Here is a 101372-nt window from a genome sequence, read left to right as displayed (position 1 = left end):
TGGTCCACACAATAGTACATTCACATAACGTACACGCACAAAAGGTAGTACCTGAGTACGTGACATAGTGGATGTACTTGTGTGAACGTGGCATAATGGATGTATTTTTGTGTGTATATGGCATGGTAGATAGGTTTGTGTGTGTACGTGGTATGGTGCGTGTGTATGTACGTGGCATGGTGGATGTGCTTGTGTGTACGTAGCATGGTGAATGTGCTTGTGTATGTACGTAGCATGGTGAATGTGCTTGTGTATGTACGTAGCATGGTGAATGTGCTTGTGTATGTACGTAGCATGGTGGATGAAGTATGAGTGTACGTGTGTATTTGTTGTTAAATCATCATGAAGACCTTAGAGAATTACGTAAGGTGTTATACGCATGTATGTTTGTGTGTGATGATTGTGTACATGACGCTTTTATTCGTGTGGATAAACGTGTGATTTGTACGGACAGTGTGGAGATGCAGAAATGTGTGAGTGTGTGTGTAGGTATACACAAGTGTGCACTTGTGTACCTATGCGTCCCTTGCACTCATATAAACACAAAATGTTAATAAATACACAAATAACCCGCACATATTTAAAACCAGCTAAGATTATATATATGTCGTGCCGAACAGGTAAAACTTGCGATTTTGGCTTAAATAACAATGCTGTTCTTACCGAATTAGACAAGCGAAAATCTGTGTATGCAATATTCTCGTAAAAAACATTCTGAGCCTAACAAAAAAAAAAAATATTTCATTGTGTTTATATTAAACTACTGTAAACTTATCTAAAATATATTTAGTTGGATTAGGCTTAATTAAACTAGGCATGTTATAACAAGGAGACTCAGGAAAAGAGTTGCTTCTACATTCTAAGTGAATACAGTTATTATTTACCAAGCTTCGTGAATTTAGATCTGTGCTAGAGTTGTAGCAACTTTGTCTATGATTGTATCTGTACATTATATTGTGAGTAAACCAGACACTTGTGCAACATTTGGGAAGGTTTATTGTGGAAACGTGTCCTAAACGCTGAACAAGTGTTTTAATTATCAACTTGTCAGTTTTTTAAACCATATATTATATATATATATATATATATATATATATATATATATATATATATATATATATATATAATATATGGCACATGTGCGAGTCTTGAGTACTTTATGTGATGTAACTTTCATGTGATTAATCTGGCGTCGGAATTAGACAAGCTGATTAACTTAAGGTATTGGCAGGTATTACGTCAGTTATGTTCTAAGTCATGATTATTTTTCGTCCAGACTGTAAATATACTTGTGAAAAATGTCTGTATTGTAGTCAATATTGCACTTCATGTTTTGCCAAACTTCTAAACTAGTGAATAGAAGTAAGACTTTTGGGTGTTAACCCTCCGGTGTGTCTACAACAGCACCTGTTGTCAAAGCAGCACCTGCTGTCAGAGCAGTACCTATTGTCAGAACACCTGCTTCGGTGACAGGTGCTGCTCTGATAGATACTCTCAGTATATTCACATAGCATAGCATAATAAACATAATATACTGAATGAAAATACATTCACTTATTATTATACTTGATATTTTCATTAATTTTACTTAATACATATTTTTAATAATATTTTTAAGTTTTGTTATTTATTATATGATGAATAGGGTAAACTTAATTTCCTTCAAATATTTAATTAGCATTTCATAATTATCTATATTCTGTTAACGATATTTTCCTACAGTTAGATTCCATAAGTTTATAAGTGTTGGTAAATTTTAGTGGAGCAAGATACCTGCTTGAGGGAGATATAAACGCCAGTGTGAGAGAGAGTGTTGTCGAAGGTGCAGTGGGAAAACTGAAGTTCTTGTAGTAAACAACGGTGTGGAATCTTGAGCTGACGTCAGCAATACAACAAGCACGTCAACAACAATACAACAAGCACGTCAACAATACAACAAGCACGTCAACAATACAACAAGCAAGTCAATAATACAACAAGCACATCAACTAGAGGAACGGAAATGTATTACGCAAAAACGAAACAGCAGCACACAAGAATACAATAAGTACAATATCATTAAAGGTACAGAAACATGCAAGAACAGGGTAGTAATAGAAAAGAATAGTACATTAACGCACAAAAAAATCACTCTCAGTAGCATAGTAGTAACACTCAAGAGTACAACAATATAGTAACACACAGGAAAAGTGCAGTTACACATAAAAACAGTACAGTAACACACAAGAAATTTAAGAAACGTACAATAACGAGCAACAGAGCAGTTTACCAATATACAAGTACCGCACAAGAACATACAAGAATAATACAGTAATATACGGTTACAGTGGAGCAACATTATAATACATAATAAGAGAATCAGAAACAATAACAGAGAGTTCTAGCAGCCAGGTTGTGGCATCAACACTTGAAATTATTTTTGTCAAGACGTCGAGTCTTCAAAACTGTCCTTAATTTCTTCCGAGAATTTTTTATTTTTTTTTTGTCTTCGTGACTGCGAATATTTTTTCGAGAATAGTAAAGAAAGACGAAGGTAACAGACGTGAAGATAACAGACGAAGATAACAGACGTGAAGATAACAGACGTGAAGATAACAGACGAAGATAAGAGACGTGAAGATAACAGACGTGAAGATAACAGACGGAGATAACAGACGTGAAGATAACAGACGTGAAGATAACAAACGTGAGGATAACAAACGTGAAGATAAGAGACGTGAAGATAACAAACGTGAAGATAACAAACGTGAAGATAAACGAAGATAAGAGACGTGAAGATAACAGACGTGAAGATAACAGACGGAGATAACAGACGTGAAGATAACAGACGTGAAGATAACAAACGTGAGGATAACAAACGTGAAGATAACAGACGTGAAGATAACAAACGTGAAGATAACAAACGTGAAGATAACAAACGTGAAGATAACAGACGAAGATAACAAACGTGAAGATAACAGACGTGAAGATAACAAACGTGAAGATAACAAACGTGAAGCTAACAAACGTGAAGCTAACAAACGTGAAGATAACAGACGAAGATAACAAACGTGAAGATAACAGACGTGAAGATAACAGACGTGAAGACATGAAAACTAATAAAGTTGGTAGAATTACCGACAATATGTAAAGTAAAAGGACACAAGTGCAACTAATGTGACATTTTATTGTGGCAACGTTTCGCTCTCCAGGAGCTTTGTCAAGGTAACGGCTTGACAAAGCTCCTGGAGAGCGAAACGTTGCCACAATAAAATGTCACATTAGTTGCACTTGTGTCATTTTGCTTTACGATAAATTATGCAATATCATAGTCACTAGCGAAATGGTTATCAAACAGATAGACAGACTGAATCAAAATAAATCCCCGGGCTCTGATGAACTTTTTTCTAGGGTTCTTAATGAGTGTAAAATGGAACTTTGTGAACCATTGACTAATATTTTTAATATTTCTCTTGAAACAGGTGAAGTGTCTGATATGTGGAAGATGGCTATGTAATTCCTATCTTTAAAGCAGGGGACAAGTCGTTACAGTCAAATTACCGCCCAATAAGCCTAACCTCATTTGTGAGCAAGTTGCTAGAGTCAATTATAGCTGATAATATAAGATGCCATCTGGATAAGCATAGCCTGATTAATGATACTCAGCATGGATTCACTAGAGGCCGTTCCTGCCTAACTAATTTGTTGACGTTCTTCAGTAAAGCTTTTGAGGCCGTTGATCATGACAAAGATGTCGATATTGTTTACTTGGATTTTAGTAAGGCTTTTGATAGAGTACCGCACCAGAGACTGTTAAAAAAAAGTGGCACCTCATGGCATTGGGGGAAAATGCTGTCATGGATCGAGTCATGGCTCACTAACAGGAAGCAGAGAGTATGCTTAAATGGGGTTATATCCGAGTGGGGATCTGCAACAAGTGGCGTTCCACAGGGATCAGTTTTAGGCCCGTTGTTGTTTATAATATATATCAATGACCTTGATGAGGGTATTACTAGTGATATGAGCAAATTCGCCGATGACTCAAAAATAGGTAGGATAATTGATTCAAACGTAGATGTTAGGGAACTTCAGAAGGATTTAGACAAACTCTATTCTTGGTCAGAAAATTGGCAGATGCAGTTCATTGTAGATAAATGCAAGGTTCTGTAGCTCGGGAGTGTCCATAACCCTAACACTTATAAGTTAAATGATGTAGAACTTAGCCATACAGATTGTGAGAAGGACTTTGTGGTTATGGTGAGCAGCAACCTTAAGCCAAGACAGCAATGCCTAACCGTACGTAATAAGGCAAATAGATTATTGGGATTTATATCAAGAAGTGTTAGCAACAGAAGTCCAGAGGTTATACTGCAGCTTTATACATCATTAGTAAGGCCACACCTAGTAGAATGACTAAATTAATAAATATCATTAGAAATCTTCGGAAGGTAAGACGCATACGCAGCAGTTAGGCAGCTTTATTCCGAAACGTTTCGCCTAAACAGTAGGCTTCTTCAGTCGAATAGAGAAAGTAGGCAGGAACAGTAGAGATGTGAATACGATGTAATCAGTTCATCACCCTTAAAGTCGTAGATTTGAGGTTGTCAGTCCCTCAGCCTTGAGAAGTTCAGTTCCATGGTCAGGAACTATCTTAAGATCAAGCATGTATGTATAAGAACATAAGAACATAAGAACGAAGGAACACTGCAGCAGGCCTACTGGCCCATGCGAGGCAGGTCCAAGTCTTCTACCGGCTTAAGCCAATGCACCCAACCTAGTCAGGACAGGTCACATTGACTTAAGGGGGAGGAACACGGCAACCGACCTGGTAGCACAAGCTATCAGGTCCAACTCACACCCACCCACATCCACTCATGTATTTATCCAACCTATTTTTAAAGCTAAACAAATTTCTGGCCTCTATAACTGTACTTGGGAGTTTGTTCCACTCATCCACAACTCTATTACCAAACCAGTACTTTCCTATATCCTTCCTGAATCTGAATTTTTCCAACTTAAAACCATTGCTGCGAGTCCTGTCTAGGCTAGATATTTTCAGCACACTATTTACATCCCTTTATTTATTCCTGTCTTCAATTTATACACCTCAATCATATCCCCCCTAATTCTACGTCTTTCTAGAGAGTGCAGATTCAGATCCCTTAGTCTATCCTCATAGGGAAGGTTTCTGATACATGGGATCAACTTTGTCATCCTCCTTTGTACATTTTCCAGAGCATTTGTATCCATTCTGTAATACGGTGACCAAAACTGTGCAGCGTAATCTAAATGAGGCCTAACCAAGGATGTATAGAGTTGAAGAACAACCTGAGGATTCCTATTATTTATGCTTTTTGATATGAAGCCAAGGATTCTATTAGATTTATTGCGAACACTTATGCACTGTTGTCTTGGTTTCAGATTACTGCTAACCAGAACTCCTAAATCTTTTTCGCAATCCGTAATATTAAGATCTACATTATTTAGTTTATATGTGGCATGGTTATTGTCCTGTCCAACATTTAGAACTTTGCATTTGTCTATATTAAACTGCATCTGCCACTTCTCCGACCACTGCATCAGTCTATTCAAATCTTCCTGGAGTGCTCGAATGTCCTCGTCAGAATGAATGCGACGGCCTATTTTGGTGTCATCGGCAAACTTGCCGATGTCGTTCTTTATGCCCTCATCTATGTCGTTTATGTAGATTGTGAACAGCAGGGGGCCCAACACTGACCCCTGAGGAACACCGCTCGTGACGCTTCTCCACTCTGATTTCTCCCCATTTATGCAAACTCTCTGCTGCCTATTTGTCAATCATGCCTCTATCCAGGAAAAAATTTCTCCTCCTATTCCATGTGCCTTAATTTTCCTCAATAGTCTCTGATGTGGGACACTGTTAAAAGCCTTACTGAAGTCCATATACACAATATCATATTCATTGTTTTTTGAAGCAGTTTGTGACAGAACCTACAAGGGGAAATAACTTGTTTGACTTAGTTATGGCAAACAATGAATCCCTTGTTAATAATTTAGAAATTTCAGAGGAACTGGGTGCTAGCGACCACAAATCAATTACATTTAGCATTGAATAGAAGTACGATAGTAGCGATAACTCAGTAACAGTCCCAGATTTTCGCTTAGCAGATTACGATGGGCTTAGAGAACACTTATCATCTGTTGACTGGGGTAACGAAGAGAGCTATCAATATGACAGTTTTCTGAACACTATGCATGCTGCTCAAAGAACGTTTATCCCGTACAAAGAAATTAAGAACATAAGAACATAAGAAAGGAGGATCACTGCAGCAGGTCTGTTGGCCCATACTAGGCAGGTCCTTTACAATCCATCCAACTACCAAAACATTTGCCCAAATATCTACTAGGGTATAAGAAAGGAATTTATAGGCGTATCAAAAGAGGTGAGGGTCACCTTATGAATCAGTATATTGACATTAAGAGGGACATTAAAAAGGGGATAAGAAAAGCTAAAAGGGACTATGAAATTAAAGTTTCTAGGGATTCTAAAACTAACCCAAAAAGTTTTTTCCAGGTCCATAGAACAAAAGTCATTGATAAGATAGGTCCCCTTAAAAATAACTATGGGCATCTTACTGACAAAGAGAATGAAATGTGTTCGATTTTAAATAACTATTTTCTCTCGGTTTTTACACAGGAAGACACTAACAATATTCAAGTAATTAATTTTTATAGTGGGCTAGAAGAAGATAAATTATGTAACATCACAGTCACTAGTGAAATGGTTGTGAAGCAGATAGACAGACTGAAGCAAAATAAGTCGCCGGGTCCAGATGAGCGTTTTTCAAGGGTTCTTAAGAAATGCAAAATGGAACTCTGTGAACCATTAACTAATATTTTTAATTTATCTCTTCAAACAGGTGTAGTGTCTCATATGTGGAAGATGGCATATGTAATTCCTATTTTTAAAACAGGGGACAAGTCGTTACCGTCAAATTACCGCCCAATAAGCCTGACCTCAATTGTAGGCAAATTACTAGAGTCAATTATAGCTGAGATTATAAGAAGCCATCTCGATAAGCATAGCTTGATTAATGATATTCAGCATGGATTGACAAGAGGCCGGTCTTGTCTAACTAATTTATTAACTTTCTTCAGTAAAGCTTTTGAGGCTGTTGACCACGATAAAGAATTTGATATTATTTACTTAGATTTTAGTAAGGCTTTTGATAGAGTTCCGCACCAAAGACTGTTAAAGGAAGTGGCAGCTCATGGCATAGGGGGAAAAGTGCTCTCGTGGATAGAGTCATGGCTCACAGACAGGAAGCAGAGAGTGTCCATAAATGGGGTTAAATCCGAGTGGGTATCTGTAACAAGTGGCGTTCCACAGGGATCAGTCTTGGGCCCGTTGTTGATTATAATATATATCAATGATTGTTAGGTAAGACACATATGCAACAGTTAGGTATCTCTATTTCGAAACGTTTCGCCTACACAGTAGGCTTCTTCAGTCGAGTACAGAAAAGTTGATAGAAGCAGAAGAGACTTGATGAGGATGTTACTAGTGATATGAGCAAATTCGCCGATGACACAAAGATAGGTAGGATAATTGATTCAAACGTTGATGTTAGGGAACTTCAGGAGGATTTAAACAAACTCTATTCTTGGTCAGAAAAGTGGCAGATGCAGTTCATTGTAGATAAATGCAAGGTTCTGAAGCTCGGGAGTGTCAATAACACTAGCACTTATAGGTTAAATGATGTAGAACTTAGCCATACAGATTGCGAAAAGGACTTGGGGGTTATGGTGAGCAGCAACCTTAAACCAAGACAGCAATGCCTGGAAATATAAACACATATGCAGTATAATGTGATCCTTTATTGACAACGTTTCACCCACACAGTGGGCTTTTTCAAGTCACACACAGATCTGTGTGTGACTTGAAAAAGCCCACTGTGTGGGTGAAACGTTGTCAATAAAGGATCACATTATACTTCATATGTGTTTATATTTCCATTGTGTCGGTATTTCATACCATTTATTTCCACAGCAATGCCTAAGCGTATGTAATAAGGCAAATAGATTACTGGGAATTATATCAAGAAGTGTAAGCAACAGAAGTCCAGAGGTAATACTGCAGCTTTATACATCATTAGTAAGGCCTCACCTGGATTATGCAGCTCAGTTCTGGTCTCCATATTACAGAATGGACATAGATTCGTTAGAAAACATTCAGCGTAGGATGACTAAATTAATACATAACATTAGAAATCTTCCTTATGAAGAAAGATTGAAGACTCTTAAATTGCATTCACTTGTTAGACGAAGAAAGAGTGGTGACGCGTACTTCAGTGGTGACGCGCACTTAGCTTTGTGAAGACCTGTTTGTGTGCGCTCTGTGAATCTGAACCAGGATGCCCTCTCTTGAGCAACTTTACCAGCTTCTGAGAGAAGAGCTCAGAGTTGCTAAGCTGGAGATACGGCGATTAACGGAGGAGAACAAGAGGATTCGTAGTAATCTTCTTGTTGTGAGTCCCCAGGTTAAGAGGGGAGCTTGGTCAGTGGCCAGGCAACATGGAACCAAGCTGAGGATCAAGAAAACGGTTGGAGAGGCAGAAACAACGAGAAACCAGAAGACTACCGTGGAAACTTCCAACCCATTTTCCGTGCTACCTGACGAATGTGAGTGTTCTACTGGGAATGCCACAGCGAGCACCAAGGAAGCACTGGCAGACGTGAGTGAGACATCCCTAGAATACCCAACGAAGACCATCGAGAACGTCTTGAAGAATTCCACAAGTGGTGTAATGCTACCTGACGAATGTGAGTCGACTACTGGGAGCATCACGAAGGACGACGCCAAGGAAGGTAAAAACATTGTTGTTGTTGGGGATAGCCAGATTAGGTACATGGATAGGGCATTCTGCTTGAAGGATAGGAGTAGGAGGCAGAGAGTGTGTTTTCCTGGGGCTGGGATGAAGGATATTGTCAGCTGTCTGGATGACATCATGAGAGGTAATAGTAGCAATCCTATTATCTGTCTCAGTGCTGGAGGCAACGATGTTGGCAGACGAAGGAGTGAGGACCTGATTAGCAGGTATAGGTCAGCAACAGAGATAATTAGGAGGAAGGGTGGGAAACCTGTCATATGAGGCATTTTGCCTCATATGACAGAGCAATTGGTGTCAGTTGCTGGCTGGACAAATACTGTAAAGAAAATGCGGTAACATTCACTGACAACTGGGACCTCTTCTACGGCAGAAATGACATGCATTCCAGTTAGTGGTATGGGTTTTGACGGGAAAACTGTGAAGTCGCAGGGTAGTAACATGAGTTCTAGGAGAACTAGTAATAGGCAAAATGAGGTGGATATTCGAAAACCAGTGGCACTAATTGACAAGGACAGTAATAGGTTTAGTGGAATAACAGAAAGGAGCAGGAAAAGTAAAGAGAGAGGAGGGTCTTTAATTATTTATTACACAAATAGTCGCAGTGCTAGGAATAAGATGGACGAGTTGAGATTAGTTGCTAGTGCAGGTAACATTGATGTATTTGCCATTACTGAGACGTGGTTTAATACATAAATTCGGGACATGCCTGCAGAATGTCATATTCAGGGTTTAAAATTGTTCCAAGTAGATAGAAGTGTCGGGAAGGGGGGTGGGGTGGCATTGTATGTCCGAGATCGCTTGAACTGTTGCATAAAAACGGGTATTAAGTCTGAAGTAACACATACAGAGTCTGTTTGGAAAGAATTTTCAGAGGGGCATGAAAAATTAATTTTAGGCGTGATATACCGTCCCCCAAATTTAGATAGGGACCAAGGGAGACTACTATGGGAGGAAATTGTTAGGGCCACAAGGCACGATAATGTAGTAATTCTAGCAGACTTTAACTTTAGTCATATTGATTGGATTTTCTTGACTGGGAATTTAGAATCATACGACTTCTTAGAAGTAGTTCAGGATTGTTTTCTGAAGCAGTTTGTGACAGAACCTACAAGGGGTAATAACATGCTTGACTTAGTTCTGGCAAACAATGAATCCCTTGTTAATAATTTAGAAGTTTCAGAGGAACTGGGTGCTAGCGACCACAAATCAATTACATTTAGCATTGAATGGAAGTATGATAGTAGGGATAACTCAGTAACAGTCCCATATTTTCGCTTAGCAGATTACGATGGGCTTAGAGAACACTTATCATCTGTTGGCTGGGGTAACGAAGAGAGCCATCAATGTGACAGTTTTCTGAGCACTGTACATGCTGCTCAAAGAACGTTTATCCCTTATAAAGAAATTAGATCAAATAGAAATGACACAAAATGGATGAATAATAGGCTAAAATATCTACTAGGGCATAAGAAAGGAATTTACAGGCGTATCAAAAGAGGTGAGGATCATCTTATGAATCAGTATATCGACATTAAGAGGGACATTACAGTGGTGACCTGTACTTAACTCAGTGGTGACCTGTACTTAACTCAGTGGTGACCTGTACTTAACTCAGTGGTGACCTGTACTTAACTCAGTGGTGACCTGTACTTAACTCAGTGGTGACCTGTACTTAACTCAGTGGTGACCTGTACTTAACTCAGTGGTGACCTGTACTTAACTCAGTGGTGACCTGTACTTAACTCTGTGAAGAAGTGACTTGTGTGCTCCCGTGGACTGAACCAAGATGTCCTACATCGAGCAACTTTACCAGCAACTTAAGGAAGAATTGAGGGTAGCGAAGATGGAGATACGGCGATTGACCGAGGAAAACAAGAGGATTCGTAGTAGTCCCCCTGTTTCGAGTCCTCAGTTCAAGAAGGGATCGTGGTCAGTGGCTGGACAGCAGGGGACGACGAAGTTGACGATGAAGAAGACAAACGGAAAGCCAGAAACGATGAAGAAGAAAGAGACTGCTGTGGAAACTCCTGTGGAAGCCTCCAACGCATTTTCGGTGCTACCCGACGAATGTGAGTCGACTACTGGGATTGTCACGACGAACGACAACAAGGAAGGTAAGAATATTGTTGTTGTTGGGGAAAGCCAGGTTAGATACATGGATTGGGCATTCTGCTTGAAGGACAGGAGTAGGAGACAGAGGGTATGCTTTCCTGGGGCTGGGATGGAGGACATTGTTAGCAGGCTTGACAACATCATGAACGGTAATGGGATCAGTCCTATTATTTGCCTCAGTGCTGGAGGCAATGATGTAGGCAAGCGTAGAAGTGAGGATTTAGTTAGAAATTTCAGGACAGCTATAGACATAATTAGGAAGAAGGGGGGGCGCCCTGTTATATGTGGCATTTTGCCAAGAAGAGGTGTTGGTAATGAATGGTTGTCCAGAGCAATTTTTATTAATTGTTGGCTGGATAAACACTGTATGGATAATGCAGTACCATTCATTGACAACTGGGACAACTTCTATGGCCGAAATGACATGTATGCCAGGGATGGGGTTCACTTATCCAGGGCAGGTGTGGGTTTTCTTGCTAACTCAGTAGAGGGGGTTGTTAGGACTTTAAACTAGGATTAGTTAGAGGTATGGGTTTAGAAATGATAAATAATCAGTATGGATATATTGACTTATGCTCTGATATTAAGAATCTTAATAGTAACTGTCATAGAGTAACTCTGGGTAATGATAATTTCAGAAATTGTGTAAAAACAAAGATGAATAGGAAAAATGTGCAGAAGAAAAAACATATGATGGTATTTTATGCTAACAGTCGAAGTGCAAGAAAGAAAATTAATGAACTACGTTTAGTAGCATGTGCTGGGAACTTTGATATCATTGCATTAACTGAAACGTGGTATGATTTAAAGAGTCGGGATATGACTGCTGAGTGTAATATTCAGGGATTTAAGTTGTTCAATGTGGATAGATGTAATGGGAAGAAGGGAGGAGTTGCATTGTATGTTCGAGAAAATATTAATTGTTGCATAAAAACAGGTATAAAAATAGATGGAGCAGTAACAGAATCTGTTTGGGTAGAGTTCGTGGAGGGTGAAGAAAAACTAATTCTAGGTGTAATATACCGACCTCCAGGCTTGGATCACGATAGAGGAAGACTTCTTTGGGACGATATTGTTAGGGCTTCTGGACACAGTAACATAGTCATAGTAGGGGACTTTAACTTTAGTCAAATTGACTGGAATTCTTTGACAGGTAATCTAGAGTCCAGTGACTTTATGGAAACAGTTAAAGACTGTTTTCTGAAACAGAGCATAACTGAGCCTACAAGGGGTAATAATTTGCTAGACCTAGTCTTGTCAAATAAGGAAACACTCGTGAATAATCTGGAGATCACTGAAGAGCTTGGCGCAAGTGATCACAAAACCATCACTTTTAGCATTAATTGGGAATGCAAGAATAATGATAATACAGTAAAAATCCCTGATTTTCGTTCTGCCGATTATAATGGACTTAGGGAACATCTGTCTAATCTTGATTGGGATTATCTAGCTAATGATTTTATTGACGATAATCATACTTATGAATATGAAGGGATCTGCTTTTATGATTGTTTTCTTAATAATGTACACAGTGCCCAGAGTATATACATTCCCCAGAGAGAAATTAGGTCTAATAATAACGATCCCAAATGGGTTAACAGGATGCTAAAGCATCTATTAGGGGAGAAAAGGGGAATTTATAGGCGCATCAGAAGAGGAGAGGTTAACCTTACTGACCAATATGTTCAGCTTAAAAGAGAAGTAAAAACGGCGATTAGAAAGGCTAAACGTGACTATGAAATTAGAGTTGCTAATGAATCAAAGACTAATCCAAAGGGGTTCTTTCAAGTGTATAGGACGAAGGTGAAGGAAAAAGTAGGACCTCTGAAAACTGGGAATGGACAGCTGACGGATAATGAACTGGAAATGTGCTCCTTATTTAATGACTATTTTTTGTCAGTTTTTACACAGGAAGATGTAAATGAGATTCCATTAATTAACAATTATTTAGTTACTGATGAATTTAAGCTAACTAATATTACTGTCACGAAGGACATGGTTATCTTTAACTCACCCATCTCACTCTGAAATTCGGTAACATTCACTTGCTTTAAATTACCATTAGTAATCCAGTGAGTTTAAAATCTTGAATAATTGCTGTAATTCACTTGATCTTAGGTTGCTTGATTCCTTATATATATATATATATATATATATATATATATATATATATATATATATATATATATATATATATATATATATATATATATATATATATATACAATACTTGAAGCTAGTGCTTAATAGCAGTGAAAAATCTATTAAACTCTTCACTGTTAATATCCTTCCTCAGTCTACTACTGAAGATATGTTCAAGGAAGATCCTGTCAATATTGAGAGTAAATTTATTGGTGGCTGTCCATATAACAATATTTACGAATGTTGCCTCATCTGCAGTCAAGACTGATTTAAGTTTCTGGGAAATGCATAGTAGGTAACTTATATAGATTAGATATAATACTAGGCCATGAACGCCACCCCGTGAGGCCCGTGTTGATGGTCAGTGTTGATAAGGAAGCGTCATCCCACAGTCACACGCTGCCTGCTGGCTGTAAGGTAGGAATTAATGAACTTAAGAGTGTGCTCTTGACTCCATAATGTTTTGGTTTTGTAGCGCTCTATTGTAGTCTACAGTGCACGACAATATGGCTTACAGTGCACGATATAGTTGGCTACAGTGCAGGATATTGTTGGTCTTCAATACGATATTGTGGTCTACAGTGCACGACAGTGTGGTTTACAGTGTCGAAAGTTTTTCTTACATTATTAAAGAACACAATGGATATTCGTTATTTTCCAGAGCTAAATAATCGAAGTGTAGCATCTTCAGGATGGTATCTTTAAATAATACTTTGTCCTGACTATAAGAGAAAATGGGAATGTTTAAATGATAATTTTTTAGTTTATAAGTTATGATTTAATGTTTGACTATGTTGGGTTGTAGAGTGCTGGAGACAACAACAATTGTAAAAGGGGTACTTAGGCTTGTAGCTGAAAATTGTGTTAAAATGTATTCGCCGTGTTGACTTCTGGTGAAAGATGAATTAATGTTCTTCACTGAGAACTCGTCAATTTTAGGATTAACTTGGTCAAGGTCAAAATAACATTAGTTCGTAACATTAGTTCCTATCATTAGTTCCTAACATTAGTTCCTAGCCTCCTCACGCTATGACATGCTGTCGATATACACAATACCTTATCCTGCTTGTAAAGAATTACTCAGGTTACGCTTTATTTACACGAAGAAAAATTATCTCTTACACATGGTTGTAAGGCTGCCATCCCCACGAGCCCCTTTGGGGCGGGGCAGATGGCAGACCAGAGGCCTAGCTTCTCCCTACGAGCCCCGTGAGGGCGGGGACTGTGGCTAGGCCTGGGGACGCTTGGTCCCAAAGATGAGGGTACCTGTACCTCCTCCCATGGGAGACTTAGGTCTCGAGATACTGCCCAGATAGGGAGCCAAGGTCGGGTCACCACTACTTGGAAAAGACCCGGGCCGGGAGAAAACCGGCGAATAAGAAAAAAAAATTAACTAGCTTTCTATCTAATTGTTTAGCAGTTTAACACCACAGGCTCAATTAAATTTGGTTATGAGTTTAACATTACACTCTGAACTGCCCACTGTTGTGGCCAGTTCAAAGCGGCATGATTTACATGGAGGCTGGAAGCAACGAGGTGGTGTGATAGTGACCATATGGGTGGCAGTGTTGGTGGCCTAGTGTGGGTGATGGTGGAGTGTGGATGATAGGTGACTGAGCAGCAAGTGTGGGCAGTAATTAGGCTGGCTGGTGTCTACATGACAAGGAGTGTAGTGTCTTAATATGTGTGCGCCGTGAAAACATGGGGAAGGTGTGGGCGTGGGGCTCTGAAGGCTAGAAGCTTTGGTGGAATGATGAACAAAAGCATGAGTGAAGTGTGGGGGCTGTGTGGGCTTGATGCTGTAGTGTAGTGGTGTGGGTGAAACGTGTGCTTGTGTGGGTGGTGACTGGATGAGGGGTGACTCGGTGGGCAATTATGCAGCTGGTGGTAATGAGCGTGGCAGGTAACTTAAGTGATTAGATATGTGGAGGGCATGTTAGAGTGAAAGATCAGGTAAGGTGTGCGGGTGAGGTCATGTGGCCGTGAGGAAATGGTGGTGGTGAGGAAGTGGTGGTTTTGGGGAATGGTGGTTTTGGGGAATGGTGGTTGTGAGGGAATGGTGGTTGTGAGGGAATGGTCATTGTGAGGGAATGGTGGTTGTGAGGGAATGGTGGTTGTGGTGGGGAATGGTGGTTGTGAATGAATGGTGATTGTGGGGGAATGGTATAGGTGTGAGCGTGTGTCCATGGGAAAAATTGTATGGGTGGATTGTGTGGAGGTAGGTTATTGGTTGGGATGATGTCGGTGAACGCACGTGCCTGTGGGGGAGTTGTGTGGGAAGAGGTTGTTGGTTGGGATGGTGAGGGTGAAGGCACGTGGCTGTGGGGAAGTTGTGTGGGTGGAGGTTGTTGGTTTGGATGGTGAGGGTGAAGGCACGTGGCTGTGGGGAAGTTGTGTGGGTGGTGGCTGCTGCTTGGGATGGTGTGTGTGTGAAGGTGAGTGGCCATGCGGAAATTATCTGTGTGGGAGGTATGGGTGGGAGAAGCAGGAATGAGTTAGAGGAATGGTATGGGAGAAGGCATGTGGCTTTAGAGATTTAAAGGGCAGGTGGTATGGGCAGGGGTTGTTGTTGGGTGTTCAGCAAGGGTATATTCATGGAGGGGGGAATGAATAGTTGGTGTGGGCAGAGGTGTGTGGCTGAGGTGGCACTGCATGTGTATCAGTCATGTACGAACTGTCTCAAGCACTATTGTCCCTCGGGTTTCCCTTGTCTGCTACAACCTCCTCCAACCATCACCCACCGTCATCACCACCATCCACCAGATGAAAATTACACTAGTAGAAGATTCGTTTGGTGTCTGTGAAGGGTTGACTCAAAATATGAATATTGATTTTGATATGTTAGAAGCAAAACTCAATCTGCTATCAAATCTTCTGAAGAACATTAATTCAGATTATGAAAATTATGCAAGTGACTTCTTTGGGTGCATTTAGTGCTCAGCAAGAAAAGTGGAGTTCAAACAACTTCATCAAATGAAATTTCCCAGACAAATAGTCAAGAGGGAAGCAAGTACACATTACATGTGTTTTGTGATCTGTCAACCAGAGGTTAGGGCACTGTACCTTACAAGAGTAATTCTGAAGGATGTACTATAATTACTTCGTAGGCCAGGGTAGCACCCTTGAAGGTCAGAACAGTACCACAATTGGAACTGACAGCACTCTGTGTTGGTACATAATTAGCTGTCAATTTTAACAAAGTGCTTGATCATCTCACTATTGAAAAAACCGTGATATGGAGTGATAATGAATCTGTTCTCCAGTGGTTATGAAATAAGAGTAAATTAGTCTATGTACAGAACCGAGTAACAGAAATAAGAGAGCTGCACAGAGATTATTTTTTTCTCCACGTCTCTACTCAAGAGAACCAACCTGATATGTTGTCATGTGGAGGGAAACAGGAAGGGTAGAGCGGGGAAGCTAAACTACAAGAGAGGGGACTACACAGGCTTCAGGAACTTCCTGCACGAGGTTCAGTATAACAGAGAACGGGCAGGGAAATCAATTAATAAAATGATGCAGTGTGTGACAACAATATGCAAGACAGCAGAGGAGAAGTTTGTACTCAAGGGCAACAGAAATAATGAAAAGGGTAGAACGAGCCTTTGGTTCACCCAGAGGTGTAGAGAGGACAAAACTAAATGGACTAGAGAATGGAAGAAGTGTAGGAGGCAAAGGACTCGGGAGAATAAGGAGAGAAGTCGATGAGCTACAAGCGAATATGCACAGGTAAGGAGGGAGGCTTAGTGTCAATACAAAAATGACATAGCAGCGAAAACCAAGTCTGAATCAAAGCTGTTGTACAGTCACATCAGAAGGAAAACAACAAAGACCAGGTAATCAGGCTGAGGAAAGAAGGTGGCGAGATCACAAGAAATGACTGAGAAGTATATGAGGAGCTCAAAATGAGGTTTAGAGAAGTATTGTCAGTTGAGACAGAGAGGGTCCTGAAACACGGAGGGGTCGGGTACACCACCAAGTGTTAGACACAGTACATGCAACCGAGGAAGAGGTGAAAAGGCTGGATAATATATCTCCGTGGGTCCTGAGAGAGGGAGCAGAGGCACTCTGTGTACTACTAACAACAATCTTCAACACATCTATCAAAACAGGGCAGCTCCCTGAGGTATGGAAGACAGTAAATGAAGTCCCAAATTTTAAAAAACAAGTCAGACACGCAGCACTGAACTACAGACCAGTATTATTGACTTACATAGTATGCAAAGCCATAGAGAAGATTATCAGGAGAAGAGTGGTGGAGCACCTAGAAAGGAATGAGCTGATCAGTGACAACAAGCATGGATGGAAGGATGGGAAATGTAGACAGCCTGTACTGTCCGCACAGACAGCCTATGCTGTCTGCCAGCTTAGTTCATATTTTGTGGCACTCAGGTGCTGCCCTCTAGGCCAGCCCAAAGTCAGTGGGACGCTGGTCACACGCACACGCACTCACACAGCGGCCTAGAAGCAAGACAGAAGTCCTTACTAGCTCTCTCCCTCATGGGATGGCCCTTTCCGGCCATGGACACAACACACAAGCCTGTGTACCCACCACAACTTTGCAATTAAAGTAAGAAGCCTCCGAAGACGTTTATCATTGAACCCCATTCTGCAAGAGCCACCAAATAATCTCTGTGGAAATTTATTTGGTCCTAAAAGTTCCACAGGGCAGATACAGTGTACAAAGATCCCAACATGGCCGTGTATGGAACGGGTGGATAAGGTGGCCCTTAAACCCACCCAAAACACACACACACCCAGGTTCGAGAAGGTGGTTGGAAGGTACTTCTTAATTGATAGATTTACCCTTCAGGGAAGAAGTAGGTAGTTTATACTGTTAGTACACTAACATTAGGATTATTGAGGCAACTGTATATAATAATAATGTACACTAGGTAAACACTAGGTAGTAAATAGGCTGATTATATAGGCAAACACTAGGTTATGTTAGCCAGGGAGAACTGGGAGCCCAAGTTTGCATGCTGTGGCACGGGGTTTTGAGATTGCGGTGCTTTCTTCTAAGACTAGACACCATCGGAGCAGCAAGTGCCGCGATCAGCAGGTGGTGCCCCAACGTGTTTTCACATACTAGACCTGGGGAAATCTGGTGGAGGCACCTTGACATACTGTAGATGACCTCCTCTGTCAGGCCCATACAGTATCTGGGGAAAATTGTGGGTGAGTTGAGCTGTGGGCCTTTGTGCAGCCGGCAGTTCATGACCAGAACGTACCGGCGTCTCTTGTCAGCCTAGAAGCTAGTGTCACTCTGCATAGTAGTCTAGGGGGTTCACACCCCCTTGGAAACAGGAATTTCTGAGGTGCAGGCAGGTCACTAATATCGACTGAATATTGCAGGAATTAAGGCTACCGGTTGCATGTGGTTCTGAGGGGAAGTCCAGAGGGGCTAAAGCTTAGGGAGGTTGAGAACAGTGACATATTCTCCAACACCAAGTAAATTAGTCCTTCATACGTGCATGCAGGCGAGATTTCTTGCAACATCAGTCATTTATGAAAATCTGTCCTGTAAGCCACTTGTGAGGCTGAGGTACTGACCTCAGAGCTCAGTGTCAACAAAGCTTGCCAGGGTAGACAACTCACATGGAGGCAGTCCAGACAAATTTTCACAATCTCATTATAAATGGTGGGAAGCGGTGGTCGCAGCAGTTGTGTTTGCCAGGAGAGAGGAAGAAAGAGGGATGAAGTCATCTTCACTTCATCACCCCATGCAAGAAATATGTCTCTCATTGAGTTATCCTGATGTCATGTGTGCACGTTTCAGCATCCAGACACAGGTACAAGCAGGATCTAGCCAAAATTTACCGAATTTCTTCGAGAATTGTAAGTGACCCCACGCCACAGCGTCCCATGCTGTTTCTCAAGTCATGTGTTCAGCGTCACTTGTATTTTCTGCTGTTGTGTTTCAGCTCAGCACAGCTATTTCAGCAAGGTGAGTTTTGTGGTGATTTCTGCGTCCAGTGTGAGTTTCTCCATGTGTTTGTGGGGAGAAGAGGAGGAAGTGGCAGTTCCTTGCCTCACCCACGCTCGCCCTGCTGTACACTCACACCTCGCCTGCCTACCACCACTATGTGCATCACTCCCTCTGCTGTGTTTTCTGCTGTTTTCCGTGTGAATTCATTACCAGAGCTGTGTATCCAAGTGCCCGAGGCCACTCAAAGTCACGTGGATCAGCAAGCCATGTGGATCAGCATGCCACGTAGATCACGACACAACATTGGATCACAATGCCACGTGGGGTGTGGACGAAGCCACATGGATCTACAAGCCACGTCATTCACCGATGCTGCTGCCCGACTTCATGACATCACGATGTCTACCTGACATCACCTCAAGATGTCTGCTGACGTCACAATGCTGCCGATGTCACTGCACGACGTCATGCCTGACATCACATGATGTCACAGCGAGTGTTTCAGTAATTATGTCAGTATTGTCGAGAAGATTGAAAGAATATGTCGTGCGTTAATTAATTCCTCTCAATCAGTGTTCTCACATGTTATTGTATGGCTTAGTGTCAATTTTGTGCACAGAAAAGCATCATTTGCTAGTTTAAGCCATGTTGTTCAGCATGTACCATGGGTGTGTGTAAAGTTTTCCATATGTCCAGTGTGGTTTGCAGCCAGACCTCTGTGTACCACTTTGTTAGTGTCACCTAGTGTGACCAGTACGTTTGACAGCTGATATTAGTCAGCCTGAGCGTATGAGCCCCTTTATACAGAAAGCTCTTGTGCTCGTCGCTCATAGATGGTCTGAAGAATCGCACCTGCTACGATTCCCATCGAGATTTGTTTCACTTCACCTCAAGACCTTTAGAGTGCAGTTATATGTAGAGAAACAACTCTGGGGACGCTTAGACTAACTTTTGCTATAACTCCAACTGCCGAGAGAATGACACTCGTCAAGCCGCAGTTAGCCCTGTCAGCAGGCGCTGTGTCAGCCTCGTGTCACAAGCTTCAGTGAGCAGCCTGCACAAAGAAGATGTCACTTTGACTGCTAGCTCGCTCACTGCAGTCTGGTGTATGATGTTACGACTCCCAGATGTTTCGCCCAGTCGTCTCTGCTAAGACTCACTCCACGACTTACTCTACGCTCGCCAGCAGTGACAGCCCAGCGACAGTACCAGTCGAGAAGTGTCCTCCTGAGTCACTTGCCAGAAGTCCTGCCCAGTTGCCGAGTTTTGACGACGCCTCACTCGAGGGCAACAGCATGTCGTGCCCCAGGTTTAGTGAAACCTGCAGTGACTCCTACGATGTCTCCTTCACCGTTCTAGAGGATACCGTACCCCATTACATCACAGCTCAGCCGCGATGTCTTCTGTGTTGCAGTATCCGTCCAGACGCAGGAAGGCATGCAGTGATGCCCTTCAACGCTCACTGCCTATTACCACGATGTTTAGCACACCCCACATGATTTTTCTTCCCTCCCTGTAGGAAGTTTTTCTCCATGTCCATATGTATATACATGTTTTTTATTTTGTGTTCTGTGCCCTGTTCCTACGAGAGAGAGACCAAGTTTTTTTTTACCACCAGTATTGTCCGAGGTAGGTGGCCGAGCATATGTAGACAGCCTGTACTGTCTGCACAGACAGCCTATGCTGTCTGCCAGCTTAGTTCATATTTTGTGGCACTCAGGTGCTGCCCTCTAGGCCAGCCCAAAGTCAGTGGGACGCTGGTCCCACACACACGCACTCACACAGCGGCCTAGAAGCAAGACAGAAGTCCTTACTTGCTCTCTCCCTCGTGGGATGGCCTTTCCCGGCCATGGACACAACACACAAGCCTGTATACCCATCACGACTTTGCAATTAAAGTAAGAAGCCCCCGAAGACGTTTATCATTGAACCCCACTCCGCTTTCAGCTTACCACATAATTCTGTTTCACAGAAATCCTGTGTCACAAAGCTACTGGAGTTCTATGACAAGGTGACAGTAGTAAGACAAAAGAGAGAGGGGGTAGGTAGACTGCATTTTCATTGACTGTAAGAAGGCTTTCGATACATTTCCACAAAAGAGATTAGTGCAAAAGCTGGAAGACCAGGCAAGTATAACAGGGATTTCACTGCAATGCATCAGAGAATACATGACAGGAAGGCAGCAGCTAGTCATGGTACATGACGAGGTGTCGGAGTGGGTGCCTGTGACGAGCGGGGTTCCACAGAGGTCAGCCCTAGGACTGGTGCTATTTCTGGTATATGTGAATGACATGACGGAAGGAACGGACTCAGAAGCCTCTCTGTTTGCAGACGATGTCAAGTTAATAATTAGAATTCAATCGGAGAAGGACCAGGCAAAACTACAAAAGGATCTGGACAGGCTACAGGTCTGGTCCAGCAAATGGCTCCTGGAGTTCGACCCCGCCAAGTGCAAAATCATGAAGGTCGGGAAGGGTAGGGAAGACCGCAGACAGAATACAGTCAATGGGGCAAAGACTACAACCTTCTCTCAACGAAAAGGATCATGGGGTAAGTATAACACCGACCACATCTCCTGAGGCGCACATCAACCAAATAACTGCTGCGACATGCGAGCGATTAGCTAACCTAAGAATAACATTCTGAAGTCTTAGTAAAGACTCTGTATACCGTGTGCATCAGGCTCATATTGTAGTATGCAGCACTAGTTTGGAACCCACACCTGGCCAAGCACCTCAAGAAATTAGACAAGGTTCAAAGGTTTGCAACGAGACTAGTCCCGGAGTTAAGGAGCTTGTCCTACGAGGAGAGGTTAAGGGAAATCGACCTGACGACACTGGAGGACAAGGGAGGACATGGTAACAGCATGTAAAATACTGAGAGGAATCGACAAGGTGGACAGGGACAGGGTTTTTGTAGGTGGAACATAGAAACAAGTGGTCACAATTGGGAGTTAAAGGCTCAGATGAGTCACAGGGATGTTAGGACGTATTTCTTCAGTCAGAGTTGTCAGGAAATGGAATAGTCTGGAAATGGAGATGGTGGAGGCAGGATCCATACATAGCACTAGAAAGGAAACAGAATGCAGATGTAGTATACACACATTTTGCGAAAGTCTTTGAGAAGTGCAACCATGGTGTAATAGCACACAAAATGCGTGCTAAAGGGATAACTGGCAAAGTAGGCAGATGGATCTTTAACTTTCTAACCAATCGCACACAGAGAGTAGTGGTAAACAGAGTTAAATCAGATGCTGCCATAGCGAAGAGCTCTGTCCCACAAGGCACAGTACTCGCACCTATCCTGTTCCTTATTCTCATATCAGACATAGACAGGGATGTAAACCATAGCACTGTATAATCCTTTGCTAACGATACTAGGATCTGCATGAGACTGTCATCCCTTGAGGACACGGCAAACCTCCAAGAAGACATAAACCAAGTTTTCCAATGGGCAACAGAGAACAACATGATGTTCAATGAAGACAAATTCCAACTATTCCATTATGGAAAACTGGAGGGAATAATAACTAGGACTGAGTATACTACAGACTCTAATCACACAATAGAGCGGAAAAGAAATGTGAAGGACCTGGGTATGATAATGTCCGAAAACCTCACATCTGCGAGGAAACTGATAGGATGGATAATGAGAACATTCGAGACAAGAGATGCTATGCCAATGATGATCCTTTTTAAATCACTTATTCTCTCTAGGCTGGAATACTGCTGTACATTAACATCCTCATTCAAGGCAGGTGAAATTGCCGAACTAGAGAATGTAGAGAGAACCTTTGCTGCACTTATAAGTTCCATCAAACGCCTTAACTACTGGAAACGCCTGGAAGCACTTGACTTGTACTCACTGGAGCGCAGGCGAGAGAGATATATCATAATTTACACATGGAAGATTCTGGAGGGACTGCTCCCTAATATGCACACAGCAATCACTCCATACGAAAGCGAAAGACTTGGCAAGCGATGCAACATACCCCCAGTGAAAAGTAGGGGTGTCACTGGTACACTAAGACAATGCAGTAAGTGTCCTGGGCCCAAGACTGCTCAGCAGCCTCCCACCAGCAATAAAGGGCATTACCGTTAGACCTCTGGTTGTCTTCAAGAAGGAGCTGGACAGATACCTAAAGACAGTGACGGATCAGTCGGGCTGTGGTTCGTACGTTGGATTGCGTGCGGCCAGCAGTAACAGCCTCGTTGATCAGGCCCAGATCCACCTGGAGGCCTGATCGTGGACCGGGCCGCGGGGGCGTTGATCCCCGGAATTCCCTCCAGGTAGATTCCAGGAGGTATGATAAAGCTCACAGAAGAGGGAGATAGTGACCTAGTAGCGACCAGTGAAGTGACGGGGCCAGGAGCTATGACTCGCCCTCTTCAACCACAAATAGGTGAGTTAGGCGAGTCCAGAGGCCGGGATTACCATCCTGGAAATTGGTAGAAGGCTCACTGCTTAAATGGGCAGGTGGGTAGTTCACAATTTCAAGAAAAAAAATGTTCAGAAAGTAACTTAACATGCATATACTACTGGAAGATGCATAAAATATTCAGTAACCATTAGTTAGGGCCTTTTACTATTTAAATCAGACTTTCTTTATACTTTCAAACACCACCAGTAATGTGCTGAAATTCTGACTTTTTCTTAAAATCAGGACTCACATCGATCGAGTAAAATTTTGTCTAGACTTTTGACTTCTTTTTTTTTTTACAACATTTAAGGCCTATTTTCTTGGGTTTGTAGATAAAATATCGTAAATTAAGCATGAAAGAAGTGAATGATACTTGAGAATCATTCACCTCTCACATCTTTAATTTACAAAGGAATCGTATAATAATGTTGGAAGAGTTATTGTCAATATATGTTAAAAACACATACAAATTATATATTTTATTGTGACAACGTTATACTCTCCAGGAGAACATAATGATGTCACAATAAAATATAACGAGAGCTGGTTATAAAATATAACGAGAGCTGGTTCATCCTCACCTCTCTCTCTCTGGTTGTGTCCCTAACATGTTAATGCATGAGGTTTTACAGTACCATATCCATCATCTTGGTTCTCCTTGTTTCGGGACTCCCATAACAAAACATTGGTACAGTGGATATATATAGGTAACAATGTGAGATGAACAACATTTGTACAAAATGCCTTGAATCATCCTTAATCATCATTTCAAACACTATTAAACAGAATAAAGGCAGCGTCGGCATCCTTGAATGTGGCCGGACAGATGACCTATGGACATTTGGCTGGCAGACATTTGACCAAAGGACAATTGGCCGAACGGACATTTCACCGAACGTACAATAGACAAAAAGGATAATCAACAGATCGGACATTTGGTGGAATGAACATATAACATTATCAATTTTGTTTGTTAGGTTATGATAGGTTATGTTAATTTCTTCGGACAGATGTCCGCTCAGTCAAATATTTATTCAGTATAATGTCCTTTGGTGAAATGTCGACTGACAAAGTGTCCAGAAACTTCTCTCAAATATTAGCGAGAGTTACTACTACTACTACTACTACTGCTACTACTTGTACAGTAGACTACTACTACTACTACTACTACTACTACTACTACTACTACTGCTACTACTTGTACAGTAGAATACTACTACTACTACTGCTACTACTACTACTACTACTACTACTGCTACTGACAAAGTGTCCAGAAACTTCTCTCAGACATTAGCGAGAGTTACTACTACTACTACTACTGCTACTATTTGTACCACTACTTAGACTACTACTACTACTACTTGTACTACTACTTAGACTACTACTACTATTTGTACTACTACTTAGACTACTACTACTACTTGTACTACTACTTAGACTACTACTACTACTTGTACTACTACTTAGACTACTGATACTTTTGCTACTACTTAGGCTGCTACTACTTTTACTACTACTACTACTACTACTACTACTACTGACAAAGTGTCCAGAAACTTCTCTCAAATATTAGCGAGAGTTACTACTACTACTACTACTACTGCTACTACTACTACTACTACTACTACTACTACTACTACTACTACTGCTACTACTACTACTACTACTACTACTACTACTACTACTGCTACTACTACTACTACTACTACTACTACTACTACTACTGCTACTACTACTACTACTACTACTTGTACTACTACTACTTGTATTAATACTTAGACTACTGCTACTTTTACTACTGCTACTTTTACTATTACTTATACAACTACTACTTAGATTACCACTACTTTTACTATTACTTAGATTACTACTACTACTACTTGTACTATTACTTCCACTACTACTACTGCTTGCACTACTACTACTACTACTATCCCTACTTCTACCACTGCTACTACTACTACTACTACTACTACTGCTACTTCTGCTACGGCTAACACTACTACCACTACTGTTACTTCTATTACTATTCTATTGTTACTACTACTGCTTCTACTGCTGCTGCTACTACTGTTACTACTACTACTTCTGCTACTGCTACTACCTCTGCTACTACTATTATTACTACTACTACTTCTACTACTACTACTACTACTGCTTCTACTCTTTTTACTGCTGCTGGTACTACTGCTACTACTACTACAACAACTACTAATAATAATACAACTACTGCTACTACTACTGCTGCTGCTACTACTACTGCTATTACTACTACTACTACTGCTACTACTACTACTACTACTGTTGCTACTACTGCTACTACTACTGTTACTACTGCTGCTACTACTTCTATTACTACTATTACTACTACTGCTACTACTACTGTTTCTACTACTGCTACTATTACTGCTACTACTACTGCTACTACTGCTGCTACTACCACTATTACTACTATTACTACTATTGCTACTACTACTACTTCTGTTAATATTGCTACTTCTACTGATATGTCACTTTCCAGTCCTGATTTATCATTTCGGCATTAGTGACTTATTATTATGGTCGATGGGAAGGTCAGCAGAGGCCAATATGGACCTAGAAATAGCTTCTTGGAGGGTAAACTACTATGGGAAGCCGGCTTAAAACATTCATTTTTGGGTCTATTTCAAGCCTATTTCAATAATTATATAATCAATTAGACCAAAATCTAGTCTGTTTCACAACTGAGGTTCGAGTGCTCTAAACTGATCGTAAGAAACTACTGTTTTAATACTAAACTTTCACTCATAAATTACATCTGCTTGCTGACAGAACTAATAAATCGATCTTAAATAACAGACGCTGCTAACGGGAAGCTAGAATCTTGGCTTTTGTGCCCTTCTGCTTAAAGGAAAGTGAATCTTAAGACGCTCAGTATAAGGCAGGAAAACTCTTGGTCAACAGTGATAAGAGAGGAGCATCCCACAATTTCCTTGAGGCAACGTTTCGCTCTACTGAGCTTTATCAAGTTGTTACAAAACACTGGGATACAGAGGATACATATAAGTAACAAGATGTGAAGATACACAAGCACTACAGTAGCTTAACTAGCCCATATTTAAACAGTAGTTGTAGTTGTAGCAATACTAGAAGTACTAGTAGTAGTATTAGTAGAAGTAGCAGTAATATCAGTAATACTAAAGGTAACAGTAGTCGTAGTAGTAGTAGAATTAGAAGTGAAGCGAGAGAGAGAGAGAGCGAGAGAGAGAGAGCAGGGGAAATGTTAAATATTAAATAATGTCATTATTCATTACTTTTTCTGTTGTGTTAGATACTGGTTATCAAAAGCACTTGTCGATAATGTGAGTGTGTCTGCGTACTTATGTATTTGTGATTAAAGGGGTCAAATCATAGCTTCTGGCTCCGTCTATTCGCTGGTAGCTACTAGGTACACTCCATGCTTCTGGAGCTTTATCATACCTCTTCTTAAAGGTATGCATTGATCCTGCCTCCACTACATCACTCTCCTGACTGTTGCACTTCCTGACTACTCTATGGCTAACGAAATAATTCTTAACATCCCTGTGACTCACCTGAATTTTTAACATCCAGCTGTGACCCTTTGTTGCTGTGTCCAGTCTCTGAAACATTCTGTCACTATCCACCTTGTCAGTTCTCGGTATTTTATGTCATTATCATGGCCACCCATATCTCTCCTGTCCACCAGTATTGTTGAGTTCTCTTACCTTCTCCTCGTAGAACATACCTCTCGGCTCTAGACTGGTCTTGTTGCAAACCTTTGCACTTTTTCTAACTTCTTGACGTGTTTGAATAGGTGTGAGTTCCTTACTTGTGCTACATACTCCAACATAGGACTGTTTACACGGTGTACAGTGTCATGAATGACTCCTTACTCAACTATCAAAACTCTATTCTCAGGTTTGCCAGGTGTCCATTTGCTGCAGCAGATATTTGGTTAATGTGCGCCTCAGGAGATGTGCTAAGTATGATGTTCACCCCAAGATCCTTTCTTTGATCGAGTTTTTCATCCTTTGACCTCTTAGACTGTACTCCATCTGCGGTCTTCTTTGCTCTTCCCCAAGCTTTATAACTTTGTACTTGCTGGGGTTAAGCTCCAAAAGCCATTTGCCAGACCAGGCTTACTGCCTGTCTAGATCCCCTTGTAGGCTTGCCTGATCCTCATCCGTTTGCATTCTCTTCATTAGTTTCACATCGCCTGTTAACAGGAACACCTCTGAATCTATCCCTTTCGTTATGTTATTCACATATACAGGAAACAGAACCGGATCTAAGACTGACCCTTGTGGAAGCCCACTTGACCCACTGTAACACCTCTTCTCGCACCAACACTCGTTGTTTTCTTCCTGTCAGTTATTCGCTGATCCGCTGCAGTACTTTCCCTCCTGTTCCTGCCTGCTCTTCTAGCTTTTCAACCACTCTCTTGTGTAATACTGTGTTGATCACCTTCTTACAATTTGAAAAGATGCAGTCTACCCATCCCTCTCTCTCTTATCTTATACCTGTTACCTTGTCATAGAATTCCAATATGTTTCTGATGCAGGATTTCCTTTCCCTAAAGCCGTGCTGGTTGTCATTGATCTTCCACCAGTTTTCTGATAATCTTCTCAATAACCTCACATACTATACTTGTCAGTGACACTGGTCTGAAATTTAGCGTTGTCTATCTCTTTTCTTAAAAATCGGGATTACATTTGCTGTCTTCCACGTATCAGGCAGTGGCCTTCTTTTGGTCGATTTGTGGAAGGAAAGATATTATCTGGGCCCACCGCCTTCGAGGTATCTAGTTTCCCAGCAGTCTTTTTTTTTTCAAATTCTCCACGGTTGTGTGCAGTGTGTCCAGCACTTGCTGCTGCACCCTACCACCTCGGTTTGCTAGAAGCCTCTGTCTCCACCGTGAATACTTCCCTGAGCTCCTCGCATGCTTTCTTGACTGTTGTTTTCCTCCTCGTGTGGCTGTATAATAACTTTGGGTCAGATTTGCCTTTGGATGCTATGCCATTCTCGTATTGATGCTGGGCTTCTCTCCTTATCTGTGTATATTAATTTCTTGCTCTTTGGCTCAACTTGCTGTTTTCTTGGGTCCTTTGCCCTTCATATCTTTTTCTATATTCTAGCTTACTTGGCTTTGGCCTCTCCACACCTCTGGGTATACTCTGGTCTTCTATTTTTTTCTGTTTTGCCTGCACTTTTTGGTTACGTGTTCCTTATTTCATTTAGTCTCTTACTCTATAGCTCACCTACCCACTTCGTCTCATGTAGGAATTGCCTCATACCTCTGTAGTCCCCTTTTTGGAAGTTTGGCATCTCCCATTGTTAGCTCTATGTATTTGAAGCTGACGAACACATGATCACTGGTGCTTAAAGGCTGTTCATGTGTGATATCCCCTATGTCTGAACTGTACAAGGTTAATACGAGGTCCAGCCTCTCTGGTTCATCATCTCTCTCTCTCTCTCTCTCTCTCTCTCTCTCTCTCTCTCTCTCTCTCTCTCTCTCTCTCTCTCTCTCTCTCTCTCTGATTGTGTCCCTAACATATTGTAATAGGAAGTTTTCCAGTACTCCCTCCAACATTTTTGCTCTCCACGTTTTTGGCTCCCTTATGGTTGAAATCCCTCGTGATGAGTTCCTTTGCCCTGCTCCTGTGGGGAATTCTGGCAAATTCAGCTAAAGACACCACCATTACTCTTGCTCTCATTGTATTCTTGTCTTGATCTCTTGCTGTTCGGTGACTGGTTGCACATCACTGCTATCTTCACTTTTTGGACCCCCAGTTTGAAGTGTTCCTACAGTGTAGTTATCTGTTGCTCCTCTGATTAGTCCTAACATCTCAGGATCTGACATCCAGATGGGAAGATCACATCTGTTATCTTTCCCATGACTTTTGTCTCTGTGAGGGCTATGATGTCCGGAAATGCATCAAGTGATTCTTTCATGCCACTCCTCACTCTTATTTGTAATTTTATCTGCATTTCTAAAGCTGTATTGTGGGGGAAATGGGTTGGTGCAGCCTGTGGGTGTGGTAGACAGGTCTGGATATTATTGTAGGCTGTTGTTGTGGTATTAGTGCCGGGGGGTGGAGACTGTGGGTGTGGATTGTGGCTTGGTTCTGGCTATTGTCTTTAGTTGGTGTGGATTGGTAGAGGATGAGGGGGATGCTGTGGCTGGTTGTGTTTGCTGTTCTCCCCGGGGCTGCGCTCCTGTCTGTTGATACCTGCATTGTCCCTCCTTTCTTCCTCTGGTGCCTTCTTACTCTTTCTCTCAGTTGTTCCCTTTCTTTTAATCTTTTCATGTTTTGTCACTGTCAAGGTAAACTTGCTGGTATTCTGGGGAAGCCTTTTAACAGTGGTTTCCACTGAATGCCAATTTGATCGGTTGGTTCTTTTCCCTCAGGTACCACCCAAGTCTAAATTTTTTTTCAGTTCAGTCATGTTACCACAATGATGCTTCCCATGTCTTCTTTCGCCATAGGTCCTTCCCTCTGCTGCTTGGAGCCCAACGCAGTGGAGGGAGCTGTTAGGTCTTTAAACTAGGAATAGTTAGTGGTATGGGTTTTGGCGGGAAAACTGTGAAGTCTCAGGGTAGTAATATGAGTACTAGGAGAATTAGTAATAGGCAAAATGAGGTGGATATCGGAAAGCCAGTGGCACTAATTGACAAGGACAGTAATAGGTTTAGTGGAATAACAGAAAGGAGCAGGAATGATAAAGAGAAAGGAGGGTCCTTAAGTATATATTACAGAAATAGTCGCAGTGCTAGGAATAAGATGGACGAGTTGAGACTAGTTGCTAGTGCAGGTAACATAGATGTATTTGCCATTACTGAGACGTGGTTTAATTCAAAAAGTCGGGACATGCCTGCAGAATGTCACATTCAGGGTTTCAAATTGTTCCAAGTAGATAGAAGTATCGGGAAGGGGGGTGGGGTGGCATTGTATGTCCGAGATCGCTTGAACTGTTGCATTAAAACGGGTATTAAGTCTGAAGTAACACATACAGAGTCTGTTTGGATAGAATTTTCAGAGGGGCATGAAAAATTAACTTTAGGTGTGATATACCGTCCCCCAAATTTAGATAGGGACCAGGGAAGACTACTATGGGAGGAAATTGTTAGGGCCACAAGGCACGATAATGTAGTAATTCTAGGAGACTTTAACTTTAGTCATATTGATTGGAATTTCTTGACTGGGAATTTAGAATCATACGACTTCTTAGAAGTAGTTCAGGATTGTTTTTTGAAGCAGTTTGTGACAGAACCTACAAGGGGTAATAACCTGCTTGACTTAGTTCTGGCAAACAATGAATCCCTTGTTAATAATTTAGAAGTTTCAGAGGAACTGGGTGCTAGCGACCACAAATCAATTACATTTAGAATTGAATGGAAGTATGATAGTAGGGATAACTCAGTAACAGTCCCAGACTTTCGCTTAGCAGATTACGATGGGCTTAGAGAACACTTATCATCTGTTGACTGGGGTAACGAAGAGAGCTATCAATATGACAGTTTTCTGAACACAATACATGCTGCTCAAAGAACGTTTATCCCTTATAAGGAAATTAGATCAAATAGAAATGACCCAAAATGGATGAATAATATGCTGGAATATCTACTAGGGCATAAGAAAGGAATTTATAGGCGTATCAAAAGAGGCGAGGGTCATCTTATGAATCAGTATATTGACATTAAGAGGGACATTAAAAAGGGGATAAGAAAAGCTAAAAGGGACTATGAAATTAAAGTTGCTAGGGATTCTAAAACTAACCCAAAAAGTTATTTCCAGGTCTATAGAACAAAAGTCAGAGATAAGATAGGTCCCCTTAAAAATAACTATGGGCATCTTACTGACAAAGAGAATGAAATGTGCTCGATTTTAAATAATTATTTTCTCTCGGTTTTTACACAGGAAGACACTAATAATATTCCGGTAATTAATTTTTATAGTGGGCCAGAAGAAGATAAATTATGTAACATCCCAGTCACTAGTGAAATGGTTGTGAAGCAGATAGACCGACTGAAGCAAAGTAAGTCACCGGGTCCTGATGAGGTTTTTTCAAGGGTTCTAAAGGAATGCAAAATGGAAGTCTGTGAACCATTAACTAATATTTTTAATTTATCTCTTCAAACAGGTGTAGTGTCTGATATGTGGAAGATGGCTAATGTAATTCCTATTTTTAAAACAGGGGACAAGTCGTTACCGTCAAATTACCGCCCAATAAGCCTGACCTCAATTGTAGGCAAATTACTAGAGTCAATTATAGCTGAGATTATAAGAAGCCATCTCGATAAGCATAGCTTGATTAATGATACTCAGCATGGATTCACAAGAGGCCGGTCTTGTCTAACTAATTTATTAACTTTCTTCAGTAAAGCTTTTGAGGCTGTTGACCACGATAAAGAATTTGATATTATTTACTTAGATTTTAGTAAGGCATTTGATAGACTTCCGCACCAAAGACTGTTGAAGAAAGTAGCAGCTCATGGCATTGGGGGAAGGGTGCTCTCGTGGATCGAATCATGGCTCACAGACAGGAAGCAGAGAGTGTCCATAAATGGGGTTAAATCCGAGTGGGGATCAGTAACAAGTGGCGTTCCACAGGGATCAGTCTTGGGCCCGTTGTTGTTTATAATATATATCAATGATCTTGATGAAGGAATTACTAGTGATATGAGCAAATTCGCCGATGACACGAAGATAGGTAGGATAATTGATTCAAACGTAGATGTTAGGGAACTTCAGGAGGATTTAGACAAACTCTACTCTTGGTCAGAAAAGTGGCAGATGCAGTTCAATGTAGATAAATGCAAGGTTCTGAAGCTCGGGAGTGTCCATAACCCTAGCACTTATAAGTTAAATAATATAGAACTTAGCCATACAGATTGCGAAAAGGACTTGGGGGTTATGGTAAGCAGCAACCTTAAACCAAGACAGCAATGCCTAAGCGTACGTAATAAGGCAAATAGATTACTGGGATTTATATCAAGAAGTGTAAGCAACAGAAGTCCAGAGGTCATACTGCAGCTTTATACATCATTAGTAAGGCCTCACCTAGATTATGCAGCTCAATTCTGGTCTCCATATTACAGAATGGACATAAATTCGTTAGAAAACATTCAGCGTAGGATGACTAAATTAATACATAGCATTAGAAATCTTCCTTATGAAGAAAGATTGAAGACTCTTAAGTTACATTCACTTGTTAGACGAAGAATGAGGGGAGACCTGATCGAAGTGTATAAGTGGAAGATAGGTATTAATAAAGGGGATATTAATAAGGTCTTGAGGATGTCTCTCCAAGAGAGAACCCGCAGTAATGGATTTAAATTAGATAAGTTTAGATTTAGAAAGGACATAGGAAAGTATTGGTTTGGAAATAGGGTAGTTGGTGAGTGGAACAGTCTACCTAGTTGGGTTATTGAGGCTGGGACTTTGGGTAGTTTCAAATTTAGGTTGGATAAGTACATGAGTGGGAGGGGTTGGATTTGAGAGGGACTTGCACATCGGAGCTTGTTTCTTGGGTGGCATTGAAAATTGGGTTGATCAAATGTTTGTTAGTGGGATGAATTGTAAAGGACCTGCCTAGTATGGGCCAACAGGCCTCCTGCAGTGTTCCTCCTTTCTTATGTTCTTATGTTATCTCTCCCATTTTGTTTCCCTCCTTATCTCTGGATCTGATTTAGGTATCTCCTTCATTGTTTCCCTTATCTCCCAGACGTTCTGATGGCCTGATATTGTTTCCTCTAGGAACTTCTTTTCTCTTTTCCATCCTTTAATCCCCTCACTGTCTGCTGTTGATGCTGCACCCAGCTCCTTCAATCTATAAGTCCTCACCTCGATATTTGGCTCCAGCATTTCCAGTTCCTCCTCCAGGCTCTGCATCCTTACCTCAGCATCAAGAGCTCATAACTCCCATTTCTTGATCTATACCTGGAGTTTACATGGAAAGGGTTTCGAAGGTCAACGCCTGTGTGACCCTGTTTGTGACCAGGTCTCATGGTAGATCAGGGCCAGATCAACCAGGCTGTTACTGTTGGCCGCATGCAAATCCGACGTATGAACCACAGCTCAGCTGGTCAGCTACTGACTTTAGGTGCCTGTCCAGTGCCTTCTTGAAGAGAGCCAGAGGTTTATTGGCAATCCCTCTTACGTATGCTGGGAGGCAGTTGAACAATCTTGGGCCCATGACACCTATTATGTTGTCTCTTATCGTGCTAGTGACGCCACTGCTTTTCATTCGGGGGATGTTGCATCGTCTGCCGAGTTTTGTGCTTTCATAGGGAGTGATTTTCAGGTGCAAATTTGGTACTAATCCATCGATGATTTTTCAAGTGTATATGATCATGTATCTCTCCTGCCTGCAGTCTAGGGAGTACAGGTTGAAGAACTTCAAGTGTTCCCAGTAATGAGGTGTTTTATCACACTTATGAATGCTGTGAAGGTTCTCTGTACATATTCTAGGTTAGCAATTTCACCTGCCTTGAGAAGTGCTATTATTGTCCAGCAGTATTCCAGCCTAGATAGAAAAAGCGACCTGAAGTGTCTTCATGGGTTTGGCATCCCTAGTTTTGAAGATTCTCATTATCCATCCCTTCTTTTTTCTAGCAATGAGATTGATACAATGTTGTGGTCTTTGAAGGTGAGATCCTCTGACATTTTCACTCCCAGGTCTTTTACATTAGTTTCTCGCTCAATTGTGAGGTTGGAATTTGTTTTATACTCATATACAGTTTTAATTTCTTCACATTTTCCATATTGGAGCAATTGAAATTTCTAATCATTGAACTTCATATTGTTTTCTGCGGCCCTATAAGGAGCCAGTGGATCAGTTTCGTTCCCCTCCTTTATTTCTTGCCCGATTTCTTTTACTTTCGGTGCACGTTTAGAAGTGCATACATAAATGAATATGACAAAGTTTCAATATGATTGGCATTATTAAAGATTTGGTTGATGTCAACCTGGAGTAATACAGTGTCATCAGTGGATGAGGATGAGGAACAGGATGGGAGCGAGTACTGTGCCTTGTGGAACAGAGCTTTTCACAGTAGCCTCCTCAGATTTTACTCTGCTAACTACTATTCTTTGAGTTCTATTTGTTAGGAAATTATAGGTCCATCTACCAATTTTTCCTGTTATTCACTTATCATGCATTATTTGAGTTATTACACCATGGTCACACTTGTCAAAAGCTTTTGCAAAACCGGTGTATACTAAATCTGCGTTTTGTTTGTCTTCTAAAACATGTAGGACCTTGTCTTAGTGGTCCAGTAGTTGGGACAGACATGAGTGACCTGCTCTAAATGCATGTTGCCCTGGGTTGTGTAACTGATGGGTATCTAGATGAGTGGCGATCTTGCTTCTTATGACCCTTTCAAAGATGTTTATGATATGGGATGTTAATGCTATCGGTCTGTAGTTCTTTGCTATTGCTTTATTGCCCCGTTTGTGGAGTGGGGCTATGTCTGTTGTTCTAAGCAGGTGTGGTATGAACCCTATGTCCATGCTCACTCTCCATAGTATGTTAAAAGCACATGATAGGGGTTTCTTGCAGTTCTTGATGAACATGGAGTTCCACCAGTCTGGGCCTGGGGCAGAGTGCATGGGCATATCATTTATCGCCTTTTCGAAGTCATTTGGCATCAGAATAATATCAGAAAGCTTTTAGTGTACCAAATTCTGTGTCTCACTAATAAAAAGTTCATTTAGGTCTTCGACTCTCAGTCTGGTTAGCGGCTCACTAAAAACCGAATCATACTGGGACTTGAGTAGCTCACTAATTTCCTCCACGTCATCTGTGTAAGAGCCATCTCCTCTAAGCAGGGGTCTGATACATGATGTTGTTCTCAACTTTGCTTTGGCATAAGAATATAAATATTTTGGGTTTCTTTCAGCTTCATTTGTGGCTTTTAATTCTTCCCGCGTTTCTTGATTCGTGTAAGATTCCTTTAGCCTAAGTTGGATGTTTACTATTTCTCTGACCAGTGCCTCCCTTCGTTTTACAGATATATTGGCCTCTTTTAGCCGTTCTGTTATTCTTTGCCCTCGTCTGTATAAGGAGCACCTTAAAGGAATATGCCATGAGCATACCTCGAGTGCCACAGTTATTTTTTTTCTAGACATAGGTGTGGATCCATGTTACTTATCTTCCCAGTTCATATCATTTAGGACCTGGTTGACTTGATCCCACCTTATGTTTTGTTATTGAAGTTGAATTTGGTGAAGACACTCTCGTGTCTGATCGCATTTTGTTGGTCTGGGGCATGCGCATACATGTCTGAACCTCTATTGTGTTGTGATCTAAGTATATTGTTTTGATATGGTAATATTTCGTATCAGATCATTACTGTTAGTGAAGATGAGGTCCAATGCATTTTCCAGTCTTGAGTGAAAGTTATCACCTGAGCTGCCTCCAGGGGTTATCTCTGCTACAGCATTATTTGCTGCATTCCTCCATTTTAGGTGCCTTAAGTTGAAATTCTCCAAGAACAAGATGTTTGGGACAGGTGTTAGATTTTCCAGACAGTGGCCTATTTTCAAAATCTGTTCCTAGAATTGTTGAGAAGGTGCATCCGGAGGCTTGTGTACAACCACAATGACCATATGAACATAAACATAAGAAATGAGGAACACTGCAGAAGGCCTGTTGGCCCATACTAGGCAGGTCCTTTACAATCCATCCCACTAATAAAACATTTGCCCAACCCAATTTTCAATGCTACCAAAGAAATAAGCTCTGATAACTCTATCCACTCATTTGCAAGTCCCACTCAAATCCAACCCCTCTTACTCATGTGTTTATCCAACCTAAATTTGAAACTACCCAAAGTCCTAGCCTCAATAACCCAACTAGGTAGACTGTTCCACTCATCAATTACCTTATTTCCAAACCAATACTTTCCTATGTCCTTTCTAAATTTAAACTTGTCTATTTTAAATCCATTACTGCGGGTTCTCTCTTGGAGAGACATCCTCAAGACCTTATTAATGCCCCCTTTATTAATACCCATCTTCAACTTATACACTTCGATCATGTCTCCCATCATTCTTCGTCTAACAAGAGAATGTAATTTAAGAGTCTTCAATCTTTCTTCATAAGGAAGATTTCTAATGCTATGTATTAATTTAGTCATTCCACGCTGAATGTTTTCTAACGAATTTATAACCATTCTGTAATATGGAGACCAGAACTGAGCTGCATAATCTAGGTGAGGCCTTACTAATGATGTATAAAGCTGCAGTATGACCTCTGAACTTCTGTTGCTTACACTTCTTGATATAAATCCCAATAATCTGTTTGCCTTGTGACGTACACTTAGGCATTGCTGTCTTGGTTTAAGGTTGCTGCTCACCATAATCCCCAAGTCCTTTTCGCAATCTGTTTGGCTAAGTTCTACATTATTTAACTTATAAGTGCTAGGGTTATGGACACTCACGAGCTTCAGAACCTTGCATTTATCTACATTGAACTGCATCTGCCACTTTTCTGACCAAGAATAGAGTTTGTCTAAATCCTCCTGAAGTTCCCTAACATCTACGTTTGAATCAATTATCCTACCTATCTTTGTGTCATCGGCGAATTTGCTCATATCACTAGTAATACCCTCATCAAGGTCATTGATAAATATTATAAACAACAACGGGCCTAAGACTGATCCCTGTGGTACGGCACTTGTTACAGATCCCAACTCGGATTGAACCCCATTTAAGCATGCTCTCTGCTTCATGTCTGTGAGCCATGACTCGATCCATGACAGCACTTTTCCCCCTATGCCATGAGCTGCCACTTTTTTGAGGTTAGGCTTATTGGGCTGTAATTTCACGGTAACGACTTGTCCCCTGCTTTAAAAATAGGAATTACTTTAGCCATCTTCCACATATCAGACACTACACCTGTTTGAAGAGAAATGTTAAAAATATTAGCCAATGGCTCACAAAGTTCCATTTTACTCTCTTTACGAACCCTTGAAAAAAGTTCATCAGGGCCCGGGGATTTATTTTGCTTTAATCGGTCTATTTGTTTGATAACCAATTCGGTAGTGACTGTGATATTGCATAATTTATCATCATCAGGCCCACTATAAAAATTAATTACTGGGATATTGTTAGTGTCTTCCTGAGTGAAAACAGAGAGAAAATAATTATTAAGAATAGAGCACATTTCATTCTCCTTGTCAGTGAGATGCCCAGAGTTATTTTTAAGGGGACCTATCTTATCTCTAACTTTTGTTCTGTAAAGTAAAAGGACACAAGTGCAACTAATGTGACATTTATTGTGGCAACGTTTCGCTCTCCAGGAGCTTTATCAAGCCATTACAAACAATACATGGACACAGAGGGTATATAAAGGCTCAGAGTGAGGTGAATACTAGTGAGGTACCATTTCGATGTTCACTAGTGGTAGTAGTAGTAGTAGTGGTAGTGACAAAAGTAATACAATATGGTAGAGCAATTAATTCGTACATGAGTAAAAGGATATAAAAGCTATTACTTGGGTAACATAAAAATAGGTTGGACAAATATAAACTGGAATGAGGCAGCTTGTTTCAGTGTTCACTCTCTGTGCTTTGTGTAGTATAACAGGAGAGACTATGTGATGGCAGGGTTTATTGTTTTCAGGAGGATTCTTGCTAAGACTTCGGAGATGGTGAAGCTGCCGTTGTTTTGTTTAATTGTATTTGAAACAGCGATCAGTGCTGATTCAAGGCACTTGCGTGTGCGGAAATTAGTTTCTTTTATCACTAATTGGGCGTCTCTGAATTTCATAAGATGATTGGTGGAATTTCGGTGTTGTACACAGAAATTCCACCAATCATCTTATGAAATTAAGAGACGCCCAATTAGTGATAAAAGAAACTAATTTCCGCACACGCAAGTGCCTTGAATCAGCACTGATCGCTGTTTCGAATACAATTAAACAAAACAACGGCAGCTTCACCATCTCCGAAGTCTTAGCAAGAATCCTCCTGAAAACAGTAAACCCTGCCATCACATAGTCTCTCCTGTTATACTACACAAAGCACAGAGAGTGAACACTGAAACAAGCTGCCTCATTCCAGTTTATATTTGTCCAACCTATTTTTATGTTACCCAAGTAATAGCTTTTATATCCTTTTACTCATGTACGAATTAATTGCTCTACCATATTGTATTACTTTTGTCACTACCACTACTACTACTACTACTACTACTACTACTACTACCACTAGTGAACATCGAAATGGTACCTCACTAGTATTCACCTCACTCTGAGCCTTTATATACCCTCTGTGTCCATGTATTGTTTGTAATGGCTTGATAAAGCTCCTGGAGAGCGAAACGTTGCCACAATAAATGTCACATTAGTTATGGTGATACCGCAAGATGTGGAAAAAGACACTTGTACAGTTTTTATTAAAGGAAACGTTTCGCCACGAGTGGCTTCTTCAGTCCTAATACAGAGAAAACTAAGAAAACACACATATATATAGTGGTGGGAGTCAGGTGAGGTGAAGCGTGGGTAGAGGTGGTAATAGTAGTAGTAGTAGTAATGGAACTAAGGAGGTGAGGTTAGAGAGGGACCTGCTGGCATCAAGTAACACCAGTTCCCAGGATGGGTAATATCCTCTTGCTTAGTAATTTTGAAATATTGTAACTACCGGATTTTTGCTTTATAGTGTTACTGACAGAAATTAGTGCAGCTTCAATGCATTTTCTCCGTCTTAAGTCGTCTTCTTTAATAACTAGTTTAGCTTCATTGAATTTCATGAGGTGTCCAACATCGTCTCTATGTTGAACACATGCGTTTTTGCGGTCATCATTTCTGCAAGCATTTTTGTGTTCTGCTATTCTAATGTCCAGAGTTCTGGCTGTTTCCCCTACATATACTTTGTCACACCCCCCACATGGTATAGTGTAGATTCCTGCACTTGTGCCAGAATCATGCTTGGGTTTTTGTATCAGGTTCCTAATAGTAGTTGAAGAGCTGGTAGATATTTTAGCCAGTTTTCTGTCAAACATTTTTGAAACATTAGTGGCAACGTTGCTGACCGGTAAAACGATGTAACTTGGAGGCTTTTCTTCAATTTGATAGCGCCCTCACAGTCTAGCAGGAGTTTTGGCGAAATATTTGTCAAAGCTCCTGGGTACAATCAGTCAGGCTCATCTAAAGCATTCGGGTGACCTCCTTAACCGTTTCAGGGATCTCGACATGAGTGATAAGAAGCTTGCAAGTTTTGACGTGACTGCCTTATTCACCAATGTCCCAGTTGATCAAGCCATTGATCTTCTTCGCAGGGTGATTAAAGATGATACAGAGTTACCTGTACCCCGCCAAGATTTTGTGAGCCTTGTCGAACTTTGTGTTCGTTATAACTGTTTTAGGTTCGAGGACAAGAAGTACAAACAACTCTTCGGACTAGCCATGGGATCCCCCCTTAGTGCAGTTCTTGCCAATTTATATATGGAGGACCTAGAATCAAGAAGGATCCTCAATAACATCCCTCGTTCAGTTACTTGGATGCGGTACGTAGATGATATTTTGGTCATTGTACCCAAAAATCTTGACGTACAGGGCATCCTCAACACCATCAACAATCTGGAACCTACTATTAAATTTACTCTAGAGGAGGAGAAGGACAACCAGTTACCTTTTCTCGACGTTCTCTTACGCACAGGGGAAAGCAAACTTTCTTTTAAAGTCTACCGGAAGCCTACCTACAAGAATGATCTTCTACATTTCTTCTCTCACCATGACACAAGAACTAAAAGAGGGGTAGTTATTGGCTTCTTTCTGAGAGCCTACAGAATTTCCAGTCCGCAGTTCCTCGAAGAAGAATGTACATACATCACCAACTCTTTTAGTTCACTACATTTTCCCCTACACTTCATACGTGACTGCAGGAAACGTGCAACACGTATCCTCAGCAAGACCAACACCTATCAAATTGAAGAAAAGCCTCCAAGTTACATCGTTTTACCGGTCAGCAACGTTGCCACTAATGTTTCAAAAATGTTTGACAGAAAACTGGCTAAAATATCTACCAGCTCTTCAACTACTATTAGGAACCTGATACAAAAACCCAAGCATGATTCTGGCACAAGTGCAGGAATCTACACTATACCATGTGGGGGGTGTGACAAAGTATATGTAGGGGAAACAGCCAGAACTCTGGACATTAGAATAGCAGAACACAAAAATGCTTGCAGAAATGATGACCGCAAAAACGCATGTGTTCAACATAGAGACGATGTTGGACACCTCATGAAATTCAATGAAGCTAAACTAGTTATTAAAGAAGACGACTTAAGACGGAGAAAATGCATTGAAGCTGCACTAATTTCTGTCAGTAACACTATAAAGCAAAAATCCGGTAGTTACAATATTTCAAAATTACTAAGCAAGAGGATATTACCCATCCTGGGAACTGGTGTTACTTGATGCCAGCAGGTCCCTCTCTAACCTCACCTCCTTAGTTCCATTACTACTACTACTACTATTACCACCTCTACCCACGCTTCACCTCACCTGACTCCCACCACTATATATATGTGTGTTTTCTTAGTTTTCTCTGTATTAGGACTGAAGAAGCCACTCGTGGCGAAACGTTTCCTTTAATAAATGTCCTGAACTGTACATAAGTGTCTTTTTCCACAAATGTCACATTAGTTGCACTTGTGTCCTTTTACTTTACATATTGTCGGTAATTCTACCAACTTTATTACAACTTTTGTTCTATAAACCTGGAAAAAACTTTTTGGGTTAGTTTTCGAATCCCTAGTTTGCCAAAACCAAGTCAAGAAGGTTATTTCTCCTTGTAGGCTGTATCTCAAACTGCTTCAAAAAACAATCCTGAACTACTTCTAAGAAGTTGTTTGATTCTAAATTTCCAGTCAAGAAATTCCAATCAGTATGACTAAAGTTAAAGCCTCCTAGAATTACTACATTATCGTGCCTTATGGCCTTAACAATTTCCTCCCATAGTAGTCTCCCTTGGTCCCTATCTAGGATTGGGGGACGGTATATCACACCTAAAATAATTTTTTCGTGTCCCTCTGAAAATTCTATCCACACAGACTCTGTATGTGTTACTTCAGACTTAACACCCATTTTTATAAGAACATAAGAACATAAGAAAGGAGGAACACTGCAGCAGGTCTGTTGGCCCATACTAGGCAGGTCCTTTACAATTCATCCCACTAACAAACATTTGACCAACCCAATTTTCAATGCTACCCAAGAAATAAGCTCTGATGTGCAAGTCCCACTCAAATCCAACCCCTCCCACTCATGTACTTATCCAACCTAAATTTGAAACTACCCAAAGTCCTAGCCTCAATAACCCAACTAGGTAGACTGTTCCACTCATCAACTACCCTATTTCCAAACCAATACTTTCCTATGTCCTTTCTAAATCTAAACTTATCTAATTTAAATCCATTACTGCGGGTTCTCTCTTGGAGAGATATCCTCAAGACCTTGTTAATATCTCCTTTATTAATACCTATCTTCCACTTATACACTTCGATCAGGTCTCCCCTCATTCTTCGTCTAACAAGTGAATGTAACTTAAGAGTCTTCAATCTTTCTTCATAAGGAAGATTTCTAATGCTATGTATTAATTTAGTCATCCTACGCTGAATGTTTTCTAACGAATTTATGTCCATTCTGTAATATGGAGACCAGAATTGAGCTGCATAATCTAGGTGAGGCCTTACTAATGATGTATAAAGCTGCAGTATGACCTCTGGACTTCTGTTGCTTACACTTCTTGATATAAATCCCAGTAATCTATTTGCCTTATTACGTACGCTTAGGCATTGCTGTCTTGGTTTAAGGTTGCTGCTTACCATAACCCCCAAGTCCTTTTTGCAATCTGTATGGCTAAGTTCTACATTATTTAACTTATAAGTGCTAGGGTTATGGACACTTCCGAGCTTCAGAACCTTGCATTTATCTACATTGAACTGCATCTGCCACTTTTCTGACCAAGAGTAGAGTTTGTCTAAATCCTCCTGAAGTTCCCTAACATCTACGTTTGAATCAATTATCCTACCTATCTTCGTGTCATCGGCGAATTTGCTCATATCACTAGTAATTCCTTCATCAAGATCATTGATATATATTATAAACAACAACGGGCCCAAGACTGATCCCTGTGGAACGCCACTTGTTACTGATCCCCACTCGGATTTAACCCCATTTATGGACACTCTCTGCTTCCTGTCTGTGAGCCATGATTCGATCCACGAGAGCACTCTTCCCCCAATGCCATGAGCTGCTACTTTCTTCAACAGTCTTTGGTGCGGAACTCTATCAAATGCCTTACTAAAATCTAAGTAAATAATATCAAATTCTTTATCGTGGTCAACAGCCTCAAAAGCTTTACTGAAAAAAGTTAATAAATTAGTTAGACAAGACCGGCCTCTTGTGAATCCATGCTGAGTATCATTAATCAAGCTATGCTTATCGAGATGGCTTCTTATAATTTGAGCTATAATTGACTCTAGTAATTTGCCTACAATTGAGGTCAGGCTTATTGGGCGGTAATTTGACGGTAACGACTTGTCCCCTGTTTTAAAAATAGGAATTACATTAGCCATCTTCCACATATCAGACACTACACCTGTTTGAAGAGATAAATTAAAAATATTAGTTAATGGTTCACAGACTTCCATTTTGCATTCCTTTAGAACCCTTGAAAAAACCTCATCAGGACCCGGTGACTTATTTTGCTTCAGTCGGTCTATCTGCTTCACAACCATTTCACTAGTGACTATGATGTTACATAATTTATCTTCTTCTGGCCCACTATAAAAATTAATTACCGGAACACTACTAGTGTCTTCCTGTGTAAAAACCGAGAGAAAATAATTATTTAAAATCGAGCACATTTCATTCTCTTTGTCAGTAAGATGCCCATAGTTATTTTTAAGGGGACCTATCTTATCTCTGACTTTTGTTCTATATACCTGGAAAAAACTTTTTGGGTTAGTTTTAGAATCCCTAGCAACTTTAATTTCATAGTCCCTTTTAGCTTTTCTTATCCCCTTTTTAATGTCCCTCTTAGTGTCAATATACTGATTCATAAGATGACCCTCGCCTCTTTTGATACGCCTATAAATTCCTTTCTTATGCCCTAGTAGATATTTCAGCCTATTATTCATCCATTTTGGGTCATTTCTATTTGATCTAATTTCTTTATAAGGGATAAATGTTCTTTGAGCAGCATGTATTGTGTTCAGAAAACTGTCATATTGATTGCTCTATTCGTTACCCCAGTCAACAGATGATAAGTGTTCTCTAAGCCCATCGTAATCTGCTAAGCGAAAATCTGGGACTGTTACTGAGTTATCCCTACTATCATACTTCCATTCAATTCTAAATGTAATTGATTTGTGGTCGCTAGCACCCAGTTCTTCTGAAACTTCTAAATTATTAACAAAGGATTCATTGTTTGCCAGAACTAAGTCAAGCAGGTTATTACCCCTTGTAGGTTCTGTCACAAACTGCTTCAGAAAACAATCCTGAACTACTTCTAAGAAGTCGTATGATTCTAAATTCCCAGTCAAGAAATTCCAATCAATATGACTAAAGTTAAAGTCTCCTAGAATTACTACATTATCGTGCCTTGTGGCCCTAACAATTTCCTCCCATAGTAGTCTTCCCTGGTCCCTATCTAAATTTGGGGGACGGTATATCACACCTAAAGTTAATTTTTCATGCCCCTCTGAAAATTCTATCCAAACAGACTCTGTATGTGTTACTTCAGACTTAATACCAGTTTTAATACAACAGTTCAAGCGATCTCGGACATACAATGCCACCCCACCCCCCTTCCCGATACTTCTATCTACTTGGAACAATTTGAAACCCTGAATGTGACATTCTGCAGGCATGTCCCGACTTTTTGAATTAAACCACGTCTCAGTAATGGCAAATACATCTATGTTACCTGCACTAGCAACTAGTCTCAACTCGTCCATCTTATTCCTAGCACTGCGACTATTTGTGTAATATATACTTAAGGACCCTCCTTTCTCTTTATCATTCCTGCTCCTTTCTGTTATTCCACTAAACCTATTACTGTCCTTGTCAATTAGTGCCACTGGCCTTCCGATATCCACCTCATTTTGCCTATTACTAGTTCTCCTAGTACTCATATTACTACCCTGAGACTTCACAGTTTTCCTGCAGAAACCCATACCACTAACTATTCCTAGTTTAAAGACCTAACAGCTCCCTCCACTGCGTTGGCCAGTGCTCCCACCCCACACCTAGACAAGTGAACCCCATCCCTGGCATACATGTCATTTCTGCCATAGAAGAGGTCCCAGTTGTCAATGAATGTTACCGCATTTTCCTTACAGTATTTGTCCAGCCAGCAATTGACACCAATTGCTCTGGACAACCATTCATTTCCAACTCCTCTCCTTGGCAAAATGCCACATATGACAGGTTTCCCACCCTTCTTCCTAATTATCTCTATTGCTGACCTATACCTGCTAATCAGGTCCTCACTCCTACGTCTGCCAACATCGTTGCCTCCAGCACTGAGACAGATAATAGGATTGCTCCCATTACCTCTCATGATGTCATCCAGACGGCTAACAATATCCTTCATCCCAGCCCCAGGAAAACACACTCTCTGCCTCCTACTCCTATCCTTCAAACAGAATGCCCTATCCATGTACCTAATCTGACTATCCCCAACAACAACAATGTTTTTACCTTCCTTGGCGTCGTCCGTAGTGATGCTCCGAGTAGTCGACTCAAATTCGCCAGGTAGCATTACACCACTTGTAGAATTCGTCATGACGTTCTCGATGGTCTTCGTTGGGGTTTCTAGGGATGTCTCACTCACGTCTGCCAATGCTTCCTTGGTGCTCGTTGTGGCATTCCCAGTAGAACACTCACATTCGTCAGGTAGCACCGAGAATGAGTTGGAAGTTTCCACGGCAGTCTTCTGGTTTCTCGTTGTTTCTGCCTCTCCAACCGTTTTCTTAATCTTCAGCTTGGTTCCATGTTGCCCGACCACTGACCAAGCTCCCCTCTTAACCTGGGGACTCACAACAGGAGGATTACTACGAATCCTCTTGTTCTCTTCCGTTAATCGCCGTATCTCCAGTTTAGCAACTCTGAGTTCTTCTCTCAGCTGCTGGTAAAGCTGCTCAAGAGAGGGCATCCTGGTTCAGATTCACAGAGAGCACACAAACAGGTCTTCACAGAGCTAAGTACACGTCACCACTCAAAGCTAAGTACACGTCACCACTGAGCTAAGTACACGTCACCACTGAGCTAAGTACACGTCACCACTCGACTAAGTACACGTCACCACTGCTAAGTACACGTCACCACTGAGCTAAGTACACGTCACCATGTGTACTTAGTTCAAGCGATCTCGGACATACAATGCCACCCCACCCCCCTTCCAGATACTTCTGTCTACTTGGAACAATTTAAATCCCTGTATGTGACATTCAGCAGGCATGTCCCAATTTTTCGTATTGAACTACGTCTCAGTTAAGGCAAATACATCAATGTTACCTGCACTAGCAACTAGTCTCAACACGTCCATCTTATTCCTAGCACTACGACTATTTGTGTAATATATATTTAAGGACCCTCCTTTCTCTTTACCCTTCCTGCTCCTTTCCGTTATTTCACTAAACCTATTACTGTCCTTGTTACCTAATGCCACTGGCTTTCCAATACCCACTTCGTTTTGCCTATTACTAGTTCTCCTAGTACTCTTATTATTACACTGGGACTTCATTGTTTTCCCGCCAAAACCCATACCACTAACTATTCCTAGTTTAAAGACCTAACAGCTCCCTTCACTGCGTTGGCCAGTGCTCCCACCTCAAACCTTGATAAGTGAACCCCATCCTTTGCATACATGTCATTTCTGCCATAGAAGAGGTCCCAGTTGTCAATGAATGTTACCGCATTTTCCTTACAGTATTTGTCCAGCCAGCAGTTGACACCAATTGCCCTGAACAACCATTCATTTCCAACTCCTCTCCTTGGCAAAATTCCACATATGACAGGGTTCCCACCCTTCCTCCTAATTATCTCTATTGCTGTCCTATACCTGCTAATCAGGTCCTCACTCCTACGTCTGCCAACATCGTTGCCTCCACCACTGAGACAGATAATAGGATTTTTCCCATTACCTCTCATAATGTCATCCAGACGGCTAACAATATCCTTCATCCCTGCCCCAGGAAAACACACTCTCTGCCTCCTACTCCTATATTTCAAGCAGAATGCCCTATCCATGTACCTAATCTGGCTATCCCCAGCAACAACAATGTTTTTACCTTCCTTGTCGACGTCCGTCGTGATGTTCCCAGTAGTCGGCTCACATTCGTTAGGTAGCACTACACCTTCACTTGTGGAATTCGTCAAGACGTTCTCGATGGTCTTCGTTGGTGTTTCTAGGGATTTCTCACTCACGTCTGCCAATGCTTCCTTGGTGCTTGTTGTGGCATTCCCAGTAGAACACCCACATTTGACAGGTAGCACCGAAAATGGGTTGGAAGTTTCCACAGTAGTCTTTTGGTTTCTCGTTGTTTCTGCCTCTCCAACAGTCTTCTTGATCCTCAGCTTGGTTCCATGTTGCCCGGCCACTGACCAAGTTCCCCTTTTAACCTGGGGACTCACAACAGAAGGATTACTACGGATCCTCTTGTTCTCCGTTAATCGCCATATCTCCAGCTCAGCAGCCCTAAGCTCTTCTTTCAGCTGCTGGTAAAGTTCAGATTCACAGAGACGCACAAACAGGTCTTCACAGAGCTAAGTACACGTCACCACTGAGCTAAGTACACGTCACCAAGGTTTGGTTCTCGATCTTCACTGCCAAAACATCAACAACATCATTTGAAGCATTTAGTAGTTCCGAGCATATCAGTGACTGTGACGTATAGGCCAACCCTCTTTTGCTTGTTCATTCTGTTGCATCTGTGTAGGTTATATCGCGGGATCCATATTTAATTGTCAAAGTGATCTTTTATGTGAGTTTCTATGAAAACCGCGAACATCGTGTTTGATTTAGTAAGCAGTCCACGGATGAAAGGTATTTTGTTGTTCTTCGCTGGGTTTAGACTGTATATTTGCAGATATCTGCAAATATACAGTCTCCTGCCCTTCCTGATGTTATTTCCACCAGCATTAAGACAGATAATTGGCTTGTTCACATTACCTGACATAATATTATCCAACCTGCTGACTGTCACCAACACCAGCTACTGGGAGGCACACCCTCTGTCTGACCTTCCTATCTCTGTTACAAAAAGCATGGTTCATATATCTTACCTAAGAATCTCCTACAATTAGAATATTCTTACCTTGATTAGCAGGGGAGTCAGTGGTACCTTTAACCTCACTAAGCACTGAAGTACACTCGTCATGGAGAACAGAGAATCGATTTCCTACCTTAGTAAGTAAGTAAGTAAGTAAGTTTATTCAGGTATACACAAATACAGTTACATAGAATTATCATACATAGCAGCATATGTGTAGAGAACCTAGGATAACCCAAAAAAGTCAGACAGAGTGACTTATTTCCACCTTCACATCTTCTCTATTAACCTTCCTTATCTTCCTTCTTCCTGAAGTGTGAACCACTTGCCACTTAAAGTGGCTGCGACTCTTTAGCTCACTGCTGGTATCCTTTTCCTCACCAGCTCTCACCACCTCACACTAGCTCCCAAGCCCATCTAGGCGAAGTTTCAGCTTCCTATTTTTCTCCTGAAGAAGTAGGGTATCCTTCTTCAACACTTTAGCCTGAGATTCCAAAACACTACAGCAGGCCTTGGTGCTCAGTAACATCCCACGCTAATTCCCAGACAGTGACCACACATAAGAACATAAGAACATAAGAAAGAAGGAACACTGCAAAAGGCCTACTGACCCATGCGGAGCAGGTCCGTATCACCCCCCGGATTAGACCAATGACCCATCCCCTGGATTATCCCAATGACCTACCCAGTCTGGTCATCCCCACTCAGGGATGGAGCACTGTACCAGACCCAGCAGCACAAGCTAGTCAGGTCCAACTCACACCCACCCACACCCACTTATGTATTTATCTAACCTATTTTTAAAACTACACAACGTTTCTGCCTCAATAACTGTACTCGGGAGCTTGTTCCACCCATCCACAACTCTATTACCAAACCAGTGCTTTCCTATATCCTTCCTGAATCCGAATTTTTCCAACTTGAAACCATTGCTGCGAGTCCTGCCTTGGCTGGAAATTTTCAGCACACTATTTACATCCCCTTTATTTATTCGTGTTTTCCATTTATACACCTCGAACATATCCCCCCTAATTCTACGCCTTTCGAGAGAGTGCAGATTCAGGGCCTTCAGTATATCCTCATAGGGAAGATTTCTGATACATGGGATCATCTTTGTCATCCTCCTTTGTACGTTTTCCAGAGCATTTATATCCATTCTGTAATAAGGTGACCAGAACTGAGCAGCATAGTCTAAATGAGGCCTAACCAAGTATATATAGAGTTGAAGAACAACCTGAGGACTTCCATTATTTATACTTCTAGATATGAAGCCAAGAATTATGTTAGCTTTATTGCGAACACTAATGCACTGTTGTCTTGGCTTAGCTTACTGCTAACCAGAACTCCTAAATCCTTTTTGCAGTCGGTAGTGTTAAGATCTACATTATTTAGTTTATATGTGGCATGGTTATTTAACTGTCCAACATTTAGAACTTTGCATTTGTCAATTTTAAACTGCATCTGCCACTTCTCCGATCATTGCGTCATTTTATTCAAATTATCCTGGAGTGCTCTAATGTCCTCATTAGAATGAATTGGACGGCCTATTTTGGTGTCATCAGCAAATTTGCTTATGTCGCTATTTATTCCCTCATCTACGTCGTTTATGTAAATTGTGAACAACAACGGGACCAACACTGACCCCTGAGGAACACCGCTTGTGACGTGCCCCCATTCTGATTTCTCCCCATTTATGCAAACTCTCTTCTGCCTATTTGTCAGCCATGCCTCTACCCAAGAAAAAATTTCTCCTATTCTGTGTGCCTTAAGTTTCCTCAATAGCCTCTGGTGTGGAACTCTACCGAAAGCCTTACTGAAGTCCATATACACAATATCATATTCATTACCATGATCTACCCCCTCAAACACCTTAGTGAAAAAAGTTTGTAAATTTGTAAGACAGGAACGCCCCTTTGTAAAACCGTGTTAAGATTCATTAATCAATCTGTGCCTGTCAAGATGGCTACGAATTGCTTCGGCAATTATTGATTCTATAAATTTTCCCACTGTGGAGGTAAGGCTTATTGGTCTATAGTTCGAAGCCAAGAACCTGTCACCTGCCTTGTAAATAGGTATTACATTTGCCATTTTCCACTTATCAGGCACTATGCCAGTTTGTAGTGATATGTTAAAAAGATTTGCCAAAGGTATGCTAAGTTCCTTTTTACATTCCTTTAACACCCTTGCAAACAGTTCATCAGGACCTGGGGATTTGTTAGGTATTAGTTTCTCTATTTGTCTGAGGACCATGTCACTAGTTACCGTAATCGTACATAGTTTATTATCATCCTCTTCTTCGTAATCTATTATTTCAGGAATATCGCTAGTATTTTCCTGGGTGAAAACTGAGAGGAAGTAGGTATTTAAAATTTCACACATATTCTTATCACTGTCAGTGATCTGACCAGTGTTACTCTTAAGTGGGCCAATCTTGTCCCTAATCTTACTTCTGTATATATGAAAGAACCCTTTTGGGTTAGTCTTTGAATCCCTTGCAACCTTATCCTCATAATCTCTTTTTGCTTTTCTTATTCCTTTCTTTATTTCTCTCTTTAATTGAATATATTGATTTCTTAACTGCCCATCCCCTCTTTTGATACGCCTATATATGCCTTTCTTTTGACCAATGAGATGTTTTAATCTATTGTTCATCCATTTGGGATCATTTTTGTTAGATCTAATTTCCCTACTCGGAACAAAAGTTGTCTGGGCAGCTAGAACTATGCTCTGAAAAACGTCATATTGGCTACCAAGATCATCTACGTGACCCATAGTCAGGACATCCCAATTTAGCCCACCCAATTAATTTTTCAGTCCCATGAAGTCGGCCAAGCGAAAATCTGGGACAGAGATTTGATTGCAGTTATCTGGGTAATTCCATGATACATTGAAACTAAGTGATTTGTGATCACTTTCCCCAAGCTCATCATTAACCTCAAGATTATTAATTAGTGAATCTTTGTTGGCAAGTACCAAGTTAAGCAGGTTGTTTCCTCTAGTTGGTTCTGTCACAACCTGTTCTAAAAAGCAATCCTGAACCGTATCAAGAAAATCATTAGACTCAAGATTTCCTGTCATATTGTTCCAATCAATTTGTCTAAAGTTAAAATCTCCCATTATCACAACATTTTCATATCTAGATGCCCTATGAATTTCGTCCCATAACAGCTTACTGCACTCCCTATGAAGGTTTGGGGGCCTATAAATCACACCCAAAATTAATTTGTCACGACCCTCGAGAAACTGAAGCCAAACCGATTCTGTGTTCGATGTTTCTAATCATATGTCATGTCTAAGACAACACTTTAAATTTTCTTTGACATACATCGCCACACCACCACCCTTCCTGTTGACCCTATCAGTGTGGAATAGTTTATAACCCTGTATGTTGCATTCAGAAGGCATTTCTCTATCTTTCAGGCTGAACCAGGTCTCTGTTATACCAATAATATCTATATTACCTACACTTGCAAGTAATCTTAGCTCATCTATCTTATTTCTTAGACTCCTACTATTTGTATAGTAAAACTTAAGGGAGCTAGTCACTCGTCGCCCTCGACTATTTCTCTTTGTTTGTTGATCAATTGATTTGCCATTACTAGCAACTTTATTTTGAATATTGTCTTTTAAACATATCCCAGAGGTATCCCGGTAATAACTGCTGTTTTTAACCCTAATGCTGCAGCCTGATTGTTTCCCACAAACACCCATACCTCTATAATCTATCAGTTTAAATTCCTAGACAAGTCGTCAATTACCCTCTCAATTGAAATGGCTAATGCAACCACTCCATCCCCAGAGAGATGAACCCCTTCCCTTGCATACATATCACGTTTGTCCTCTGACAGCGGCGTAATATTTAAAACAATGAAATTTGGTATTACAATATAATACTTTACATTATGATGTACTGCATTATAATCTAGTACTATTTAAAATAATGAACTTTACACCTGCTGTTCCTGTTCACCTAGCAGTAAGTAGGTGCCTGGGTGTTAGTTACTTTACACCTGCTGTCCCTGTTCACCTAGCAGTAAGTAGGTACCTGGGTGTTAGTCACTTTACACCTGCTGTCCCTGTTCACCTAGCAGTAAGTAGGTACCTGGGTGTTAGTCACTTTACACCTGCTGTCCCTGTTCACCTAGCAGTAAGTAGGTACCTGGGTGTTAGTCACTTTACACCTGCTGTCCCTGTTCACCTAGCAGTAAGTACGTACCTGGGTGTTAGTCACTTTACACCTACTGTTCCTGTTCGCCTACCAGAAAGTAGGTACCTGGATGTTAGAATCCTCGATGACACACTGACTTCCTTGGGTTATCCTGAGTTACTAACATTCCCCCGGGTTAAAAATACGACCGAATCTCACCTTAATAATTCATAAAAACAAATATTTACCAGTGACGCCTCATATTTATCCTGCCAGTGGAACTGACACTGACGCCTCATATTTATCCTGCCAGTGGAACTGACACTGACGCCTCATATTTATCCTGCCAGTGGAACTGACACTGACGCCTCATATTTATCCTGCCAGTGGAACTGACACTGACGCCTCATATTTATCCTGCCAGTGGAACTGACACTGACGCCTCATATTTATCCTGCCAGTGGAACTGACACTGACGCCTCATATTTATCCTGCCAGTGGAACTGACACTGACGCCTCATATTTATCCTGCCAGTGGAACTGACACTGACGCCTCATATTTATCCTGCCAGTGGAACTGACACTGACGCCTCATATTTATCCTGCCAGTGGAACTGACACTGACGCCTCATATTTATCCTGCCAGTGGAACTGACACTGACGCCTCATATTTATCCTGCCAGTGGAACTGACACTGACGCCTCATATTTATCCTGCCAGTGGAACTGACACTGACGCCTCATATTTATCCTGCCAGTGGAACTGACACTGACGCCTCATATTTATCCTGCCAGTGGAACTGACACTGACGCCTCATATTTATCCTGCCAGTGGAACTGACACTGACGCCTCATATTTATCCTGCCAGTGGAACTGACACTGACGTCTCATATTTATCCTGCCAGTGGAACTGACACTGACGCCTCATATTTATCCTGCCAGTGGAACTGACACTGACGCCTCATATTTATCCTGCCAGTGGAACTGACACTGACGCCTCATATTTATCCTGCCAGTGGAACTGACACTGACGCCTCATATTTATCCTGCCAGTGGAACTGACACTGACGCCTCATATTTATCCTGCCAGTGGAACTGACACTGACGCCTCATATTTATCCTGCCAGTGGAACTGACAATGACGCCTCATATTTATCCTGCCAGTGGAACTGACACTGACGCCTCATATTTATCCTGCCAGTGGAACTGACACTGACGCCTCATATTTATCCTGCCAGTGGAACTGACACTGACTGTCCCCCTTTATGTTGAATCAACATAATTTACCATAAGGGATATGCGTATAATGATTATGTATTTATTGTAACAGTTTCATATATACATAATGTGTAAAGCAATGTGTAGTGAAGTTGAATTATTCTCACTTTTTTTTTGTGTCTTTTGTTTATTTTTCCCAACTCAGTGTATGCTGCCTTTGTTGCTCATTCACTATCTAACTTGTCATTGTACTTGTCTCTCTGACTCTGGGGTCGTAACTTATCCTGTTGTTATTTGTGTATTTACGAACACCAGTGGTAGCAGCAGTGCCTCCGTAGGCCTGCCTGGTCCCTCACAGCTTTTGCCATATATTGGTACATCAAAATTTTTGTCTGAAATTGTGGTCTTCCACTCACCTATCTCACATTGAAACCTTGTTTCTAATTTGTAGGGATTGTTCACTAAGCTTGTCATAGTAACTGATCTCAGCTAGAAATTAATAGATTATAAAAACATTTAAGATTTGGAGAGGCCTACTGTGGCTGTTACGCTCGTGACTACATGCTATTGTGTGTGTGTGTGTGTGTGTGTGTGTGTGTGTGTGTGTGTGTCATTGTGTGTGTGTGTCTTTGTGTGTGTGTCTGTGTGTCTGTGTTTGTGTGTGTGAGAGGTGTTAGTGTGTCAGTGTGCAAGTAAGAAAAAAAGGCACAATACCATGACTGGAACGATACATAAATGACCCGCACATAGAAGAGAGGAGCTTATGACGACGTTACGGTCCGACTTGGACCAATTACAAAGTCACACTAACGAAAAGGAGAGCAGGAAGGATATATATAGGCAGGAGTTGGTAGTAGTAGTAGTAGTGGTATTAGTGGAGGTGGAAGGAATTAGTAGTGGGGAGGTGGCAAGAGTAGGAAGAGCCAGTAAAATACTAAGAAAGAGAAGCACTGCAAGGGAGCTAGGTGCCCACAGAGGGTAAGAGCAAGAACACCGAGGGGGGAGGGAATAATTAAAAAAGAAGGAACAAATACACAGGGCAGAAGAAAGACAACCCAAAGGTGAAAAAGGAAAGAGGAAAGGGGAAGAGGGAGAAGAAGAAAAAAGAGGAATCAGGTTAGGTCACGAGTGTTGTGAAATTTGGAGCATTTTACAGTGTAGTGGGAGAGGAAGGCATCTACAGAGACGAAGCCAGGACTAAGATTCATACAAGGGAAGTTATGTATTAGGGAGGATTCATCCAGATGGCGACTGTGTGTGTGTGTGTGTGTGTGTGTGTGTGTGTGTGTGTGTGTGTGTGTGTGTGTGTGTGTGTGTGTGTGTGTGTGTGTATGTGTAGGGTGTTAATGTGCGATTTTGAGGTGTTAGTTTGTGATTTTTGGTATGTGTATGTGCGCTTGGGAGTATGTGTGGGATGTTAGTGTGTAATCGACTATTTGTGAATGCAGGGATCGAGACTCAGCTCCTGGCCTACCTCTTCACTAATCGCTACTAGGTCCTCTCTCTCCCTGCTCCATGAGCTTTATCATACCTCGTCTTGAAGCTTTGTATGGCTCCTGCCTCCACTACCTCATTTTCCAGAATATTCCACTTCCTGACTACTCTACGACTGAAGAAATACCTCCTAACATCCCTTTGACTCATCTGGGTCTTCAACTTCCAATTGTGACCTTTGCTTCTGTGTCCCATCTCTGGAACATCCTGTCTCTGTCCACCTTATATATTTCTAGCAATATTTTGTTTGTCATTATCATGTCTCCCCTAACCCTCCTGTCCTCCAGTGTCGTCAAGCCTATTTTCCTTACCCTTTCTTCGTAGGACATTTCCTTTAGCTCTGCAACTAGCCTTGTTGCAAACCTTTTCACTTTCTCTAATTTCTTGACGTGCTTGACCAGGTGTGGGTTCCAAAATGGTGCTGCATACTCCAGTATGGGCCTGACGTACACAGTTTACAGTGTGTTGAATAATTCCTTACTGAGGTATCGGAACTGTATTCTCAGGTTTGTCAGGCGCCCATATGCTGCAGCAGTTATTTGGTTGATGAGTGCTTCCAGAGACGTGCTCGGTACTATACTCACCCCAAGATCTTTCTCCTTGAGTGAGGTTTGCAGTCTTTGGCCACCTAGCCTATACTTTGTCTACAGTCTTTTTCGCTCTACCCCAATCTTCATGACTTTGCATTTGGCTGGGTTAAATTTGAGGAGCCAGTTGCTGGACCACGTGTATATCCTGTCCAGGTCCTTTTGGAGTCCTGCCTGAGCCTCATCTGATTTAATTCTTCTCATTAACTTCACATCATCTGTAAACCGGGGCAGGTCTGAGTCTATCCGTTCCGTCATGTCATTTACATATTAAAAAAAAAACAGCACTGGTCTTAGGATTGGCCCCTGTGGAACCCCGTTTGTCACAGGCGCCAACTCTGACGCTTTGTCACGTACCATGACTCGTTGTTGCCTCCCTGTCCGGTATTCTCTGATCCATTGTGGTGCCCTTCCTGTTATACATGCCTGATCCTCTAGCTTCTGCACTGATCTCTTGTGAGAAACTGTGTCGAAGGCCTTCTTGCAGTCCAAGAAAATGCAGTCAACCTACCCCTCTCTCTCGTGTCTTACTTCTATTACCTTGTCATAAAACTCCAGGAGGTTTGTGTCACAGGATTTGCCTTCCATGACTCCACACTGGTTGTCATTTATTATCTTGTTCCATTCCAGGTGCTCTCGCACTTTCCTCATGACTTTGCATAATGTACACGTCAGTGGCAATGGTCTATAGTTTAGTGCCTCGTTCCTGTCTCCTTTCTTAAAAATGGGAACTACATTTGCCGTCTTCCATACCTCAGGTAGTTGCCCAGTTTCGAGGGATGTATTGAAGATCGTGGTTAGTGGCACACACAGCATCTCAGATGCTACTCCCTCTCTTAGGATCCACGGGGAGATGTTGTCCGGTACCATTGCCTTTGAGGTATCAATGTCACTTAGCAGGTTCTTCACCTCCTCCTCAGTTGTGTGGGACCCCGCTCGTCACAGGCGCCCACTGTGATACCTATTCACGGACCACGACTCGCTGTTGCATCCCTGTCAGGTATTCTCTGATCCACTGCAGTGCCCTCCATGCTATATGTGCCTGATCCTCTAGCTTCTGTACTAATCTCTTCTGAGGAACTTTGTCGAAGGCCTTCTTGCAGTCCAAAAAAATGTAGTCAACCCACCTCTCCCTCTCATTTCTTACATCAGTTACCTTGTCATAAAACTCAAGTAGGTTTATGACACAGGACTTGCCTTCCACGAATTCGTGTTGGCTGTCGTTTATAACCTTGTTCTGCTCCAGGTGCTCCACCACTCTCCTCCTGATAATCTTCTCAATGACTTTGAATACTATACACGTCAGTGACACTGGTCTAGTGCTTCATTTTTGTCTCCTTTCTTAAAGATGGAGACTACATTTACCGTCTTCCATACCCCAGATAGTTGCCCAGTTTCAAGGGATGTTGTTAAATTAGACACATGTGCAACTCTTGGGTTGCACATGTGTCAAGTTTAACAAAATGTCGGTTCACTGAACCATTCATCTACAATCCTGTCAGACACTGCAACTTCTTGGGATCTTAATACTTGGGAATTCTTCGCTTGCCTAACCCTTGGGCACGACCTAGTTCCACATTGGACAAATGTGACACCACCTACGACTGCTGCACCTCTCCTGACTACGGTTTATAAGCTGCTTCTCCGCTCATATGCCGTATTCTATTCAAGATTGATGGACTGACCACATCGACTCAAGGTTGAGGGACTGATTACCTCATTCTCCTCCTGTACTTCAAGTTTTTCCTTTGTATGGACTGATGAAGCCACTGTGTGGCGAAACTTTTCCTCAAAAAAAAAATCCTCAATAAAGATATCCAAGAGTTGCACATGTGTCTAATTTAACAACATGTCGGTTCTCTGAACCATTCATCTTCAAGGGATGTGTTGAAGATTGTGGCTAGTGGCATACACAGTGTCTCTGCTCTCTCTCTAAGGACCCACGGAGAGATGTCTAGTCCCTTCGCCTTTGAGCTATCAAGGTCACTTAGGATCTTCTTCACCTCCTCCTCAATTGTGTGTATTTCATCCAACACTTGTTGGTATCCTTTGTTGGTGCACCCCACTGTTTTGCCTTCCCAGTGTCCCTTCAGTCTCCACTGTAAATACTTCCTGAAATCTCATGTTGAGCTCCTCACATACTTCTTGGTCATTTTTTGAGAGCTCCCACCTTCCTTCCTCTGCCTGATTACCTGATCCTTGACTACTGCCTTCCCCCTAATGTGGCTGTAAAGCAGTTTCTTGTCAAACTTGACTTTCGATGCTGCGTCGTTTTCGTACTGCCGTTGGACCTCCCTCCTTTTCTGTGCATAGCAAGGGCTCATTCTGTTCTTCTCATTATTTCTGTTACCCTTGGGAGCAAACCTTTCCTCTGCCTCCTTGTATTTTGTTGTTCTTAGTCCATCATTTCGTTTACTGACTTTCCTATCAACTCTCTTTCCCACTGAACCTCCTGCAGGAAGGTTCTCATACCTGTGTAGTCCCCCCTATTATAGTTTGGCTTTTCCCTTTCTACTCCTGTTACCCCTCTCCACTTGTAGCTCTACGATGTATTCAAATCTCAGAACCACATGGTCAATAGCTCCAAGGGGCCTTTCATATGTGATGTCCTCAATGTCTGAGTTACTCAAGGTGAACACAAGGTCCAGTCTTGTTGGGTCATCCTCCCCTCTCTCTTTGGTAGTGTCCCTAACATGTTGGTGCATGAGATTTTCCAGTACCACATTCATCATCTTGGCTCTCCATGTTTTGGGACCCCATGTGGCTCCAGATTTTCCCAGTCAATCTCCCAGTGGTTGAAATCGCCCATCACCAGTAACTTCGCTCTTCTCGAGTGAGCACTTCTTGCCACCTCAGCTAGTGTGTCCACCATTGCTCTTAGGTAGTCATCATATTCCTCCCTTGGCCACCTGCAGTTCTGTGGTGGGTCATGCATCACTGCAATGACTACCTTATGTTCCCCTCACTGAACTGTAACTACTGTGTAGTTCCTTTCTCCAATCTCGCCCATTCCTACCATTTCTTGATAACCCCACCGGGTGTGTGTGTGTGTGTATGGGTGTGGGTGTAAGTGTATGAGTGTGTGTGTGTGTGCATGGGAGGTGCTAATGACTATATGTGTGTGAGAGTGTATGAGTGTGTGTGTGTGTATCTGTGTAAGTGTGTGAGAGAGGGTGTGGGTGAGTGTGTGAAGGAGCGTTGTAGTGAGGGCTTGTTGTGGTCAGTTTACAGGTGTCAATATGAATACACACGTTTCCATGTGTGTGCGTGTATGTGTGTGCGTATGTGACCTACATCGTCTTCTCGTGCATACATGCTGTTAATACCCTCCTAACCCCTCTTCGTTTCTCTCCCTCAATAAATGCTATATACCCTATTTTTGATAGTCAGTCTCTCTAGTGATGATGAAACCTTAACATCTAGCTATGGCAGAACGCCTGAGGCTATTTACCTGATGATTGCTACCACAAAATCGGTGAATATCACGAGCATGTCTGGCAACGAAGTGGTGATTATCTGCGCCCCTCTTACTAACTGGGGGATGTCGTACTGCACCGATCTTAGCAAATTCCCCTTGTGTAATTATTGCAACACTTACATATATATATATATATATAAAATATATATATATATATATATATATATATATATATATATATATATATATATATATATATATATATATATATTTTATTTTTTTTTTTTTTTTTTTTTTTTTTTTATTTTTTTTTTTTTTTTTTATTTTTTTTTGTTGTTTTTTTTTATTATCACACCGGCCGATTCCCACCAAGGCAGGGTGGCCCGAAAAAGAAAAACTTTCACCATCATTCACTCCATCACTGTCTTGCCAGAAGGGTGCTTTACACTACAGTTTTTAAACTGCAACATTAACACCCCTCCTTCAGAGTGCAGGCACTGTACTTCCCATCTCCAGGACTCAAGTCCGGCCTGCCGGTTTCCCTGAATCCCTTCATAAATGTTACTTTGCTCACACTCCAACAGCACGTCAAGTATTAAAAACCATTTGTCTCCATTCACTCCTATCAAACACGCTCACGCATGCCTGCTGGAAGTCCAAGCCCCTCGCACACAAAACCTCCTTTACCCCCTCCCTCCAACCCTTCCTAGGCCGACCCCTACCCCGCCTTCCTTCCACTACAGACTGATACACTCTTGAAGTCATTCTGTTTCGCTCCATTCTCTCTACATGTCCGAACCACCTCAACAACCCTTCCTCAGCCCTCTGGACAACAGTTTTGGTAATCCCGCACCTCCTCCTAACTTCCAAACTACGAATTCTCTGCATTATATTCACAGCACACATTGCCCTCAGACATGACATCTCCACTGCCTCCAGCCTTCTCCTCGCTGCAACATTCATCACCCACGCTTCACACCCATATAAGAGCGTTGGTAAAACTATACTCTCATACATTCCCCTCTTTGCCTCCAAGGACAAAGTTCTTTGTCTCCACAGACTCCTAAGTGCACCACTCACTCTTTTTCCCTCATCAATTCTATGATTCACCTCATCTTTCATAGACCCATCCGCTGACACGTCCACTCCCAAATATCTGAATACGTTCACCTCCTCCATACTCTCTCCCTCCAATCTGATATTCAATCTTTCATCACCTAATCTTTTTGTTATCCTCATAACCTTACTCTTTCCTGTATTCACCTTTAATTTTCTTCTTTTGCACACCCTACCAAATTCATCCACCAATCTCTGCAACTTCTCTTCAGAATCTCCCAAGAGCACAGTGTCATCGGCAAAGAGCAGCTGTGACAACTCCCACTTTGTGTGTGATTCTTTATCTTTTAACTCCACGCCTCTTGCCAAGACCCTCGCATTTACTTCTCTTACAACCCCATCTATAAATATATTAAACAACCACGGTGACATCACACATCCTTGTCTAAGGCCTACTTTTACTGGGAAAAAATTTCCCTCTTTCCTACATACTCTAACTTGAGCCTCACTATCCTCGTAAAAACTCTTCACTGCTTTCAGTAACCTACCTCCTACACCATACACTTGCAACATCTGCCACATTGCCCCCCTATCCACCCTGTCATACGCCTTTTCCAAATCCATAAATGCCACAAAGACCTCTTTAGCCTTATCTAAATACTGTTCACTTATATGTTTCACTGTAAACACCTGGTCCACACACCCCCTACCTTTCCTAAAGCCTCCTTGTTCATCTGCTATCCTATTCTCCGTCTTACTCTTAATTCTTTCAATTATAACTCTACCATACACTTTACCAGGTACACTCAACAGACTTATCCCCCTATAATTTTTGCACTCTCTTTTATCCCCTTTGCCTTTATACAAAGGAACTATGCATGCTCTCTGCCAATCCCTAGGTACCTTACCCTCTTCCATACATTTATTAAATAATTGCACCAACCACTCCAAAACTATATCCCCACCTGCTTTTAACATTTCTATCTTTATCCCATCAATCCCGGCTGCCTTACCCCCTTTCATTTTACCTACTGCCTCACGAACTTCCCCCACACTCACAACTGGCTCTTCCTCACTCCTACAAGATGTTATTCCTCCTTGCCCTATACACGAAATCACAGCTTCCCTATCTTCATCAACATTTAACAATTCCTCAAAATATTCCTTCCATCTTCCCAATACCTCTACCTCTCCATTTAATAACTCTCCTCTCCTATTTTTAACTGACAAATCCATTTGTTCTCTAGGCTTTCTTAACTTGTTAATCTCACTCCAAAACTTTTTCTTATTTTCAACAAAATTTGTTGATAACATCTCACCCACTCTCTCATTTGCTCTCTTTTTACATTGCTTCACCACTCTCTTAACTTCTCTCTTTTTCTCCATATACTCTTCCCTCCTTGCATCACTTCTACTTTGTAAAAACTTCTCATATGCTAACTTTTTCTCCCTTACTACTCTCTTTACATCATCATTCCACCAATCGCTCCTCTTCCCTCCTGCACCCACTTTCCTGTAACCACAAACTTCTGCTGAACACTCTAACACTACATTTTTAAACCTACCCCATACCTCTTCGACCCCATTGCCTATGCTCTCATTAGCCCATCTATCCTCCAATAGCTGTTTATATCTTACCCTAACTGCCTCCTCTTTTAGTTTATAAACCTTCACCTCTCTCTTCCCTGATGCTTCTATTCTCCTTGTATCCCATCTACCTTTTACTCTCAGTGTAGCTACAACTAGAAAGTGATCTGATATATCTGTGGCCCCTCTATAAACATGTACATCCTGAAGTCTACTCAACAGTCTTTTATCTACCAATACATAATCCAACAAACTACTGTCATTTCGCCCTACATCATATCGTGTATACTTATTTATCCTCTTTTTCTTAAAATATGTATTACCTATAACTAAACCCCTTTCTATACAAAGTTCAATCAAAGGGCTCCCATTATCATTTACACCTGGCACCCCAAACTTACCTACCACACCCTCTCTAAAAGTTTCTCCTACTTTAGCATTCAAGTCCCCTACCACAATTACTCTCTCACTTGGTTCAAAGGCTCCTATACATTCACTTAACATCTCCCAAAATCTCTCTCTCTCCTCTGCATTCCTCTCTTCTCCAGGTGCATACACGCTTATTATATATATATTATATATATATATATATTATATATATATATGTCGTGCCGAATATGTAAAACTGGTCAATTAACAAGAACTCATTTAAAATTAAGTCCTTTCTAAAATTTTCTTTTTACGTTTAAAGATATGTTTTTTTAATTAATGTTAATGTAAAAAAATTTAATTTTGCATCAAAAGAATCTTAGAAAACTTACCTAACCTTATTATAACAAGAACAATTTATTTTAGCCTAACCCAAAAAAATTTATTTTATATTTGTTTACAATAATTTAATAATAAACAAACACAGTGAAATATATTTTTTTTGTTAGGTTCAGAATGATTTTGACGAAATAATTGCATACACAAATTTCCGCTTGTCCTATATAGCAAGATGAGTGTTGCTATTTAAGCCAAGATCGCAAATTCTGCCTATTCGGCACGACATATATATATATATATATATATATATATATATATATATATATATATATATATATATATATATATATATATAATATATATATATATATATATATAAATATATATATATATATATATAATATATATATATATATATATATATATATATATATATATATATATATATATATATATATATTTATTCATTTATTTTTATCACATTGGCCGATTCCCACCAAGGCAGAGTGGCCCGAAAAAGAAAAACTTCCACCATCATTCACTCCATCACTGTCTTGCCAGAAGGGTGCTTTACACTACAGTTTTTAAACTGCAACATTAACACCCCTCCTTCAGAGTGCAGGCACTGTACTTCCCATCTCCAGGGCTCAAGTCCGGCCTGCCGGTTTCCCTGAACCCATTCATAAATGTTACTTTGCTCACAATCCAATAGCACGTCAAGTATTAAAAACCATTTGTCTCCATTCACTCCTATCAAACACGCTCACGCATGCCTGCGGGAAGTCCAAGCCCCTCGCACACAAAACCTCCTTTACCCCCTCCCTCTAACCTTTCCTAGGCCGACCCCTACCCCGCCTTCCTTCCACTACAGACTGATACACTCTTGAAGTCATTCTGTTCCGAACCACCTCAACAACCCTTCCTCAGCTCTCTGGACAACAGTTTTGGTAATCCCGCACCTCCTCCTAACTTCCAAACTACGAATTCTCTGCATTATATTCACACCACACATTGCCCTCAGACATGACATCTCCACTGCCTCGAGCCTTCTCCTCGCTGCAACATTCATCACCCATGCTTCACACCCACATATGAGCGTTGGTAAAACTATACTCTCATACATTCTCCTCTTTGCCTCCAAGGACAAAGTTCTTTGTCTCCACAGACTCCTAAGTACACCACTCACCCTTTTCCCCTCATCAATTCTATGATTCACCTCATCTTTCATAGACCCATCCGCTGACACGTCCACTCCCAAATATATGAATACATTCACCTCCTCCATACTCTCTCCCTCCAATCTGATATCCAATCTTTCATCACCTAATCTTTTTGTTATCCTCATAACCTTACTCTTTCCTGTATTCACTTTTAATTTTCTTCTTTTGCACACCCTACCAAATTCATCCACCAATCTCTGAAACTTCTCTTCAGAATCTCCCAAGAGCACAGTGTCATCAGCAAAGAGCAACTGTGACAACTCCCACTGTATGTGTGATTCTTTATCCTTTAACTCCACGCCTCTTGCCAAGACCCTCGCATTTACTTCTCTTACAACCCCATCTATAAATATATTAAACAACCACGGTGACATCACACATCCTTGTCTAAGGCCTACTTTTACTGGGAAATAATTTCCCTCTTTCCTACATACTCTAACTTGAGCTTCACTATCCTCGTAAAAACTCTTCACTGCTTTCAGTAACCTACCTCCTGCACCATACACCTGCAACATCTGCCACATTATATATATATAGTATATATATATATATATATATATATATATATATATATATATATATATATATATATATATATATATATATATATATATATATATATATATATATATGTATATATATGTCGTGCCGAATAGGCAGAACATGCGATCTTGGCTTAAATAGCAACGCTCATCTTGCCATATAGGACAAGTGAAAATTTGTGTATGCAATAACTTAGCCAAAATCATTCTGAACCTAACGAAAAAAAATATATTTCGCTGTGTTTGTTTAGTATTAAATTATTGTAAACAAATAAAAAATATATTTAGTTGGGTTAGGCTAAAATAAATTGTGCTTTTTATAATAAGGTTAGGTAAGTTTTCTAAGTTCCTTTTGGTGCAAAATTATAAATTTTTACATCAACATTAATGAAAAAAATATATCTTTAAACGTATAAGAGAAAATTTTAGAAATGACGTAATTTTAAATGAGTTCTTGCTAATTGACCAGTTTTACATATTCGGCACGACATATATTTATATATATATATATATATATATATATATATATATATATTATATAAAGACAAAAAATATATATATATATATATATATATATATATATATATATATATATATATATATACTTATATATATATATATATATATACGTATATATATATATGCCATGTGTCATGGCATGGCATGGCATGGCATGGCATGGCAAGAAGTGTGGCGGGCTAGCTGAGAGATTTTCAAGAATAAGTACTAATCAAAGCGCAAAGATATCCTCTCTAAGAAACTGAAAGGAGAAACTAAGAAGTCTACAGGAAACTCTCCTACTTATGCTGCTATAGCTAAGCTTCAGACGACCACCACCAAGGTTCTACAAGTCAGCAACCTCCACCGCTCACCGCCTCTCCTCTACCAGACGATATTTCCACAAAATTCTTCTACTGCCTTATGTATGCACACATGCAAAATGCAGCTAACCCGGGTTGTTTTAATACAACTCTGAATGATATTCTTGCTCTCAACAATCTGCCATCATTCAACTTCCCAGCTAGTCCTGCTTCAGCTGATGTTTTGAAGATTATCCCAAAAAATCGTCAGTTTCGAGGCACCAGATGACTTGCAAGATTTGATTTCTCCAGAAGCCTCCTGCTCTACTTCGCAATCCACCAATGAGAGACCACCACCTCCTCTAGCCACCGCCACTGCCAAAAACCAGTCAGAGCCCTCACTGCCTCACGTGCTTCCACCTTCCTCCACCAATGAGAAACCGCCACCAACGCCAGCCACCACATCTATCAAGACACGAGCAGCGTCATCGTCTTCCAACACCAACAAAACTGACCAATCATCAACTTCATTTGTCTCTCACTCTAAGGATAAACAACAGTATAAGATAAGTGGAGTCGCTTTCCACACTGCTCCTGAGTATCCTAAAAAAAATGGATGCACAGACATTGATCCCCCTCCTCCAGATCGACGAAGTCAAGTACGTCTGTAGTCCACACGTTTTCTCTTCCTTAGAGAATTCATCAATCTCCTTAATGCTTCAGAGATGGACCCTAACCGCAAATTTAGACTCATGCACATGCCAATTCCGAAGTTCCAGATTCTTCTTAATGGGACAGTAGCCTAACAAGCCTCAAGCCAACCACCACCAACACAACTCATCCTGCTTGCTGCCTTCTGACACTCCCAGCTCCTGCCGCCGCCTTCGCCATCCTCTCCTAGTGAGCCAAGTACCGACATCATTCAAGCCTCTCCATCTACGCCTCCAGTACTTATGTACCACATGTCCCAAAGTGGTTGGGCCACTTGCCTTGTTTCCTCCTCTTCCCCTCCTTCCCATCCTTTTCCAGTATTTCCATCCTTCCTCATCCTTCTTCCTTCCCATCTCACGACAGCTCTGTCGTCTTCTTCGTTCGTTACTGATCCAAGAGGCTGACCAGGTCAAGACTGAACAGGACTCAGTGTGAGTATTTTGGGAAGATTCCAGTGCAGCGAGAAGACATTTCAGTACATCGTTTCAATGTAAATAGTGGAAGTGTTGTGCAGTTTGTGAAGGTTGTGAAGTGGTGGTAGTGTGGAAGATGGCCAGTGGAGGTGGGGGAGAATAAGGCCTACACTGTGTGTGAGTGCCGGCCAGGATTATCGTATATACAAACCTCGAAAAGCTTTCATGAAAACATCTACCTCCAGCACCATGCGCCATGCTTCCAGTTAACGTTGAAATGATTGTATCAATGCATGGAATAATTAGGCATATATTATGGAAAAAACAATGTGGGAGTGAGGGAGTGAGCAGCCAGTGTCACCTCTCCCATGCCACGGGGGAGGGGGAAGATGCGCCATGTGTAGGTGGTGAGGGAAGACACTGGGGCTCAGCAAGCACATACCCACACCTTACATGACTTACATGGGGAAAAAATAATGTGTGTATTGTAAGACAGTGTGAACAATATATAGTGCGCAAGTCCATGTGCAGTGTACTCCCCTCACCCCTCTACCCGGTTTGTCACAACCCGAATACCTGCGCCTCCCACACCCAAGCCCCAGCGACAACTCTCAAGCCCCACCAGGCCACCATGGTCAAGTTCACCATACCCACCCAACTTGTCGTGGGCAGATGGATGCCAATCAGGAGGAAGTGAGCAGAAAGGGAAATGGCACGGCTGGGAATACTAGGAGAGGCAAGTGTCGGTCGTGTTTACAGCTTCATTGTCTCAACTCAAACACGGTAGTAGCCCTGGGTCAGGATGTCCTCCTCTGGAAAGTGATGACCCAGAGCCACTTCAGGCACCTGAACCCACTCCAACAGATCTCAAGTCATCAGATAATATATAGGAAACAATTAAAGCAACAGGTACCAGGACACTCACATATTCCCAAAGCAGTTTATTTGGTGAGACAGTGGCGTGGAGTAAATAACGGACGTCTTCGGAGGCTTCTTACTTTATTTGTAATGTAGTGGTGGGTACATAGGCTTATGTGTTGTGCCACTGGCCCGGGTAGGGCCATGCTCACGAGAAGAGAGAGCTAGTAAGCCTTCTGTCTTGCTGCTTGGCCGCTGAGTGAGTGAGAGTGTGGGGGCCCAGCGTCCCACTGACTTGGACAGGCCCAGAGGGCAGCACTTGAGTGGCGCGAAATATGAACTAAGCTGGCAGACAGCATAGGCTGTCTGTGCAGACAGTACAGGCTGTCTACATACACTCGGCCACCTACCTCGCGTCCGACAATACTGGTGGTAAAAAAAACTCGGTCTCTCTCTTGTAGGAACAGGGCACAGAACACAAAATAAAAAACATATATATATATACATATTGGCATGGGAAAAAAACTTCCTACTGGGAGGGAAGAAAAAAACATGTGGGGGTGTGCTAAACATCGTGGTCAAAGGCAGTGAGCATCGAGGGGCATCACTGCACGTCTTCCTGTGTCTGGACAGATACTGCAACACAGGAGACATCGCTGCAGCTGAGCTGTGACGTAACAGATTACGGTCTCCTCTAGAACAGTGAAGCAGTCATCGTAGGAGTCACTGCAGGTTTCACTCAACTTGGAGCACGACATGCTGGTGCCCTCGAGTGAGGCGTCGTCAAAACTCGGCAACTGGGCAGGACTTCTGGCAAGTGACTCAGGAGGACACTTCTCGACTGGTACTGTCGCTGGGCTGTCACTGCCGGCTAGCATGGAGCGAGTCGTGGAGCGAGTCGTGGCAGAGACGACTGGGCGAAACATCTGGGAGTCATAACATCATACACCAGACTGCAGTGAGCGAGCTAGCAGTCAAAGTGACATTTTTGTGCAGGCTGCTCACTGAAGCTTGTGACACAAGGCTGACAGCGCCTGCTGACAGGGCTAACTGCGGCTTGACGAGTGTCATTCTCTCAGCAGTTGGAGTTATAGCAGAGGTTAGTCTAAGCGTCCCCAGACTTGTTTCTCTACATATAACTGCACTCTGAAGGTCTGGAGGTGAATGAAACAAATCTCGATGGGAATCGTAGCAGGTACGATTCTGCAGAACATCTATGAGCGACGAGCATAAGAGTTTTCTGTACAAGAGGCTCAGGCTCAGGCTGACTGATATCAGCTGTCAAATGCTCTGGTCACACTGGGTGACCTAACACAGTGGTGCTACTCAGGGGTCTGGCTCAACACACACACTCACGGAACATGCGGTACAACATGGCTTAAACTAGCAAATGATGCTTTTCTGTGCACAAAATTGACACTAAGCCATACACTAACATGTGAGAACACTAACTGAGAGGAATTAATTAACACACGACATATATCTTCTCTCAATCTTCTCGACAATACTGAAATAATTACTAGAACACTCGATGTGACATCATGTGATGTCAGGCGTGACGTCGCGAGGTGACGTCAGCAGCACTGTGACATCAGCAGACATCTCGAGGTGACGTCAGCAGACATCGTGACGTCATGAAGTCAGGCAGCATCGTCGGTGACGTCAATGTGATGCAGGCAGCAGACCACAGCATGTGGCCTGGTACATCTGGCTTGGTAACCCACATTTATTTTTTTATTTATTTATTAATTTGAACATGATACAGTGAAGTATAAAAGAATACAGTAAAATGCAGCATGCCAAAGCCACTTGAATGCATAGTATTATGGGCAGGCTTAAAATTAACTTAAGATTAACTAAGCAATGATATATTCAGTGGTACAAAAATTATTGTAAAACAGGTAACAATTTAGTACAAATGAGTATTACAAAGACAGGTCATATGGTCATTTACTGTGTTGCTGTGTAATCAGTAGAATGGAGTATTCTGTTAGGTAATGAAGTTAAATAGTAACAAAGTTTGATTGGGTCACAGGTTGACATTTATGAGATGCAATAATGAGATACATATATGAGATACAATTTATGAGATACAATTATTCAGTATTTATTTAGTTGTGGGTAAGTGATTTTTGAGAAGAGACTTGAATTTATAAACAGATAGTGTTTCTTTTATATTCACAGGTAATGAATTCCAGATTTTAGGGCCTTTTATGTGCATTGAGTTTTTGCATAGCGTGCGATGGACACGAGGAACATCAAAGAGTAATCTGTGTCTTGTGTTATGGTCATGTGTTCTGTTGAGGTTGGTAAGGAGATGTTTGAGGGGAGGGTTTATGTCAGAGTTAAGGTTTCTATGTATATAGTAGGTGCAGTAATAAGTATGGATGTTTTGTATTGTGAGTAGGTTTAGAGTTTTGAATATTGGTGGAGTGTGCTGTCTGTAGTGGGAATTTGTTATCATTCTGACTGCAGCCTTTTGTTGGGTGATTAGTGGTCTGCGATGGTTTATTGTTGTTGAGCCCCATGCACAAATTCCATAGGTGAGATAGGGGTAAATAAGTGAGTGATATAGGGCCAGGAGGGCTGACTGTGAAACATAGTACCGTATCTTCGATAGTATGCCTACGGTCTTGGAATTTTTTTTGGAAATTTGTTGTATATGTGTTTGAAATTTGAGTCTATTATCAAGGTGGATTCCTAGGAATTTTCCCTCTGTGAGTTTTGTGATAGGTGATCCATTTATCATTATGTTAAGAGACATCTGTAGCTCTGTTACCAAACTGAATGTAGTAGGTTTTGTCAATGTTTAGAGTAAGTTTGTTGGTCCTCATCCAGGTTGATATTTTCTGTAATTCGGTATTTACAGTATTGGCTAGCATGACTGGGCTCGGGTGGGAGTAGAAGTATGTAGTGTCATCTGCAAATAGTGTGGGTTTGAGTAGTTGCGATGCATTTGGTAGGTCATTTATGTAAATGAGAAAGAGAAGAGGGCCTAGGACACTTCCCTGTGGGATATGACATCGCCAACACCCCACGTGACGTCGTGATCTACGTGGCATGCTGATCCACGTGGCTTGCTGATCCACGTGGCTTGCTGATCCCCTTGGCTTGCTGATCTACGTGGCATGCTGATCCACATGGCTTGCTGATCCACGTGGCTTGCTGATCCACGTGGCTTCGTGATCTACATGGCTTACTGATCTACGTGGCTTGCTGATCTACATGGCTTGCTGATCTATGTGGCTTGCTGATCCATGGGGCTTGCTGATCCACGGGGCTTGCTGATCCACGTGGCTTACTGATCCACGTGGCTTGCTGATCCACGTGGCTTGCTGATCCACGCATCTTCGAATGGCCTCGGGCACTCGGATACACAGCTCTGGCAATGAATTCACATGAAAAACAGCAGAAAACACAGCAGAGGGAGTGATGCACATAGTGGTGGTAGGTGGTGGTGTGAGTGTACAGCAGGGTGAGCGTGGACAAGGCGAGGAACTACCACATCCTCCTCTTCTCCTCTCCCACCCACAAACACAGGGAGACACACTGGATGCAGAAATCACCACAAAACTCACCTCTGGCTTGCTGAAACAGCTGTGCTGAGCTGAACAACAACAGCAACATACAGGTGATGCTGAACACGTGACTTGAGAAACAGCGTGGAACGCTGTAGTGAGGGGTCACTGGGACGCCACTTATAATTCTCGAAGAAATTCGGCAAATTTCGGCTAAATCCTGCTTGTACCTGTGTCTGGATGCTGAAACGTGCAGACACGACATCAGGATAACTTGCTGAGAGATGGATGTGTCTTGTGTAGGGTGATGAAGTGAAGATGACTTCATCCCTTCCTCTCTCCGGGCATACACAACTGCTCTGACCACCGCTTTCCACCATTTATAACGAATTTATTTGGTGAGGCAGTGGCGTGGAGTAAATAATAGACATCTTCGGAGGCTTCTTACTTTATTTGTAATGTAATGGTTGGTACACAGGCTTGTGTGTTGTGCTCATGGCCAGGGTAGGGCCATGCCCATGAGAGGAGAGAGCTAGTGGGCCTTCTGTCTTGCTGCTTGGCCGCTGAGTGAGTGACAGTGTGGGGGCCCAGCATCTCACTGACTTGGACAGGCCCAGAGGGCAGCACTTGAGTGGCACAAAATATGAACTAAGCTGGCAGACAGCATAGGCTGTCTGTGCAGACAGTACAGGCTGTCTACATGTCCACATGCAGCTGGGAAACTTACTGACCTCTTAAAAAAGGTAAACAATAGTTCCACTATCATAAATACTCCACCAACCATCTAGGCATGGCACAACCTGGTGTTTTTTTGGTGGTGTCTGCTTAGCTGTGCCGGAAAAAAAGGGAAAAGAGGCTAGCCTCAATGATCATTAAATCCTTATAAGACTTTCCTAGAGCTGATAACCTCATTCGCCTAACCCATCAATACAAAATCAGAGTTCAAGTGAACAAGAAAACTGAAAAGGCTAACACAGTGGGGGCAACCAGAATTATCACCAATGAAGATACAGTTACCCCCATGGATACTGATACTGCTGAAACACTTGGAGGAAAGCACCCTGCCAGGGAAACCAGGGGCACCAACAGTTCCAACACCTCTGTCCTCACTGTGGAACCATTGATTCTGCAAGACTCAGACATATACAAAGCAATAATGTTTTTTCGGTCTGGCTCTACTGGGGATTACACTGGAATAAGGCCACCACATTTAAAGGAAATGGTTAATCCAGTTATCAGGGAGATTGCAGAGACACTGCTTTCAAAGATCACAGGGTTTGTCAACAACTCCATGGTTGGTCTGATTATTGACAAAATTAAACCTTTCTTTTTTGGTGCATCATTTTGTGCCCTTAAGAAGGATGGAGGAATTAGGCCAATTGCAGTGGGCAACACTTTTTGCCACCTCATTTCCAAAGCTGCTGTCCGAAGTATTCGTGCAGAGGTAACCACGATGCTTCAACTAAACCAGTTTGGCTTTGGGGTCTCTCAACGAAGTGAATCAGTAGTTCATGCAACAAGGGCATATATCAACTACCTGCTTGTGGACAATGCAGTGGTAAAATTAGATATCAAGAATGCATTTAATCTGAAAAGAGACGAGGTATTAGCAGCTGTACAAGAACATTTCCCTGGTCTCTTCCCTTTTGCTTCAGCTGGATATAGCATGGAAACAATGTTCCTGTTTGGAGAGCATGAAATCACATCATCAGAGAGTGTCCAGCAAGAAGACCCTCTCGCATTATTTCTCTTCTGTATAGCATTTAGGGAAATCACAGTCAGACTGACCAGTGAGCTAAACATCTGGTTCCTGAATGATGGCACATTAGCAGGTACAAATGAATCCCTTCTAGATGATCTTACACAGGTGATGACACAGGGACAAGAAATGGGTCTCATCCTGAATCCATCCAAATGTGAAATCATCTCAGTCAATTAACAAGTGATAGATGCAGTAAGATCAAAACTACCAGGAGCATCAGTCATTGCCCCCCAAACTAGTGTCTTGCTCGGAGCTCCTCTGTGAAGCGATTGACACACTTCTCAGGAAGAAACTGAAAGAGTTGAGAAGAATGGAACAGCGAATAAGCAATCTTGAAACCCATGATACATTGTATCTTCTCACAAAGTGTACTTTCATATGATAACCCTATACTGCACGAATATGACAGTATCCTGAGGCAGATTTATACGAAAGTACTTAACCTTACTCTTGAGGATGGGCAGTGGAACCAAGCTACACTTCCAGTCAGACTAGGAGGCATTGGTGTCCGCAAGTCATCACAGACTGCGCTACCTGCTTTCCTGTCCTAATGCGTTGCATCCAGAATGCTTGAAGCAGCGATTCTCCCTGAACATCTTAGGGACAAGATTGGAGTCCGTGACCAGAAGTTCGTTGATGGAGCCATGACCTGGGATGATCTAATGGGCTTGGAAACCAGACGTGCTCCTCCCAACAACTATGAAGAGTTGCACTGGGATGGCCCAGTAGTGGAGAATATAGCCTCAACAATGCTTCAGAGTGTGTCAGGAAAGGATAAAGCTGCCAGTGAGAGCTCCTCATGCAGGGGACTTTCTGTTGGGTGTTCCCAACTCCAGCCTTGGCACACGCCTCGACCCACAGATTATCCGCATTGGTGTTTCCCTTCGATTTGCCATCTTTATTCTCGCCAAAGACAGGTGTATTTGTGGCAGTGAAGCAGCACCCCGATTCGGGTACCATGGTCTTGTGTGTCATAATCCGAGGGAAAGAGTGCAAGAAATGAAGAGGTTAGTAACATCAATAGGACCCTCACAACAGCCGGATGCCCAGCAGTAAGGGAGCCACCCAAACTATGCAGATCTGATGGCAGCCAAAAACCATCCAGATGGTATCACCCTTCAAGCCTGGAGAGATGGCAAGCAGGTGCTGTGGGACTACAAATGTGCATATACTTTGGCTGATACCTATCTCCAATACACCAGGGAGGAAGGAGTGGCAGCTGCCAACTTCAGGGAGTGCCAAAAGTCGAGAAAATACTTGCCCATCATTATATATTTGTTTCCATCGGCTCAGAGACCCTTGATTCATGGGGAAAGATTGCATCTAAGTTCCTCAAGGAGCAAGGCAAAAGACTTAACAGGGTAACTAGGGATCCCAGGGCAACTAGTATTCTGTTCCAGCTACTCAGCGCTGCTGTTCAGAGGTAATGCCTACTGTATTTTGGGCACTTGCTCCAGCTCTGAAGAGCTGGATGAGATATTCACTTTATAATCAGTGACAAACACTTAACAATGTGTACTAGACATGTATTTCTCATATCTAATGTACTGTATATTCCATCTTATATCAACAATGTATTTCTTAAATCTTTTGTAGCATATTATGTAATAAAATATACATATTGGTAAAAAAGAATAAAAAGATGGGGTGGTAAGAGAAGCGGAATGTTCAAATGGCTTTGGAAGAAATCAAATATTCTTCCTTGAAACCTTTTCATCCACTTCTCTGAGGCTATGGGTCATGGGTCCCACTATATATATATATATATATATATATATATATATATATATATATATATATATATATATATATATATATATATATATATATACATAAATATATTAATTATGATTTACCTTTGTCAGTTCCTACTATCATTAAACTTATTAAACTTTGCATTATTGATGTAAAATTTGTATTCAATGATAAGTTTTTATACTCAGAAGTTTGGTATGGCAATGGGAAATCCTCTTTCACCTGTTCTTAGTAGCCTATCATTTTTTTTTTAAATATGACTGCTTAACACAATCCTCTCTAATAGAGCTAAATGGTTCAGATATGTTGATGATATTTTATGTCTCATGCCGAAGAATATAGATATAAACCATTTCCTTATTAAATTAAATAGCTTAGCCCATTCTATAAGCTTTACTGATTAGTTTGAGGAAATGAAGCCATTGCCTTTTCTAGATGTTTTAATTAAGGATAATAACTGTTCCCATATACACTATTATTCTTCACAACAAGATAGAGCTAAATTTGTCGGTTTTGGTAAGACATAGGCAACATTTAGGCAACTTTAATCTGAAACACTTCGCCTACACAGTAGGCTTCTTCAGCCGAGTACAGAAAGTAGGCAGGAGCAGTAGAGATGTGAAGAGATGTATACCATTTTGATATTCACTGTCAGACACTGTTTTCTAATAAATATCCATTCTGTAATATGGAGAGCAGAACCGAGCTGCATAATCTAGGTGAGGCCTTACTAATGGACTTCTGTTGCTTACACTTTTTGATATAAATCCCAGTAATCTGTTTGCCTTATTACGTATCCTTAGGCATTGCTGTCTTGGTTTAAGGTTGCTGCTTACCATAACCCCAAGCCGTTTTTGAAATCTGTATATCTGAGTTCTACCTTATTTAAATTATAAGTGCTAGAGTTGTGGACACTCCCGAGCTTCAGAACTTTGCATTTATCCACATTGAACTGCATCTGCCACTTTTCTGACCATGAATTGAGTTTGTCTAAATGCTCCTGAAGTTCAATGACATCTATGTTTGAATCAGTTATCCTACCTACCTTCGTTTCATCGGCTAATTTTCTCATATCATTAGTAATTCCCTTATCAAGATCATTGATATATATGATAAACAACAATGGGCCTAAGATTGATCCCTGTGGAACGCCACTTTTTATAGATCCCCACTCGGATTTAATCCCATTTAAGCACACTCTCTGCTTCCTATTGATGAGCCATGACTCGATCCATGACAGCACTTTTCCCCCAATGCCATGATCTGCCACTTTCTTTAACAATCTCTGGTGCAGTACTCTATCAAAAGTCTTACTAAAATCTAAATAAACAATATCGAATTCTTTATCATGATCAACAGCCTCGTCAGCTTTACTGAAGAAGGTTAATCAATTAGTTAGGCAGGAACGGCCCCTCCTGAATCCATGCTGAGTATCACTTATCAAATTATGCTTATCCAGATGGCATCTTATAATATCAGCTATAACTGACTTTAGTAATTTGCCTACAATTGAGGTCAGGCTTATTGGGCGGTAATTTGAAAGTAACGACTTTTCCAACTCCTTGCCTGGGCAAAATGCCACATATCACAGGGTTCCCACCCTTCTTCCTAATGATCTCTATTGCTGTCATATGCCTGCTAATCAGATCTTCACTCCTACATCTGCCAACATCGTTGCCTCCCACACTGAGGCAGATCATAGAATTGCTTCCATTACCCATCATGATATCGTCCAGATAGCTAATATTATCCCCCATCCCAGCCCCAGGAAAACATACCCTCTGCCTCCTCTTCCTGTCCCTAAGACAAAAACTCCTATCCATAAATTTCACCTGACTGTCAACAACTAAAACAATGTTCTTACCTTCACTGGCAGAGATCGTAATGACGTTCTCAATGGTCTTCATTGGGGTTTCAAGGGATGTAGACTCACCCTCCTCTTCCTAAGCATCGATCGTTGTGACGTTTCCAGAAGTCAATTCACATTCATCGGGTAGCACAGAGAATGCGTTCCACAGCAGTCTTTTTCTTCTTCATCATTTCTACCTCTCCATTTGTCTTCTTGATCTTCAACTTCGTTCCAATGAACTTTAAAAATGCACCTGAATGCTACTAATATAATATATAAAAACATATTTTTATTCAATATTACGTTATATTGAATCGAATTATACCAAAGTCCTGTCAGAAGCAACTGACAACACTGTGGATGAATAATGAAGGAATGTTGGCAAGTATTAAGGTTCCAGTGATGTTATATTTCTTCTCTTTCACTCTTTTTGTTAAATATTCCCTAAACATATTCATCCACTTACTTAGAAAACATTCCTGTTTTTCTAGTGATTTCTCTTTCCTTCCCAATCTCTCCCCTCCCAACCATATAATGCCTCCTTCCTCTTCCCTCCACATTTTCCTTAATCCACTTGTTCAGTGTGAGGGAAATATTTGTTGTGTGGATGTTGTTGCTGATGCTTGACGCTGCACCTCCACCTCACTGATGCTGAACATATTTCCATCACTCTCATTTTTACTATTGAAATTTTTCCGTTTTGTCTGCTGCTGACATTTGCCAACACCACCCCGTTACTGTTGATACTTCCCTGCTCCCACACTGCTTCTGACACTTCTGTTAACACACACACACACACACACACACACACACACACACACACACACACACACACACACACACACACACACACACACACACACACACACACACACCTACTCTTGCTTCATCACCCAGCTCTACATGAGCGATACCTGTATCTCGCACAGCAACCACTGCCACCACAGCTGTAGAGCCACCATAACAACACCTGTGTAATCACAACACTGCTAAAGCACCACCCAACAAACCTGCTAAGACAGTTTCAACTGCAAAACTAAAATCATTGCCTCACCTGCAGGACAACAACTACTACACACCTGAAGAGCCACGACCAGCGCAATTGCACACCAGCACAACTATCTCCATCATCAAGCCTGAAGAACCAATATCACAACGTATATAAAGCTAGAACCACTTAAAAAACCCACAACACTTAAATAACGTCCTTCATACAAGAAAACCAACCACCATCACACTTACAAAACACTCATCACATACACAAAACCACCATCACTATCTAAGGCACAACTAACATTAAACATAAGAAAGCTTCACCATGGACAACAAGACAACTACTGACAGGTATGTATCACATACATGTCGTATTTGTAACTTGTAAGTTTGTTTATAATAAGTACCAAAGGTCATAAAAGTTACACACACACACACACACACACACATATATATATATATATATATATATATATATATATATATATATATATATATATATATATATATATATATATATATATATATATATATATATATATATATATATATATATATATATATATATGCAAAACAACCACTGTGAAAGAATAGAGAAGTTCCAATCGCTTTCGTTACTACTCACATTATCAAGGAACATTGATAATGTGACCATACCCCGGCCGGGATTGAACCCGCGGTCATAGAGTCTCAAAACTCCAGCCCGTGTTATTACGATTTCGTGAGTCGAGTCTTGATAATATGAGTAGTTCCTTGATAATGTGAGAAGTCACGAAAGCGATTGGAACTTCTCTATTCTTTCACAGTGGTTGTTTTGCATATTCTGAAATCACCTGTTTACTGTGATCTTATTGCATATATATATATATATATATATATATATATATATATATATATATATATATATATATATATATATATATATATATATATATATATATATATAGGTAAAACTGGTTAATTAGCAAGAACTCATTTAAAATTAAGGCCTTGTAAAATTTACTCTTTTGCGTTTAAATATACATTTTCTTCATTTGTGTTAACGTAAAAATTAATAATTTGGTACCAAAAATACCTTAGAAAACTTACCTAACCTTATTATAACAAGCACAATTGAATTTAGCATAATCGAGCTAAACATATTTTAGATACGTTGACATAAATTTAATAAAAAAACAAACGCAATTAAATATACTTTTTTTTCCGTTAGGCTCAGAAAGATTTTTGGCGAAATTATTGCACTGCGAAACTATTGTGAAATTATTTGCGAAATTATTTCATTGCTATTTAAGAAAATAGCAAATTTTACTTATACAGCACGACACACACACACAAACACCCACACACACACACACACACACACACACACACACACACACACACACACACACACACACACACACACACACACACACACACACACACACACACACACACACACACACGGGTGTTGAGAGTTACGGGGGATAGGGTTAGTAGGAAGGTGAGTTTTGTAGGGGTATATAGGCCGGCTGAACATGATGTTAATATTAAAAATAATTTTGTTAGAGATGTCTTAGAGTATTATTCGAGGTCCGTGCCGGAAACTACAGTGGTTGGTAGAGATTGGAACTGTGATGTGCCGTAAAGGCGTTGAACTGAGGGGGGGCGCGGGTTATTGTTCACTTATTTTGGGTGATTTGTTGGTGGGTTTGGGTGGAAGACTATAATCGGGGATTGAGCAGAATTTCGTGCGTAGAGGTTATACGGCGTGTTTAGATAGGTTGTATGTATCTTGACGGGTGGTTGTAATCCAGGTGTGTGTGCTGAATGTCTCTTTCTCTGACCATTGGGGAGTTTTTGTGGAGCTAGACTGGGGGAAGGTCTCACAAATTGTTCTAAAGGATACTGGAAGTTGAATACGAGGCTGCTACAGAGCACAGAGGATAGGGCACTATTCGCGGATCTATGGGCATCTATGGGAGTAGACTCCAGGGAGGGGTGGGATTTAGTGCGATGGTGGGACGAAATTGTGAAGCCTCAAATTAAGAATTTTTATGTGCATCGGGGTAAGGAGGCCAATCGCATGGAGTACGGTTTCATGGGGTACCTGGAGGGCCATCTACCGCAATGTTATGTTCAGAGAGAGGCATCTGGGGTTTACCGGACCTAGTGGATGAGAAAGACGTTCTTAAAGAACAAATTCAGGTATTGAAAAATAAGGTTTTCGATTTGGCACGCATTTCGGGTGGGGTTGAGGAGGCTTTGTGGGGTGATAAGCCGTCTGCTTATGTCTTATGAAGTCAGACACAAAGGCGTAAGGCGACTGAAATCATGAGTTTGTTGGTGCAGGACGAAGTAGATAGGTAAAGTGAGGGACAAGTCTTAACGACAGCCGAGGGGATAAGTTTTTATGTCAATACATGGAGTAAGCCCCAGATGTGTGAGCGAGCATGCAATACAGGATTTGGGGAGGGGAATACGATGCAAGTTCAATGATCACGGTCGCCTTCTTATGGGTGGGCCTATATCTGAGGCAGAGGTGTGGGAGACGCTACAGGGAACGAATAAGTGGAAGGCGCCTGGCATTAATTAATGGCTTCCCTTGTGAATTTTATATTCAACATCGGGAGGTAATACTGGGTTTAATGGTTCGATTACTCAATGCTATGAAGAAGGGTGGAGTATGAGGTCTGTCTCAGCGTACGGCGGTGTTGGGGTTAGGAAATGTGACGCGCCGATAGCAATTAAGGACTTTCGTCCCATATCGTTGATGTGCACTGACTGTAAGCTATATGCAAATATTTTGATGAATAGGATTAAGAAAGTGTTTGATAAGGTGATCCATAAGGGTCAGTTTCGTGTACCAGGTAGGTTGATGTATGATAGTCACGGGAATATCAGGGAGTTTGTTGAGGATTGCGGGGAGAGGGGGGTGACGTTCTGTCTTTAGACTGGAGAGCTGCGTTTTGATAGTATGGAGAGGGAGGTCCTGTGGAGGTTTATGAGATGGCAGGGTTTTGGAAATGAGGTCGTCACGTAGGCCCGTTCCTGGTACAATGGGGCAGGTTTTAAAAGACAAGTTAATAGGAGGTTAGGTGTTTTTGTACACTCTTTTTGCATGTCTTCAAGACCCTTTTTACTGGTCTGTTTGTGGACGGGGTATAGATTCGTCTTGGGGGTCGGGCAGTGGCCGACCGGCCCTTGTGAGTTATGTGGATGATACGACTGTACTATTACCTAAGAGGGAACACTTACGTATTGTTGGGAGACTTGATGTATTTGGCAAGGCAACGGGGCTGTGCGTTAATAGGGAAAAATCGAAGATTATGGAGTTCGGGGAGTTGGTGGGGGATGGGGTGGGTGCAGCAGGGTGGACGGTAGTTGATCATCTCACTATATGTGGTGTTCATTATATGTGTGAAGTAGACCAGATGCGGGCATGTAATTCAGAGAGGGTTGTGGACGGTGTCTTGGGGTGCTTAATCTACGGCCGCGACATTGAACCCTGCATCTGAGGGCGGTAGTCATTAATGACCTGCTTTACAGCAAAGTATGGCATGTTGTTGCGCTGTATGCTCTGTTGCAGGGGGATGTCAAACGTTTTTTTCCATAGAGTTTAGTTTTTGTGGGGTTCGGGTTGCGATTGGCTCACAAGAGCGGTGGTGGAGACACCACTGCACCAGGGAGGGTTGGGTCTCTTTCCTCTATAGGCTCGCGTAATGGCGTGTTATGTGAATCATGGTTTTCTCCGGCTGGGTGGGATGTGGAGTGGTTTAATTGAAATGTATCAAGAACTACACAGTTGGTGGGGGAAGAGGGATTTACTTAGGTGCGAGTCGATGCTTTGCGTGTGAGGGATGTGCGGTGTGTTATTATGTACCTTGGATAGGGGCGGGTATGGGGAGAGTCGTGGCGCGAGTCGAGGGAATGTACCCCATGTATGCTTGGAGTGATATTTGGGGGAGGGTTCAACTATTGCGGTTGTCTGCTCGTGTACGGAAAGTGGTTTTTAAGTTTTAAGTTTTTACATGGGATCCTGCCGTCCGTACGGGGTGGATGAGTCTGCTTTTCATGTTGTGTATTTCTGTGAGACTTTAGGTGTGGTACGTGAGTGGTTCAGTAGGGTTATGCGCTTGGTAGGGGGAAGGGTTGTCAGTGCCCCGGGCGTTGAGTTTTGATGTAGGTGAGGTTGACGTGCACGTTCAACGTGCGGTGTCGTACATTGTGGCCAATTATATTTACATGTCATGGGCTATGAGACAGGTCTAAGGTAACATTAGGATTCGGGTTCTAGCTGGGTCGATTTATAGGACAAAATGTCGAAATAGGTTGGTATATGAGGGGAGATGGGAGAGAGACTTCCCGTCGGTGTATAAAGCCTTGGAGTTACGTGATTTGAGATTGTTGTGAGGTTAAGGGGTAATCTAAGGGCTGGTCAGCAGTGTCTAATCATTTATGCCAAGTGAGTGAATGTTGTGTGATCTCGTGAATTATGTGTCTCCTATGTGATGGGGACGTCACTATATCTGTTAAGGTTTTGTGTATACAGCTTTTAGGAACGTATCGCCGTCGTTTATGCCTCGATACAAGTCGTTGGAGTATATATGTATTATGGTGTGCTTCCAGCACAGATGATTGTTTCTTATTTTCTGTTTATACTTTATGCCGTGTTATAGGGTGTTATTCAATAGCACTATATATGTCTATATATATATTTTTTTTTGTAAGCTGTGGTAGAGCTTGAGTTATATGTGGTAGCAGTATTATTGAATATTTATCACATGTAAGTGTATACGTTCCACATGTAGCTGCTTGCATGTGTCTTTCTTTTGTTTTTATTTGAGATGACAAATTTCAAATTGCAGTTCAGTTAGTTATATTGGATGTTTTTTGTGACTTATAGTGTTATCCTGTTCCACCTTTGAATTGTAAATATCTACTCTTAGTCAATGATAAGATCTTGTGTTAGTTGCCGAAATTAATGTTTAAGTATTGTTGTGGTCTTTTAGGCACCTGAGGTCTTAGATATAAGTCCAAGATACATGTGTGTTGGCAGGCGGAAGCCATACCAAGCGTTTTTTTTTTATATATACGCCAGGTGTAGTACCATGTTGTATGCTACATGATGTGAATGTGTATGTGTGTAGTTCGTGTGTTCGTTTTTGTCACAGTGATTTTTTTTTTTATAGCCTTCATAATTTGCAGTACACGATGTGCTTTTTTGGACAGTCTTGTTCATATCCTTCTAATGTTGTATTATTTTGCTATCTTTATATAACATTTTTATTTATGTTTTAAATAAAATATAAAAAAAATATGACCTAGGTAAGTCTTTTTGCAATTTGGAAAAAACAAGAGGACCTATCCCCTGAAAAGTTTAATATTTGCAAAGGCATGGCATGTGGAGCCTTGCTCAGACCTGGGGAATCGATTTGTCCTCAAAGATTTGTTAAGTCATACCACGAATTTAAGAAAGATCTTTGACTTCACCTAACCAAAGCAAAAGTAGAAAATGCAATTGTATTTATGGACTAGATAGCTTATAGCAGAAAAATGAACATATTGCTTGAAGAGAGGGGAACACATTGGGCCAGATAAATAGTAAAATAAACTTAGAAGCTATTGAGAGATAATGAGCATGGCATGCAAAGAGTACATTACCCTTTATTCGGAGTATATGCACATTTCCATATAGTCTGCCTCGCAACAAGCGAACCAGGTGCCAAGGGATTAACAGTAAGAGTACCCATCATTAAATCAGTACCTTGGTTCATTGTCCAGTCATAGGCGAGCCTCGCCAAATGCTGATGTGACGTGGTTCACTCACAGTCAGCATTTGCCAGACTTGTGTCTAGCTAGTTGAATTATTATTATTATCATCAAGGGGGAGCACTAAACCCGTAGGATTATGTAGTGCCTGTGGGGGGATGTGGAAGGTATTCAGGCTTAATTCAGGGAACTGGAGCACAGATCCAATTCCCTAGATCAAGAGCCCCTCACCAGCATCAAGGAACCTTCTTTGAGGCGTAGGTGGTTGAAGCACGGTGCTCTCTCTCTCTCTGGTTTCAGAAGTTGAATGTAAGTGTACCGTGTGGTACACTTACATTCAACTTCTGTACAAAAGTGTTCATAACTTTATGTAAGCATTAGGTGAAGGAAATACAAGTAAGATATTATTATTGAGTTGTTTTGTTCCAACCCATTACGAACAGGTCACAGACCATTATTATCTCTGTTCGTAATAATGAGGAATTGCTTAAACATTTATCAGCTAGAGAGGTGACACTACCTTATGTGCACAGATTGATTAAAACCCACAAGCCCGGTTTTCCAGCGAGACCTACTGTTAGCTCTGTAGGATCGGCTACATATGCCCTGATGGTAAAGATATTAACTCTGTTTCTCGGCAACATTTCTGAAGCCAGCATAAAAAAACAATGATAAACAGCAAAATGTTAAAATGTCTAATGATTGTACTCTAGTAAGTTATGATGTCATGACGCTGTTCATCTGAGTGCTGTTTCCGATTTGCTGTCTTATTTGGAAGAAGAATAAGATGATTTCACCATTCCTTACTATAAGAATACCATTAATGAGCTAATTAAATTGTGTGTAGTTGAAGGGAAATACTACACTTAAGGGCAGGGAATGGCTACGGGAAATCCATTTTCTTCTCTACTGAGCAATTTTTATATGGAGTGATCCTGCCCTATAAAGCTAAATGATTCAGATATGTTTACCTGGAGATTACCTGGAGTGGGTTTCGGGGGTCAACGCCCCCGCGGCTCGGTCTGAGACCAGGCCTCGTGGTGGATCAAGGTCTGAACAACCAGGCTGTTACTGCTGGTTGCACGCGAACTGACGTATGAACCACAGCCCGGCTGGTCAGGTACTGACTTCAGGTACCTGTCCAGTGCATTCTTGAAGACAGCCAGGGGTCTATTGGTAATCCCTCTTATGCATGATGGGAAGCAGTTGAACAGTCTTGGGCCCCGAACACTTATTGTGTTGTCTCTCAGTGTACTCGAGGCGTCCCTGCTTTTCACTGGTGGAATGTTTCATCTCCTGTCAAGTCTTTTGCTTTCATAGGGAATGATTTTCGTGTGTAAGTTTGGTAATAATCCCTCCAGGATTTTCCAAGTGTATATTATCATGTATAACTCTCACCTGCGCTCCAGGGTATACAGATCAAGAGCCTTCACCCGTTACCAGTAATTTAGGTGCCTTATCGTACTTATATGTGCAGGGAAAGCTCTTTGTACACTCTCCAGGTAAGCAATTTCGCTTGCCTTGAAGGGGGTAGTTGGAGTACAGCAGTTGTGTCTGGCGAAATGATATAGCCCTGGATACATTTTTACCGAGACATAACGCTTTGGTCCCGTCTATTAAACTGACCATGGAGAAAGAAGTGAAATTTAAATTTCCATTCTTAAATGTGTTGATACATCGGGTTGATAGAAAGTTTAAGTTTGCGGTATATAGGAAGGCCACTAATATGTGTTCATACATTCACTACTATTCCAATAATGAGAGAGAACAAAAAGGAGTATTTTTCTCACTGTGTTTCTGAGAGCTTACCTATTGTGCAGCCAATGTTTCTCGATGAAGAAATTGGGGAAATATCTGATATTACCACAAAATTGAGGTAAGCAAAGGAGTTCGGGGAATCAGCATTGCTTGCAGCTAGGAATATTTATCATCAGACTAAACATAGGATAACACCTCAGATCAAGTATGTGCTGGTTCTCCCTTACAATGCCGAATGCCCTTAAAAGACTTAACATGCAAGTAGTTTTTAAGAATTCGCAGAGTATTAAAAGAATTTTGATAAAAAATTCTCAACATTGTGTTGGCGGTGTTTGTTTACAGAATTGGTTGCAACTTATCTTATGTTAGGATATCACAACACTGATATTCAAAATGAACTGCGCAGGAATCAAATGCAATTTGCAGCCACATTAGAACCTGCAATAACTGTGCAAATTGGATGTGAGTCAGTGTCCCTTACTCAACTTTCCTTGAACGAAATGTTGTAGAATCAGCAGTCATAAGACATGATAAATGTTCATCATATAATAATAGTGGCGGCTTACTTAAATTAGATTCGTTTATAACTGAAGCTATCGTGATTAGCTTAAAACCGGACTTCTATAGGAATACTTTGGATTGTCGTAAGTGTTGTAGTTCCACACCGAGGAATCAAGGCGTATTCTCCTTCTTGTTCTTGATAGTTAGACCAGCATCTGTCCAAGAATCTTGTGAGGTAGATAAACTATGACTGTCTTCCTGTGGATAAACTACAGATGTCTCCCTATAGTTAAAAGTGGACCCGTTTTCTAAATGTACAGAAAATTCCTAAGACAATTGCCAGATATATCTATATTCAGAAAGTAAAGTTTTTTATATCATATTGAAGTCTGCCCAAATTTTTGATAACTGTTATGTCACCAATGTTACCTTCATTAGGTCATTACTAAAATATCAGCTCTTGTGGACTGTCTGTCTTCTAATTCTTTAATATTCAGTCTTTCTGTCACTGGTCGCTGGATACTGGTATGTCTGGAGCACTTAGTGTCTCCTGCTTCCCTACTTCACTCCAGCAAAAAAAAACTTTCCTCTGAACGAATTTACTTGGACTTCCTATTTCTGAAACCTTGCAAGCACCTGATGATGTGTTGATTGCAACAAGAGAGGCCTATAGTTGTGGTTGTTATACAGACCTAACTGACGTCAGTGACATACTGTAAAGAAAGCCCCTGGTTATGTAGAACTTTTCGGGTAACATAGATTAATTTTGATCCAGGATGTGACCTACACCAGTCGGTTAACACCCAGGTACCTGTTTACTGCAAGGTTAACAGATGCCTTAACTAAACACGCTCAAATGTTTCCACCCGTATTGGGGTTAGAACCACGGACCTCACTGTGTAAGCTATTACCCGACTTACGGGACACCTCAATGATGTAGTTAAATGGAACCCCTTATTGAGGACGTTTACACCATAAAGTTGGTTAAATGAATTCAGAAATATATTTGATCTGTATGTAACCAGATAATCCCAATTGCATGGAAAAATCATCGTTAACAAAGCATCGTTGTAAATTGACTTAAGAAATCGTAATGACACGATTGCAAACAAACCATACCCCCGGCCGGGATTGAACCCGCGGTCATAGAGTCTCAAAACTCCAGCCCGTCGCGTTAGCCACTAGACCAGCTAGCCACAATAAGATTCATCCAACTAGGTATATTTCTACACCATAGGAAGGTTAGCACAGGCACCTCTGTGACCACAAATGCAAGTTTTTTACAGACGAATCTCCAGCTATGGTGTAGAAATATACCTAGTTGGATGGATCTTATTGTGGCTAGCTGGTCTAGTGGCTAACGCGACGGTCTGGAGTTTTGAGACTCTATGACCGCGGGTTCAATCCCGGCCGGGGGTATGGATCGTTGTAAATTCATTGTGTCTACCATCACGTCGAAATTCCATTCCATTACTTGTGTACTGTGGCTTCTCTATTGATTGGATTAACATGATTTAAAAAAAAAACTGAATCAGGCACTTTTATAATACACCCATGAAGCTCCAAAACATTTGTGGCATGCAATGTTTACGTCAAACACCTATGTTGGCTTGCCTTCCCAACCAGTGATCCTGCAGTTAAGAGTATAACAATCTGGACCGTATTTTTTTGCTAACTGATAGTTCACCAGCCAGTCACGTGACAGCCCACCAACTCTATGAAACTACCTAGACTACCTAGTCATCTCTACGAGCTGACTAGGTAGTCTTTCTTTACCCTTGGTCGAAAACTGTCCTGACAGAGACTTCCTCATATATTATATCTTGAAAATAATCACTGTACATAGTCTTAATATTTATGAAGTTTAGTGAAGGAATACGGGGATTAAGAATATATCTCAGCTGTTTTACATGGTCCCTGCGCTACCTAGTTGTGAAGTTTACTGACTTATTTACCAGCAGGTATTACAGTCCCACAAGACATCTCCTGTGTTCGTAATAACGTTCAAGGCTCTGTTACCCATCAAGACATCTCCTGCGTTCGTAATAACGTTCAAGGCTCTGTTACCCATCAAGACATCTCCTGCGTTCGTAATAACGTTCAAGGCTCTGTTACCCATCAAGACATCTCCTGTGTTCGTAATAACGTTCAAGGTTCTGTTACCCATCAAGACATCTCCTGTGTTCGTAATAACGTTCAAGGCTCTGTTACCCATCAAGACATAACCTGTGTTCGTAATAACGTTCAAGGCTCTGTTACCCATCAAGACATAACCTGTGTTCGTAATAACGTTCAAGGTTCTGTTACCCATCAAGACATTACCTGTGTTCGTAATAACGTTCAAGGCTCTGTTACCCATCAAGACATCTCCTGCGTTCGTAATAACGTTCAAGGCTCTGTTACCCATCAAGACATCTCCTGTGTTCGTAATAACGTTCAAGGCTCTGTTACCCATCAAGACATCTCCTGTGTTCGTAATAACGTTCAAGGCTCTGTTACCCATCAAGACATCTCCTGTGTTCGTAATAACGTTCAAGGCTGTTACCCATCAAGACATAACCTGTGTTCGTAATAACGTTCAAGGTTCTGTTACCCATCAAGACATCTCCTGTGTTCGTAATAACGTTCAAGGCTCTGTTACCCATCAAGACATAACCTGTGTTCGTAATAACGTTCAAGGCTCTGTTACCCATCAAGACATAACCTGTGTTCGTAATAACGTTCAAGGCTCTGTTACCCATCAAGACATTACCTGTGTTCGTAATAACGTTCAAGGCTCTGTTACCCATCAAGACATTACCTGTGTTCGTAATAACGTTCAAGGCACTGTTACCCATCAAGACATAACCTGTGTTCGTAATAACGTTCAAGGCTCTGTTACCCATCAAGACATCTCCTGTGTTCGTAATAACGTTCAAGGCTCTGTTACCCATCAAGACATAACCTGTGTTCGTAATAACGTTCAAGGCTCTGTTACCCATCAAGACATCTCCTGTGTTCGTAATAACGTTCAAGGCTCTGTTACCCATCAAGACATAACCTGTGTTCGTAATAACGTTCAAGGCTCTGTTACCCATCAAGACATCTCCTGTGTTCGTAATAACGTTCAAGGCTCTGTTACCCATCAAGACATAACCTGTGTTCGTAATAACGTTCAAGGCACTGTTACCCATCAAGACATAACCTGTGTTCGTAATAACGTTCAAGGCTCTGTTACCCATCAAGACATCTCCTGTGTTCGTAATAACGTTCAAGGCTCTGTTACCCATCAAGACATCTCCTGTGTTCGTAATAACGTTCAAGGCTCTGTTACCCATCAAGACATCTCCTGTGTTCGTAATAACGTTCAAGGCTGTTACCCATCAAGACATAACCTGTGTTCGTAATAACGTTTAAGGCTCTGTTACCCATCAAGACATAACCTGTGTTCGTAATAACGTTCAAGGCTCTGTTACCCATCAAGACATAACCTGTGTTCGTAATAACGTTCAAGGCTCTGTTACCCATCAAGACATAACCTGTGTTCGTAATAACGTTCAAGGCTCTGTTACCCATCAAGACATAACCTGTGTTCGTAATAACGTTCAAGGCTCTGTTAATAACCCAAGACATAACCTGTGTTCGTAATAACGTTCAAGGCTCTGTTACCCATCAAGACATCACCTGTGTTCGTAATAACGTTCAAGGCTCTGTTACCCATCAAGACATAACCTGTGTTCGTAATAACGTTCAAGGCACTGTTACCCATCAAGACATAACCTGTGTTCGTAATAACGTTCAAGGCTCTGTTACCCATCAAGACATCTCCTGTGTTCGTAATAACGTTCAAGGCTCTGTTACCCATCAAGACATCTCCTGTGTTCGTAATAACGTTCAAGGCTCTGTTACCCATCAAGACATCTCCTGTGTTCGTAATAACGTTCAAGGCTGTTACCCATCAAGACATAACCTGTGTTCGTAATAACGTTTAAGGCTCTGTTACCCATCAAGACATAACCTGTGTTCGTAATAACGTTCAAGGCTCTGTTACCCATCAAGACATAACCTGTGTTCGTAATAACGTTCAAGGCTCTGTTACCCATCAAGACATAACCTGTGTTCGTAATAACGTTCAAGGCTCTGTTACCCATCAAGACATAACCTGTGTTCGTAATAACGTTCAAGGCTCTGTTACCTATCAAGACATTACCTGTGTTCGTAATAACGTTCAAGGCTCTGTTACCTATCAAGACATCTCCTGAGTTCGTAATAACGTTCAAGGCTCTGTTACCCATCAAGACATCTCTTGAGTTCGTAATAACGTTCAAGGCTCTGTTACCCATCAAGACATCTCCTGAGTTCGTAATAACGTTCAAGGCTCTGTTACCCATCAAGACATCACCTGTGTTCGTAATAACGTTCAAGGCTCTGTTACCCATCAAGACAGGTTACGTAAATTTATAAATAAAACATCACTGATCGAAACTTAACATCCATTATTTTGTATATAATAAGTCTACAGTAAATTGTAAAAGTCTGGCATGTACCATTATTTTAACACGTAGCTTTACGAATGTAATTTATTAATATACACTAGCAAAAACTGACATATCTTAATGCTTCATTTTCCTGTGTAATATTATAGATAGAAAATCACCAGTTACATTTTCACTGATATATAAATAATAACATTTTTCCTTCACAGAAAATCCTCTCAGTATTGTGTAGTTATTTTCCTAAAACTGGCTGGTGGGTTATATTGTAAGTTACATTTGCAGCAAGTGTTATGTGAGAGTGATGGAGGTACTCTGTAATGATCGATTAGACTTTATTGAAGCGAACCAGAGTTATACTCAGAATGTTTTTATAATAATAATAATAATAATAATAATAATAATAATAATAATAATAATAATAATAATAATAATAATAACAATAACAATAATAATAATAATAATAATATTTATTTCTGCAAGTACATGTACAAGGTATACAGGCCCGGCTGACATCAATAACATAGTATAGAAAGCCGCTTGTTATGCAGAGCATTTCGGGCAATTTAGGTCAATTTTGTCCCAGGATGCGACCCACACCAGTCGACTAACACCCAGGTACCCATTTTACTGATGGGTGAACATAGTTAACAAAATGTTTCCGCCCCTTCGCCGGGAATCGAACCCGGACCCCTCACCGTGAGAAGTGAGATCTTTTGCCACCAGGACACGGGACACCGTGGATGACAAAGAGGGGAAGGAAGGACACGGGACACCTTGGATGACAAACAAAGAGAGGAAGGACTTAGGTAGGACAGACAGTCGAAAAGAAGAGAGAAACAAAAAACGACAAGTGGCAAAAACTATTTTGTGTGAGTTTCAAAGGAGATTTTTGTCACATATTGATGAGAATGTTGTGAGATCGTAGAACTTTACAGATCTATATTAGTCACCAACATGGTCTCTTGATTGTCAACACTTAATAACTCTACAAACTCTTAATGGACTAACTTATTATTTCCTTCTAACAATACACTACTTACCATCCACCAAGCGAGAATAGATCCAACCACAACCTCCCTTCCAACTTCCACATCTCTTGCACATCAGCTCTACAACCCTCCATCAGTACTTCCTAATCTTCGTTTCAGCTTGACACTAACGTATTGAATTATCCTCTGCAAAACTCGTAGTCGGAATATAATATGATGCATTTAATAATTAATTACTACATCCAATACTGTTGTGATATTTTGGCCATAATTATTTTAATAGTGAGTAATACTGATAATTCTCTATATCCAATACTTTAAATGATATGTTTGCCACTTAATTCCCTTACTTAAGTTCTATTTTCCTTCAAATTTTAATCGAACTAATTCTGATTTGAGTTACAGTAACATTTAGTTAGTCAGTTTAACACCAAATAATATTACATTATCTTTCAAATGACATGTATATGACTTGTTATAATTTGACGCATTTTGTTGTTGCATTTATCAAGGTTGTCATCAATTCTCCATCATTATTACAAGTCTTTCTATCTGTAAATATGTTTTTCCGCTGAATTCTCTGCCAGACAGTTGTTCAGTACATCAATTATTCACTTGAAAATGTTCCAGGACTAACCGAAATAACGACAACGTTTTCCAAATTTTGGGTTAGCTGTAAATTATTTCAGCAAATATATTGCGACTTTTACTCTTCCATCGTTAACATAGAAGCGCATTAACAGTATTTCATTGTGTATCTTTCCCAGTGGGAGTGTGAGGATGGTGCCTGTCTCCAGTACTGACATGGACCGTCTTCAGGACGTATCCATTCACATCCCTAGCTTCCTGAAAGTGGGACCAGAACGTGTCATAATGGGTTCATTCTTCACTGACTGGTACTCCAAATACGAAAACTTCCCAGTTTACCAAGATGACACCTGGGTCGTATCTTACCCGAAGTCAGGTTAGTACTGTACCCAGTGTGGCTTGTGAGTTTACATCTATGGCAGAACTCACCGTCAGCCATGTTGTCAAAGACTGGGCAGTTACGAGCAGACAAATGATAAACTAAATAACTCCTTGTGTCAAATTATATTTCTGGCTTCAAATATTTATTTATTTATTTTTTGTATTAGTGGTTTAGGATATGTATCTATATGCTCTTAGCTACATCTTGATGACCAACAACACACTGTGTTTCATGGAACACTTACAAGAAGACATTAGTTGCTGCTTGAACAATACCAGTCAGTACATTGTGATCCAAGGTTGTAATGTTTCTACATATTCAGTTTTGGAACGGAGTATAAATTTTTGGGATTTCGATCCAGTCCAAAAAATGAAAAATGGGAGAGGACATTCTTGTAGTTGTTTGTGATCCACTTCAAGTTTACTCTGTTCTGATACTATATTAGTTCTTAAAATATTTACTGTATAACATTCAAACTAATAATAATAACAATCATTCCAGTTTATTGTCGTTTTAAGCATATAATGTTATACTAAATTATTAAAAGCAAATTCTACCGATGCACAAGTATACGGTTCATCAGTTTAAGGAGAAACTTGTTCTGTGTTCAAATAAATAAGCTACCAACCACTTTTTTCAGTCAACTTCTTACTTAGGAATGTATCCATTTTTTTTTATTTTTATCACACCAGATGCATCCCACAGAAGCAGGGTGACATAAAAAGAAAAACGAAAAATTTTCTTTTTAAAATTAGTAATAGATGAAGGAGATGGTGTTACTAGCACCTTGCTCCCGGCATTTTAGTCGCATCTTGTGACACAAATGGCTGACAGAGGAAGAATTGTATTTCACTTCCCCATGGAGATAAGAGGAAATAAAGAAGAACAAGAACTATTAAGAAAATGGAAGAAACCCCAGATGGCTGTATATATATATATATATATATATATATATATATATATATATATATATATATATATATATATATATATATATATATATATATATATACTTGTACATGCATGTGTAGTGTGACTTAAGTGTAATTATAAGTAGCAAGATATAAGTACCTGTTATTCCGAGTGTTTCTGAGACATAAAAAAACACCAACAATCCTACCATCATGTAAAACAATTACATCTTTATGTTTGACTCACTTGGCAGGATGCTAATTATTATTATTATCATTATTATTATTATTATTATTATTATTATTATTATTATTATTATTATTATTATTATTATTATGTTTGACTCACTTGGCAGGACGGTAGTACCTTCATGGTGGCTGTTGTCTACCAGCCTACTACCTACCTATTATTATTATTACTATTATTATTATTATTATTATTATTATTATTATTATTATTATTTTTGTAACTCTTATTAATAATTATTCTGTTTACATACAATAGTATTTTACCTTCAGTGTTAGAGACTATATGTAATTAAAAAAAATGATATCAGGACAAGAAACCGAAATTGTCATACAATCGTTTGATAATAGCAAATAATATCGTACATCGAGATAAAGATATAATTATTATGTATATAGGATAAGTATGGTAGGAATGGCAACAATGACTACGTTAGATGGTCTTCAACACCAACACCTGGAGTACACGGCTCCACTTTATGTATAATCTGATACAGTTTTTATGTAACTCTTTCACAACCCATTGCATTTTACTAAATTTTTTTTTTTTTGCCTTTGGATTTTTTATGCAGCGAATTTATAATGAGCACTGAAGCATTCTTTACTTACGTCATATAATACATTAATTTATTTCAACTCATTCAAATAGCTACATACATGCACATATAAATTAAATACAATAATTGTATATAGCAACTTGCTAATAAAAAGTATTGCATTCAACGGATCTCTAAAGCTTAGGAGCTGTAGCTTGATAACCTTTAGTACTGTTTTCTAGGAACCATCAGGAATTTTAGCCTCATGATAACCCATCCGTGTTCTGTGTTCTAGGAACCACTTGACCCCAGGAGCTGTAGCTTGATAAATCTAAGTACTGTTTTCTAGGAACCATTAGGAATTTTAGCCTCATGAAACCACCAAAATCTGTAGCCTGATGATAACCATCAGTGTACTGTGTTCCTCACAACATCTTGGCTCAAGAGCTGTAGCTTGTGCTTGAGTTGCACATGGGCCAAGAAACTGAAGCTTCATGAAAACCACCTGCAAACTGTGTTCCAGGAACCACCTGGTCCCAGGAACTGTAGCTTGATGATAGCCAGAAAACAGCTGGACCCAGGAACTGTAGCGTGATGCTGATCATCAGTGTATTGTGTTAGCTGAACCACCTGGGCCCTGGAGCTGTAACATGATGATAACCACCAGTGTACTGTGTTCCAGGAACCACCTCGGCCCATGAGCTGTAGCTTGATGATAACCGCCAGTGTATTGTGTTCCAGGAACCACCTCGGCCCATGAGCTGTAGCTTGATGATAACCGCCAGTGTATTGTGTTCCAGGAACCATCTGGGCCCAGGAACTGTAAATTGATAACCACCAGTGTATTGTGTTCCAGGAGCCATCTGGACCCAGGAGCTGTAGCTTGATGATAACCACCAGTGTATTGTGTTCCAGGAACCACCTGGACCCAGGAGCTGTTGCTTGATGATAACCACCAGTGTATTGTGTTCCAGGAACCACCTGGACCCAGGAGCTGTTGCTTGATGATAACCACCAGTGTATTGTGTTCCAGGAGCCACCTGGACCCAGGAGCTGTTGCTTGATGATAACCACCAGTGTATTGTGTTCCAGGAACCACTTGGACCCAGGAGCTGGTGTGGTGTCTCATTAATGATCCAAAATCTCCAGAGGCTAATCTTGAACTGATGAAGAGGTTCCCATTCTTTGAGTAAGTATCACAACTCTTGTGTTCTATATTTGTTATTTAGTGTATTAAATATTATAGAAACTATTAAATGATCTGATGTCTTCACTGTATATTCACGAGTAGCATGTTTTCTTAACTTCACTATATCTACGCTAATCTTATATTTAGTCATCTATCTATCTACCTATACATAGGTAGATGAATAGATGACTATATATATATATATATATATATATATATATATATATATATATATATATATATATATATATATATATATATATATATATATATATATATATATATATATGTATGTATATATATATATATATATATATATATATATATATATATATATATATATATATATATATATATATATATATATATATATATATGCAAAACAACCACTCTGAAAGAATAGAGAAATTCCAAGCGCTTTCGTGACTACTCACATTATCAATAGTTCCTTGATAATGTAAATAGTCACGAAAGCGCTTGGAATTTCTCTATTCTTTCAGAGTGGTTGTTTTGCATATTCTGAAATCACCTGTTTACCGTGATCTTATTGCATATATATATATATATATATATATATATATATATATATATAGATATATATATATATATATATATATATATATATATATATATATATATATATGTCGTGCCGAATAAGTAGAACTTGCGATCTTGGCTTAAATAGCAACATTCATCTTGCCATATAGGACAAGTGAAAATTTGTGTATGCAATAATTTCGCCAAAATCATTCTGAGCCTAACGAAAAAAATATATTTCACTGTGTTTGTTTAGTATTAAATTATTGTAAACAAATCTAAAATATATTTAGTTGGGTTAGGCTAAAATAAATTGAGCTTGTTGTAATAAGGTTAGGTAAGTTTTCTAAGTTCCTTTTGGTGCAAAATTATAAATTTTTACATCAACATTAATGAAAACAATATATCCTTAAACGTATAAGAAAATTTTTTAGAAAGGACTTAATTATAAATGAGTTCTTGCTAATTGACCAGTTTTGCATATTCGGCACGACATATATATATATATATATATATATATATATATATATATATATATATATATATATATATATATATATATATATATATATATATATATATATATATATATATATATATATATATATATATATATATAAGTCGTTCCAAAGGGGTAAAACTTGCAATTTTTGCTTAAATAGTAATGCTCTTCTTGCCAAATAAGGCAAGCGTACAAAATGGCTTTAATTTCCGAATTTGCTTACTATCTGCTCAATTACCTGTTTATTTATACCAGTTTCTTTAATTAATAATGACTAAATCGTCAGGGTTGAGAGAGTAATTACGGAAGGTGACTCTACTTTACCAGGTCGAGGTAGGGTGAGGCATTTTCTACTAAATCGTCAGGATTGAGAGAGTAATTACGGAAGGTGACTCTACTTTACCAGGTCGAGGTAGGGTGAGCCATTTTCTACTAAATCGTCAGGATTGAGAGAGTAATTACGGAAGGTGACTCTACATTACCAGGTCGAGGTAGGGTGAGGCATTTTCTACTAAATCGTCAGGGTTGAGAGAGTAATTATGGAAGGTGACTCTACATTACCAGGTCGAGGTAGGGTGAGCCATTTTCTACTAAATCGTCAGGATTGAGAGAGTAATTATGGAAGGTGACTCTACATTACCAGGTCGAGGCAGGGTGAGGCATTTTCTACTAAATCGTCAGGATTGAGAGAGTAATTATGGAAGGTGACTCTACATTACCAGGTCGAGGTAGGGTGAGCCATTTTCTACTAAATCGTCAGGATTGAGAGAGTAATTATGGAAGGTGACTCTACATTACCAGGTCGAGGCAGGGTGAGGCATTTTCTACTAAATCGTCAGGATTGAGAGAGTAATTATGGAAGGTGACTCTACATTACCAGGTCGAGGTAGGGTGAGGCATTTTCTACTAAATCGTCAGGGTTGAGAGAGTAATTATGGAAGGTGACTCTACATTACCAGGTCGAGGTAGGGTGAGGCATTTTCTACTAAATCGGGTTACATATGAACTTTTAAAATAAATATAACTACTTTGTGTTTCCTAATTCATAGAGGCCTTTGTATATTTTAATATACGATACTGTTTAAACTGTGAATAATATATCCTATTCAAATAAAAACTTTACTCATTTATTTTTATTATTATATTTTTATTATTGAAAGTAGTAGTATTTTTATTATTATTTATCATTATTATGTTCTGAAAAACATTAGATCATTATATTAAAGTAAGACATTACTGTCAGCTGGATGAGAAAGACAAATGTGACAAATGTCGAACAACTTCCTATCTTACTTGGCAAAATTTTTCTCCTATTCAGTTGGCTTCATCAGTCGAAATACAGAGGAAATATGACGTAAGGAAAAGTAGATTTGAGTTGATGAGTTCCTCTGTGATGAAGTAAATTGAGGTCGTCAGTACACCAGTCTTGGTGTGAGTTCACTTCTATAGATTTTAGTATATTACATCTCCATATGCTGTCTTCCTTATTTTTCGACTCAAGAAATCTTTTGAACAGGGGAAAAGTTTCTTCCGTAAAGAAACCAAACTGTTGCCATTGTGTCTTACTGGTGAATTTAATTTATTAAAAGTTGACAGTTTGTTTATTCCTTACAAGGAAAGGCAGACAAAGTGAGAAACCTACACTTGCTTAACATAGTAAACTGACATTTCAGATATCATATATTTTGTATTTTTCTGTACAAAGAAATGTCATTTGCAGGTTCGAATCTCTCAGAAGTCCTGACCTGAACACCACTGGCATGAGGAAGGATGATCCTCTGCCTCCAGGCAACACATGGCAGATCTCGCATAACCTCTCAGCACCAAGGACCATAAAATCACACCTTCCTAAGGAACTCCTTCCTCAACAAATCTGGCAAGTCAAACCAAAGGTATTTCTGCTCAGCAAATGTTGTTTTTATTTCTACATCAATTTCCGTACAAACAGTGCAGTTTTGCTTACATTACCTTCGGCATTATTAAAACAATGTACCTGTTTGACGCAAAAATAAATGTTCATATGAGCATTTCAGTGCGAAATAGCAAAGACACTGAATATATTATCTCTTCAAGGAAATTCCAAAAATGCTTCCATTTATCAGTTGTATGGCAGCAAATTCTACATAATTGAGAAAGCATAATAGTTAGGTGCTTCACTTTGCTATTATTAATATTTTCAAAATATAGAATCTCATTCAGCATGCATAAATATTCTAAGAGTTTACTCTAATCACTATTTTGGAGTTAAAAATATTCTTGATTGTTGATGAAAAGTGACATGCAGCCTTCATGATCATCGTGTAATTGATAGTATATATTATATTATGTGTACTTTGAGAATAACGGTGCATGTACAGTTGCGGTAAAAAGTCCCTGTACTCTCTGTCCTGGGCAGAAGTGACATCTGGCAACTCAGACGTAGTAAATAGAGATGTGAAGACTATTTTCATGAACGAATTAACGCGGTGGAAATATAAACACAAATGCAGTATAATGTGATCCTTTATTGACTACGTTTCGCCCACACAGTGGGCTTTTTCAAGTCACAAACAGAACTACCTGGGGTGGAAGGAACGCGAGTATTTATAGTCCGGTTCAGAATGCTGAGGTCAGGTGAAGAATGTTGCATCTGATGATGTACCGAGTGGGGTTATAGAGTCTAAAAACTTGGGTAGCTTGGAAAGGAGATTGGACAAGTTTGTGAGCAGACCTTCTACAGTGTTCTTATGTGGGATAGCGACGAAGAAGTTTCTTGGCAAGTGGTTCAGCTATGTTATAGAAGCCACTATTCTGGTTGAAGTTGTCGGATATAGAAATAAGTGATGATTCTAGGATTCTTCGGTATTGAGTGTTGTCTTCTGTGTTTATATTTCCATTGTGTCGGTATTTTATACCATTTATTTCCAACGAATTAACGCGGATTTTTAACGACAATGGTGATTACTTGAGAAAATTAATTGTCGTTACTCTCTGTGCTTCTGTATAAAAGTAGGTTTATGAATGCAGAATTATTTAATTACCGTTCTGATATTATATCCACTATTATAAAACCATGAAAATTATTGTAAAAGGTGTCCGAATATATTGAATGGGAAGTGTTATGATAGTTCGTAATTGTCATACATCAGTTATATCTGGTGAAGCATACTCTTCGTGGTCGACTTGGGCGAATGTGTAAGAATATTGATAATTTGTGTAATATATAATTTAAATAATACTCCACTAACGAATGTGTGTTGTAATATACATTATGTTGTAGCGACTCTTTAGGCTATTATCCAACACATAGATAGCAGTCATCCCCTCTGTCACTTTATATTGAAACCAGACACAGACACACACTGAGAGGTCAACATTAACAACTTCACTGAGAAGTTAGCACTAAGAACGTCACTGAGAGCTTAACATTAGGAACTTTACAGAGATATTAACATTAGGAACTTCACTGAGAGGTTACCATTAGGAACTTCACTGAGAAGTTAACATTGGGAACTTCACTGAGAGGTTCACATTAGGAACTTCATTGAGAAAAAAAGAGACCCCAGAGGCGAGGTCGAACACTGACAGACCCCACCCCACCTTACACAGTAGACTCCTTTAACACCCTGCCAGGTCTCCCAATCCACCAACCCCCACAAGCCCCCCAGTATACAGTGTTAGAAAAGAAGACGAAGGTATGGTACACCAACCAAGATGGGATAACAAATAAGCGTGAGACTGACATGAATGAATCAGAGGCATCAACAGACGTTATAACACTCACGGAATGATAACAGATGCCATTCCAACTGGATATCAAATCCTGAAGAAAGTTCGAGGGAATAGGGGTGGAGGAACTGCACTGTTCATCAAAAACGAGAGGAGTTCTAAGGAGTTGGAAGGAGGGGACGGAGAGGACGTAAGGAGCTACATAGTAGGAAAATTTCAGACTAGAGTTCCCAAGGTGGTGATTGCAGTGATGTATAAGCCACCACAGAATAACAAGATGCCAAGACAAGAATATGATGAGAGGAACAGAGCAATGGATGATGCACTAGATGAGGTGCCAGAAAAGCCCACGTGGGCAGGGCAAAGTTAGCAGTTGCGTGTGACTTCATCCACAAGGAAACTGTCTGGGAAAACCTGTAGCCACACTAGGGATCAGAAATATGGAGGTGGTACTGCAAAATCTCATGTATCAACACATTAGGGACACTGCCATAGAGAGTGAGAGAAAAGGATGAACCAGCAAGACTGGACCTTATATTCACCTTGAGTAGTTCAGATACTGAAGATGTCACATAAGAAAGGCCCCTTGGAGCTAGTGATCATGTGGTCCTGAGCTTTGAACACATAGTAAAATTACAAGTGCAGAGGGAAACAGGGAGAGTAGGATGGAAGAAGCCATACTAACAGGGGACTACACAGGTATGAGGAATTTCCCGCATGAGGTTCAGTGGAAAAGAAAACTGGTGGGAAAATCAGTAAATAAATAATAGAATACGTTACAATGATATGCAAGGAGGCAGAGGAGAGGTTCGTATTCCAGGGCAACAGAAATAATAGGAACACAGAAAGAGCCCATTGCAGATGCTATCAGATATACTAAAATTGCATGGAATGAAGTTCCCCGATCACCATTAAATGCAGGCTGGGGAAAGTTATGGCCTTCTGTAGTTAATTCTTTCTCTGGTTTTCCCTTGCTTGAGAGTCAAGTTCAGGAAATTGTTGAGCTGGCAAGGAGATTACCAGGTGATGGTTTTGAAGTTATGAATGAAGAACATATGAATGAGCTCTTAGAAGATGAAGACAAGAGTCCAGATGAAATGCTGCCAGAGTTCAATGCACAGACACAAGGGAGCCAGATAACAGAAGAAGAACATGATGAAAAACAGTTAACATTGCAGCAGTTATGTGAGCAGTTCCATGTTGCTGATAAACTAGTAAACATTTTACTGAAGAAGACCCTGGCAAATCTAGAAGCACTGCTTTGAAGCGAGGTCTAGACCAGCTGATGATGTCTTACCATCAGCTGTATAATGTACTGCAGGGTAAAAGAAGCTAGAAATTCATTACAGAATTTATGCACACTCCAGTACAACAATCGACTTTATTACCAAAACCTCAACCAGGCACATCTGCCGACATCCAACAACCTTCACCTCAACCCTATAGGGCCACACCATGCATCTCCACTCTCTTCACAGTCACTGCAACTACAGTTTAAGGTAAATAATATTATTTCTGTTGCATTTGTAGTCTTAAGCAACAAAAATAAAATTATCATTTTTATTTCTGTAAGATCTGGATGTCTAAAACAAAGGTTGTTTAGCTTTTGGGGGCGGGGATCCAAGGAATGAAACCCTGTTTTTCCCACAAGTACTTCAGTTTACATAACATGGATTTTTCTAACACGACATTATCAGGAAAGTAACTAAGGATCTACTCTCTCTCTCTCTCTCTCTCTCTCTCTCTCTTTATATATAGATATTTTTTTTTTATTATCACACTGGCCGATTCCCACCAAGGCAGGGTGGCCCGAAAAAGAAAAACTTTCACCATCATTCACTCCATCACTGTCTTGCCAGAAGGGTGCTTTACACTACAGTTTTTAAACTGCAACCTTAACACCCCTCCTTCAGAGTGCAGGCACTGTACTTACCATCTCCAGGACTCAAGTCCGGCCTGCCGGTTTCCCTGAACCCCTTCATAAATGTTACTTTGCTCACACTCCAACAGCACGTCAAGTATTAAAAAACTTTTGTCTCCATTCACTCCTATTAAACACGCTCATGCATGCTTGCTGGAAGTCCTAGCCCCTCGCACACAAAACCTCCTTTACCCCCTCTCTCCAACCTTTCCTAGGCCGACCCCTACCCCGCCTTCCTTCCACTACAGACTGAGATATTTATATATATATATATATATATATATATATATATATATATATATATATATATATATATATATGAGTGTGTGTGTGTGTGTGTACATACATATGGTATAAACCTTGGTAATAAATACCGACAAGTTGGTTTAGAAAGACATGTAAGAAAACACTATGACATATTCATTAAAAAAAGGTTGCGGTCCTGGGACCTTGATCACTTCTAACATACAGAGGTAGAAAGACATTATATATAGGCGGAGAGTGAGGTGTGAGAGACGCATGGTGACCTGAAGAATGCCATGTTGGGATGAGGATGGGTAGACGATGAAATCATGTGACTCCAGTGTTGTTGGGTTGGTGGTGCTTAAGTATCGTGTATGCTAATGTTTTTGAAATTTTGTGGTTTCCAGTGTTACGTTCTATTGTGTCGGTGACGGCGATTAGTGAGGCTTCTAGGCACCGTCGGCGTCTGAGGTCTTGTTCGGTGAGAACGAGTTGTGCCTCATTCCAGTTCATCAAATACACCGTGGAGTCTCTGTGGAGGACACAGGCGTACCTAAATCGTCTCTGTTACAGGCATTTCGATGCTCGTTCACACGGAACGCAAGATCTCTTCCTGTCTCGCCTACATAATTCTTGGGACAGAATCCACAGGGAATGGTGTAGACGCCTTGTGTAGAAGTTAGAGGTGTGGGGCTGCGTTCGTAGTTAGGGTTTTGATAGATGATGTGTTTATGGTGGAAACGTTGGCGTTACTCAT

General features: G+C 40.8%; 1 protein-coding gene across 3 annotated transcripts; it reads left to right on the top strand.

The window, feature by feature from the left end:
- The first annotated feature begins 13418 nt into the window (after window positions 1–13418).
- Window positions 13419–96770, top strand: LOC128689520 (luciferin sulfotransferase). Of its 3 annotated transcripts, none has more exons than XM_070086461.1 (5): window positions 13419–13520; window positions 76446–76729; window positions 90620–90816; window positions 93608–93704; window positions 96464–96770. In XM_070086461.1, the coding sequence occupies exons 2-5, from the start codon at window positions 76704–76706 to the stop codon at window positions 96753–96755; spliced, it is 612 nt and encodes a 203-aa protein (XP_069942562.1). In that variant the 5' UTR covers window positions 13419–13520; window positions 76446–76703; the 3' UTR covers window positions 96756–96770. The 3 variants fall into 3 exon arrangements, with proteins under 3 accessions (XP_069942562.1, XP_069942563.1, XP_053633873.2); XM_053777898.2 differs by lacking the exon at window positions 13419–13520 and adding an exon at window positions 68051–68216; XM_070086462.1 differs by lacking the exon at window positions 76446–76729 and having other exon boundaries at window positions 13440–13520.
- Window positions 96771–101372: the final 4602 nt, after the last annotated feature.

The sequence above is a fragment of the Cherax quadricarinatus genome, chromosome 18, assembly GCF_038502225.1.
Source record: "Cherax quadricarinatus isolate ZL_2023a chromosome 18, ASM3850222v1, whole genome shotgun sequence".
NCBI lineage: Eukaryota > Metazoa > Arthropoda > Malacostraca > Decapoda > Parastacidae > Cherax > Cherax quadricarinatus.
Note: the sequence above shows the minus strand (reverse complement) of the source record. Positions and strands in the feature narration are given on the sequence as shown.

What these genes read in the sequence shown, in the direction of transcription:
- LOC128689520 (XM_070086461.1), top strand. Translation starts at nt 76,704, where the DNA reads ATGGACAACAAGACAACTACTGACAG. An exon ending in AACAAGACAACTACTGACAG is followed by an intron (nt 76,730 to 90,619) that starts GTATGTATCACA and finishes TATCTTTCCCAG; the next exon opens with TGGGAGTGTGAGGATGGTGC. An exon ending in AAGAGGTTCCCATTCTTTGA is followed by an intron (nt 93,705 to 96,463) that starts GTAAGTATCACA and finishes TGTCATTTGCAG; the next exon opens with GTTCGAATCTCTCAGAAGTC.